Genomic DNA, 125973 nt, shown 5'->3' with positions numbered 1-125973 from the left:
TCAGAGATGTTCTCACAGCCAAACAAGTTCTGGCAGCTGAGGAGAAGAACAAGAACTGCCGAACATCATTTTGTTCTTACAGCTCTGGGTAAGAGACCAAAGTTCTTGCGTCTTTTGGTTTGGAAACAGAGTAACTCAGGTAGTACAGCTTTTAGATAAAGAAGCATGACATATTTCTGAATAATTATAACAAGGGACAATCTATTGCTTATTCAGTGAGTTCTCAGCAGCAGGGAAGAAGCAACTTTTTCCTCCTCTGAGTTCCTTTAAAGAAGACTTTCAAAGTTTTGTGTTTAACTGATCGGTACAGCTTTATCAAACGGTTGTTTGAGTCTGAATGTTTGTGCTTTCTCTGAAGTTTGTTTCTGTTTCAAACCGAGGAGGAAATGAAGACATTCCAGAGAGCAGCAGAAACCCGAAACGCCGAAACCTCCGAAAATTCAAGAAGAGAAAGGCCTGAACTGACACACGCCACTGAGGGAGAGCCGCGGTTCTATGGAGCGCTTGACTCAGTGCATGTTGTTGATTAAATGTTGCATATTAATGAAAAATGCCAATGTTGATTTATTCGGTCCAATCACGTGGCGGTATTGTCGTAAGGGGGCGGGTTTTCCTATTGCCAACACCAAGCAACCGACTTACAAACATGAGTAACAGTTTCCTAAACTAAATACTGCCTTGGTGCTTTGTTGCAAATCTATTTTATACTTGCCTGTGATTGGTTAAAACGAGTTGTGCGTCAAATGTTCGAATAAATGTGTGTCCTCCTCACTTGAGCTTTTCCACACTGATATGACCATGCTAATATTATCCGCACTGTGATATCAATATGGACTGTCCGAAAGATAGTCTGAACTCCGGGAGCACACAGTCCCCCTCCCCCCCCCGCTAACAGGTTTAGAAAGTCTGGGCATCTCATAGACTGCTTCCTCCATGACCCGATAAAGCGGAAGAAGATGAGACGCCAGAAGGATATAGAGCAGGGGTCTGCAACGTCAGGCCCGGGGGCCAAATCTGGCCCTCCAGCACAGAACCTCCGGCCCCCTAGATGATTTTTGAGAAATAATATTATGCAAATAAGATTAAAGTGTTAAAGTATCTAAAAATGTGAGAAATAGTGTCTGTATTTTAAAAATGTCCTGGCAGAACGTCCCAATTGGTCACATTATATCATGTAAAACGGGGGTTCTAGACCCAAAGGTGGGTCGCGGAACCTTTTCAGTGGGCCGCGAGTCCAAAGGGAACTTTTATTCAATATTTTCCATCTGAAACTGCATGGGAACACTAACAGAGTTTATTAAAATGTTTGCTATTGGGTTGTTGTGATCATAATTGAAAAAACTTGTGTGGAAAATACAATATTTTATACGGTATATGACAAATTACAGTTTTGTGTGGGAGAACCACTGATGTAAAACATTGGTATTTGCAGAAAAAAGTTCTTTACTTTCGGCTACAATGTTGAGGTTCGGCCCCTGGTATTTTGGCAAAGATGAAAATTGGCCCTCCACGATGCAAACTTGCCCACCCGTGATATAGAGGGTGCTTTTATATAAATGGATTAATGACGGGATTACAAAGGAGAGGGTCAGATGGAGCAGAGAATGCCGATAGTTTGCGATAGTTTCCTGTTTAAGGTAGATCTCATTGCTCTGGTATGTTGTGCCTCCTACTCCTCTCTCTCACAGAGAATTATTTACCTCTTCCACACATGGACACTGCTGGACTAATAGCTGGAGTGCCATAAAAGCAATAGGTAGAGATCTGGTTTTGAACTGGTTCAGTTAAATGAACTCATTACTGACCTGGTTTTGTCCCAGTTTAATTTAGGCCTTCGTGTTTTATGGCTGATTTGTAGCAGCCCATAGGTTTTGTTACTGAAACGCTGTCGATATGAGTGAGAGAATGAATGTGTTCAGGTCAAGGCCGTGGGAACCCAGGGTGCTGAGGGCACTGCAGCACCCCCTGGTGATAGTTTGTGAACTGCAGGCAATATTAACCCCTTAACTCCCACCTGAACCAAGCACATTTTCTCCAGCTTTACCCCAATCCAAAAGCTTCTGGAAAAAAGGTGTGAAAATAGCAACAAAACTGAGACGAAAACAAGGATGAAAATGTGAAAAAAGTGAGAAAACATTGACGAAAAAAGTGACAAAAAATTTACAAAAAATGACAGAAATGGACAAAAATTTGACAAAAAAGTGAGAAAAATTTGACGAAAAATCGAGGAAAAAATGGACGAAAAAGTGATAAGAATTTGACACAAAAAAATGCGAATAATTTGACGAAAAAGTGACAAAAAGGTGACGAAAATTTGACAAAAATGAGACGACTGCCCAACAAAAAAAGTGATGAAAAAAAATCTGACGTGAGGAAAAAGATTTGTTTTGTAGGTCTTTCAAATGAGGCGTTACACTGGCCTACAGGATTTGGGTAAAGCTGAACTGGAGAAAATGCTCTCGGTTCAGGCAGGAGTTAAGAGGTTAACAAATAGGATTTATGCACAGAAAAAGTATTTTGGGGGTAAATTTTGTCCCTCAGCGCCCCCTAACTAAAACATCTTCCCACGGCTCTGGTTCAGGTTCTGGGCTTGTCATGATGACCGACGGGCATGGACCCAGATGAGTCGTGGTGTTGTCCCGGTTTAGTCCCGGTACTGACGTAAAATGATTATCTTAGTTTGAATTATTATGAACAAAAAATCTGCCAATGGAATGATGGAATGTCTGTTCCCCATTTCAGGTTCTTTGCCGACGAATACAAGAGACAAGAAAAGGGGCCCCGGTGTTGCAAGTAAGACCGTGTGAGACAGATTATTTTCTATTCCGCATTTCAAGTCAAATGAGATTGAGTATCTTACAGAATGAGTAGCTTAGCGCTGATTTTGTCCTGGCTCTGTCCTGATCTGGTCCCGGTTTGGAGTCCCCAGATGTCGGATGCCTCGTGTCCATCTGTTCTTTCCTTTTAAACAAAGTAAATCAATAATCGATCAATACGTCTTTAACCCCCCTCACGCCTCATCGAGAACAATAGAGAGTCATTCATCCACTCATCTATACATCTGCAAACAAAAGTAGGCTCTGCACACAAACAACAAAAGCCTTTATGGGCCTCACAGACTCCTTTCACACAAATGCCAGGGATTACAAAAGGTGATAGCGAAGAAATCAATATCTTAAAGTCTGTGGCATTGGTGAATAATCAGCCTATTGAAAATGTGTTAAAACTTTATTGGTTGTAAATGCTTCATCTGAGGATACATCTGTGCTCATCAAGGCATTGTCACGAACCTAGCGGCTAACATTAATGTGTCGTTAGCGTAAGTCCGCGCAAAATTTAAAATAGCAACATCTAACCAAATTCACATGAAAAAAAAAATCGTGTGACATTGTTTATAAATGTTTATTTTTACTCATAAGATGCCCGTCGTATCCAGTTTTGCTGCGGCTCTGTGCGTGACATGTTTTTGGCTAACTTCCTGTTGGCCAGTGTAGGATAAAGCCTACTTCCTGTCCATATTCCAACGTGTATAACAGAAAAAGGAAGAAAAGAAAATGAGGAAAACTTATATAAACGGTGAGCAGAGTGCGCTTCATAAAAATGTGTTCAGACGGTGGTGCTGTTATACCGTTTTTTTGTGTGTGTTAGCATTTAGCCGCTAGCTTCAAGGCTACAGTTTTAAACACCGACGTCTCCTCTGGTGAAGTATTTACATTCTCAGTAAAGTTTTTAACATGTTGTAAGTGTTTATCCATCAGCTGCTTGTTTTCTGCAATACTGTGTTATTTCAGCAAGACACAACTCATTACCCTAGAGCTAGCATCATGCTACTTTGCGAACATTCGATGCCCAGAGCCTGTATTGATGTTACCGGTCATTCCTCTGTGTGAAGGAATGTTTACAAATCTAAAGAAATGAAATATCCACTGATTTTTTCTTTCGTTTTTGCATATGTGGTATTAAAAATGTTTGTATTTGAGCTTTAAATGTAAGTATTAGAGAAGTATTGTATTCCTGTCAAGCTGGAGAAATAGCCTCCTGAGCTCGTCTTACATTCGCTAACTGGTCTATTTCTGGCCATACTTTTGCTAACCCAGTCCCAGCGAATTTTAAAAGTCCTTCCTTCTAATGAGCGAACAGTTTGTGAATTTTAATCAAGTCTCACCTATTTCCAGTCGCGCTCGGGAGGATAACGTGGGAGCTTTTTTCATACGCCACAAAACCCGGCTACAATGTTATTTTTAGCGGGGAAGTGGACTCCTTTTTTTTTTAGTTTCGCCGTTACCATGGATACCTGCTTTTAAAGACGCGGCGGCCGTGACACGGATCTATTTCTGTGGTCCACCAAATGCGGAGGATGCTGTTTGCGGGTCGGAGTGCCCCGGGTTTGATTCCCTGACGGTCAGACATGTCGAATCACACGCACATGTACTGGACTTTACTTCTTAATGTATTTTTTATCACATGGTCATTTTTACTTCTACTTGAGTACTATTAGGCTTAGAGTGAAGTATCTGTTCTCATACTTACAGTGGGAAGAAAAACTAAGTACACTAAATTGGTCATAAAATCTGGTCGGATCTTCATCAGACCATCTGCTTTGACTAATACCATGCAAACATTTACATTTGATCGTATCGTTCTTGGCCATAACATGTCAACATTCACAGGAGAGGGAGGAATAAGTAAGTACACCGCCTGAATCTCAATCTGCAACTACAGAAATTTAACACAAGGGTTCACTTACTTATTCCACACTGATATAAATGTCTCAGGTCTTTCTGCAAAATCTCTTAACCCCTTAACTCCCACCTGAACCGAGCACAATTTCTCCAGTTTGATGTAAATGTGAGGAAAAAAAAGAAGTGAGAAAACATTGACAAAAAAGTGATGAAAAAGTGGCAAAAATGTCACAATAAGTCACAAGAAATTGACGAAAAAAATGACAAAAATGTGACAAAAAAATACAAAAATGTGATAAAAATTGGACGAAAAAATGACAAAAAATGACAAAAAATGACAAAAAAATGACAAAAAGAATGACAAAAAGAATGACAAAAATGTGACAAAAAAAACTACAAAAATTGGACAAAAAATTACAAAAAACTACAAAAAAAAGTTACAAAAATGTGATAAAAAATTGACGAAAAAATGACAAAAATGTGACAAAAAATTACAAAAAAATTAAAAAGTTGCAAAAATGAGTTGAATACCCAATAAAAAAATGATGAAAAAAAAATCTGATGACGTGAGGAAAAAGATCCTCTCGGTTCAGGTGGGGGGTAAGAGGTTAATAAACTTGTGAATTAATTTTTCTATTGATGATAAAACGTTGTCCAGGCCCTGAGGCAACAAAACACACCATGATCCTCCTGCTCCAGACTCCACAGTGAGGAGAGGCTTTTGATGATGATGTGCTGCTCCATCTTTCCTCCACACATGACGTTGTGTGCTCCGCATAGTTTATTTTGCCAGTAGTGCTGTGGAGCATCCAAGAGCTCCAAACCAAAGTTGAATAGTTTGAGCATCGAAAGCATCTGTCTTTGGCGTACCACCTAAAATGGCAGGATGGCTCAATGTCCGTCCCTAATTGAGCCTTTCACATAAAAATTAAACAATACATAGTTAAAACACATAATCATAATAATACAGTACAACACAATATAAACACAGCAGAGGGATGTAATAGAGGGATTTTGCTTATTTTTGCACCTTAATGCAACACTTTTTTAAATGTGTGATTGAATGTGTGAACGTTTTTCTGATTTTTTTTTCCTTTTTTATAGTACCATTTATTATAATCAAGTGTAAATCAGATGATTTTGGCTTTATATTTTGTTATTCAGCATTATTTCAGCAGGAGATACAAATTTAAAATGTTGTTTCTGCTGCGTTTGCATTAAAATGTATTTGTTGTCATTCGATCTCAAAAACTCTTTTATAAGATCTTGAAGAACAAGATTTCATTCATTTCATTTAACCCCTTAACTCCCACCTGAACCGAGCACATTTTCTCCAGTTTGGCTTTTCCCCAGTCCAAAAGCTTCTGGAAAAAAGCTGTGAAAATAGCAACAAAACTGAGACGAAATCGATCATGGAAATGTGACAAAAAAGTGACAAAAAATTGATGAAAAAGTGGCAAAAATGTCACAAAAATGTCACAAAAATTGACCCAAAAAATGACAAAAATGTGATAAAAAAAAGACAGAAATATGACAAAAAATGAAAAAAATGTGATAAAAATTGGACAAAAAAATAACAAAAAATGGACAAAAAATTGACAAAAATTGGATTTAAAAAATGACGAAAAAATGACAAAAAGTGACAGGAAAAAAACAAAAAAAAAGTTACAAAAATGAGTTGAATACCCAACAAAAAAATGATGGAAAAAAAAATCTGATGACGTGAGGAAAAAGATCCTCTTGGTTCAGGCGGGAGTTAAGAGGTTAAAAGAAGAATCCAACTGAACAATGTGCACTTTAAAGTGATGGTCTGGGAGTCTAAATCCAAGATCAGTCCAATCAGCTTTCTGGTTAAAGTCGTGAGAAATTGGTTTTGTTCACTTCAAAATTGCCCTCTTTCCGTCCTCACTTTGCAAACTCACAGACTATCACTTTAAACCCGTCACTGCTCGTATTGTTTTGGCTAATTTCTGGGGACACGCCTCCTCAGAACTGACCTAATTCTGTAAATAGAGGCGCATTGGCTGGATTACTCCCCTCTGTCAGGCTCGCGCTCTCAGCTTGAGCCTAATCCCGGTTAGAAGTTGACATTTTAATTTAAATCCTCACAAATCAGCAGTTTTGTGTGTGTGTGTTTGTGTAATGACGCCAAAAAAAAAAAAAAAAAAAAGCACTGAGCCTCGAAAACACCGAGAGACACGAGGAACATGTTTAAATGTAGTTTTGCGCAGACGGGAGCAAACAGCAGATGGGAGAGGATCTGGTTTAGTTTACTCTGGTTTACTCCACGCTCAGGCGGAGTTTATATGAGCAAGACATGACAGACAACATGGAGCAAAGTGCCAGGACTGTACAGAAGCTACACCCCATGACCTCAAACATTCTTCCACTGAGCTGAACCCATGACCGAGGACAACATGACGCTGTGTTTAAGGGGGGGGGGCGTCAGGGAAGAGGGCGTGTCTGTCCCGTCTGTCACACTCAGCGCCATAATCGGAACTGAATCAATGTGAAAATGTATCGATAAATTATTCATTATTATGCATTTAACCCCTTAACTCCCACCTGAACCGAGCACATTTTCTCCAGTTTGGCTTTAAGGACAAAAATGTGATAACATTTTGACAAGAAATTGAGAAAAATTGGGCAAAAAATTGGGCAAAAAAATGACCAAAAAAATGACGAAAACATGACAAAAATGTGACCAAAAAATTGACAAAAAAGTGTCAAAAATGTCACAAAAATTTGACGAAAAAAATGACAAAATATTGACAAAAAATTGACAAAAATATGGCAAAAAAATGATGCAAAAATGGCTAAAAAATTCACAAAAAATTACAAAAATGAGCTGAATAGCCCCCCCCCCCGAAAAAGATGGAAAAAAATCTGATGACGTGAGGAAAAAGATCCATTTAGATGAGCTTTGTAGATCTTAGCCTTCAAATGAGGCGTTACACTGACCTACAGGATTTGGGTAAAGCTGAACTGGAGACAATGCTCTCGGTTCAGGCGGGAGTTAAGAGGTTAAATAAGATAAATACACAAATAAATGCTTTATAAAAGGTGTTTGGTAATAATGTCACATCTTTATCATTGTCTTACACTTTTGCAGTGTTTGGTTAGAAAATGAAACTTCCTGGTTATACAAGTGAACAAACTCTAAGCTCCTCCCACCGACCCACCATCTTGCTCCCCTTTACCTGCACAGCTGATTCAATAAAGAGGAAAAAAGATAGACCGGGCGGGTCGTGGGGAGCTAGGGCGAGCGCTTTTACTCCACAGTGAGAGGATTAAGCTAGCAAGAGATAAAGAGATGAAGAAAGCATTTCCTGGATAGTGTGTGGGGATAATTCAAATATTCAAATATTAATCAAAGATGTGCGAGTGCCTCGTATTGGGTTATTAAATGTATTTGGATGTTTGCAAATCAACTGATTAATGAAATAAGAGCAAAAACCTATTGAACATGAATAAAATACTATTTATTTGTGCTCTCTAATGGACACACATACAGGCCTCATGTAAACACACACTTTTCTTATTTATTGTAGATTGTAGCCATTTACTTTCCATCTGTTGTCCCGCACTCACCATGGCCTATTGTGCATGTTTTTCAACTTGGGGCCTTCTTGCTTTCCTTAACCAGGATTAAACCAGGTCTAAACCAGGTGTTAGTCCTGAGCCGCTGCGACTGAGCCGTGCCGCCACTGAGGGTCAACCAGCATGTTTCTGGAGGTCAGAGGAAACCCAGCTCCTTTGATCCTCTGAAACGATGCACCGCCTCCTGGGTTTGTCCCCGTTTCAGAGCGTGGTGTCCTGCACTGGTCTGCTCCTCCTTCCTCTTGCTCCTGCGCAGCTCCCTCCACTCCACAACAGCCTTTCACCATCTTCTCCTCGTTTGTTCCTTTTTTGTTTCCTGTAACGCCTCCACTGTGCTGCAGGTGAGGGAGGCTCTTGGTGCCTCTTCAGTGTTTCAGAAGAAGAAATGTGAAGGTCTCAAATGTCTTTAGCTCGTAAGCTAGCTGTTTGTTTACTTTTTTAAAAGGCTGGGTAAGGCTAGTGCGCCCTCCCTGCAGGAAAACATCCACTGAAGAAACTACAAATGCAGTTCACAGAGAAAGGCACAAATGCAGCTGTACCAAGAGAGAGGGAAGCTGCTGCTTGTTTACACGTCGCCATTAACGCTTTCCTTGACCAGGTTTGACTTAAGTGTAGCACTAAACCAGGTCTAAACCAGAGCTAAACCAGGACTAAACCAGGACTAAACCAGGACTAAACCAGGACTAAACCAGGTCTAAACCAGAGCTAAACCAGGACTAAACCAGGACTAAACCAGGACTAAACCAGGACTAAACCAGGTCTAAACCAGAGCTAAACCAGGACTAAACCAGGACTAAACCAGGTCTAAACCGGGACTAAACCAGGACTAAACCAGAACTAAACCAGGACTAAACCGGGACTAAACCAGGACTAAACCAGGACTAAACCAGGACTAAACCAGGACTAAACCAGGTCTAAACCAGAGCTAAACCAGGACTAAACCAGGACTAAACCAGGACTAAACCAGGACTAAACCAGGTCTAAACCAGAGCTAAACCAGGACTAAACCAGGACTAAACCAGGTCTAAACCGGGACTAAACCAGGACTAAACCAGAACTAAACCAGGACTAAACCGGGACTAAACCAGGACTAAACCAGAACTAAACCAGAACTAAACCAGGACTAAACCAGGACTAAACCAGGACTAAACCGGGACTAAACCAGGACTAAACCAGAACTAAACCAGAACTAAACCACGACTAAACCGGGACTAAACCGGGACTAAACCAGAACTAAACCAGAACTAAACCAGAACTAAACCGGGACTAAACCAGGACTAAACCAGAACTAAACCAGAACTAAACCAGGACTAAACCAGGACTAAACCAGAACTAAACCAGAACTAAACCAGGACTAAACCAGAACTAAACCAGGACTAAACCAGGACTAAACCAGGACTAAACCAGGACTAAACCAGAACTAAACCAGGACTAAACCAGGTCTAAACCAGAGCTAAACCAGGACTAAACCAGGACTAAACCAGGTCTAAACCGGGACTAAACCGGGACTAAACCGGGACTAAACCAGGACTAAACCAGAACTAAACCAGGACTAAACCAGGACTAAACCAGGACTAAACCAGGACTAAACCAGGACTAAACCAGGACTAAACCAGAACTAAACCAGGACTAAACCAGGTCTAAACCAGAACTAAACCAGAACTAAACCAGGACTAAACCAGGACTAAACCAGAACTAAACCAGAACTAAACCAGGACTAAACCAGGACTAAACCGGGACTAAACCAGGACTAAACCAGGACTAAACCAGGTCTAAACCAGAACTAAACCAGAACTAAACCAGGACTAAACCAGGACTAAACCGGGACTAAACCAGGACTGAACCAGGACTAAACCAGGACTAAACCAGGACTAAACCAGGTCTAAACCAGAACTAAACCAGAACTAAACCAGGACTAAACCAGGACTAAACCGGGACTAAACCAGGACTGAACCAGGACTAAACCAGGACTAAACCGGGACTAAACCAGGACTAAACCAGAACTAAACCGGGACTAAACCAGGACTAAACCAGAACTAAACCAGGACTAAACCGGGACTAAACCAGGTCTAAACCAGAACTAAACCAGGACTAAACCGGGACTAAACCTGGACTAAAACAGGCCTAAACGGTTTACCAGCTATGAATGACTGACTAAAGTTTAACTCTAAACCAGGACTAAACCAGGTCTAAATCAGGTCTAAACCAGGTCAAAACCAGGACTAAACCGGGACTAAACTCGTCTTGCTCTGTGAATGAAGTCATCTGGTCTGTGTCCGTTTTGGGAGGGTGGTCCTGACATTTCTTCTCTAAGGCTTTTCTTTTTTTTGGTCTTTTTAGTTGTCGTCGGCGATGGAGGTGGTTGCCGTGGCGACCGTGCCCCTCTTCAAACAGTGGACCCCACGTTTGGCTCGGGGCCACATACCTCAGCCGGGCAGCGTGGGACCGGCCCGCTCCGCTCACTACTACAACAGAGCACGGGCGCGGCGGGACTAAAGCGAGGATGGGGGCGCGGGGTACTCAGTACTCTAATTACTCGAGTATGTTAACTTTAATGAGGTAAAGTTTTGAGGATCTGTACTTTAGTTGTGTAGTATTTTTGTTGAGAACTTACTACTTTTACATCTCTACATTTGAATAAGTATAACACTTTCTACGCCAAAGTAAAAAGTTAAATTGTAATTTGTTCATTATAAATGCCTTAGAGTGCACACTCCAGAACATTAGGTGGCGCTGTGCAGATGTACTGTCACTGCCTTTAAGAAGAAGGTTTGTCCCCGTCGTGTTGCCATACAGGGGGTGAATTCAGGCTCAACATTTTCTTTTATACAACACAAACAGATACTTTGAATAAAGTACTTTATACAGAAAATACTTCAGTACCTACACACAGTACTAATTTGACAGAGCAACTTTAATTGGAGTAATATTTGAACAGTAGTCTCTGTAAATTGTCCACAATTGTTTTTGCTCAAAAGTTGCCCCTTTGCTTTTGAAAAACAATATTCCCCTCATTCCTCTGTTTGACGTATTGTTTTCAAATGTTAAGAAATAAATGTATGTAGATTATTTGCATTTGTAGCAATAATAATAAAAGTATTGGTGGATTGAAATGGCTTTAAAAAGCATTAATTTTGACTTGATTTTTGTCAGAGATATTGTCATTGTTGGCATAATAAATCGATAGACAAGAGACATAATACATTTAAAGCACTTAAGTAGAGTTTTTTGAGATTCTGCATTGTTTTTCTACTGCACTACATTTCTGTAAAGGCTTCAATGTAAAACATGCTTGGTTTTGTCCTAAACCTAAAGCATTATGATGCACACTCCAGAACAGTAGGGGGCAGTGTGCAGAAGTTCTGTCAATGCCAATGACTCACGGCAAGGAAGATGTTTGTAAGTACTTGATGCATTTGCAGAATGTGGTGGACATTTACAGGGTTTTCGCAGCGTGTGAGACTAAAAGGTTTGTCCTCATTGTGTCGCGGTGCAGGTGGTGAATTCGGACACAATGTTCACGTCTTTGAAGCCACAAAGTTACTCTTTTTATCACTTTCTTTTGTAGCTTCCTTTCTACATTGAACAGGCTACTCATTTTCAATTATTAAGCCTGAATTAAGAAGCCAAATGAAATGAAGTATAGGCTACTTTGATTATTAGGCTATCTAATCTACCTGCTTAAATAGCCAGAGGTTCTCACACTTTTTTGACCTGGGACCCAACTGGAAAAGTCCAGAAATAAAATGGCATCGACCTATGGAGCTCTTTTATGCACGGAAAACATGGGGTACATCTGAAAGGAGCAGATTGGTAAGAGGCCTGAGGCAAAACCCGATGTGCGTCAGTTTCCGGATAGTGCTGTCAGTCAGGAAGGGAGGCAGGAAAAGGAGCCTCGGTGCTTCCAATTAGCATAGGGACCTCTGGTGGTTCCTCACCGGCTATTAGTAGCTCTGTGCCATCCCATAAGCCAGCGCTCCGCCAATCCCCCCACCCTCGAGTGATTCCTCATGCACAACCACTGTTGACTGACGGGCACACATTTCATAATAAAAATGTGCACCTGTCAAAACTTTCTGCACAAGCCAAAGTTTATAAAAGTGACAATAAATGTTAGAGTCACCACAGCACTCGCAGTCACAGAGCATTTTTTTTTATTTCTGCGATGAAGCTGTAGCCGTGGAAGATGAATCTGAAACAGCTTTTTATCATCGTCTGTTTACTGTGTGGCTTCATATTATTATTGTTTTGAGTTATGAAAGTTTTTTGTCACCCTTATGAAACAGCTGTTGGTGATGTCATTTCCCCCCCCTGTTTCCGCCGCTGGGTGAGGACGGTCAGATGGGGGCAAATGCAGCTGAAGCTCTAGTTCCATAGGGATCTAACAGTTGACCTCATCACGTGACAAGGGTTAGGAGCGAAGATCAGGACAAAGGAGCTACGTATTTGAGGAAATCAGATGCAACCGTGGATATATCTTATAAAGGGCTGTGACATGCCATGAGGCAAGGGAACTTTATTTGTACACAAGGCAACTCAATGCGCCGATAATGCAAAATTACAATCAGATTAAAGTTTAGGCAAATACACATATACATAAAAACATCAAGACATGGGAGATACACGTACACAAGCTCACGTGTTGGATTTTTTTCCTGGGTAGGGGAGGTGTGCCCCCTCTGTGGACTGGAGGGCGGGAGAGTTGAGAAAAGATCATGAACGCAGACGCCGAAGGATTGGGGGGCGTGGTTATGGCGGGGATGTGTGTGCATGATGTTATTGTGTTGTCCGACCTGCTCGCCTAGGCCGCGCAGTCTGTCGGGAAACGGTAAATTCCACTGCTCAACCCGGAAACCGAAGGCGATTGCATTTTATATTCTAAGATGAATACGCAAAATGGAAAACCTACACTTCCGCTTCGTCATTCATTGGGCCTGACACCGCGCTCACACCAATCCACAACAGCGGAAGTGAATAGAGCGGCGAGCCTCCATTCATTCCTTATGCTGCCTGGCGACTGGAAAGAAGCCACCGAAAAGAACAGCGAGATACGGGGGGGCCGGGGCAATCCAACTCTATGCAAATCTCTATGCTGACGTTGCTGTAATACCACCCCCTCGTGGCCAGGGGCGACTCCAAGAGACACGTGGAAGCATTGATTCTAATGCGACATCTGACCTCCCAAGAACAGCTTAAAAGCCTGGCTCCAAAGAGTTTTTCTTTTTCTAAAAAATGCTATGACCCACGTGACAATGCTGGGGTAGCTGAATTATTTTTAACCACGCTGGTATTTGTTTATCAGCCAGAAATTTGGAAGCATTTTCAGCGCAGTGACTGGCTCCACAGCCTGTCAATTAAGCTCTGGAGCTCTGTGGAGGCTCCGCCCGCCCCAGGAGCGCAGGGCTTCCCGCCTTTTTGCCCTTTTAAGGAACAGGCTGGGTAGGAGGAGACAGAGCGGCCATTAAAGGAGGGGTATTATGCAAAAAAAAATTATGTCATTCCCTCATTAAAAACATGCCTGAAGTGTTGCCTTGGCACATTCACGTATTTTTGAGTAATCTGTAAAAACTCTGATGGCGGCCATTTTAGGGATAGGTTTGCCTGAGTCCTCCTAGGAACGCCCCCACCTCCTGGAGACGCCTCCGAGCTTTCGTCACCAGCCGAGTAACCAACCACTGCTCCTCAGCAGAACCCCCTCCCCACTGATGCCACAGACAGCGTGTGGAGGGGGCGTGTCTGAAAGGCTCAGAGGTTCTTAAAGAGACAGAGGCCTATTTCAACACATTCGCTACAGCCATTTTGAGAGAGACATTTTATACAAGGCAGTTATTCTAATTTACTGCATTTACAGACCAACAGAAGGTTTGGTCATCATTGTAGTGTGATATAGACTGGTGCTATGTGATTGAAAAAAGCATAATAGCCTCCCTTTAAGGTTCACACAGGACTCAGGACCTTTTCTGTGAATGGGGCTGAATAAGTATTTATCTATCTCTAATAATCATATCTATTCGTGGAACTCTACTTTTACAGAAACGTTCAGTTCATTGCAGTTCACCGTTTAGCCGTGAGGGGGCAACACTGTTTTCAGCTGCAAAAGTGCAAAGGTTACAAAATTACACATAAATTAACTGGGAACAGCAGACAATCCAATCTAAAACATCATATACAACAGTTGATCAGAAGAAAAAAAAGTTAATTCAGCTAATGTTTTCACTCTTGAATTTTCTAAATGGTGATTTTTTAATGGAAGTGGGCGGGACTGGTTGAGCCCCGTAGTTTCCTCCTCTATCCAAACACCTTTGCCAAATGACTGCCCCGCGCTGACCGTCGGTGTGCGCGGGCGGCGCTAGGACCCTGCGCGCCTATCCTGTGTCTTTGTCTCCTTTTCTGCCCTCCTCCTCCTCCTCCCTCATCTCTCTCTCTCTCTCTCTCTCTCTCGCTCCCCCAGCTCCTGGACCAGCCTCGTCCCGCGGTGCCAGCCTGGGTCCTCCTCCTCGCCTGCGCCTCGCCTCTCCGCACTCCGCTCGGATAACACGCTGGAGCTATGGCCGTCAACCTCAGCAAGAACCGCCTGGCGCTGCTCACGGCGTACCAGGACGTGATCGACGAGGGCTCCGACACCGATTGGTAAGTCAAAAGCAAACCGTGCGTGCCTCTCCTTTCCACCCGGCCGCCGCTCGGCACGCTCTGCCCGGGATGGAGACGTACGGGGGGGGATGAGTGTGTCCTGCTGGAGCTGTCGGAGGATGCGAGGGCAGCGAGGGGACAGCACAGCGCAGCAGCATCACATCCTCGATCCAAAAACGCAGCCCTTTTTCCCCCCTCTCCCAAGTTAAAGCTTTTGGCACAATTACGCACGAGGAGAAAGCGTCTAATCTTTGGAAACACGAGCCTTTTCGTGTTCTTTGGCTGTTTTTTGGGGGAGGAGAGCTACCGTGGGGTTGGTGTTAGCTTTTTGGCACGTTGTGTTGCTTCCCTTGCGTGTGCACATTTTGGGGGAAAGGAGTGTGTTGCTGCTGCTACTTGTGGAGGATCAGGCCAATGCTCGTTCCAGATCAGATGGAAGTGATTTTGGTTTGTTGTGGGGGGGAAGGCAGGCGCGCACTGCGGGGTTAGATTTCGGATGATGTCGGCGGGGGTGAGGCGAAGGGAGAAGCGAGAGGGCCCCAAAGTGGTTTTAAAGGGAGCGAGGAGCAGGAGGCGAGGCCGGAACGTGAAGTTCAGGGTTCATGATTCGGTCCGGTTGTCATCCTGCAGGGGGCGCTGTGACCAGAAGGTGCTTTTATATGGACGCTGGACAGGCCACTTGCACGGCGATTAAGGGTTACGCACGTGTTTTGTTTTTTCCTCTTTTATTTGTTGGCAAATGTAGCTACAAGGTCCGAAAACCAAGTTAAAGGTCCATTGTTTTACTTCATTCACGAATTGGAAGTGGGCGTATTGCGTAAATGAAGCTTAAAAACATTATTCCGGGACGTTGATATTTGGGCAGGTCGTGGTTTCTAATCGTCCGGAGCTCCCCCTACAGGCAGCAGTGGGAATTACACTGTAAAGCAATGAAAATATGCGTTTATGTTTATGCAACGGCATGCTAGCAAATCAGTAACACCGCGATGAACACGCCTTGAGAGCAGGGATGCTCAGTGTGCATCTGACCAGTGATAAACTGTGGGCTTCAAAAAGGCGCGGGACAGTTTAGCGTTTGATTTGTGACACAAAATAATCCAGGAAGTACAGAAAGGAGCGCCTCAGCTGGAGACGAGTGCCCTGTGTTATTGAAGCAAAATGCAACTCTGGGTATTTTTTGGTCAGGAACTCTTCGTTGGAGGTTTAGCAAATTGTGCCTGCTTTGTATTGATGGGGAAGAGGAAGATCGCCAGCAACGAGTCAAATTTAAGTGTTATTAATGCCATTGTTATATTCAAAGTATTTCTATGTCACAAATGCTAAAGAAATTTGTAAACAGTTTGTGTTCACGTCCTATGATTGGATTATGTCGTGATCTCAGATGGAGGGCCGGCGTAACTCTGTGGTCGAGGAACAGCTTTCCAAAAGAAAACAGACAAATGTTAAACATGATCATTATCTGGTAGTGAATGGAGCCTCAAACCTGCCATAGCAATATTACGGCAGAAAGACCTTTCTATTGGCACATGTGTTTTGAACACTTGTGGACACCTTTATGGGAAAACCATTACCTTAGTTAATTTACAGGGACAGAGAAGATGTTGAACTAAGAGACCCGTTTTGTTTTATGTGAATGGTCTCAATAGTGACAGAGAAATTAGCTGAAAACCAACACACACACATTCAAAAAAAGAATCAGCGGTTTGAATGTTGTAGTTTCTGCCATAGAACTTTCAGCTGTCCAAAGCCTCAATATATCAACTTATCAGAAATGAAGTAAAACTGACTTTTGAACAAACAAATCTGTACAATTTCGATCAAAACTGCAGCTGAATGTGTTTTGGACTGGGCAAAGTCATTATTTTCCAGGAAATTTGGATTTAATGGCAGTTTGAATCTAGATTCATGCTTTTTACTCTTTACAGTATAATTACGATTTGACCTGAATAAGATACTGCAGCTTGTACAGGTTTCGGTGAATCATTTTGTGGTTTTTAACCCTGACATATTTTCAATATTAATAGCCTGGTTCTGAGATGTTGCTTTACTGAGAACTGAAGTTCCCAATAAAGTTGTTTTCAAAGGTGTTTTTCTCAGATCAGGTTTTGTGGAGAAGTGAAAGCAGAAGTGAGTTTGGATGATTTTGAGGGAGATTTTACAGTAAATATACCGGTGAAAAGGGTGAAAGTCGTGTTTGGATAGAAGCGCTTTGGTTAAACAACAACCCAGCAGCGACCTTCATGTTACTGTTGACCTACTCACTCTCACACAGGGCTGAAAGTGATTCTGAAACCAGAATTACTTTGATTTCCAATTTGCAGTTTTTGCTATCAATATTAGGTTCAAAGTGCACATCTTCAAGTGGATTTTTCTCACAAAAAAGGCTTTGTTGAGCTTTTAACCATGTAAAGTTTCTTTGTCGTAAACATATTTCATCCTGTGGTTGTTTCTTCTTCCACTGATGTCCTGTCCTTCATGTAAAGCTTGTTTTCACGGTTTCATAGCGTGTCATTCCTCCTTCTTCCTGCAGAGCGACCAGACCAGCCTCTCACTCCTTACTAGGGCTGGACACTGTTAAATTATTTTCGATACCAGTACTTTAACCATATTTGGTTTTCAATACTGATATCGGAGAAAACAATAATGTGGCAAACATCCTCATCACTTCCTTTACTGCAGCAAAAAGACTTGGATCGAGATAAATTAACTCTAGCGGTGTACTGGTAGGAATATTCCCCATGATAGGATTTTTTCTCATACTGGTCTAAAGGATAACTCACGTTGGGGATGTCAAGATTTAACGATTTTAAAATCACCGCAGTTATAAAAGCTCACGATAGGTTAATCATAAGAATTTAAGGGCCCAAGGTAAATCGTCTCATGAGTTATTCATGTGCACTCATAATGAGTGTTAACTCCGCTCCAAAACACATGAAGTCAATGGCAGGTTCAATAGTCAAATGTGCAAATCTTTTCATAAATGCCAAAAGAAGAGTCCCAAAAGAGTCATGTGCAGCCGCGTTTACGTCACGTAAAACATGAACTGTGTGAGCGCATGGAAAGAAATAGATCTTTCAAAAACATCAGCATGAATCCGCATAAATGTGCTTCCATATAATTTAACTTTTTTTATATAATGACATAATAACAATAAAAAATAACATAAGCTGAATGTTCAATAGGTTTTCGATTAAAACAACCCTTAAATAAATATGAAAATGTGCGTTTATGTATGTCTTGCTTCTCTTTTGTGAACATTTAGACAGGACTGTAAAGGTTTTGAGACATTTTCAAGATTTTCTTCCTTGATTGCGCTGAATAACCGTAAAATCACAATATTTTTCTCACAATAATCGTGACTCAAAAATGTTGAATCGTGACATCCCTAGCTCGCCTGCAGGATGTAAACAAACTGGAGCTCAAGGCTGAGGGAAGCTGGTCCAAGTATCGTCAACCTCCTGTGACTATTTTTGGAAACAGGGCAAGCAACAAAAGTCGTGTTACCTTCCAGGATTTTAATAAAATCCCCATTGCGTCCTGGAGGTTCTCTAAATGCACATCCAGCTGCTCTCCGTGTGCAGGTAAGTCCCACGCCTCAATAACTCATCCGATCGGTGCGAGTGTCTTCTCTTCTCTCTCGGGTCTGTTTTATGACAGATCACAGATTTTTTTCAGGATCTGCTTCAGTTTGTCTATACCGGTACCTAAACTTTTTTTCCGATACTATACTGGTATCGTTTAAATTGGGGTTATTATGCAAAATCGACTTTTTCAAGCTTTACATCATGTTATTATGTCATTCCCTCATTAAAAACATGCCTGAAGTGTTGCCTTGGCACATTCACGTATTTCTGAGTAATCTGTAAAAACTCTGATGGCGGCCATTTTAGGGATAGGTTTGCCTGAGTCCCCCTAGGAACGCCCCCACCTCCTGGAGACGCCTCCGAGCTTTTGTCACCAGCCGAGTAACCAACCCCTGCTCCTCAGCAGAACCCCCTCCCCACTGATGCCACAGACAGCGTGTGGAGGGGGGCGTGTCGGAAAGAGTCAGAGGTTCTTAAAGAGACAGAGGCCTATTTCAACACATTCGCTACAGCCATTTTGAGAGAGACATTTTTATACAAGGCAGTTATTCTAATTTACTGCATTTACAGACCAACAGAAGGTTTCGTCATCATTGTAGTGTGCTATAGACTGGTGCTATGTGATTGAAAAAAGCATAATTACCCCCTCTTTAACAGTACCTGGTCCTTACTATCCTTCCTGCACTAAACCTGCGTTCATCGCGGTGATTTGTTTGCACGTTTATTTCCACTGGTGTCGTCAGGGAACCAAAATAGAAGCATGTTTATGAGCCATATCTGTGTTGTCTGTTTTCAACACAGCATTGACATCTGAGAGAACTGAACTAAACGCATTTCAGAACATGTTTGTAAAGGTATAAACTACAGCGTCACATGGAGAGGACATTGTATTACTAGACAATGACTTGAGCTGATAATAGTGTTGCAGTAGTAGACTAGTCTTGACCACTTTATTCTCATTTCTGTCTTAACCGAAACACAAAGTTGCTTGGACACTAGTGACCGGATTCATCGTCGCCACTGGAAGCGAATCGTTGGCATCAGTTCCTTTTCTCCAGAACCTACCTCTAGAACATCTGCTGCTTAAGATGATCCAACCTTACAATGGGACTGATTGGTCTTGTCCTGGACTCAAGTTGGTCTACTCGTTTTTGCGAAGGCACGTCTGTACTGTTCCAGGGATGGTTCTCCAACGATGGATGAGGGTCCAAAAGTGTGTCAGAGAGTTTAAAGTACTGAACAGTTTGGTCAACCTGTTTGAAGCCTAAATAGCAGATAAAACAGAGACTTTAATGAAGCACATGTACCAAGCTGACGGTGAATTGCAACATTACAAACAAGGTCTCTGTTTTGTCTCGGTCTAGACCTTAAAAGTCTCTCTTGACACCCCAAAAGTCTCGGCCCTGGACTCTCCGTTTGAAGATTTCTTTCCAAACAAGTGGACGGTCGATGGATTTCTACGGTCCCCTTAGGCGGCTGTTGTGGTAAAGTGTGTGGTGTTGATAAAGTTCAGCCTCATGTGCAGCTCACCCAGCGGAAACAACCCCTTTCCATCCGGCTCTCAGAGGAACAGACCTGAACCACGACTGAACTGGGATTGAACTGGGATTGAAGCAGGAATAAACCAGGATTAAGACTGGACGGAAACGGGGACTAGGCCTGAATTGAACCTGTACTAAGCTTCTTCTAAGCCAGGACTAAACCAAGTTTGACGCTGGACTAACATCTCAACTCCTGCTTTAGTTCTTGTTTAGCCCTGTTTCAGTCCAGTCTTATTTTAGACAATATATTTGAACATCATTTTAGTCTTCATGGAGCTTCTCCCACATGGAAAAAGCGCAGAGTTGTTCCTTAAATTGATGAGGCTTTGTCAAACGGTGTCACTGAAATTAATACGTTTTTAGTCCCTCTTCATTTGAACTCCATTTTAATCTTCGTTTTAGTCCCATTTACTGTTTTTGATTTAGTGTTTAGTCTGATTTTCATGAGCAAGACTGTAACTTTAACTACAACTGTAATTGAATGTTTTAGTCGATGAAGTTAACACAATTTCCATGCTGGTCCGGTCTGGCTTCAGCCCTAGTTTAGACCTGGTTTTTGCTCTAGTTTAGACCTGGTTTGGCCCCAGTTTAGTCCTAGTGTGGCCCTACTTTAGGCCTGATTCGGTCCTGTTGACTGGGCGTGTCTGTTGTAAATTGGGGGAAGCCTTCGCTGTGTTTGTCCTGTTTTTTCCGCTCGATGAGTCTTGAACAAAGAAGGACGGCTCTGTCAGGGATGACCTCAGACACTCGGGACCCCCCCGCTGCCCCCCCTGCACTCTCTAATGCCCGCTCTAGCACCCCCAGCGCCCTGTCACACCGCCCCGACAGAGGCTTCATTACTAATGAAGTCGATCTGGTTTTCTGTTTATTATTTTGTGTATTTTAATGTTTTTCCTATATTTACTATTAACTGGGATTTACTGGAATCCTATAGTTGTGAAGCAGTTTGGTGTAGTCACTTTCTGTTTTGTTTTATACACAATTAATCTTTTTGATTAAAATGCGCACATATGTGTACAAATTAGTTCTCAGTTTTATGGCTGGTTTCTTAAAAATGAGCCAGTCTTTTCAATGGCGCTTTTAAATGAAAGGGTTTCATAGATTAGGTGGTAATTTAGGGGCGATGAATTTCAGTTACTGAAGTCCTTTTTAAATGTGCTATATAGCCAAATTTAGGTTTAGGTTTAGGAGGTTTGAAAAAAAAAAAAACACACACACAGGCCTGTTCACAGTGGTCTAGCACATGAGTGGCTTCATGTGGACGCCCACATTTACTGAGCTGGCTTTGTGTGGATATAGTCGGTTCAATAAGAACAATATCATCTGCATATGTCCACATCACCCCTCCTGGAACTGCCACCTTAACACGGTGGAGGGGTTTGAGCACTCGAATGATCCTGGGGGCTCTGTTGTCGGGGGCTTCGTGCCCCTGGTAGGGTCTCCCAGGGCAAACAGGTCCTATAGGTGACGGGTCAGACAAAGAGCGGTTCAGACGCCCCTTATGAGAGACCAACAGGCCTGAGAACCATGAGGCCGTCCTTCTGTGGACCCACCACCTGCAGGAGGAGCCATAAGGGGCTGGTGCAATGTGATTTGGGCAGCTCCAACGGCTGGCCCACGACCCAGGAGGAGCGGGGCTAGTATACAACCCTGGTGCACCCTTGTGCAAATATCAAAGTGGCTTCCTAATTCTACTGCGTGAGCATTTATGTATGCAAGTAAGTAGCAATGGCACGTGGGGCATGCCGAGAATCATTTATCAGTTAATCAGTCACCAATAAGGGCTATTAATGAACTAATTATGAATAAATGTTTGCAAACGAGGGGATAATGTTGTGTAAAATACACTGTATGTCATTTGTAAAACAAAGATATTTGTACAGCATTTTTTCAAGATAAGGTAATATTTAAGGAATCTCTGAAAGTTAAACGGACAATTTTTGACCATCCAGAGAGCCTCCTCATGGATGTTTGTGGTTTGTTTATCTTGTTTATTTGGTCGCGATAGTGCGTGTTAATGAACACACAACCAAAAAGAAGTGACAAAAGTGGTGAAAAAAATGACAACAAAGCGATGAACAAAAGCGATGAAAAAGTAACAAAAACATGACGAAAACACAACAAAAAGTGTTGACATCACGACAAAAAAAGCAACAATAAAAGCACAAGAAAAAGCAACCAAAAATTACAAAAATGGGATTAAAAGCGACAAAAGAGCAACAAAAAAACGTGCTGGAAAAGCAACAAAAATGCAACGAAAAAAGCAATGAAAAAGTACCAAAATATGACAAAAACTCTGGGAACCATAAACATTGCCTGGCCTGCCAAACTACATGCTTTTTCATAGATATTTCAAAGATATAGTCTGGGAGCGAGCGAGATTGACAGACCTTATTTACGAGGAACGCTTCGAACATTTTTTCGCGCTCCGGTTTTAGGGATTACATTTTTTTTCAAATGATTTAAAACAGACGAAAGAGCACAAGAAAACAGTGTCTCGGTCGCCGCGCCGCCATCTTGAATGTTTTGGAAGAGTGCGTGGTGGTGACGGGTGACGGCTTTCGTCTCTTGGTGCGTGATTGGGCCGATGTGGGTAAAATCGTGAAATGATTGGTTGCGAGCAGCCGCACGGACGGTTCTTCTTTTGAACAGAAAGGAGGAGTGTCTGGCAGGCCAGGCAACCATAAACATGGTTCAAGTAATGGCATGAAAAGGATGGATTAATTGATGAAGTTGAATGGATTAATTGTCCAGGAAGAGTCCCAAAAGAAACAAGAGCGAACACAAAAATAAGTCTGGACTAAAGCAGTGCCCAAAATAAGATTCTTATGGATGGTGGTGTCGGTTTTCCTCATTCCTGCGCGATTCCTGAGTGATCTTTTCGCCCAAAGCCGGTCCCATTTGAGTGAAACTGAATCTCCGTGGTGTTTTTTTTGAGCCAAACAGAGGTTTTCCCTGCAGCTGTAGGAGCCTGGTCACATGACTGCGCCCCCACCTCCATAACCGCGCGCTTGCCTCTGCGTTTGATATGGAGAAGCTTCATGGTCGCTGTCATTGCCGGGAATACGAGATGTGCGGCGTGTCGCCAAGAGCGCCGCGGGGCAGACACCAGGCCTGGCTTGATTGAGACGAGCGATGCTTTGGAATTTGGTATTTTTCTGGAAGCGAAAGAAAGAAAAGAAAAAAGGCATCCAGTTTAGACATAGATTAGGCCTATTTCAGATCCATTTTAGCCTCGCTTTAGTCCTGGTTTCATGCTGATCCCGGACTGGTGGTTGATGAAAGGTCAAATATCGCATGAAGTGATAATTGATGTGACAAGTTTGCGAGCCTCACTGGAAGACCTCTCACCACGTACGTGTTCGCTCAGCTCCGCTCCCCTGCCGACCGCCTCCAAATAACTGCGAACATCAACGCCTACTGCAGGTCCCCGAGCTGCTCAGCGAGGGCACGTGCAATCAACCGCTTTGTGACATAAAGCTCCCAATTAGAATGATTGGAAATGATTGTGAAGCAGACGGGCTGAAAACTCCTGGCAAACCCCCACCAGCTCTTTCAAAAGTTTTCGTCCACCTGCCTGAGGGAAACTGGGCAGAGGAACGAAGGGCTGCTCAATGTATCAACAACAGTATCATCCTCGTCAAAATGAAGATTCATCTCAAAGATTTACTCACAGCGGCAAGAGACGAGTTCCTATTTCTCTTCTGAAGCAAAAGTGCAACGCATATTGTTTTTTATTCCTCAATATCGGTCAGCCTTGGGGAGAAGTTACATGGATGGTTGCAATAAAAGAGTGGAAATGTCGAGGTTTATTGCGTAAAATGATGACTGTATTAAAATAAAGTCAGTGCAGTCTGTGGTTCGTGTCTGGAACAATCCGAACTATGGAGCAGAGAGTTTACAGTGGCGGAGTATCCGACTGGAATGTAGCCGTTACTGTGCACTATCAGGGACAAAAGCATATCTAATCCATCCTAAACCACGGCACTGACAAACTGTCTCCTCCTGGACATGTTGGTTATTCATGTGTTTATTAATGAATCCATTGCTCAGACTGTAGTCGCAGGAATCGGGGCCAGAACAAAGCTCCTCGGGGCCGTTTCCTCCGGCTCCCTCGCTGTTATCATTTAAACATTTCAGTGAACGGCTGCAGGGAGCGACGCAATGAGGCAGATTTCTCAGTAAGTAAACAAGAACGGCAAATCCTGACAGCTAGATTCATCAGATGCATGACAAAAGGTTTATTCTCGTCTTTACAAACGGTGCTTCTGCCTAATCAAACCTTCACCGTTTGAAAGCATTAAGGCCTGGGGTAAAAACGTGCCTCGACTACAACACTGGGATGCAGCGGGCGGTGTAGTATAAGTACTTTGCCCCGTGTACTCTGAAGTACTTGTGGCAGTAGTGGGCGGTGAAGCCTCTGAGTCAAACCGCGCTTTGAGATGTGATTCAGCTCGTCTCCCTCCAACCGCTGTAAAAAAATGACACGTTTTATTTATAGGTGGTTTTCACACGGATCTGGAATGTGTTCGAGCCCTGACGGAGAGGAAGAAGAAATGCATACGATATGACTGAGGTTTATGTTTTTGAAATATGGAATCAGCTGTGTGTAGAGCGCCCCCTGCAGGCAGTGGTGGGAATGACGGACGATAAAACGGTGAAAACCGGCTTTCACTTTCATCGAACGGCATGCAAAGAAATCAATAACGCTGCGATGATGAAGGGTTTTAGCGATTCAAATCTGAAATATGAACTGCTGCACTAATACAAGAATTGCATGCGGGGTTTGTAGCTTTTACACATGATAAATTAGACAGATTTGTTGTTTTCAGAAGATTAATGTTGCCTATTCAACCGTAATTTAATGCAGTTATTGGAAAATACTTCTTGAGTGGAGCATTTTCTGGGACATAATAACGTACTAATACTGATTACCCGAGGTCCCGAGATGAGAGCGAGCTGCGATAATGTTTTTTGATGCCTTTTAGCTGATTGTTATGAAACCCAAATTCAGCCACATAATGCTAGTGTCAGCTCTTTCCCAACTTGGCGTCATTTAAAAACCAAAAGCTGCCCTTTTAGTTTTGGTTTCAGTCTTAGTCTTTGGGACGAAAAATGCTTTCAGTTTTAGTCACATTTTAGTCATTTCTAAATGTGATAGTTTTAGTCACAAACACTCAAAAGGTTGTAGTCAAGTTTCAGTCAGTTCCATTATAAAAAAGTGATTAAGTATCAGCCTATCGAATTTGTTGAAATACTAAGTAGTACTGAGCTCGTGACAGTCAAATGACACCACAAAAGGCAGAAGAGTCACTGTGAACATGACTTTCCCCTAAAGCGGCCGCTCTCCTCGTCTTCTGATCATCGCTTGGAGATTTTTTTTGTTTTTTTTATTAACAGCGTCGTCTGCACCTTCGTTCATCAACATGCTTTCATCATACTCTCCTGAGAAAAGATAATGTCCCCGTGACATCGCTGACCATAGAGCTGTTGGCGCAGATTGTCGGGCCTGCCAAACTGCATGCTTTTTCATCGATATTTCAAAGACATGTAGTTTGGCAGGCAAAAGGGGAGAGGGAGAGAGGGGCGCAGCCTGCCGCATGTGAGTCCATGTGAGCTGATGGCCCTGCTCTGTGTCCCGTGTACCGAGTGTGTTTCCCGCTCTGACGAACCACTTCCTCCCATTTTCATATCGTCTCATTAACGTGAACTCATAAAGGTCTCACCATGTTTTAGTCGCAAAAGTGCTGTTTTTAGCTTGTCATCGTTGCGTTATCGTCCTTAAAATAAGGTGCGTCAACGTAATGGTATTGTTACAGTTTTCATGTACGAAAAAAAAGACTGCTTAATACATTTTACAGAGCTAAGCAGATACTGGCAGCATTAAGTCTGCAGACGCCTTTTTTTTTAATGTGAACTCATTTGTTTACGGACTACTCTACTTTTTAATGTTTCACTTTGCAACGACGACTAAAGCACTTCAACACAATGCACGAGTCATTGACAGTTCACAACTGAAAAGGGTCGTCGCATCCTTGGTAGAGGAAAAAGCAAGGCCAAACTTGATTGCGTGCGATGTGCTTTTTGCATCCATTATAACTGCGGTCGTAGTTTGTTCTCTTTAAGCCTGTTCTGAATACTAGTTCTACGATAGTGCTTGGCAGACTGTTCACGGCTCATTGTTCAACACTTTATCCTGAGAGCTGGATTCTTCAGAGAATGGTGTCCTAGGGTCTGAATGAGCTCTTGTGTCTGTTATCGAGAACAGAGACGAGAGCAGAGAGTCGTTTACAGCCTTTAAATACAGCAGTGGACGATATAGACCTGGAGTAAACCTGGTTTTGGAAGCACAATTTAGACTCAATATTAGACTCTTTATTAGACTCTCTAGACGCTTTTCTAGCCACTTTCAGTCCAAATTCAGTCCACGTTTAGTCCTTGTTTCATCCTCGTTCACTCCACATTTAGTATTAATATAGTCCTGAACAAAGGCCACCGTTTTGTTTATACTATTGTGAGGAGATAAATTCACTTAAGTTAAAGTAAAAGTGCGTATGACCGTTTAAATGCTTTTGGAAATATGAAGTTTGGGGAGAGATGGTGAAATTTGAAAGTGATCAAAGTCGACCTCACCCCAGTTTCCCTGTGTCACGTAGACGCTCCTACCTGCTTGTGCGTTCTTTTTTTAGTGCACGAAACAATAGAAGGCGGAATGAAGTCCAGCTGTTGTGTCCAGATGTCGAAACAGAAGTACAAATGTAGCTAAAACAAAAACATACTTCATTTCCTGGAGCGTTCCGTTCCTGGAGCCGTCCATAAATCGCGCACTAGGACAACACAGCTGCCACTGGGCCTGACACTGCCATCTTTAAATAGAAGCTTTTAATGCTCCATATTGTCTTAAATCGACGTGTTTTCTCACCAGATCTCGGTGCAGTTTCAATACCAACCTTCTACCCTCCTTCACCTGCGCTCAAATTGCCTTCACTATAGCATCCTGTTTTGTTTTAGTAGTAGCCGCCATGCTTTGGGACCTTGGGGAAATGGCGTTTGTGTATTCCTTTTGTCTGTGCTGAAGCCAGACTCCCAGGTGCACAGAACGTTAACCTTCTCCTGTCTGAGAGAACAAACAAAAAAAATCACTTCTGCAGCTGGAGGAGAGGCTTTGGTCTGAGACAGATCCCTCTAAGCACATACAGCAGCAGACGGTCCACGGGGAGAGAGTTAAATGTACTTTTGTTATGCTACAGGGGCTAATATGTTCGTAGACTCCGGTTGTACAAAAGCCCGAACTGCAATTGAATGTGTTTTGGACGTTTCTCCTTTTGTAATGATGATTTTAAGCCCTTGATTAGAGCTTAATTCATTGAATGACTTTTAATGAAACCCTGACCACATGTGAAAGGTAAATATATACTTTCCACTACGAAAAAAAAGTTTGGAAACGTGAGTGCATGACTGGGTCCAAAAAGGGAAAGTACTAATTATAGTCAGAGTTTAAAAGGAGAGGATTGAGGCTCTCTGACTTACATAATGGAAGTATTTTGTTGAATACCCGGACCAGCTCCTCAAGAACACTGACCTCTGACCTCCCCCTTGGAATTTAGTGAATCATCCCGCCTCTACCAGACATAGTGCTGCATTGTTCCTTTAATACAATCGCCGGTTTTGCATTGTCTAATTTAAGACACAATGCTTCAATTTGCTCTTTGTGTTAATAACCGATATCTCACACTCCTCCTCTTTGCTGTGAAAACAATGCCTTTTCTCATTTCTCCGTTTTCGGTCTTGGCGTTTTGGCGTCCGAGACGCTGTTGTTTTGTCCGAGAGCGCGTCCCGTCGAGTTGTGAGTGCAAACTGTGAAGACCGACAATCAAAGAGAACAAAGCCTTTACCCGCTACTACAAGTCAGGAAAGAGCCTTTTGCAGCCATTACGATCCATGTGTCATTGGTGACGTGTTCGGGGACTGGGGGATGCTGGACAGAGTTATTGTTTTATTTATAGGATTTGTTGCACCAGACTTATTTATGAACTGCTAAGAAGCACAAATATTTCACTTCATCGTCCTCTGCCTCAGACCAAATCGTCCTGTCCTGAAACTAAAGTGACTGAACAGACCGAGGCTTTGCCAGAGGAGAGACTGGACAGCCCTGATAACGGCCTTACTATTTCACAACATCATATCACGGTTGTAAAGACAGATTTTGCCGATGATAGCATCTAGCTGCTGTTAGCATAACATTAGCCACGTTAGCTTAATAGCTTGTTGTCATAGTTGTCTTGTAACTGGATCTTTCCTCCTGTTTTTGGCTTGGCGTTTCAGAATCATTTCAGAAACTCCATCAAAGGTGATATTTGTCTACTGTGTTTACCTTGAGAACCTTGGCTCTATTGAAATTTCTCAGGATTTTCTCAGGATCAGCCAGGGATTGTTTTGTTCAGATTCAAAGCCACACATTCTATATTTTTCACTCAAAATATAGAATGAAGCATGTCATTTCATTACGGTTGTTTATTTAAATTAGTGTGAACAGCTCTTCTAAGACCTGACTCAGAACTTTGATGTTGATGTTGCTGCTTCCAAATGCTTTAGTTTGATTTAAAGCTTTGGCAATCAATTTATTTTCTTATTGTGGAGTAAATATGTTTTTGGTGCCATAGATCTCGATTGTAAATGCGACATTTTGCGTGTCAAATAAACTAGGAAGTCAGAGGCTAATGGTGCGTTCCAGGTGATTAAGCTCGTATGTAAACAAACCGGCTAATGCTATAACTGTTAGCTCATATGATGCTAACGTTTTATGAAAGTTTCTCCAAACCAGATATAATTGAAAACACGCCACATAACGTTATGTTAAAGGATGTGACCAAAAGTAACGTTCACTTCACTGGTTTTGTTGCAGTTTTATCATAAGCTGCGCTGCTCCACTGGGGGCCGCCATTACTGTCTTCATCTCGTATACGAACTTGTAGCAGTCTGGAGGTTTCCGAGTTTACAAGTTGTAATTACCAGTTCGAGCGGCGTTCCAAGGCATTTTTCCAAACGGGAGGTGGGAAATTTACCAGTTACCAGTTGCCTGGAACGCACCATAACATTAGCACAGCGCTAGCATTGGCGGTCCACACAATTCACGTCTCAACAATGTCTCGCTATGAACTCCGGCTGAGACGAGCTTCTAATGAACTCAAGTGCCTCAACTACCTCCGACTTTCACGGAGTACTTTATTGGCCGTGGGGAGGCTAGTCTCCTGCATTTGACTCATTCTTCAATAGTTTTTTACAAAAGTGCACATGGCTAAACTGGGGCTGCCATACTCGTCCTAAAAGTCTGCTGTATTTTAGTATATTGCCTTTAAGCGAGCAAGATGTGCCGTCATGACAATATATTAGCACTGTAGCTATCAACTCAACGAAGTAATTCAAAGTCAAAAGCCGATACAAACGATCTAGCAAGCATCTTAGCCATAATTGTTAGTTGATGAAGGGAATTGTCGTAAGGAAGTATGGCCAAGTGACCCGTTGAATGTGCCGTTTTAGATCCTTTGAATATTTTACAAACCACAAGATGTAAACTAGTGATTGAGATGTGCTTGAAATGATCACCACATACCTGAAGAATAGCAAAGCAACCACTCGCTTTACATTCCCACAGTACTAACCTCATTCCCATACGAGTCCTCATCATTCCCACAAACAGACACAGCGCTATTGTCTTGTTCATGTGAAAACCAGGTCTTGATTTGATCCCCGGTAGACCAGGATCCAGGATCTGTTTCCCACATGCTTGGTTGGGATCCAAGTCCAGAGTCCTGGCATATATTGGTCTGGAGTCTGCGGAGGTGCGGACAGATGACACATAGGTTTACATTTCTCCCGTATTAAATGCATTGTATGGAACTGAGGACCGGCCGAAGGATACAGCAGAGACGATTTATCACTGGTCTGAGTCAGACACAGCTGCGCAAGAGTTTAGACCAGACCGAGGAGGGAGAGTGAAGGGCACGGGGCTAGAGGGGAGACTTTTCAGGTTTTGAGCCAGCTTGCTCTCTTGGTGTAATAACTTTACCTGGGAAGTAATAATCCGTCACCGTTCCGCCCTTGATTCATAAAGGGAATTGTGAATTCAAAGCCAGTTTTCTCAGAATACATTTGTCTACATTGTGGCGATGACATCTGCACTTAAAGTAGCGCCTCCAGACAACAATGTCTCCAGTCTTGTTCTCAACAAGGTTTTAAGTTGTTTTTTGTTAGAATTACATTTCATTGTCTAATTCCTTGCCTGATTTATTGAGCTTTGAACACCCACAAACACATTGAAAGGTAGTTAAGTTCTATCAGGATTCAGGATAAAGTGGCACTTTGCACGATGTGGCCATAGTAGTTACGCTAACCTGAAGTCGTAAGCCCCAGCATTTTTGTCCTATGGAGTTTATCTTAGACCCATTTGAATGATCATATTTTCTATAGCAGTGGTTCTCAAGTGGTATGGCTTCGGGACCCAACATTACCCCAGGATGAGCAGCACGACCTAAATAAGAATGTGATTGGCTGTTGTAAGTTTTTATTGTTTTTTAATGTTATTTTATTATAAGCAGTAGTGCTGCCTTTAAGACTGAAATTCTGATCAAAACAACTCGATAACAATTTGAACAGACTCCGCTCGTGTTTCCGCGCTGTTTCACATGGAAAATATTGAGAAAAACGTTCCCTGGAATATTTGCAACCCACTGAAGATGGTTCCGTGACCCACTTTTGGGCCCACCAGTTTAGAATCACTGTTCTAAAGATTCTGGAGCGTGAGTTCCTGGTAGGTAATCACTTGTGCTTGTTGAATACTTGATTTAAAGGTAAATACTGTACCTTAGCTGAGGAGACGTCTGTGTTTATTAAAGTGGACCAATCATAGACTATAGACTTAAAGGAACAGGCCACCGTTTTTACATACTGAGATATGTTCTTATCTGAGCTTAGAGGGGGAAGAGCTTGGTCTCTTCTAACTTCACCCCGTTTGGAGCTATAAGAATATACATGGAGAGGTTAAATGCTAACAACATCTTTGGTCTTTTTGCGTGACTGAGGGCACACAGTTCTTCCATACTGAAATATGTTCTTACCTGAGCTTAGACGAGTTGATATGTACCTGTCTGGTCTTTGTGCGTGCCCGTGGAAGAGCTTGGTCTCTTCTAACTTCACCCCTGTTTGGAGCTATAGGAATATGCTGGGAGAGGCCAAATGCTAACAACATCTTTGGTCTTTTTGCATGACTGAGCGCACGTACAAAGACCAGAAAGGTACACATCAACTCGTCTAAGCTCAGGTAACGATGAACTATTCCTTTTTAAAAGCATTATTTTGGAAGTGGAAAACAAAGTGCTGACACCGTAGAACAATAAACGGCTCAGTTTAACAGCTTTTCCAGAGGATTATTCAAAACTGCAAGAATCTAGCAAAATTCTGCTCTAGGTCTGTCATTAGAACATGGTTTAAAAAAAAAAAAAAAAAGATTTGGTATGATATGTCCACTTAAAGGTTGGAGAATTTGTCTTGTCGCTAAAGGCTAGCATGTAATTATACATTTAAAAGAAAAGAAATATCCAAATAAAATGAAAACTAGAACCAAAACAATTGTTTTTAGGCAGATCTGTTAATATTTGTGTCTCGGTTTTTAACTTGATAATTTGTCAAATTGACGTAAATTCCTTTTAGCTTCAAAGCCAGTAAGTAAGAAGTACTGGCGCTCACAGCTTCAGGTTAGCGGGACTAGCGTAGCCACATGTAACGAACGCTAAATCTGTTTTTACAATGAAATATCAGGCCTCCGCTCCCGTTACTGTAAAACTGTTTCTCTCTCGCTCACAAACACAATCAAAGACGTGGCTGATTTATTTATAGAACGCGTTCGTCGTAAATAGAAGCGGCCTGGTTTAGTCCGTCACGGGGGGGCTTCGTTTGAAATCCGCGCAAACGAACGAGCTTCTGCTGAGTCAGGGAGACCTTCCACTCTCATATTTTACAATTATCGCGCAGTTGCATCGATTTTTGTTTCCGTTTTTTGTGCTGTGAATCTCCCGAAGGCGACGCGGTGGCAGGAGAATGTGGTCATTTTTTCCGCTGCATAAATGATGATGTGTGAACAGTAATCCTTTTGAACATATGAAGCTGAGAGCAGGGGGTGGGGGCCGTGCACGACGTGACAATGTAGGTCAGTGGATTACAACACTATTCTGCACCTGCTTTAAAACGAGGAGAAAGGCCCAACGGCACAAAGGCAGAGGAGGGACCAGGCCGACGAGGTCAATCCCAATCCAATCCAAATCAAGAGCGGCAACTATGTTAGGTATTAGCAAATAATAATGGTGCCCTCTGCAAATATTATGTTCCATTTCGGTTCATTGAACTTGTTATCAACATTATTGTATGTAAAAAAAAATGCATAATCAACATGAATAAGAATGTTATGTTGATTTCAGGCGTTTTTCCCTGGAATAATAGATGAATAACAGCTTGGTTTAAGTACAAAGAGCCCAGGACTGCATCTTCACTTTGACATGGTTTCTTTTCACATGCAGTGCGTCAGCAGGCCTTTGTTATATTGATAAAATATGTATACATTCATCCACATGGGTCGCTAATGCCTCTCTCTGTCTAAACCTGGCTATTTCAGCCTTTCAAGCCTTGCACCCTTGTTAAGTCCATTTGTCTACTCGCACAGATGCTCCTCCGTCGTGTGAAGCCGCTACACTGGATTTAAAATGGGATCTTACAGATACATAGAGAAGAAATTATTTAGTTACAATAAAAAAAAAAATCACACTTTTGTAAATTTACTTTTTAACCTCTTAACTCCCACCTGAACCGAGCACATTTTCTCCAGTTTGGCTTTACCCCAGTCCAAAAGCTTCTGGAAAAAAGCTGTGAAAATAGCAACAAAACTGAGACGAAAGCAATGATGGAAATGTGACAAAAAAGCGAGAAAACATTGACAAAAAGTGACGAAAAATTGATGAAAAAGTGGCAAAAATGTCACAAGAAATTGACAAAAAAATGTACAAAAAAATGTACAAAATGTGACAAAAAATGATAAAAATTGGAGAAAAAAATTACAAAAAAGGACAAAAAAATGACAAAAATGTGACAAAAATGTGATAAAAAATGGACGAAAAAATGACAAAAATATGACAAAAAATGAGAAAAAAGTTACAAAAATGAGTTGAATATCCAACAAAAAAATGATGAAAAAAAAAATATCTGATGACGTGAGGAAAAAGATCCTCTCGGTTCAGGCGGGAGTTAAGAGGTTAATGAACACTTTCAACATTTCTTGCTGACAATTGCAATGTTCATTTACTCACAATTACAAACAAACAAAAATCCCATTGATGAGGTCATAGTGCAGGTGATTGAAAGCCGATATTAATGTTGGGCTGTGGCTTCTGTAGCGCAGGCCAGTGTCTCTCTCTGCTCTGCTGAGTGAGCCATACATTAATGTGAGAGAACACAGGTGCATTCTGGGTAAAACCTCTTCCTCCTGCAATCTCTCCCTCTTCATTAATGATGGATTCTGTTGACGTTAGCTGATGTCAGCCGCCGCCCCCAGAGAGCAGCGTTTGAGTGTTTTCCATCATTTTTGTGAGGTTTCGATATCCGAAGTAACAGCCCATGATTTTGTCTAAGTCGTTGGAGATAAAAATAACAAAAAGTGTAAGAAAAAAACAGTTTATTGGTTGGCCTGAGTTACTGATAGATGCTCAAAGTATCATTTCAGAAGTAAAGGGGGGTGTGTGTGGATTGGTGCATCTTTCGTCCTGTTCCTGTCCCGTGTGTGAGGTGTCAGTGACTCAGTGGCGACAGTCTGCTTTGGAGGAAGTGTTGGACACAGGAGGTGAGTCGCTGCAGACTATTGAGCACTGCAACAGATTTAGCAGTGTTTCCCAACCAGGGGTACGCAGACCCCCGGAGGCACTTGAGGACTTGGCGGGGGGGGGGTGCTTGGAATGACCTCAGATTTCAAAACAAAATGAAGGCGAAACCAAGTAGAATTTCAATATTACTATTACTTATTACTTATATTTTGAGAGTATTTTAGCTTCATTTTGAAAATAGCACTACGAATTACTGAATAATCTGTATTTAGTTGCTCACTTTGTTAAACTTTTGGCAGGATCCCAATAAAGGCCTGAATTACAATCGATTTTTTTTTCTTTTTTTTTTAGAAACATTTAACCTTGTAATGGGAAATTTTCAAGAATGTAACTATTGCTTAACCCCTTAACTCCCGCCTGAACCGAGCACATTTTCTCCAGTTTGGCTTTACCCCAATCCAAAAGCTTCTGGAAAAAAGGTGTGAAAATAGCGACAGAACTGAGACGAAAACAGTGATGAAGATGTGACAAAAAAGTGAGAAAACTTTGAGAAAAAAGTGCCAAAAAAAATGACAAATGTGACAAAAAAAGACAAAAAAAGGGGACAAAAATGTGACCAAAAAATTACAAAAAATTACCAAAAAATTACCAAAAAAAAGATTTTAAAAAAAATGACAAAAAATGTGACAAAAATGTGGGGGAAAAAATTACAAAAAAAAGATTTAAAAAAAATGACAAAAAAGTGAGTTGAAAAAAATGAGTTGAATACCCCCCCAAAAAAATCTGATGACGGGAGGAAAAAAATCCATTTAGATGAGCTTTGTAGATCTTGTAGAGCTTGAGGTGCTACACTGGCCTACAGGATTTGGGTAAAGCTGAACTGGAGAAAATGCTCTCGGTTCAGGCGGGAGTTAAGAGGTTAATGTTTATGGCCTTGGTTTGAGTGAGGCACTGTATGCACATTTTATGGCTGCACCTTTTGTTTGTTTTGTGGTAAAAGGATCAGATTTAGTTAATAAGTGCCGTGTTTGTGTTGCAATGGGGAAAGTTCCAGTTTTAGACCAGTTTGACGAGAAGACGACGACATCATTGAGCCGCTCTGTCTACTCGGAGAACATGTGTCCTGTGGCCTTTACTCTCCTTCAGCGAAGACTATAAGAGCTGCTGAAATCATCGTGACAGCAGCACAGCGGAGGCAGGACTTTGACTGTGTCTGTATTGTGCTCCTCAGAGTATTTATAATACTAAACTACTCAAATGGAGATCTGTCTGTTAAATGTTCGGTTCTTACCTGTGTAGCTTTAATTATGATTGACAAACTAAAAATGATCCTAACACCTCCTTTTGTGAAACATTTACCTACGTTCATTGTCTTCTTCTATGGCTGTGTCCCAATTCTGCCATGTTACAAGACATCTTCTCGCCATGTTTGCATTCATTTTTCACCAAGATCTTGTATTAATGATGGGAGATTGTGACCAGTGCGCAAAGCCTTCTCCAGCACATCGCAAAGATTGTCAATTGGGTTAAGATCTAGACTCTGTGGCACCAATAATGCCTCCCTGAACCACTCTTTGACAATGTGAGCCTGAATGATCCTGGCATCTTGGAATATGCCCGTGCCATCGGGGAAGAAGAAATCCCTTCATGGAATAACCTGGCTGTTCAGGTCGTCAGCTGATCTTACCCATATCGCCTTTGAATTTGCTAGCATGCAATAAATGCTAAAACTGAAATACTAAGTTGGCGTTAGATGTGTGTTTTCGCCCCATTTATCGATTATTTTTTGTCCTTGCCTCTCGGACGCCGAAGGACTCTGGGACTGAACGCCGCTCGTCCAGACTCGAGTTTCACCTCCGCTAAAAATATCTCCCATCGATTTTAAACGCAATCTCCTCATCGCCACGACTCGGGACATAAGATTTAGAAGCGGCGAGACTAAACCGGGATTTACAAAAACGACATGAGGGGCGAGTGCGTCTGGGGGTTTCAAGTCGGTAAAAAGCGATCGGACGCTCTTCCAGGTCAAAGCCGGCATGAAATGAGAACATGGGAGACAATGGCCCTTGTAAATGTGGCCTGATGGGAAACGAGCGGTCCGAGGCACTCTGATAATGAAGTCCTCTATTCGACCTGTTGGTGTTTTGCGCCGGGATCACGGTTTCAAAGGCGGAGACGGGTGTGTTTCAATATCAAATGGGCGTCACAAAAAGCCAATGCCGGATTCCAAACGCCAGAGAAAAGTGTTTACATATAGATCACGGAGAGCACATATGTGGTCAAGTTTCTATTGAAGCAACGTGTTTTACAATTCACTGTTGGAATTCATACCTGTGACAACAATTACGTCCTGTGAATACTTTACAGATCAGATGGACAGTGACAGAGCCATTTTAAAGGAATAGGCCACCGTTTTCACATACTGAGATATGTTCTTACCTAAAGGTTATTGACGGAAGTGAGCGGGGGAAGTCTTTAGGAGTTACTGCGCGGACGCTGTGCTCCTCGTATCATTACGCCTCACAATATAGTACCCCTTTTTATCTGCTTATAAAATTGACATGCTACATTTCTGTGTAAATATACTTCGCATGAAAACACTTATCGTAACTATTTAAATAGGGAACAGGTGGAAGAGCTTGGTAGCTTCTATCGTGAGCTTTTTTGGAGCTATATGACATGTGGGAGAGGCTGCGTATGTGCTCAGTTTGCGTGACAGAGCGCACGGACAAAGACCAGACTGGTATATATTAACTCGTCTAAGGTTAGGTAAGAACATATCTTAGTATGTAAAAACGGTGGCCTATTCCTTTAAGACCGAAGCAAGAAAAAAAAAAAGTAACTCGATGCATGCCAGAATAAGACAATGGCCATTGTTTAAAAAAAAAGTGTTGTCAATTGCAGAAAAAAACAATATTTTTTGAGCCATGTAGTACCAGTTTTAAGACATTCTTTTGGGACCCTGAGCCTTACTGTTTTATAATTGGAAATAATGCCGATGAGAGGGGTGACTTTAAAGCCACTGTGTACTCTGCAGGATTTTTTACTTGCCGTCTCTGAAGATGGATGTCACATTGCAAGACATGGGGATTGTAAAATCGGGAGCAAACGCAGGCTCATTCATGTCTGGGCTCTGTCGCTTGTGCCTCGCGGTGCTGCTGTTGTATTTTGTTGATGAGACGCTCCGAGCAGTGACGAGAGGGTGGCTCACTCTGCGACTGGCGTTCCAAAATATCAGACGTCTTGGTCGTACGACGGTTCCACTTTTCATCTTCGTCCCCGTCTCACTGTACGACCACGAGCTTGAGCTTCGGTTTAAGATTTTCCCTCGACGAGTGATTGTTTGCCGTCGATGGCCAAAGTCATCCAGTGTGGAGGTTTGCAGTTTGCTTGGAGCTCCCCCTGCAGGCAGCAGTGGGAATGGCTTCGTAAAAACTAGGGATGCACCGATCCGATGCTGATATCAGAGCCGATAGCCTACTGGGAAAAAGTACAATATCAGATATCGGCTCCAAATATCTGATACTGAACCAATACCAGTTTTGTCTCTCACTGCTTTAAAAGGACAACTGGCTAGGTCAGAAACGATGGATGAAATACCTGAAGTAGCTCAGTAAAGTAAAATCGGCTACTGCTGGAGCGGCCAAGTGTTGATCAGTTTTTTAATAATAACAGATAATTGTTCTGTAACATCATGATAAGAAAAGATCGGGAGATAATAGGACCTTTCACTTTGTCACTCAGGGAAAGCCACTCCTTAGAAAGTCTCGTGGTATCGGTTAATATCGGATATCGGCAGATACTCAAACCCTCAGTATCGGTATCGGAAGCAAAAAAAATTGATGGATTGGCGCATCTCAAATAAAGCCCTTCACTTTGATCAGACTCTGTTGTTAGCAGCTCCACAGTGAACGCACTTTGAGCCCAGCACTCTCTCATTCATCTTGGCCTATTGTACATGTTGTTAGTGGTAGCGCAAACCGGAGCATCTGGATGAAACCAATGCAGATGCAAGATCATGAAAATGCAGGATGTCTCTACTTTGAAAAGCCAGTGTAAAGCTTTGTGATACTGACTTTTTTCCCCCCCTCAATCTTTAGTTCTCACAGGCAAAGGCTCCGTTTTCCTCTCACCTCTGGTCTATTTTTATCAGCAGCCATATTGTTTTTTTTTTTCTCTCTTGGCCTCTTCACTGTCAAACCTCAGCCTCCCACTCACGCTGAGATTCCATTTGCACTTCATAAGAGAGGAGCACATCACGCGACGGAGCATTTAGGTAAAAATAAACTAGAAAAGCTCATTAATTTTGATGGTGATTTTAACACTTGCAAAAGTTTCGAACAAAATTGTAATATTTGTGTATTTGCTGTGCCTGTTGTTGGATCAAACGTTGCATTGTGGCATTTTCTCCACTAAAAGTCCATCCTCTTTCTGAACGATTTCAAGAGAAGCTTCTGCGGTTAAAACTGTACGGAAGAACATGATCTGAAGCTCATTTGGCTCCGGTAATTTGGTGATGTTGGAACATGTGTGTAGGAGAGGTGTGGGCAGGCGGAGAGACCGTGTTAATGACCGGTCTAATCACAGGTGAAGCAGCAGGGCGTCTCTATTTCAGTCCCTCACGGTACATTGACCCGGAGCCACAGTCGGTGTCCAGCAGAGGAGACTGTCAGGATGATTAGCGATCACAGTAACCGAAACCGCAATCTGAATGCTCGCAATCAGCAAATCTCACAGACAGCCGTTGTTTTGGTTTGTGGTTCTCACTCATCAAGCACCAGCTAAAGAAAATGTCCAACTTACTGAGGAACACCCAATCCGTAACAGTACTGTGCCAAGTAGAGGTCGACTGACATGGGTTTTTCTAAGGCTGATGCCGATACTGATTGTTATTGGTCGATGCCGATATGCGCAGCTTAAATTTTTAACCGATTATTTTTTGGCCGATTTTTCCAAATGTCTGGTCTGTAATCCTGTGTACCGTAAACTATGTCCGTATTGAAGTAGAGATCAGTAGAGATTCAGGTTTTCTGCTTCCGATACTGGGGGTCTGAGTGTCTTTCGATTCACCAATACCAAGACCCTTTCTTAATTAAAAGTGTCTTTCTCTGAGTAAAAAAGTGAATGGTCCTGTTTTTCTTCAGTGTGAGATCAACACAGTCCGAGTCTTGCACATCTCACATAAAGTGAGCGCATGGAGTTGCCCTGTGTACGAAATGCGCCGTATAAATAAACATGCCTTGCCTTGATCTGATAATTACAAATATGTTAAGTCAGTTATTTCATAATCTACTCCAGCAGTGGCTCATTTTATTTTATTTCTTTACGTGATCCAGTCATGCTTTCTGTCTCAGCCTTGGTTAGTTGCCTTCAGTATGTGCATGCTGCCGTTAGAATCCCCAAGTCTTAAATTTTAACATCTAAAAAGAAATTAGCTACTCCATCCATCCATCCATCCATCCATCCATTTTCTTCCGCTTTATCCGGGGCCGGGTCGCGGGGGCAGCAGTCTCAGCAGAGATGCCCAGACTTCCCGGTCCACACACACCTCCTCCAGCTGTTCTGGGGGGACCCCGAGGCGACACCAGGCCAGCTCGGAGACATAGTCCCACCACCGTGTCCTGGGTCTTCCACGAGGCCTCCTCCCACTAGGACATGCCTGGAAGAAGCGACCAGGAGGCATCCAGAACAGATGCCCGAGCCACCTCAGCTGCTCCTTTCGACGTGAAGGAGCTGCGACTCTACTCCGAGCTCCGGGTAACTGAGCTAAATCAGCTACTCATTTGTTTAATTCTGTTGTAAAGATGATTGTGAAATCCGTTCAGAGTCCATAGTTTGTTTCATCCTGTATTATTTTTTCCGGAGAGAAGCTCATGGTGTAGAACAGTGTTTCCCAACCAGGGGTACGAGGACCCCAGAGGGCGTGTGAGCACTTAGCAGTGGGTACTTGGAAGTATTTCAGACCTAAAAAGGAGGAGAAACTGAACAACATTTCAATATTATTTTAAAGAAAGTAATAATTTACATCAACAGGTTTGAATTTCACAGTGTTTTTGCTTTATTTTTTAACACAATACACAAGAAAATACCAATAAATCCGAGTTCAGCAAATAATGTTCTAAGTAATTGGCTGCACCTTAGAGTTTAGGGGTACTTTGGTTCCCTTGAGTCATTCATTTTTACTCAAAGGTGTAGAATATGAATGAGAAACGGGGGTGGGATTAAATACGTTTTCTTCTTCCCACTCCCTTTCAGGCAAAGTGGAGCTTGCTTTCTTTTTATGTTGAAATGTATGTTGATATAACATGTCATAAACCATGTGAGGTGGTGGTTGTGGTAGTTGACAGTACATTTACTCTCTTTTAATCAATGTGTAGCCACGTGTATCTTGCCTGCCCCCCCAACTAAAAACAAAACAGACTCCAAGCCAGGTCTAAGCTAGGACGACATTAATGACAGCTATGCAACCAAAGAGAAACATTTTGAGAAACCGTCATTTCTGTGATAAAAAATGTCTTGTGCAGAGAACTAAATGTTCCCGTCTCTTCGCAAAGTCTCCAAACCTGTTCTGAAATCCATGCGACGCTTTCTAACAAAGAGAGACTATAATCAAACCTTTCAGTTGATGAGGTGCATTTTGTGGATATGACTCGAGCAGCGATTGGACTGTCAATGCCGAATAAGGCCAGTCTTGCAGTCCTCACACAGGCTTAAAAACTTCTCCGCAGCAGCTCCTCATTATCCACTTCACACTTGTGGTATTTTTAAGTCGAAGTCGGCAGCCAGATCCTTTCCAATCGTCAAGCGCTTACTTTTAAGCAATCATGCAGTTCTTTCCTTTGTCAAAAGTAACCCAAACTTTCTACGAGCTTTTTTGTTCAACCGAAAAGAATGCCTGAACTGAGAGTTGGTTTTGTGTGTGTTTGCTGATACGTATGTGGCGAGATGAGGCTTCTCTTTAGTCTGTGTATCCTAGTCTTTGCTTCTGGTTTACTGGTTTGGAGTTGGACCTCTGTATGGGGTGAACGGCGCTGGTGCTATTTGAGACTCGGTGGGAGAGCTCATGTAGAGTTCTCGAACACTTCGTCTCCTCTGTTTACACCGCATTCCTACAGTTTGACTCACGTTTGAGATGAATGTAGAATTTCCATTCAGGGAAACTTTTGCGAATGTACAGGACGACTTTGACTTATGATTGATAAAAGTTTTTTTGTGTTTATACTCTGGAGTTCTCTACAAGGAATCCTATCTGATTGTGTTTTTCCCCCAGCACAAATACAGCCTCCTTCGCCCCTTCATCTTTGGTTTCACTTCAGCTCAAAAGTTCTTGTGACTGTGTTGCCAGATAAGACGCTATGTCCAGCTTTAGGCATCCTATTTCACTTACAGTATTCGTGTCCCTGGATATGAGGTCATGAGGTCAACTACGGATGCCAAATGTAATGTTGATTTACCTGACAGTGACAACAAGCATCTCACCTGCTGTAAAAGTTGTTTCTTTTTACATTGTTTTGGTTTTTGAGACAATAATCCAATGAGACCCATACATAGGGTTGCCAGATCCAGTGGCTACAACCAGATTGAAGAAGAACATTCTTCAATCCCAGCACTTGCTTCCAATCAAGTACTAATAAATGCTAATGCAGTTAGAGAGTGACCAAACTCTGGAGGTTCTTTGCTTTCAAATGAAGAGCGGTGGACTGGGAGGGTGGTTTTGTGTTTTAAATATTGTAATCTGTAAAGCACTTTGCGTCACAATGATGATTATATTGACTTATTGTTCAATATTGTATTTTGTACCCATTTTTATAATACTTTATTTTTTAACCAAAGTACACTGCAATCCAAATCATCGTATTAAAGATACTTCAGTGTCATAAAGGTTAAAAAAAAGAAGAAAAAAAATGGATGGACTAATGGATGATATTGTGTCTCAGGACTCTTTGAATACCTGACATCTATGATGGATGATTAGTTCTCAGGTAAGCCCAGTTAAGGGAAAAACTACTGACTACAAAGGACGTTCCACATTATTAGGCGGACCACCAAAAAAAAAAAAAGTGTGAAATACTTGAATGCCTTGGTCTAGGTATGAAAACCTTCAATATTTCCTTCAATAAGATTAAGCCTAATCATCGTACTGTTTATGGCTGATTCAGAGCACACACGGGTTTGTGCAGATAAAGGCACAATATGGACGTTTTCTGACAGATAAATACATCATATTATGAGAACAGCTGCTACAAAGCAGCAAACAGGTATTTGAAGCTGCTGGTGCCTCTGGAGTCTGCATAACATCAAGGTGTTGAAGCTGCTTTCAAATAAGGGTCCTATGTTGAAATGTAACTTTACCTGTTAAGATATTTTTGATTGAAATAGCTTCTGATTTCAGTAAATATGACCTCCTGATGCTACAAATTCAACAAATGGCCATTTTCAGTTAATTACAACTAGGGTTGGGCGATTTTTTGGCCGTTGACGATGTTTACAGAGAACCATCTTGATGGACGATGATATCGTCCATTTCTCATTATAAGCATTTTTTAAAGACATATACATAGCCTATATATAAGCTGCATACTATTCATGTTAAGAAAACTGTGAGATTGCAGAATGAAATGGATCTAAACTAAACATGATTTGAACAGAGTCACGGAACACAAATTTTGAAAAAGAAATGTGTTGAAACTCGTGCGTAAAAGTCTGAGAGGAGAACGACTTATTTGGAGCATTAACTCCTCCTCAATACCAAGGCTCTTCTCACACGAATACAAATGTAAATCTGAGCTTATTATTTGCATTTACTCAGCTTTAACGTAATGTTTAAGAAACAGTGGGTGAACAGGACAATATTTAGAAGTTTGCGTCGTAGCCTACGTTTTTGAAGCCGCTCCACGCGCCGTCCGGTCTGTGAGCTCGTAACCTTGTAACTCCTGCACCGCCTCTCTCTCTCCTCTCTCCGGCCTTCATGAGAATTATCCAAACCCATGCACGCTCAGCTAGCTCCAATGTGAGATTCACCGTGTTTAGTTTCCATACGAAGCAAAGCAAGGCGAGACCACGCGGTGTCAAACTCTGAGCTGCAGAGAGAGAGAGAGAGAGAGTACTGTAAGTGAAATGCCGTTAACAACAAATGCTAGCTTGTATTTTCAGTTGAAGAGAGACAGTTCCAACAACTCCCTGCAGAGTGCACTACAAACAAATAATGAGACATGTCAAACCTCCATAGTTCTTGATGTCCTTTCCATGTATATTCTGAAACGTTATAAAATATACAATCTCAATGCTGAGGTCCCCAATAGCATGTTTAAAAGCCACATATAGTCCAGATGATTGAGAGCTTATTACAGTAAACTACTCCATACGCTCTGCAGGCTCAAGTAGCGGCCCTTGCTCTCGTGTACATTCTGTCAAAGGGTTTTCTCCTCTGCAGCTCCGGAAAGACATCTTGTCTCGCTCGGTGCCAGCGCGCCACATGGGGCGCGGGCTGTTTAGCGGTTAGCTGTTAGCAGCTAGTGTCAGACAGATGGCTACATCCCTGCTCCCTGCGGTGGACACCGGGAAACCCCGCATGCTCGTCTGTAATGGCCGACGGTGTGAGGAGCGCTGGCCTCCCTCCAAAGAGACAAAATCTGCTCCATCATTTCAAAACACAGACGCTTATGCGATAAATATTTAGACACAACATGTTTCAATTTAGACTCTCATGTGCATGTTTTTCTCCATCTGACTCCCCTCTTCTGCTCCATTTGGGAGTGGTTTGATAACAAAAAGTCAATTGTTCAAAAAAAATACAGTAATGCATATTTAAAGGAATAGGCCACTGTTTTTACATACTGAGATATGTTCTTAACTTAGCTTAGATGAGTTCTTTAGTACCTGTCCGGTCTTCACCCGTGCCTTCAATCACGTAAACACAGCACAGACGGCGTTAGCATTTAGCCTCTCCTCCTCATCCGCGCTGTAATATCTTCACTTTACCGTGTGGACACCGAACTACTCCTGGTATTATTACGCCTTACAATATAGTTCCCCCTTTTATCCGCTTAGAAAATCCACATTGTATAATTTTGTGTAATTATACTTTTGTAGTGTAACACTTCACGTTACCATATTTAAATAGGGAAAACGTGGAAGAGCTTGGTAGCTTCTATCTTGACCTGTTTTGGAGAGGCTAAATGCTAACGCCGTCTGTGCTGTGTTTACATGATTGAAGGCACGGGTGAAGACCAGACAGGTCCTATAGAACTTGTCTAAGCTAAGTTAAGAACATATCTCAGTATGTAAAAAAAGTGTGTAAATACTTTTGAAAATGTGTGTTATGAAAGCAATAGTGCATACTTTCAAACCCCAGTAAGGGATTAGATTGTTCATACTGTCATTATTGTGTTCTCACATCACAAGGCTGGATGCGCCACTTTCAGAAATATGGGCTAACTTTGTCTCACAGAAGCAGAGGGTAAACTTCCTTGCCTTACAGTGCAAGAACCACACCCAAAGTAATAGAAAGAAGTGGTGTTCGACCCTAACGTATGCGGACAGTTAGCAAGCCGGCTCGTCCGGGAAACTTCCCGGCGTTCATTAGCCAGTTCAGTGTTTTTTTTCCGCATAGCTGTTAGCATATAGCCATGAAATGGTCAAGATGTTTTCAAGTGATGTCAACTCATTAAACAAGTTTATGTGATATCAAAGCCTAGTTAGAAATGATTAATAAATATACATACCTTTTTTGAGATTTGATTTTAGATACATATTAGCATAAGCAAAAGAGGCCCCTGAGGTTATGCTAGAGAAGCAGTAACAGTTAGCATGCTAGCACAGTTTGCCTTATTAAGAACAATTGTGAACTGGAAAACCATCTGACAGGCCAGTTCAGTTGCAGTTGAAATCCTCCTGAAATGTTCATGTTCCTGTCTTTAATAGTCCATTGTCTGCCGGGAACTGTCAGGTCATTTTTGTCTCTGCACAGCAGCTAAAATAGAGTGTCTGCTGGTGAGTGCGGGACATGCAACTTCAGCACTGTAACTGTAGCTCTAAATTATGGAGCTATTATTTTCTAAATGCCAACAAAAATAGACTTTCACAGCAATTATAGTTTAGTAAAAGTATGAGTCCACATGTATTTACTTTCGTGTTCCCATTCAGTCTGAAAACACCTTCAGGGAAACGCTTTGGCATCATGTGGAGTCATATATAAATGTGGCCTTGCGCTGTTCTTTAACTTCCATAACAAAAGCCACTTCGTCCACCTCTGCCATCTCCTCTTCACCACCAGCGTTCATGTTGCTGAAGTCGATCGAATCACTGAAATAAAGCTGTCCTATGTTTTCACTTGTTTTAGCCCTTGTAGCGTTGGGATATTTATAGACGCTGTTGAACAAAATGGTCTTCTCTTTGTGCCGTCTGTCCTAGAGTTTGTTCAGCCAGTGTTTGGTCCCAGCTGGCCACCATAGTCGCTCCACTTATCTCTCTTTGGGGTTCAGAGCATCTTCAGAGATGGAGTTTTTTTGTTGTTTCTGAATCGTAGGGCGACAAAAATCGTGTTCTGAAATGCCTCTGATTGTGTTAGTTTAGCTGTTCATGTACGTAGATACAAACAACATCTTTGGAATTGTCCACATATGGTCATGTTTTAAGCAGCCATAGGGGGTAAGTAGTGATGGCCAAAAAACTTGAGCGCTCCAGAGCTTGTTTCTTCCTGAAGCAGATGCTTTGAAACACTGCGTTGGAGCGTCTTTCAGTAACACCTGGTCATGTGACTGTCTCGAAAACTGCTTCATTTTGTGAGTTGTGTATCGTGTCTCAAAGCGGGTCATCTGCTCAGAGCGTCTCACTGAGCTGCCTTTAGCGGCGAGGCGCTAAACAACGCATGTTTCCTCATCCATATAGTGATGTCAATCATTAGTCATAGATAAATATTTCCCTTTTAACTGCTTCATGATACATATGATAACATTAGCAACGACTTCGGCTTTTCGCTTCTACTGAACAGTTTGCTGTGAAAAAACCTCCATATGGACCCAATTCTGCCTTGACTTTATTTGAGTGTGATAAATATGTTTATAGTTCACCAGAAAACTGCTAAAAAGAGTGAGTTTTCTTCCCCCTCGACTTGGCCACACCAGTTTGTCTGACGCGTTCCCATCTGTATCTATGATGACAATGCTACTGGGCAGGTTAAAATGTCCGCTGTGAACCAAATCTTGATTTTGAAAAATAAATTGCAAACTTCTGTTTTTCCTAAATGTTTCCCACAATTGCCATTATCAATGTTATTTGAGTATTCTCGTTCATAGGAATGTATGTTGTTAAAGGGGACATGCACAATTTTCAGCTTTTAGCCATGTTATTTTGTCCCCTATTCAAAAACACACCTGGAGTAGTATTTAGCATCATTCACACTGTTTTGAGCGAGCCTATTCATTTTGGTCATTTTGTCTTTTGAGCGCTTTAATCTTTACTTGGAAGGAACATGAAACTGTCCTCTACAATAGTGATTCTCAACTGGTGTGGCATTGGGATTCCTGAAGTGTTATTCTTTCTTTTTTACTTTTGGGTCCCAAACCACGAGTTGAGAACCACTGCTGTACATTTTTTAAACCCCTTAAATAATCACAGACACACTCTGTGCTCAAAATGTGTTCTTTATGGAGCCATAGATTTGCTAGCATGCTCTTAACTAAACGTTGTTTTTCTCTGCGATCTAACGAGCCCTCTCTTGTCCTCTCTTCCATGTCCCGTCCTTGGCCATTCGGATTGTGCTTTCTCCAGGTAAGAAGCCTTTTCCTTTCACATACAGTGCGTCCAAATGCCTGTGTTTGAGTTTGAAGCTGATGCTTTTGTTTGTTGATCAGTCCGGGTGAATTTAGAGTTTAAGGAAATGCCCTTTTTGTGCCGCTTCGTTTGTCAAAGCGTGAGAGGTTCTGCTCAAATGACAAACTTCAAACTTAGGCTGGTGAACATTCGCTGCGGTCCTGTGCGCTTGGTGCTCTAGTTTGGCGAGCGTGTTGTGCTGTTGCTGTAGATGTTGAGTCTTAATGAGGGTCCGTTGGCGCAGACGTGTGTAGTCGCGAAAGCGCCTCTGACAGTCTCCCCCAGGGGAAACTGAAGCTACAAACGTAGTTACCACCACCGAGTATGGAGTGAATGTACAATTGTCTCATGTAAAGCGCTTTGTGACTCTATGTCTGTGAAAGGCGCTATATAAATAAAGATCTTCTTCTTCTTCTTCTTCTTCTTAATACGATTGTGAAAATGTAAATGACTTGGTAGAAGCTTTATTTTCCCTTTCTCTCGCCCTTAAATCATAAGTGGGAATTGGCTCTGTCACCATGCATTTCAGATGATATTATTATTACCTAAAACTCACATGGGTCCAAAGTGATAATACAGTATCTAAAGATAGCTACACTTACTATTGGACTGGAATCCATATAACCTCCCTGCAGTAAATTGTGTTGGCACACGTTTGTGGATGAGATTGCGACGTGGCGTCTGTGCAAATGTAAACCTGGAAGTAGCACCAATGCTAAAATGATTAGCCCAGTGGAGGAAAATATTGTAAACAAACATCACTGGGTAACTCTGCTCCTGAATGTGGTGAAGGCAAGACACTGCAGGTGAATAGGGCAACACATTTTAATTTGGAGATACACAAGAAAAGTTGCAAGTTTTCACTTTATTTACATTTTCTGCCAATATTGCGTACAGTTGTGAGGAATTACATTTTTTTTGCCATTCATGTTTGTGAAACTCTTGCTCTCTTCACACCAGTGTGAAATTAAAAAAGCTCAGCAGGTTTTTTTTGTTTTTGTTTTGCTTTTAAATCAATAAATCTAAAGCTAGGAATTAGAAAATCAAAATGGAACTGAAAAACAGAACAAAATATCAACATATTGTTAAGTCCAAGAATGGAAGGGCCTTTGCTCTGCCCAATCCCGTCAGACCTTGGAAGCTAAGCACAGAAGGGCCTGGTCGGTATTTGAATGGGAGACCATCCCATCCTAGCAAATGTTGTTAGTGAGTAGTGTTTGGTGGTGGTCGGAGGGGCCGATGGCACAGACTGGTTGCCTCGCTTCTGTCAGTCTACCCCAGGGCAGCTGTGGCTATAATAGTAGCTTACCACCACCGAGTATGGAGTAAAAGAATAATGCAATGTAAAGCGTCTTTGAGTGTCCAGAAAAGGGCTAAATAAAACCAGTGCATTATTATTATAATTATTATTGTTTGGAGTCTGAAGGATCAACTAAGATGGAGATGTTGTTGCAAGAGTGTGAAGAAATTTCTCCCGTCTTTAGCCGCTGCTGTCTCCCTGAAAGGAAATGACCATGTTTGGATCGCCTTTCATGCTACACGTGGATACCAAGCAAAGGAGCAATGCAATGTTATTTCCTGGAAAGTTCTGAAGAGCTTCTCGAGAAAATGTCATAAAATAAACATTGTAAAGGGAGAGTTTGGTCTGTCTTTTGATGTTCAGGGGGAAAACTTGGTAAACATGTTTTCATGTGCCGTATCCTGCTTTAAGAGCAAAGGGAGAGTTTGAATATGATTAAAGTAACATACAAGCGTAAAATAATGATCGAGATGTGCTTGAGATTACCACCAAATAACTGCAAAAACAAATATTGAATACTTCGTCTTCCACTGTGTGTAAGTGACAGCACTTTCAGCAGCTCAGGGCTGCCGACCTCGCTGGCACCTCGCGATCGAAAGTCTATACCTGCTTTGTGCCGTATGTCAGGACTCAGCTGGACTTCCCTCAGACCGGGACGAGACAGACCTGAGCTCAGCGGGACCAAGCCAGACTTGTCCCGGTCCAGACTTAGACCTGGCTCCTGCTGCTGCAAACAAATCAATGTGTTCGACAGACTGAGAGAGGCCGACTCTGAGAAGTGTTTTATGTAATCAGTTAATGCAAAAGTGAAGGGAGAAAGCGGTTTTGTTAGATTGTCACGGTTTGATACGGCTAATTGAAGTGTTCTGCTATTGTGCTTTTCATCGCTTTTTAAAGGGGGCATATCAAGAGTTTCCCCTCATCGGAAACAGATATGGAGTCGTGCTTTGCTTCATTCACACAGTTTTGACTAATCCTGTTCACTTTGGTTGTTTCTTCTTCTACTGCTGAAGCGCTCCCATGACGGTTTATGCATGTATTTTAGTTTAGAAAATGCTGATTTAACATAACACGGCCCTAATCAAAGAAACGTTGCCACAAAAGAAACGATTCACTAGAGTTTAGTTGGACCGTCCCCCTCAGGGAAACTCCTGATCAGGCCGTTGTGAGAAAGTGAACCGTTTTATTTGTAGAGTCTCAGGACAACCCTTTGTTCATCACAAAGTGTAAAGCAATTAAAAGGCTCAAACACAAGTGACTCGAAGACACTGTGTTTTAAGCAAAGCGTGCTGCTTTGGCCCCCGGACTGGAAAAAACTGGACCTGGACCTGGTTTGGATCTGGTTGAATTCTACTTTAGTCCTAGTCTGGATACAGTGGGGAACAAAAAAAGGTTCAGGTACTACTGGTATAAAAAATATATATATATTGAAAGAAAAAAAATCTTTAGAGACTAAGTTTTGATGCCTGTTGGTCCAGGGACAGCAATAAATGAAGGTGACTTGTTTCTTCAGCTCAAATAAATGATTCAAATTGAAAAGAAATGATGGAATAAATGTACATTATTCTTCTGTTTTATAGTTCTAGATGACAAATATTTCAGTATACAAAAAAAAGACAAAAGTATCTTTCAGGTGTTGGTATCGGAAACCATGTATCATTATCTAAACAAAGTTAACTGTACCCAGCCCTAAGTCTGAGTAATCTTTTTAACACTACTATACATTTTTTTCTTCTTTTTTTGAAAATAAACACGTGCGTAATGGGACTGTGGGTCACGTTTTTAAAGAATGGCGCACAGCCCTTTGATCGCAGTGCGTTACAGCGGGACTGTGGGATAAACGCAACTCTCTGTGCTGGGAGAGCGTAAAAGGATGTAGAGGCAAATAAAAGTTGTGTGGCTGCAGCGTGATGGAGTTTTGGAGAAAATAATAGGAGCTGAAGGAGAATGCGAGAGGGAAAGAGCAGGCGCTCTTAGTGGTGCCGGTGAAAGCCAGACATACAGTAGGAGCTGCATGTAACACATTAAGCTGCACGAGGCGCCGCTGATTCTGTCTGTGTAAAAGCAGATGTAGCTACTTGAATCCCGTGGATTTCTATGGCAAGTTTTATATCTACGGACAAGCTCATTGGTGTGTCGATAAGCTTGCCAAAGAAAAAAGAATAAATTGGAGAAAATGCGTTTGTTCTCTTTCTGTGTGGCCCGGTATCAAATGCCAAAGGTCGCTTAGTAAAGCAGGCTTCAGTGTAACTGTTTCAAAGATAATGTATATTAAAAAAACAAAACAAAAAATTAAAAGCCACTATTAATGCATGGGCAAAGCACTCCTTTGGCTGTACACAAGCCCGAAGGAACGGGCACCTGTTATTAAAGGGACACAATCCCAGTAACATAACCGGCTGCTGTACAGAAACTGCAGATTAAACAGCTCAGATCAATACACAACACCCACACCACATCGTGTAGTACAAATGTATGGAAACAACATAGTAACTTTAGTCCTGCTTTAGCTGATACACATCAGAAGTGTAGGCTGTAGCTCAAATTGTTAAAGGTTATGAAACGTTGAACACTGCGCCGAATGAAAGAAGCTTCTTTGTTGATGGCGACGGCCAGCGCTGTGGAAAATGAAGGCCATATTTTGTGAGTTGAATATCCTCCCCTGTGTTCGAGAGTAGTTCATTGATCGAATGCTTTTAGCTCTGTTCTCTCCGTCAGAGGCTGGACAGTCGCTTCAGGTCAGCAACATCGGAGTCCATAAAGAGTGGGCGGCAATAAGCAGCACAGGCTTTTCAATATGGTTTCAAAGAGAGTATAGTAAGCACATAGAATCTAGAATCTGGTTTTGAGGGGAAAAAATGTCAATGTCAATAATAATTTGATTGCAGGCCCTAGTTTTGCGCAGTGGTGAGTCGAGGACGAGGGTGATGCATGTTCTCTGAGGTTTAGTTTTTACGACCCGACGAACCGGAGCAGAGCCGGGAAGAGCTCACATTAAATATTATATGAAGCTCACTTAAGATACAGACGTCTGCACGGGGGATTTGGTCAGGTCTGAACCACTGTCATGCAGCTTTCAACACTGTAAAGAGTTTAATACTGATGTGAGCACAGGACAGGAGTCTATGGTAGTATTTACATTTGTCACATTGCGGATGTTTTGACTTGGATTATTGGGGTACACATCATCTAAAATGTCTGTCATAGTTTCTGACCCAGCCCTGATTTGTAACCGCTAGCTTTAGCATGCTCCTGTTAGCTTTAGCATGCTCCTGTTAGCTTTAGCCTGCTCCCACTAGCCGCAGCATTTTGCTAGGCGATCAAAAATAGATTTTGGAGGTAAAAACTAACTCAGTTCCCCAGGTTCTGCGCTTCAAAATGACATACAGCATTTAAAGCAGTACTATGTAACTCACGCCCCTAGGCCATAAGTGCCACTGCAGGTGTCGTAGCATGTTGCGTTTTATACTCATTAATTGTCCGTGAGAGTAAATGCTACGCTGACAGAAAAGACTCAGGGAGAGAGAGATATTGTACATCCAATTACACAATGGAGATAACTCTTTTTCACTCAAACATGGCTGTTAATACTGTTTAAGTGGAGCTAGCCCGCAGTTAGCTTTGCCCGTTAGCCTGCTAGCTTCTTCTTCATGATTTTATTAGTGGGTATTTGTGGCTCTGACCCGGTGCAGGAAAGTTGCAATTGTGGTTTTCTGGCCACTGACACCAGAGGGAGATGAAAGACCCCCCAATCATCCCATTAACACTGCCCCCAGAGGGACTTTGAAAAGGATTTATTAAGGTAAACAAGTTACTTGGTTCTGCTTTAAAGGGGTGTGAGCCAAAACTGGAATTGGTTCATTATCGGATATTTGTTGCCGTTACCCAATATCCTATTTTTTCTTGTATCAGATAACCAACACCAGCATCAGATTGGTGCATCCCTTGTATAAACATTTATTTGAAATATCATAGCAGTGATGAAAAGTCTCAAAGACATTTTTGCGACGTCTGACACCAGTGTTTAAAGAGGACGGTGTTTCAGGTTGTGGCCGATACAAAGAAGAGCTTCAGGAAATGGAATAACTAATTCCATGTTTATGTTCATCTTATAGATAATCATTATTGTAATACAGTTGTGCTGTGTTACAATACTATATTGTTTTAAAAGTCTATAATTCAAGTCTGTTCTGTTTAATGCAGCTCTGTGTCAGACACAGGCCCCGCCCACTCCTCGTACAGTATTGGTCAGCGTTTGTCATGATCCGAGTTAGAGACAGGTGAATTTAACCAAGCACAGTGTGATTAAACAAAACCATTATACAAAACTTATTAGAAAGAGTTTAAAGCAGAATGTCTGTTTAGCAAAGTCGAGTTATGTTTTGACCTGACGAGATTGACACTTAAATGCATGTTTTATGTTAGGTTAGGGTATGTCGAGTGTTGTGCATTGTACATTTCATGAACATGATCTGTCTGTGCCTCAGGACGATTATCAGAAAGCAGAATTAGCTCCACTCTTATTGTCACCCTTTAACCTTTAGCGTGCTAACTCGCTAGCTCCCTCTGTTTTGGTCTGAAAAGCGGGGGTGAAATGTCCGAAAGTACTTAACAACAACGCTACATAATATACCTCTTTACATTCCTCAAACCTTTTGTATTTTCACCGGCTCTCACCTACGCAGACAATATGACGGGCGCTTTGACCCAAAATGGCCGCCTCCTCCCGCTCTGTGACTGACTCATTCATCAAAGTGAAAGGTGTTACGACATCAGGATTATTCAAAGTCTTCATATTCACAGACTCCCACTCCTCTGCGCCTACTGTCACTGTACGCTTCAGTGTGGGCTGAGGCAACGGGCCAAAGCTGATATCACCGCCGTGTTCATGCATATCCTGCACAATTGAGGCTTAAAAACAGTCTTTTGGTTGCCTTAGCTTTGATATTTTACAGTTTTAAACCTTTATTTGTGTAGCGCTTTGCAACAGCACCTGGTGAACCAAAGTGCTTTCCATAAAGACTGTAGGAGTGAGAGACTGAGCGGGTCAGGATTTTGAATTGGTTGTTGGCAAATTGATGATGCCGTGATGAACACATTTTGCCCTTGGAGGTTTAGTTTGTTTGTGAATGCACAAACAAACTCTGATCCGGGCCAAAGAGCTGAATCCTGGGACCAGAGAGCGGAACAAACCCGGAAAGTGCCAGAAGCAGATGTTTGATAAAACTCTATATCGAGCAAGCAATGCAATACCAGGAGCAACATTTTCATTGATTCGAGGGCAGAAGGTGAGCTGTGTTTCCATTTGATTACACTGCACTCACAAGATGGCCGCCAGAATTGCCATTCGTTCCATTACAATGACCATGCTCTATCTGCAGGTTTATTAAAGAACTTTGTAATATATTCCATGAATTCTTTGCCCCCGATATCGATCACCAGTTTATGGCGCCAACTGACAAGAACAACATAGTTAGAAAGCTTCAGCTCTGGCTAAATGGAGCAATAATGACAGAGAAATTTCATAATGTTGACTCAGATGAGTGACCTATTTTTTTAACAGTACCGGAGCTAAATAAGTAAATCTGCTCATGCCCTACCTTTCAGTGCCTGTTTAACCTGGACACCAGTGTTAATCCAGGTTTTGGCTGTGGCCTCTGCGTTTCGAGCTTTCCGCCTGGCTCGTGCTCCTCTAGTTTCCCAAAGTGGAACAACACTATTACAACAACAGAGGAGCCGCTGTCTTGCTCTGAAGGTGAGGTGAAGCTTCTAAACTGTAAAATGTGCCAGTGTTGAACTGTGACAGCAGGCGCATTAGTAGGAGCAAAAGGCTGTTAATGCAAGACATTGGTGTTTATTATACTTGAGTGGGAGCTTGTTTTAAAGACAAAAATCAGCAGATTCTATCTCTTATGGTTCTGAAATTCTAAGCAAAAGTCTGAAACATGAAATCTATAAAATACAATCAGAGGTGGAGGTTGTGAGCAGCTGTTTTCAGCAGTGCTAGCATAATTGCACAAGGGTTTTCTAATCATCAATGACCTTAAACACGATTGGCTAGCACAATGTAAACACTGGAGCGATGGTTAGGAATGTGCCTCTGCTCACCTATGTTGATATTTCATTAAAAATTGGTCGTTTCCTGCTTGAATAGGCATTCACATTAACAATGTCTAGACTGTATTTATGATTAATTTAGTGTAATCCTCATTGAAGAAAAAAAACAGTGCTTTTCTTTAAAAAATAAGGACATTTTGAGTTTAACGGTAGAGTATCTGCCTTTTATTGGCATTAACATTGGCCATCCATCCGTCCATCCATCCATTTTCTTTCGCTTTATCCGGGGCCGGGTCGTGGAGGCAGCAGTCTCAGCAGAGATGCCCAGACTTCCCGATCCACGCACACCTCCTCCAGCTGTTCTGGGGGGGGCCCTGAGGCGACACCAGGCCAGCTCGGAGACATAGTCCCACCAGCGTGTCCTGGGTCTTCCACGAGGCCTTGTTCCAATAGGACATGCCTGGAACACCTCCTGAGGCGACCAGGAGGCATCCGAAACAGATGCCCGAGCCACCTCAGCTGGCTCTTTTCGACGTGAAGGAACAGCGACTCTACTCCGAGCTCCTCCCGGGTAATTGAGCTCCTCACCTGCTCTCAAAGGGTGCGCCGAGCCACCCTGCGAAGGAAGCTCATTTCGTTTTTATCCGCAATCTTGTCCTTTCGGTCTTTACCCAGATCTCATGACCATAGGTGAGGGTAGTAACGTAGATCGACCGGTATATCGAGAGCTGCCCTCTTCACACAGCTAGCTGACATTGTAAAATACCCAAACATTGGCCAACCTCTAGTTTAAAGCTGTAAACTCTGGTCTACGATGACAAGAAAAGGTTTGTGTAACTTAATTCATGCCACAACTATTATAAGCAGCGCCCCAGACCTCCTACTGCAGGTTATTGATTTGTTTTTTTCCCCCCCGGTGATCGAAAAGTAGTGCTCCTCAAGTTCCCCCACCGTAGGATCAGACTCCAGACCAATGGGTCGCTCATTTCTCTCTCTGTCATTTTTTGGTAGACTTACAAGAAACAAGTCTGTCATTATCCGGCGCGCCACTGGAGTCTGGTGATGGATTATAACCTTTAAAAGTGTGCAAAACCATTTCATATTCCTTCTACGACGCAATCAAATCCAGGAAACTGCCAATTGAAACCGGTCAAAGAGCACAATGCCTCGAAAACGAATAAAGCGCGCTGTAATTTGGCCTTTTGTCTGCGCTAAAACAACGTGGGACTGAAGTGGAGAAGTCGGCCGATGGAAGCGTCCTCCGTACTTTTGGGAACGTACCTGACTTCCTGTTTGGGCGGCGACGTGACCCTGCGCCGCGTCACGTGACCCGCTTGTTGCCGCTCCACTTCCCGCCGTCGAATGCGCCCCATGTGTGATTTGACCTAGTTCTGCCGCGGCGGACTTCCCCCTCCCGCGCCAACTCCCTCTGCTTCCTCTCACCTCACAGGCCTGTTATATAACACACTTCAGGAGGGCGTATTGGAGCTAGAATCACTCTGAATTACAGCGTTCGTCTCGGTGTAGTCGCTTTGATAAGTACAAAAGGACTGAACCATTAACTTGCCTGAAAAAGGATCCACCACGGCTCTGAAAAATATAATATAAAACCTTCAAATGACTTGCTTTGAGAATACTGTATGCAATCTATTCTGTACAGTGCTTTTAGTTTTGAATAGATTCGTATTTGAGTTTTTTTTAGTAATGACTTGAACAGGCATTGAGTGCCCAGTGGAAAACTACCATTTAGAAATCGAACCATTTAGGATGTTTTGAACGTTTACCTTTTAATAAAGCCTTTTCGTAGTCCCTCTGAGGGTAATACAAGTGTTAATGGGATGATTGGGGGATGTGTCCGCTCCCCCGGTGTCTCTGGCCAGAAAACCACAATTGCAACTTGACTGACATCAGACCGGAGCCACCAATACACACTAATAGAATCACGAAGAGGAAGCTATCAGGCTAACGGACAAAGCTAACAGCGGGCTAGCGCCACTTAAACAGTATTTCCAGCCAAGTTTGAGTGAAAAAAAAAAGATTTCCATTGTGTAATTGGATGTACAATATCCCTCTCTCCCTTTGTCTGTTCTGTCAGTGTAGTATTTACTCTCATGGACAATTAATAAGTAAAAAAATGGCAACTTGCTACGACACCTGCAGTTGTGCTTATGGCCTCTAGGGGCAAGAGTTACTTTGTACTGCTTTAAACCCAGAATCATCAAAAAATGTTGCCCTTTTACACTCCTATGTTTATTTGTTAAAGATGAATCTACCTGAACTCTTACGATTTTAAACCTTGTAAAATAAATGACCAACATCTGAAAAACTTTACTTGGAGTAATGTAAAACACCATCTCAGAAAAGGTCGGCTAATTTTTATGACCAATGGACCCATTTTCTTGTGGCAAGCTGAAATGACGTAATGCTTCCGTCTATGCTATATGTGACTTTTCTATTTTCATGTAACACTATAGACCTCAAAATGTCGCATGAAAATAGAAACGATGCATTTCCAAAATGGCGGGTTGTTCGCGTAACCCCGCGGCTCACGATGCCCTCGCCCCCTATTTACACTTTATTAACACTGGGTTGGATGTTCGTCCCCCACTTCATCTGTTCACAGCTACAAAGGGAAAAAAAACAGAAGGGCTCATTTGGATATGAATATTCAAATGTGTGAACTGCATTATTCACAGCCTAAGACATAAACCATTGTATTATAGGATCGGGGGTGGGTGATACTGACAAAAATGTGTACATCCATATCATATATCCTTTTTTTAATGAGTCACGTGACAAAAACACCACCTGCAGCTATAGTGGATGATGTCACAAATGTTTACTTCACTCACAAATGTAGTAACTGCTCAGGTATCCCACCTTTCTAACTCTTCCCTGGGAGTCAACGAGAATGACTAGAATCACGCAGTATGTTGCATAATAATAGCTATATAACACATTATTTAGTGTTTTATATTTAGTTGATTAGCATCTGCGATTAGCTAGAATAATGCCATATAAAAGGTCTTCTAGCAACTGTAAATGTTTGAAACTTTCCGTGTGTGGATGTGGTGCTGTCCAAAAGGTAATTGTGTTTAACCATGTCATTTTGGACTTTTAAACACTCGCCCTCCCGCTCTGCTCCCTGTAAACGTGCACAGCCGCAGTGCGATGGAGATTATCCTCCTAGACCTAGATTTCCCTCCTATGACATCTGTTTATTGTTAAAGCACTTTGTTTGTGTAATGTTTGGTGCGTGTTCTCTCTTCTGTATGCCGTTTATTTGTGTAGCACTTTTCTAAACAGCAGTTACAACAGTTGCACTCTGTATTTCTGTATTTGCAGCCGGGCAGTAGTTAAAGAGGGGGGTATTATGCTTTTTTCAATCACATAGCACCAGTCTATAGCACACTACAATGATGACCAAACCTTCTGTTGGTCTGTAAATGCAGTAAATTAAAATAACTGCCTTGTATAAAAGTGCTCTCTCAAAATGGCTGTAGCGAATGTCTTGAAATAGGCCTCTGTCTCTTTAAGAAAAGTCGGAGGCGTCTCCAGGAGGTGGGGGCGTTCCTAGGAGGACTCAGGCAAACCTATCCCTAAAATGGCCGCCATCAGTTTTTACAGATTCCTCAAAGATACGTGAATGTGCCAAGGCAACACTTCAGGCATGTTTTTAATGAGGGAATGACATAATAACATGATGTAAAGCTTTAAAAAGTCGATTTTGCATAATACCCCCCCTTTAAGGCTGATGCACATATATGGCTGAAGACAGTTCTGTCCTCAGCTTTGTGAGTTTGAGTCCTGGCTCCGGCTGGCTCTTCACCCTCTTTTCCCCCTGTGCCGTCCAGTCCAAAAAGAAAGTATGATACTTTGCCAGCAATAAACAGCAGTCAAGCAGAGAATTGTCAGTGTCCACAGCCTGCAGGATGAGCGCGACGGCGGCTGCTGAATAATTCTCAGAGTCAGCGAGATTGTGGCGGAATTTGTCTGTGGAAATAAATAAAACATCTCCAACTTTCCAGAGAAAAGGCTGATTTTGAGTAAAATAAATTTGAGCTGTCATTAATATCAGCTCTGTTGCTGCGTCATGGTTGGTTAACTTTTTAAATAGAGTCTGGGATTGTGTTGTCAAAACCAAGCCAAGATTTCTGAGATTCAGCCCAGGTTTTCTTCTCTTGTTTTGCTGAAATCTTCGCGGTGCGGACCTGATCATTAAACATGTCCCTGTGGATCTTGTTATAGGCTGTGTTCTTACCGGAGGAGCAGAGATGTTGACCTCACTATCTCACCTATCTGAGCCTGCAGACTGTTCCAGACGGTCATTACAACGAAGTACCCTGTTTTAACTTAAGTCCCAGTTCCATTCTGCCTTTTCCCCGTGTTTATATTTTGGGGTGTTGCTTACCGTGTGGTCATGGGGGACGCATCGATGCGGCTTTTTCTCAAACTGACAAGGGCACTTTTAGTGTTTACCAATACAGAATTTACTGGACTTCAGCTGCGCTGGTCATCGTGGAAAAAACTCCTGTAATATCTACAGAACCGGTCAAAAGTTTGCCAATGCTTTATTTATGTCTTGGTTTTTCTTTTATTTCAAGACTGTTTACATTCTCACTGTAAACATTACATTACATTCTCACTAGATTCTCACTGAAGTCATTCATTTATGAATGAACACACATGGAATTATGTTCAACAAAAAAGGTGATGGAGATTCTTCATAATAGCCGCCGTTTGCTTTGATCACTGCTTTGCACCTTTGACACTTTCCCAATGAGCTTCACCATGAAGTAACCAGAAATGGTTTTGACTTCACAGACTGTGAATGCATTATTATTATTATCATTATTATTATTATTATTATTATTATTATTATTATTATTATTATTATTATTATTACTGTTAAACCAAATGCCAAGAATAAAGGGTGGCATATTTTTTGTTATTTCCCCCTTTTTTGTGTTCTACATAATCCTATGTTTTCAATGTCTTCAATGAGAACAACACAATGTAAATAGTGTTGAAAATAAAGAAAAAACAATAAATAAAACGTGTTAACAAAACTTTTGACAGATACAATATATATAACATTTGTGAGGATACTTATCATTTCTACTTTCTTAGCCACATTTTGCAATAGCCTTACTGTGGCTAGAACACCCTTCTCTACCCCTGTGGAATTTGCCGGCTTTATGTGTCTGCTAACTTGTTAAAATGCTGTTTTTGTTCTTTTTGCCCACAAATGGTCACTTTTTAAGTTGCTAAAGGGGGAAAATAACCACTCTTTCACCTTCTACTCCACCACTATCTCAGCAAAGTGCTGTGTTTTCTACCAAATATTGATGCAGAGAGTTGCAAAGTGGTTCAATAGCCCATGAATAACAGAGAATGCTAACCATGAGGCTAACGTTAGCTTCATGCTATATGCTAACCACCAGCTTCAAGTGTCGGTTTTTCACGTCTACTGGAAAATCAGCTTAATTTTCTAATGTCAGAATTAGGGATGTACCAATGCTGAACAAAATACGATATCGGGTGTTGGCTACAAATATCTGATACTGAACCGATACCAGTTTTGGCTCTCAACGCCTTAGAAACACAACTTTTACCAACTAAACCGTAGTGAATATGGACATGCTGTGTGTCATTTTGAAGGGCAGAACCTGGAGAATTAAATCGCTGACTTGTCGCGGCTAGCATACTGCCGCTAAAAAGAGCTAATCAAGGCTGCGTAAGAAACTAAGCCTCATTAAAGGGGGGGTATTATGCAAAATCGACTTTTTCAAGCTTTACATCATGTTATTAAGTCATTCCCTCATTAAAACCATGCCTGAAGTGTTGCCTTGGCACATTCACGTATTTTCGAGTAATCTGTAAAAACTCTGGTGGCGGCCATTTTAGGGATAAAACGCCTGATTCCTTCAGGAAACGCCCTCGACCTCCAGGATACGCCTCCGACCTTTCGTCACCAGCCGAGTAACCAACCACTGCTCCTCAGCAGAACCCCCTCCCCGTAGTGTCCAGCCCTAAGATGTAAACAGAGTCATCATGGAGGTTTAGCTTCATGTGTTGTGAACCGGAGTTACAGTTCTGAAACTTTTACAAAGACACACATCAGTGTTTCTGTTACCGAAACACCCAGGATTAAAACCGGTGACAAGAACGCTTATTTCAGCGGCTGGTTCTGCGCTGGGCCTTGATGATGCACAGAGCCTCCGGAGAAAGCTAATGCTAAGCTAAACCTCGAGTCATCACGTGAAAACGAGAGATATGCACAAATAAAGTCAATAAAACCACCACACACATAAAGAACCGTTTAACAATGATCACACACGGAGCCTGGCTTGTTGATTTGGACGTTTATTGCTCACATTTCATCTACAGTGAGTCGTAGCCGAGTGGTTTTCTCCCGGAGCTAACAAGCTAGCCGCGATAAGCTAACGGGAAAATTCACTGAATACAAGCAGCATATTATGCATTGAAAACGTCACTAAAACAGGCAACTGCTTGAAGCAGCCTTTATGATGATCACACACGGAGCCTGGCTTGTTGATTGTGTAGTTTATTGCTCACATTTCATCTACAGTGAGTCGTAGCCGAGTGGTTTTCTCCCGGAGCTAACAAGCTAGCCGCGATAAGCTAACGGGAAAATTCACTGAATACAAGCAGCATATTATGCATTGAAAACGTCACTAAAACAGGCAACTGCTTGAAGCAGCCTTTATGATGATCACACACTGAGCCGGGCTTGTTGATTTCGTAGTTTATTGCTCACATTTCATCTACAGTGAGTCGTAGCCGAGTGGTTTCTCCAGGAGCTAAGGCACTATTAGCCGCGCCAAGCTAACAACCTTCACCTTCACAACATTCATTGAAAACAGGCAGCATATTATGCACAAATAACGTCAATAAAGCAGCACGTACTCGAAGCAGCCTTTACGATGATCACACAATGAGCCTGGCTTCACACATTTGTGGTTTATTGCAGACTTTTCATCAACAATGAGCTGTAGTCGATTATAACAAGCTAACGGGTAACCTCGAAAAACCATTGTCCACTTGCACAGATAATGTCCGTCTTTTGAATGGTATGGGCTCCTGCAGATCCTGGTGTCGTCCATGGGGGTATAGTTAGAGATCCATAGGGCATGGCAGATGCAAAGAGAGAGCCTCCAAACAGCAGTTATTTTTCAGGCAAGAGCCTCTTCCAAGCGTCCGGTGTGGAAGGTTCGTCTCCAAATAATATCCTGTGTGGCCATTGTTCACAAAGTGATAAACAGTAGCTCCTTTCCAACAATAAAAATTAAAATGCACCGATCGTAGTTTCAATACTGTGGAGAAAGTGTTGTGATGCCACAGACAGCGTGTGGAGGGGGCGTGTCGGAAAGGGTCAGAGGTTCTTAAAGAGACAGAGGCCTATTTCAAGTCATTTGCTAACGCCATTTTGAAAGAGCAATTTTATATAAGGCAGTTATTCTAATTTACTGCATTGACAGACCAACAGAAGGTTTCGTCATCATTGTAGTGTGATATAGACTGGTGCTATGTGGCTGAAAAAAGCATAATACCCCCTCTTTAAATAAAATGGTCACCGCTGGAGTGGCCATGTGTATTTTAGTTTATGAAATGCTGTTAAAGAATAGCTGATCTAACACATTTGTTATGCAAAAGTTGTAATGATCAGATCACTTTCTGTGAGTGCCTGTCATGTAGCCAAGGATATAAAAAAAAGTCCACTGATCCTTGTTAAATGTTTTTTTTCCCCATTACTTTATATAATAGATATACTTTATAATTGATCTGTAACATAAAGACAAGAAAAGATAAGACTTTCTTTTTCTTAGAATGGATAAAAGAGGAACATTCACTTTGTCACTCAGAGAAAGACACAAAGGAAGTCTGTTGGCATCGGTTAGTATCAGAAATCGGCAGATTCTCAAACCCCCAGTATCGTATTGGAAGAAAATGCTGGATCGATGCATCTCTAGTTACTATAGATCCAATGTTATCTCAACTTTATTTGTGCTTGCTCAATATGTTTATAGAAACGTCCAAAAAGAGTGATCCGTTTCCCCTGACACAGTGGCTGCGCGGCTCAGTCGCAGCAGCTCAGGACTAACACCTGAACACTATTACGTTGTACGCTTGTACAATAACAATAAAGCGCTTGCTTACTTACTTACTTACTTACTTACTTACTTACTTACTTACTTACTTACTACGGCCCGGCCATGCTCCTGAGTACGACCCGATGCCGTCTGTATCTAGAATAATGTGTAAACCCTGTAAAAGCTGGATTTATTTTACAAATGCATTAAGCTCCTAAGCATGAGCTTTTTTGGGGCAGGGCAGCATGACCTTTAGCATAGGTGAAATTTAACGATTTTGCTTAAAATTGGGGCCTAACCTAAGTAAAGGCAAGTAAATATACTTGCACAGTCTTCAAAAGAGTTAAAAAAAAAAAAAAAGCATCCATTCTGAGAATAGTTTAAGCTGAGAGTTATTCAGTTGTTATGTCTGCAAGGGTCTAAAGTTCCTTATTAGAAACTCAGATGTTTGCAGTGAAAACATTACCCTCATTCTCTGTCGAATTCCTGTAGATCTGATACGGACCCGCTGTTCTGTTATGGACCGTGTGTTTTTATAGAAACCACTCAGACTGCGGACGAACTGTGGCGAGTGACGCACATGTTCCAGACTCAATTCTTTGGCTAAACTATTCAGACACAGACGGGTTTTTACTTAACCTCGGTGTTTCATGTTTTATAATGCCATTGTTGCCAGGATGGAGTACGCATTTTCAAAGCCCGGAACCTTTTCCTCAGACTTCGTTTATCACGACATCATAGATTTGTTAGCATGCAGTTGCTAACAAAAACGGAGTCTTGTATGTTGTTTGCTGTAGTTAATGCCCCCTGTTGCCAACCATAAGAGCAGTCCTTGCTCATCAAGTTTTTCTATATAAATGAGAAACTGTTGATAAGTGAAAACTCACCCAAATGAGAACATGAACGTTTATGATTGAGGTTTTTGCTTTTTTTTATTTAAATAGTGGTTTTAAAAAACAACGGTGGTCAGTAACAAAGTAAATGTACTGTACTGAAGAGTTTTTGAGGATCTGTACTTTTCTTGAGTTGTATTTATGTTGAGAACTTTCTACTTTTACTCCATTACATTTGATGGAACACCGATTTAAAATAGATTTTTACATTCTACTTTGAATGCTTAGGTATTTCCTTCTGCAAAAACTTCAGTGCTTTGAGTTAAGAAATTATTTGACCAAACAACTTTTGCTTTTATTGGAGTAATATTTGAGTAGTATCTGTACTTTTACTCAATTACACTTAAAATCTATTATGACACCCATAAATCTAAACCTGGCTCTATCCATTATTCAGATATAGTTGACAAAAATATAGTCAATATTGGCCATTTTACCCATTAAAGCCTCCTAAAATTCAAAAAATGAATGAAAACGTGACATATATTCTGTAACTTGATTTTTTTCTTCTTCTATTCACCAGCAGTGTGTCGCCTCCCGTGACCGCAGAATAAAACACAATTGATCAGGACAATAATGGTCATCCATTTGCAGCTTTTCTTTTATCACTATCATACAGTGTGCCTCTTTCTGTTGTGCTGTTTATTTGTTGCGTGCATCTGTCGCCCGTAGCAGCCGCGGCAGTTTTCCCGTGTGACCTTATCTGACGCTGATTTAAATTGAAGCCTGCCCTCTGCTTCACCTCTGTCTGTCTCTCCCAAGGACGAAACGCAGTTAGTCCAGATGCAACCGGAGCCCGACGCGGGAAACACACCCACCGTCCTCGAACGGGAGTGATCCGTCACCGCGGCAAATTATGATTACAGAAATGATTTAGCGATAATAACACTCGACCTAATGGATGTAGTGGTAGTGGTAGTGGTAGTAGTAGTAGTAGTGGTAGTGGTAGTAGTGGTAGTAGTGGTAGTAGTGGTAGTGGTAGTAGTGGTAGTGGTAGTGGTAGTGGTAGTGGTAGTGGTAGTAGTTAGTCAATATTTGCTGGTATCCATGGTAACAGTGAATTTATAACATTCCATCCCAACCTCGACTGATTGCACAGCTCGGAGCCCACAGTATGTCTGCTGCTTATTTATGTGTGAACTGAGGCAGTTAGACTTAGACTTCCCACTTTATTAGGGAAAGTTTGTCTTCATGGACACGGCGCTTGTTTACAAGACCAGATTTAACAATTAACAGCATGGCAAAAGATTATTACTCAAGTAGAAGCACAAAGTAGTCACCCAAATTATTGTTATGAAAGGTGCATAGATACAGACGGCATCTAGTCATAGAAGGGGGCGTGGCTTTGCCGAAGGGGAAAATAGAATCTTTACAGAAACACAATTTTTCCCTCTTTTTAGCCATTTTTTGTTGAAATATGAACTCATTTATCACACATAAATAAAGTCAAGTGTAAATCGGGCCCATATGGATATTTTCTCACAGCAGATTGTTCAGTAGAAGTGAAAAAACGGCAGTTGTAGCAAGCGCCAGCTAACCCTTAGCATTAGCCCGATGCGAACATGTAGCATCAAGTTAGCATTCTCCGTTATTTATGTATTTATGGGCTGTTGAACCACTTTGCTCCTCCCCATGTCTTTGTATCTTTATTTAGTAGAAACTATATTCAGAATTCAGCGTTTGTTAAAGTAGTTTTTGGATAATTAGAGAAAGTTTAGATTTTTCCCCAAATTGTTTTCCCCCGTTCATGTTTTCAAACATGGCCATATATGGGCGATTCCAGAGATGCCGTCTGTGTCTATTATGGAACTTTTTAGAAGGAAGGTTAATTACACACAAATATCAAGTTTTATTTCCACATAATGAGTTCCATAATGCACCTTTAATTATAGATAAGAGTAAAAAAGTACTTGGAGAAAATGCTACTGGAGTAACTGAGTGTAAAAAGTTTCAGGATTTTCACAAGATTTCCTGTTTTGTAAATGACGCCATGAAAATGTATATAAAAAAAAGAAATCATTCTTCAGAATTAATTACACAATGCACAAAGTATATCTTTTTTATGCTACATGAGGCTTTTGCCACTACAAAGATTTACTCTAGTGCAATTTTTTTTTTTGTAACTCAAGTAAGGGTAGCAGAGAGAATAGGAGGGGGCTCAGCGCACAACCTTGGGGCATTCCCGGATTCAGTGTGCCGGTGTTGGAGGTGTTGCTGCCGACACGCACTGGCCTCCCCGTGGCAAGTCCAGCAGCCAGTTGCACAGGGATGTGTGGAGCCCCATGTGGTTCAGTTTGCGTGTGAGGCGCTCAATTTATTCCTCTAGTTGTGCAGTGTTTGCCTTAAGCCGGGGCCAGTTGTTAATAATAACTGGGGGATCTGTGCTTCGGTCCTGAGGGTGGAAGGGTGAGGTTATTCATGGAGGCGGTGTTTGACCTCTGCTCCTCCCTTTAGAGCTTCAGTGTGTACTTCTACAACAAGCCTGTACTATTGTGTAATGTACTCAAGTGTGTGTGCTTTAGTGTGTACCTGAGCAGTACTGTCCCTGGAGAGGCCATTAGGATCCTCATGGTAAATGACTGCCGTTAGGTTCCTCGCCGTCAGAGCTGCTCTTTTGTTGGGGGAGATGATCCAGGCGTTTTGGCGTCTGTTTGGGTTGAAAATCCTATGGTGCTTTTAGTTATTGATTGTACAGTGATAACAAAACAGAATCTGGAAAAAAAAATCAAGATTTGTCGTCAAATTTTGTCTGTGAAAGCACAGTGAATGGTGGCAATTTGCAAATTTGAATAATCCTATCTCTATATCTCCTAAAAACGTGCTAGCCCTGTAGTTTAGAGCTCTATAAACATGCTCTGAAATGCACAGTATTCTATGTGTTTTAGCTGTTAATATTTCAGTCTTGTCTTGAATATTTTTGAGCTTTTTTAATGCTTGCTTCATTCATAGAGTTTTTAATGAGTTTAGAAATATAAATGAATTACTACAACAATAATATTCTGCCCTGTTCTTGGCAATGCAAACTGATATTCTAATTTATGTTTTAAACTCAAAATTCATCTCCCGTCGCACATTAACATTTGAGAGGGGACTGAAAAATGAGCTGCTGAACTAATACAAGAATCTTCAGCTTTAATGCGTGAGACAGCATAGACATTTCAGATTTATAATATGGCAGTGTTTCTGCGGGAACAAACAAGTCAAATTTAATGCTGTTTAATTCCCAGATTTAATATTTTCAATGCCCCATTCATGCATTCATTATTAGAGATTATGCTCTCACAATGCATCACTTTTTATTCTAAAGAGAACCTTCGGCATTTCAGCCTGTGTCAAAAATAATGATACGTGACACTCATTTTGCTTCTGTTGCCGGGCTGTTGCTATGCTGTGACCGTCTGCATATCCTCAGGGAGGGACGTTTTCAGCAGTAACACATAATTGAATTAGAAATGGATTACATTTTGGGTCATCCTTCTTTACTTGATAAAAGTAAAATAAAAACAAGCAATTTAAATATATATTTATATTTATTATTCTCGATTTAATGCCCGTCTGAATCAAATTTAAGGCTTTCCAATTGCATTTATGGTCACAATTGGGCTTTTTTGGCTAAATTTAATATGTAGTTAAAAAGAAACAATGACATCAGTGGGCGGGAGTTCAACATTTTGAAGTCTGTCTTGGATTAGTACAAACTTTGAGGTCTTCCCGGTCTGTTTTTGATCACAGAACAACATTCTAAGCCACAAAATGTCAGTTTGGTAGAATATGTTCATATTTTTTGTTTCCAAAGTCCCACATGGACCCCTCCCCTCCCTAAAGTACCCATAATCCCCTCTGCCTCTCCCCTCTCTGTGCTCGGCCGATCTCATACCTTGTGCATTAGATCACTGCACCACAAATCCTGTCCTCATCTCTCTGTCTGCCTCTACCCACGATGCATTGCTTTTAGTCCCTCTCTCCGACCCACAATGCTTTGCTCTGCTCTGCTCTGCTCTGCTGCCGTTGGGCACGCTGAGCTCAGGGGAGTCGCGATTTTCCAGGCCAAAGGACAGACGTTAGAAATCATTCCGCAACCAAACAAACAGCCGCTTCGCAAACATTTCTGCAAAAGTATAAACCGAAAAGAAATTAAGATCGTTTTATCAGAGCAAAGTTTTTCTCCAAATTGTAGTTGTTTGTACTGCGTTGTTTAGAACTGAAGATGCTTTTTTCCTCATTATTGATATTCTATGTTTTTAATCATTTGTAATAATGTGAGGAGTGGGAGACTGGGCTGGTCAGGATTTTAGGATTGAGATAATTAATAGTTATATATGATTATCTCATTACAGCAAATTAAAGGAATAGGCCACCGTTTTTACATACTGAGATATGCTCTTACCTCACTTTAGCCGAGTTAATATATATACTTCATGCGAAGTATATTTACACAGAAATGTAACGTGTCGATTTTATAAGCAGATAAAAAGGGGTACTATATTGTGAGGCGTAATGATATGAGGAGCAAAACAACCGCGCAGTAACTCCTAAAGACTTCCCCCGCTCACTTCCGTCAATAACCTTTAGGAGTTACTGCGTGGACGTTTTGCTCCTCGTATCATTACGCCTCACAATATAGTCCCCCTTTTTATCTGCTTATCAAATCGACACGTTACATTTCTGTGTAAATATACTTCGCATGAAAACACTTCACGTAACTTTATTTAAATAGGGAACACGTGGAAGAGGTTGGTAGCTTCTATCGTGAGCTTTTTTGGAGCTATGTGACATGTGGGAGAGGCTGCGTATGTGCTCCGTTTGCCTGGCAGAGCGCACGGACAAAGACCAGACGGGGATATATTAACTCGTCTAAGGTTAGGTAAGAACATATCTCAGTATGTAAAAACGGTGGCCTATTCCTTTAATAACTTAATTCACTTTAACTTTATATCGTCTTATTGACTGCTCTGTTTTATTGCCATGATGTTCGGTGCAGCCCTGTGAGAAAACTCCTGTCGAGATATTGGTCTATACAAAACCATTGATTGATTGATTGATTGACTTTTTAAATACTGGAAATCGAGCTCAAGTGTCCAGGCTCCTCCCTCGTGCCAGAACTAAACATTCCATTCAATATCTCCATAGACTTTAACTGTATATTAATACTAAGAGTTTAAAAGAATGATGACAGATAATTAGCTATGTGGTGACCCATATACAATTTTAAATTTGAAGATTTATATCCAAAACCTTTTGAGCTGAAAACATATAAAAGCATTTAACCGTAAGTACTGTTTGCACTTTCTTTCTTGGAAAACAGTTTAGTAGTAGTAGTTAAAACCAATGGGTGCTGTCTGCTCTGCTTTATGCCCACGATACTAGAGTCCATTGCTCCACCATTGCTGTAGTACCTCCATATCGCCGCTGGTCCCTCATTGAAAAGTATTGGAGTTTAGACACGTTAAAAACAACTTTAACGCCTGGTTTCTATTTTTTCAACACTAGACTAGGCTAGATATTCCTCCTGAGATAACGCTGGGTTAGTCACAATTTAAGAAACCAGGTTAGAATTTTAGAAAGCTCGTACTAATGAGGCTCGGACTGTTAGCATTGGAGCAGCGCGAGCTACACGTCACGCAAGGGCCGAGTCTACAGTGAAGATCCCGCCCTTATGCCCTTTTTAGGAACATGCTTCGTCAGAGCTGGGGAGGGGGAGTCTGTAAATCCGCCATGAATTCCCCCACGACCGTGGTCATTATTAGCCTGGCTAACACCAGACTAAAATCACAAGTGATATTTAGTCTGGGGACCACCAATTCATTTTCTCGTAGGAGAGGTGTGGTTTACGATCGTCCATACTCGTTTATTGGGCGATACGAAAAAAAAAAAAAAAAAGTCTCATGCGTCTGCACGTAGCCCCAGCCAATCATATCATCGTATGAGATGACGTATGACGTACCCGCTGTAAACTTTTGAGCTAAATTATTTAGAACAAGGTCTAAAGCTTGATCAAAAAATACCATCGTGTCTGCTGCTGTCATGTTGGATCCGTAAATAAACTTTTTTTTTAATTATCCGTAAATAAACTACAAGCTTCCATATATCGAATAGCGCGTCATCGTCTTGCCGTCCCTCCTCGCTCTGTGATTGGTTCCCAAATCCACCGGAGATTTGGCCATGGTCCCCAGGCTGTTGTGCAGTTCGAAATAATTCGAGCGCACACAGCAGCCTGGTGTTAGCCAGGTTAGGTCATTATGGTAAACGGGGAGGAGTGAGCAGAAGCTGTCCATTTATACATACAGTCTATGGTTAAAACCTAGCTGATTAGCCTCCGTCTATGGGATTTTTAAATGGGATTTTTACTTCTGTCACCTGAGCCTCAACAGTTGAGCTCTGTATTGTCAATTCTTTCACACATTTCCTGATGAAGGATGTCAGGTTTATATTATTATTATTGACTTTATTCTGGACACTAGAATGATGGTCCATATTAAAAGAAAAGATACACATAAAAACAATACATTTATCTCCTGTATAGGCTCAGCAGCCAGTGAGTCCATATACAAGAAGAATACTGCACTGAGCTTTGTCCAGGGTTGGTCAATGATGATACAGTTCGCTGAAAGCCTGCACATGCACCTGTACATAAGGTGTCGCAGTACAGCAGGGCAGTTTGGCACACGCACATTTACAAACATTTGGCTGGCACTGCTCCATCGTGGGACCCTCATGGCATCATTATATGCCACAGTTAGCTTATGCATACTACTCTTTTTGTAGCGCCTCTGCAGGTGAGCAGTATACATGGGAGTGCAATACGCTAGAAAGAGTCTGATTTTAACCGGTGTTGAGCACATTCCAAACCTGCGGGTCAGCATGTTGGCCTGTCCATAAAGCATGAGACACTGTCTGTAAATGTCTCTGTCATCAGACAAGTCTGCAGTCATGTAGTGCCCCAAATATTTATATTCATCGGTGACATTAAGTCTATTTCCTGATGAAAAGAAATCAGGGAGTGACAGTTTGGAGTTCTTTCTGCTTCGGGCTATCATGACAATGCTTTTCTTTGAGTTGTATTTCATTTCAAAAAAAGGTCATCAGCGTACATTAGGTGGTTAATGATACTGTTGCCAACCCTACAGCCCGTTCCACAATCATTTAAAATCCTTGACAAGTCGTCCATATATACATTAAATAAAAACAGACAAAATGCTGCCCTGTCTTACTCCACTGGACACACAAAAAGAAACAGATAAGCAGTTTCCCCACTTTACACACATTAACTGATGGGAATACTAGAAAACCAGAATTTTCTAACAAGACATTTTCGGAGCACCTTTCTTGTACAACTTAGAAAACATTTTTTCATGATTTACATAGTCAATGGCCAATAAAGGACATACAAATTGTGTAAAAATTATTGTGTCTATTGTAGATTTCTTTTAAAGCAAAAATGCACATGTCTGTTCCAATCAATCAGAGGTGAGCAAAGACTCTTCCAACTTTTCCAGTACCTTAGACAGAGTGCTGGCCAGAGCTATAGGCCTATAGTTATACACTTGTCAACCCCTGGTTTAGGGGAACAAGTTGGATCTTATAGTCCACCTCCTTACTACAAATCCTAAACGCTTACCTTGGAAACCACGCAAACTGAAGAAGCCTCTTGGATGAGGGACAAAACATCTTACATGGCAACTTTCTGAAAGCCTTTGCTGTTATGGATTGGTTGAGTGTCCATGAGTCCATAACATTTTGGATGGTCACATTAGCCCCACATTTCTTGCATCACTTCACTGTCCTCATACTGGAGTCAGTGTCATGGGGTTAGTCTCCGAAATCGCTGAGTCGTGGTTCGGGTTTGGGGTTGGAACTGAAAAACGCTGAGTCGTGGTGGGAGCCTCTCACTGAAAATCACACAGTCACGGAACAAAGAGTCAGCATTAACCACAGAACGGAGACCAGGCCAGACTGTGCTTCAGGAGCAGACAGTATGTTGGACAACTGAACAACATGCTCTGCTGTTTTGACTACAGTGCATGGCGGCTCAGGGCTTAGAGCTTCTACTTCACAGTAAGAAGATCCTACGTTGGATTATTGGGATCGGGCCTTGCTGCGTGGATGTGTGTTTGCTCTGGCTGCGCACATTACTCGATGACGTCATTGCAACTAATGAGGCTGAGCATTTTTACAAGCTAGACCTCTAAAAGGAAGCATAATATCAATTAGTGCAAAGAAGGAAAAAAAAAACGCTCAAGTAGACTGCACAACTCCTTCTTCCAGTGCTTGGGAAATATTTTGGGGGATCCTACAAATATCTGAGGTGATATTACAGTGTTTAATGTACTGCAATGTTGTATTGTTCCTTTAGCTTTCAACCTGATCCAATACGTGTGATTAGAAACAGCAGCCAGGCCCATACAAAGACGCTTTGATGCTCAAAAGTACATGACGAATTATGATCCTCGATTCTGCCAAAAAGAAAGTGCTTGCTTCAGAAAGATGACATGATGTCTTTGTTTCCCAGGAAACTATGGACCCGTCCACACGAAGGCAAGCTCAGGACTAAACGCTAAATCAATCCAGCGTATCATCCAGACGAAACCGGCGTTTTGTGGGGGGGGCTGTAAACGAACATTTTCTAAACCGGGTCCCAGAGTGGAAAGATGTCGGCAACTTTTGTCAGGACGATGACTTCACAGCGGCAGTATTATGTCTGTTGTCCATAATCTACTGACCTTATGAGTTTTACTTCACTTCTCGATGCTCCACAGCGCTCCAAGAGCCACAGGTGACGAGTCGGCCTCCATTCAGTCTGTGTTTTTCTGCTTTAGTCCCGTTACGTCTGAAGAATAATCTCACCTCCTCAGCTCTTCTGTACAACGTGAATCCATGAATGCGTTTCATTTTCACTGTTTACATTCCACAAAAGTTAACTGCGCATACGCTATCAACATCTTGTTCTGTTATCTGTGGTAGCGTCACAGCGCCTCACACAGGCCTGGCAGATGAATCGCAGCGTTTTTTACAGACATGACAGGCTTCATGTGGACGCGCACATTTACTGAGCTCTACCAGCTACTCTGGGCGTTGGCAATAGCATTAGCACAGTAAACAGCTGTGGCTCCCTCATGTGGATCCTTTTATTTTTTTAATTTTTTTTAGAGATGCAGTATGGTATATAATTGAAGAATTGGTTTAGTTGTTCGACGGTAAACTGACCATACACACAGTTTTTGTAGTTTTGCGGCTGTGTTAGCCTGCTCGGGGCTAGCTAACGCCTCACCTGTGGAGCTTTATGATTCTGTGACCGGAACAATTACATGTAAACTTCAGTAATTGACAACTCTTAAGATGTTTTGCCCTGGCCTGACTTACAGAAGTTGTTGTCAATTTGTTTCCATGTACAAAGCAACAGGTTGTGCGAAACAAAATGATGCCAAGAGAGCTGAGCTGCTAAACAGAGCTAGCTAAGATAGGTTATGGTGTATTTTATTGCCTGACTGGAGGATTCACCTATTGTACATGTTTTTAGTGGTGGGGAAACCTACTCGTGTCTGATTGTGGAGAACATGCCAACTCCACAGAGAAAGGCCCTGTCCATGTGGGAATCGAAACCGGGAAATCTTTGTTGCTGTAAAAAATTCTCACAAGCGCTAACTGCTGCGCTACCGAGCCGCTTATCATAAATGTTCTGTAGTTTTGATTGACAATTAAACCTTCCACAATATTTTCTGTCAAGTCTTGCAGAATTGGACTTGTCTCATTATGGGCGAAACCCTTCTACAAAGCCACCAGCGCCGCTATTGTTTGATTCTGTCGCACTGCCTAAGTCCCGCCTCTGCATGAGGATGCTTCTCCTGGGTTTGCGTCTAGACTAATACTCTCCATTTAGATTAAAGTGATAGTCTGAAAGTCTAAATGTTTTATGAATTTTATAAAATGTGCAAAAATTGACCACCTGGTCTTGCATTTTGATGTAAAGTATGTAAAAATATACACATTTTTTTGTTGAGTCCCTCCTTCCCAGATCTCAGCAACTAATCAGAGTCTAGTCTCCTCCTGCGTCGACCAATGAGACGATTTTTCCCTGTGAACCAGCCCGTCAGGTCCAATCAGGAGGGAGGGGGAGGAGCTTGATTGTTAACTTTTGATAGTGCTGTTCCCAATGGCCGCTGGCTGCTCTGCTTTATGCCCACGACACTGGGGGCCGCCATTGCTGTAGTACCTCCATATCGCCACTAGGCCCCCATTGAAAAGCATTGGAGTTTAGACACCTTAAAAACAACTTTAACGCCTGGTTTCAATTTTTTCAACACTAGACTAGGCTAGATATTCCTCCTGAGATAACGCTGGGTTAATCACAATTTATGAAACCAGGCTGGTTTTCGTAAGAAGAATTTTAGAAATCTGGTACTTAATGAGGCTCGGACTGTTAGCATTGGAGCAGCACGAGCTACACGTCACGCAAGGGCCGAGTCTACGGTGAAGATCCCGCCCTTATGTCCTTTTTAGGAACATGCTTCGTCAGAGCTGGGGAGGAGGAGTCTGTAAATCCGCCATGAACTCCCCCACGACCGTGGTCATTATGGTAAACAGGGAGGAGTGAGCAGAAGACGTCCATTATTTTTTATAGTCTATGGCTGTTCCTGCTCTCCTCATTTTGCAAAGTAAGAATGGCTTTTTGGTTAAAGAGGGGAAGAATTTGATGGTTTACTTTCAAATTTAACTCTATCTCTCCTCACTTTGCACACTTGCAGACTATCACTTTAAATTGAAGAGTAGTCTGGCTGGCCTGGCTTGAAAAATCCATGGTATCAGTTTACAATCCAATAACAACCCTTTTTTTTTTTTTTTTGGCCTGTCTTTCTGTCTTCCTCAAGTCCATCACTCCAGTTGGAAAGTGTTTTCCGGTCGCTGCTGATCAAACACAAATCAAGCTCTGCCTCCTTGTATTTCAACCACTCACATAATTCTCGCTGTGCTGCTAATACAACAACTACTACTTCCTCCATTACCCTGAGGTCCTGTTGAACATTAGTGCCGCTGCTGATGGAGGGGGGGGGGGGATACAGTTACCATGGAGACACCCACCCCCCCACCTCCACGACATCCCCGTAACCATGGAGATCCTCCCCCTCCGCTCCCCCCCCAGGGCCCCGTTTGTTCCTGAGAGTGCGTCCCTAAACAGAGATGTCTTTCTGAGCCGCGGTGGATTTTGCATTCAGGTGGAAACTACGGCCCACAGATCGCCGCTTCAGAAGGCTGCAGGCTAACCCGCGCTCATTTATGGAAATGTTTGTACTTTTGTGTCAATAATATTAGACGAGAGGGGGTGGTGTGTTTAGGGGTCACACCAGATTTAATGTAAATGTAGATTGCGCAAAATAAATTTTAAAAAGTTGTCTGCTCAAAGTAGTGTCTCGTCTAGTAAAAAGGAAATGTTAAATTACAAAGCAACAGTCCTGATGTTTCCAAAGATGTGGTTTTGATTTCCTATCTGGATGATATGTCCGCTGCAGGAGTGAGCTCCGACACTGTAATCTGATGTCATTTTGTGGGATTATCATCCAGACCCCAGAGCTGTAGATGATCTGAGATTATCGTTTGTGAAAATCACAATCGTAATTTTGATCAGGAGCATTCAAGGTCGCTTGTGTGAAGGTTGTGGGTTCGACTCCCGATCTCTCGCGCTTAACTGACGACTCGTTGGGCATTTGACTAAAAAGAGACATTTTGTTTTGTTTTTTCTTGCAGGGCGCTGTACACATACGAGGAGGAGACCAATGACCTGACACTAGCTTCTTCAGGAGGTGAGTCGCTTCTGTTTGGATTTGAACCGTTCTCCTGCCTTTGGGGCGTTGGGCAAAACACTTTACACACCATATAATAACAATGCTATAATGTTGGTCCCTCATCAAAAACATCCCTGGGCTAGTACTGTATTTTGCTTCAATGGCATTTTCTGGATTCTTGTTGTGTAATAAACAACCCAGGAGTGTACGCCACGTTTTCTTTTTTTTTTTATCTAGCCGTTCTGGGATTTAATTGTGTTTATCATTCCACTATCGATTCGCTAGCGTGCCATTAGCAAGAAAGAAAGCTTGCCTTTTGCATTTTAGACAGACAACTCCCACTAGGGATGCACATAAATGATTGTGCATCAACCCTGAGGTGCTTGAAAGATTCAGATTGTGTTATGTAGCGGTGATTGTAAGTTTAGTTTAGTTTTCCTTGTTCACCTCCACAACAGCTGCCGACATTTTGTATAACTGCATTGTGTAACATGACAAGTTCTAGGGGTATTTTCTCTTGTTGACCCAGGAAGAATTGGCTCAATATGGCGTTTTCCAATCAACGAAGTGCGAAATAGTGATCAAGATGTGTTTGAAATCATTACCAAATACCTGCAAATGGTGTTAGGCATAGCCCTGCTTCATATCAGAAAAACTACCATGGCTAATGCGGCCTTGAAGCACAGTATACAGTAGCATATCAAACTACTATTTAACTTTACTTTGCAATCAAAACCTCACTCCATCTCCGTTTGTTCTGCACAGAAACTCCTGAAGTGTAGTTCTGTCCTGATTTAGTGCGGGTCTGGAGAGTGTGGGGGAGTGAAAGGGCTCTCAAACAGTCTGCTGCAGCTGATCAGAACAAGGACATCTGAGGGGCTCACAGCCAAAGTCACTGATTTCAATTTCTCAGAGCCTTGATCTCAATTTCAATTTCCGTTCCGTGTGCACTTACTATCCTCGTATTGCCTTTGAGACGTAATCAAAGCTATCTGCTTCTTCTGAGAGTCCACACTTCACTCTGATTAGTTATATTCCTTTGTCATTTACTCGGGGCATGACTGACCGTCTGAATCACATGACGACAATAGAGTTTAAATTGTGCCAAAACAATCCAGCTAGTTTTGCCATTATTTTTGCATTAGACATAAGACACACAGGAACTTAACAATATGTGGTTTCCCTCTTTCAGTTCCATTTCAGCTTGTCTTGTTTTGACGCAATTTGATGGAAAAAGTGATTGATGTTTTTTTCGTTTTATGGAACACGCTTTGTTTACCGTCACAAAAAATATTGCAATAATGTTGTTATCGCAACTTTCAAGACAGTTTTTTCTCCCTGCTGTGTTTCAGGGGGAGGTCTGACTGAGATCACCATGACGTTTGACAACAGTCTGGTCATGTACGGATTCTGCAGCATCAAGGAGCCCACGGCAGCTCTGCCGCGCTACATCCTCATCAACTGGGTCAGTACCAGGACTAACCCGGGACTGAACTACAACTGAAACAGGACTCTACCAGGAGTTATCGTAGAACACACCAGGCCATGGGTAACACAGCTCACGTGGTCGCAAAGGTCTGCGAACAGTTCGAGGACTGTTGGTCGGCCTCTGGGAAAGTTTAGTTTATGGTAGTGGTAATCGATTTATTTTCTTGTCGTAGAGCTACATTTCGCTTTTGGGTTGCAGCTCAGAGTTTTTACTGCGTTATCTCGGACTTTGACGGTTTGAAAACGAGATACTTCAGATAGTGCGCCTGTAAGCAGGAAAACCAGAGGGACTTCAGGGGGATCACTCTTCTCAGCATCCCCAGTAAGGTTTATTCCAGGGTACTGGAGAGAGTCCAACCAATAGTCGATCCAGTAGGAGTGGTGTTGTTTTCGTTCTGGTTGCTAAACTAGGGCTGGACGATACGGCAACATCCATCCATCCGTCCATCCATCCATCCATCCGTTGGAGCTGCCCAAATCACATTGCACCGGCCCCTATGGCTCCCCCTGCAGGTGGTGGGTCCACAGAAGGACGGCCTCATGGTTCTCAGGCCTGTTGGTCTCTCATAAGGGGCTTCTGAACCGCTCTTTGTCTGACCCGTCACCGAGGACCTGTTTGCCATGGGAGACCCTACCAGGGGCACGAAACCCCCGACAACAGAGCTCCCAAGATCATTCGGGGGCTCAAACCCCTCCACCACGTTAAGGTGGCGGTTCCAGGAGGGGACGGCAAAAACATCAATCACATTTTTCTTTTCTCACATTGATTGATTTTCGATTTGTTTTTGTTTTTTGTTTATAACATGTAGCTGATTCATGAACTGAGACAGACCTGTAATACAGACCTCAGCTCAAACAAAACCAAATGCTTTCCTCCAGTTTCACTCATCCCACCAAAATCTTCCATTGTGTCGTCCAAACTCCAAAAGAAGGCTCTGCTTCTGCCAAAGAAATGGCCGTAAACCTGATGATTCTTTAGACCCATGACGAATATTGAGATTGACCAAACTAGTAGAGATTGCGATTCCATTTTAATTCATTGCCCAGCCCTACACTAAACACTGGACCAGCTGCACACCCTCCACCTGCTCAGGCTCTGTATGACCGAGCAGGAGCAACCAGGGTGAAAAAGAACATTTAAGTCTGCGGTTCTCTGTGTTCGTACTTCTCAGCTGTTGTGATGACCAAAAACCTCATGACCAGGACGAGATCCTGCATACAAGCAGTCAAATTAAGTTCCCTTCGGAGGGTGGCAGGGTGCAGCCTCAGAGATATAGGGGAGGAGCTCAGAGATGTGTCCAGGGGAAGTCCCACCACGAGGAGGCCCAAAGGAAAACCTACAGTCGTACACGCTGGAGGGTTAAGGTCTCCGAACACCTTCCTTGATCTCCCTGGGAGGGCAGGAGGAAGTGTGTCCGGAAAGGCGTCACACATCATTGTTGAGTTGTCTGCCTGCAGTCTAAGCCCTGGTGTGTTGTGTTTTCGCAGGTGGGAGATGATGTCCCTGATGCACGGAAATGTGCCTGTGCCAGCCACGTGGCCACCATCGCTGACTTCTTCCAGGTCAGAAACGTAATGTACACCCTTTTATTCACTTTATTTACGGGTTATCCCCGAAATCCCTTTGCACAAATGCCCAAATGTAATAAAATAAATGTTTGTTTCTAAGAGTTCTATGTTGTAGACTGGTTGTGAGTGCTACCTGCTGTAAGTGAGTGGGGGCAGTTGGGAGTGTGACTAATACAAAAACACATGCATGAGTTTGACCCGCTCCCACTCTCTGCGCCCCAGAACACACGGAGTACAGAGTATGCAAAGACAGCGAAGTACACAGAGTTGTTTGACTGAAGTACTCTTGTATGCAATTAGCCCAGTTCCAGGCTATTTCTGCCATTGTGCAAAGTGGTAGTTGTTCCCACACACTTCATTCAAGCAAATAACAGTTTTCCATAGATATTGTTACACGTCCCACGTTCACTGAAACGCAGAACAGTGACAGACAGCCGGATCAATCAAGGGTCTGCGGATTGTAAAACTGACACTTACAAATACACATAGATCAAGTTGAGAGTAGGGCTGTCACGGTATGAAAATTTTACCTCACGGTTATTGTGACCAAAATTATCACAGTTTTCGGTATTATCGCGGTATTTTTTTTTAATGTGTGTTAATATGTTCAGAAAGCATTGATAGTCCTACACAAACTGAAATAGTTTCAAAAAAGTTTACAGTGCTTACTACATTTAAAAAAAAAATACAGACAAAGCCTTATCAAAAGTGCAACTCTTCACATCAAAGTAAAGGAACTATAACGATGTGTTGTTGTTTCGAGGGTGTTACATGTACTATTCATAGCGCCAGAAACGAAGAAGAATATTTATGAACAAGATAAACCGTCTGTATCAGGAAAATTGTCCTCAGTTTGTGTCCTTCCAGTGAGCTTTCGCTTTGCAGATTTGGGAAATGCCATCAGACAGTGATTATTGTTAAAATCATAAAACTGCGGCGAGAGTGAATCTATTGCAATTTGCCACTGGGAGCCCCGTAACGCATTGTGACATTGTGCGGAGGTATCCGGACACGGCTTATGCTGGCGGTGGCGCTGCAGCCGCACTATGGGGCGACTCGTTACATTCTCCCTCAACCCAAAGTCCCACATCAGCATTTCAGCTAAAACGCTAACCTTAACTTATATATATAGATATATATAGAGATATAGAGCTGTGGTGACGGTCACGCAGGAGAGTCAGAGGTTCGAAGTATTGCTGCTTTAGAGACACTTTTTCCTGCACGCTCCTCAAACAGGAAACTGTCTTCTATCAACTGTCCTTCAGCTTTCTTAAAATACCCAAAATATGCCCAGAATTATGCTTGGTCTTCTCTGAAGGCTGATAGATCCTGCGCGCTGTAGTATCGGACATGATTCCAGCTTCGAGAAAGTTTTGTTTTGGTTGTAGCTACAGAGGCGCCTGCGCGGCAACTTCAGCAGATGAGACGGCGGCTCATGAGGCTCATTTTGCCTAAACCGCGGGCGCGGTAATCCACCGCGGTAAAATATTTTTTCAAAAACAAGACGGTAATTATTAGTGTCAACATTTTTAACCGCTACACCGGTAACCGTGACATCCCTAGTTGAGAGGCAAAACAGATGTGGAATATTAGGAATCAATACATCAGGCGTCCGATACCAGTGTCAGATCGACGCTTCCCTACTTCTGAAAAGACCGCTGATCATGGCGCCTTTGATTTGTTAGCATGCTATTGGCTAAAGTCATCCAGGGTTTAAAACTTTGCAACTGGACTTTGTTTTTGCAGAGGGTGCCAAACCAAATCGAGGTGACGACCCACAGTCCATGTAGATAACATGTCTTTTCATTCGCATGTAGACATTATTTTTTAGTACTAAAACCTTAAATGCTAATGCTGAGGTGCTCAAAAGCAGGTTCTTAAGCTACATCGTAATTATGCAGGACATGTCCACTTTAACTGTCATTGTTGCTACTTTGCCTGCAAGCTGAATGCTCGCGGTATTTGTGAGGGTCATAAACACGAGAATCCATCTTGAACCATTCGGAACCAAACCAAAAGTGGTTCGGGCGAAATAGACACCAATAAACAACGTGACGACTGGTTTGCTGCTACACATAACACAAACACACATAATATTTGTCAAATCTAAATATTTAATGGATTTGCAAATGCTTTCTCCAAAAGTGCGTCGTCTTTAATAAATGTACTTTATTTATTTCTACCTATTTCTACCATTTCAATCAGCGTTGAGTTTGAATTTCCCCCTTGACTTTATCACACTTTATTACTATGTTATAGCAGTAAAGTTAGTATTGTTTCTGTTGCTATGCTGTTGCCATTCTGTGACATCATCCTCATAACCTCCATATTGACCCCTTCCCTCTCCAGCTCAGAATGTGAACGCCACCTATTGCTGGGGGCCGGTCAACATCTTTTTGGAGTTTTCAACAATATTTAACAACTGTTTACAGCGCCCAAACTTTATCCCAATTATTTTTGTTTTGACAAGAAAATCCGGTAACAGCCTTATCTGAAAGAGAGCTCAACCGAGAAGCATCATTTGTTTTTCCTCTTTTTGTTTAATCCTGGAGACAGCTGCCAAATAGCCCAAAGCGTAAATGGGTTTAGAAAAGTACCACATTCATTCTGTCAATGGTTTGGCAAAATGGAAAACACTGTATGAGCCAATGGACTTTCGAAATAGATGAAGCACATCATTTCAGAGCTGGCAGCTACTGTTTTTCGCTTTATTTAAGCCGCGTCGCACTGCATCATGGTATACACTGCAATATAAAGGCATAAGAACGGGGTTGCCAAGTATTCCATATTCCCGCAGAATAGAGCGGGGTTTTGACTTTCCAGAGGTTTTTGGCGAATTTGGCTGCTGATAACTGGCAACCCTGTCTTCAAAACATTATAGGACTTTGGTATTGTGTGTGGTATTTTTATTAAAATATTGAATATATAAGGTGGTAATTTAAATATATTAGCTGGTAAAGTAGTTTTAGGGTAGGTGTATGTGAATCCTTATTATTTAAGGTAGTATGCTCATGTTCAAAATGTAGTGGGAAGTATGGATAAAATTAATTATAGATGATTTTTAAACCTACCTGTCCATTTAAGGTGGTAAAAGAATGTTCCAGGCTGTAGTGGTGATTGTGAATCGGTATTTTACGGTGGTAATTTTTATTCCAGCGTGTATGGGATGGTGAATATCAAAACGGATGATTTAAGGTGGTAACAGTTTTAATGGTGATTGTGGATCCTGATTGTGAATCCATTTAAGGTGGATTAAAAAAAAAGTTGTAGCGTACAGAGGAATCTTAAAGGTGGTAGTTGTATATTCAACAGTGTATTTTAAAAGTAATTATAAGGCCAAATTAAGGTGGTAAATGTCTTTGATTTTGGATTTTACTTGATTTTTTGAAGGTTGTATTATTCTATTTATGTACTTCTGGCTACCAGTGCCGGACTCGATTTGCTTTCCATGTAAGTACATGGAGTTAGATGCCAACAAATCCCGTGATAACTGCTGAAGGCATCTGTACTTTCAATATCTTGGACGTACAGTCACACAGGATGGAAAGCGTAGGAACGGCCTAGCAAAATCAAAGTTACGGGAGTGCAAAGAACACTGAAGAAGAAACCTCGATCTTCCACTGAACATACGGCTGCTTAGATGCTATGCATTTTCAGTGGCGGCACGTGAGGTGTGGCAGTTCACCAACGCCATAAAGAAAAGATTGCTCTATGGTGTTTGAAGAAAATCAAATAAACTGGAAGGAAAGAGTGACTGACCAGGAAGTGATAGCTACAGCTGGCACCGAACGAAGACCTGTGTTGGATCTAATGCAGAGGAAGATGAGGCATTAAGAGAATTTCCAAATATTAAGGAAGGATGTACAGAGGGGACTCGAGCTAGAGGAAGGCGGCGAGGCAAATGGTCTGATAATATCAAGCAATGGAGTGGGGCAAAGAAGTACATACTCGGAGGTTAACCAGGAGCAGAGTACCAGCGGAGAATGGAAAACCATGGTAGCCAACCTTCGGGTCAGGATTTTCCTTTTCCAGAGTGCATAGATCCTAATGGGTATCTGCACAATGACCCCCACGCAATTTCTTCCTGGACAGTTAGATCGGCACTGTCCTTCCCCTCCCCTAACTTTTACATTCACGATTAGCAAATGAAGAGATAGCTCAAGATTCTGAAAAGGACTACGAGTTGCTGATGGACATTCACTGCTACGCGCTACAAACATCATGTTCACTGATATCCCGCCCCAAAGGAAACGCCAGTGGTCGTAAGGTAGGAGCTTTTATCTTGGAGCTAAAGGCTAGTGTTAAATGATTACAATATAACATGTAAACAACTCCGATAAAATGGAAGCTACTAACAGGACGATTGTTTGTTAGCCGCGTTAGCCCGGAGACCAAAACAGCCACAGTTTCCTCCAGAGATGAGTTTAACCTGCTCCAGTCACATCCGAACTCTCACTCCTTTATGAAATCTTGAGGTATCTCTTCATTTGTGTGGGACCCTGGCCTGCTAATTGTGAATGTGAAAGTTAGTGGACAGGAAGGACAGCGCCGATGCTACTGTCCAGGCAGAAATCACCTCAGCATATAGTACATTATTATCCAAATTATTTAAGGTTGTATCTTCCAACACGCATAGAGGATTTTTCCCATGTTGATATAAGGTGGTATTTTATTCCAGGAAGCATAGATGGTTGTGAATCCTTATGATTTAAGGTGGACTTTTTGTGTTCCAGAGCATAGAAGGACATGTTTATGTAACACGATCATTTAAGGTGGTATTGTAACGTCCCGGCGATGGTGATAGTACATCCGTATAATTTAAGGTGGTATGTTGTGTTCCAGGTAGTAGAGGTGATAGTACATCCGTATAATTTAAGGTGGTATGTTGTGTTCCAGGTAGTAGAGGTGATAGTACATCCGTATAATTTAAGGTGGTATGTTGTGTTCCAGGTATTAGAGGTGATGGTACATCTGTATAATTTAAGGTGGTATGTTATGTTCCAGTGTGTAGAGGTGATTGTACATCCGTATAATTTAAGGTGGTATGTTGTGTTCCAGGGCGTAGAGGTGATAGTACATCCGTATAATTTAAGGTGGTATGTTGTGTTCCAGGTATTAGAGGTGATGGTACATCTGTATAATTTAAGGTGGTATGTTATGTTCCAGTGTGTAGAGGTGATTGTACATCCGTATAATTTAAGGTGGTATGTTGTGTTCCAGGTATTAGAGGTGATAGTACATCTGTATAATTTAAGGTGGTATGTTGTGTTCCAGGGAGTAGAGGTGATAGTACATCCGTATAATTTAAGGTGGTATGTTATGTTCCAGGGCGTAGAGGTGATAGTACATCTGTATAATTTAAGGTGGTATGTTGTGTTCCAGGGCGTAGAGGTGATAGTACATCTGTATAATTTAAGGTGGTATGTTGTGTTCCAGGGAGTAGAGGTGAAAGTACATCCGTATAATTTAAGGTGGTATGTTGTGTTCCAGGGCGTAGAGGTGATAGTGAACGCCAGCAGCCTGGAGGACATAGAGCCTTCTGCCATCGGACAGAGACTGTCCAATGGGACGACAGCTGTGGCCAGTCCGGTCCTGAGCCGCCTTAAAACCCGTGAAGACGAGCACCCAGACGTGGTAGTTCAACTTTATTCATCATTATGTTTTGCCTTTGTAATGAACAAAGCAAAAAATGCAAACTAAGGGGGTCATTTATCAAGACAGGTGCTAAATAGCGGGTGCAAACTGGAAAACATCATATAGATATTTGTGGGCATGTTGCAGACACTTGATAAATGACCCCCAGAGAGATTTTTTAAAATTGCAATTGCGATTATTTAACTTGACTATGGCCTGTTTAACCATCCACTGCTTGTTGTCTGCTGTATTTGCTGCTGCAGGGCACAGTTTACGAGAAAACCAATGCGGAGCTGGAGATGAAGAAGATCAACAGAGAGGAGTTTTGGGAAAAGGCCAAGGTACTGCACCGATGTTACACGAATGATTTGTCTTGGACTTGTGCTTGACAGGCCAATACAGGGCCCGATTTGCTTTGGGGAGGTGTGGTCCAAATAGCAATTCCCTCGACTGATTGCAGCTGTATTACGGCCGGTCCATCCCCGCACGAATAAGAGTGCATTTCATTATTTAGAATGTGTTCTCTCTTGTGCAGATGATAGTGTTGCAAACCTGCATATACAGCACGGTGTGACACATCCAGTCAAGCATTTAACTGGATGTGTCACAATACAGTGGTAGTTTTTGAGGTGTTAATCATGTGGAATCATTAAAGGTGCACTATGCAACTTTTTATGTAAAAAAAAAAAAGGAAAAACGAGTTGATATTAACAGGAATTTGACCTTTCAGTGACCCGGCGGATGGTTGGGTGGTTAGCATAGATACAGACGGCATCTCTGGAGTCGCCCATATATGGTCATGTTTGAAAACAGTTAAGGGGGAAAACAATTAAGAAAAATCTCGAATTATTCACTTCAACAATCGCTGAATTATGAATATAGTTTTCTACTAAATAAAGAAACAAAGACATGAATAAGACATACATAAAAAAACGGAGAATGCTAACTTGATGCTACATATTAGCATCGGGCTAATGCTAACGGTTAGCTGCCGTTTTTTCACTTCTACGGAACAATCTTCTGTGAGAAAATATCCATATGGGCCCGATTTAGGCTTGACTTTATTTATGTGATAAATAAGTTGATATTCCACCAGAAAATGGCTAAAAAGAGTGGAAAATTGTGTTTCTCTAAAGATTCTATTTTCCCCCTCGGCGAAGCCACGCCCCCTTCTATGACGAGATGCCGTCTGTGTCTATATCACCTTTACTGACCAGCCCGATCGTTTTTTAGATTTTCTCTGCTGATTGAACTGTATCCATGGTTACGTATGTACATTCCATTCTGAAAACCTACCAGAAACCCTAAAAAAAAAACTGATCCTGAAGCATTATAGGAGCCACTGGGATGGAAAGTGAAGGCGCCATACAGTCAAGGGTCACTGAAATGCGCACTAATATGAACTTTTATTTTTGTACATTAACCTCTTAACTCCCGCCTGAACCGAGAGGATGTTTTTCCTCATGTCATCAGATTTTTTTTTCCATCATTTTTTTGGTTGGGTTTTCAACTCATTTTTGTAGCTTTTTTTGTCACATTTTGTCACATTTTTGTCATTTTTTGTCACATTTTTTCGTCCATTTTTTTCTTCAATTTTTTATCAATTTTTTGTCACATTTTTATTTTTGTTGTCAAATTTTTGTCAATTTCTTGTGACATTTTTGTGACATTTTCCCCCCCACTTTTTCATAAATTTTTCATCACTTTTTTTGCCAATGTTTTCTCGCTTTTTTGTCACATTTCCATCATTGTTTTCGTCTCAGTTTCGTCGCAATTTTCACAGCTTTTTTCCAGAAGCTTTTGGACTGGGGTAAAGCCAAACTGGAGAAAACGTGCTCGGTTCAGGTGGGAGTTAAGTGGTTAAATGCTGCATAGTGCACCTTTTAAACTTGCTGCAAAAAGTACAAAGGGACCAAAGTAATTAACCCTTTTCCACCCCCTTTCCCCATTTGGGCCCAAAAAGAAAGATCTTTATTTTCAGTGGAGTTGTGATGTTTTCAGAGGGAAGAGGAGCTGAGGAAAGAGGAGGAGCGCCAGAAAGCGGCCGAGGAGCGACGGAAGTTCGAGGAGGAGCGAATGGAGCTGGAGCGACTGGAGCAAGAAAACCGCGAGAAGAGATACAGAGAGAGAGAGAGGGAGATCGAGGAGCACAGGTCAGAACTCGGACCGAAGCTCGATGATGACTTTTAGCCCAGGTTTTCTCAGCCTGCTTTGTCATTGTCTTGTGTGTTTCTCGGTTCACAGCCTCCAAAACCTCAAATTGTAAGTGTCAAACGTGCTTTACTTGTCACTTGGATTAGGCGGTAACCAATCAGGCTTCCTCAGCACCACCCCCGCTCACATCCGGCCTGCATCACACTGTGGACCATCCAACTCGCTCCCGTGACACCTTTGAAACCAGGATTTCACCCACACGCGTTTATTCATGTCCCTCGCTGCAGACAGAGCGAATAATAGACAGACTGCTGATGCTGCTGATGCTGCCGACTAGTGCCACCTCATAATGATAGACCCTCCATGTACCACCAGGCCCAGATTAAGATCAAATCAGGGCTAAACTGGGTTCTCAAGATTGTTCTAAATTAGATTCAACTTGTAGATAAAGGTAGATCTTAATTGTGAGGAAATGAATTTGCAGTGAGAACAAACACTGAGACAATTCTCCCGCTCACATTTAGACATTGTCTCACATAGATCTTTTATATAAACAGAAGGGGAAAAGGCAACAGGCCTGTTCAATATCTTCAACTTCATGTTCACTTTCTGAAAAAGTTAACTGAGAGTCCCTCTGCTCAGACACGCACAGAGATCTACAGCGTTAATTTTACATACTTAGAAAAAAAATGATTTTAGTTGACTTAAAGGAATAGGCCACCGTTTTTACATACTGAGATATGTTCTTACCTTGGCTTTGACGAGTTCTTTAGGACCTGTCTGATCTTCCCCCGTGCCTTCAGTCACGTAAACACAGCGCAGACGGCGTTAGAATTTAGCCTCTCCCTCTCTCCTCTATAGCTCCAAAACTGGTCAAGATAGAAGCTACCAAGCTCTTCCACGCTTTCCCTATTTAAATATGGTTACATGAAGTGTTACACTACAAAGTATAATTACACAAAATTAAACAATGTGGATTTTCTAAGCGGATAAAAGGGGGAACTATATTGTAAGGCGTAATAATACCAGGAGTAGTTCGAAATCCGCGCAGTAATCTTCACTTTACTGTGCGGATGCCAAATTACTCCTGGTATTATTATTATCTGCGCTGTGTTTACGTGACTGAAGGCACGGGTGAAGATCAGACAGGTCCTAAAGAACTCGTCTAAGCTAAGGTAAGAACATATCTCAGTGTGTAAAAACGGTGGCCTATTCCTTTAAATGACAGCCTGGTCTTATTTTTGATGAGGGCCGGGCACCAATAGCGGCTAAACTCTCTGAACAAAGGAGGAGTTGGGTCAAGCGATAGGACGATTGCTGGTTTAATGGTGCACCGTGGTATTAAAGGCGCATTACGCAACTTTTTATGCAAGAAAAATAAAAGTTGATATTATTGCATTGTATTTGAGCTGGCCGTTAGCATTACTCTCCATCACTGTGGTCTCTACAACGCTCCAGGATCTATTGTTTTGTACGTTTTCTGGTGAGAGGCGCCGTCGGCACTGAAAACCTTTCAAACAATTGATCGTGGTGCGTCCGAGAGACACTGTGATGGAAAGTAAAGACACTAATGCTGACCACTCATGTAACCACTGGGTCCCTACAAGGTCAAATACATAATGGGATACAGAGTTAGTAAAATACTATAGCCTGTTTCACTAAAATGGGCCTGTAGCATAAACACTCCAAATGCAAATGAATAAAGATGATCTCATCACCTTTTAGCGTAAAGAAATCATGTAATTTAAAACAATGAGCTATTTCCAACTACTATTGATTGATCGTTTAATATGGCGGCTCTTTTGTATCACTTTAAAGTGTTCATGTGGATAAGAATGTATTAGTTGGTTCATAATATCCCACTTTATTGGTTATTCATGGTATGTAAATGTATGCAAATAACTAATTATAATAAATGAACTGTTTTTTTTTAAAATTAAAGGAATAGGCCACCGTTTTTACATACTGAGATATGTTCTTACCTCACTTTAGCCGAGTTAATATATCCCCGTCTGGTCTTTGTCCGTGCGCTCTGCCAGGCAAACGGAGCACATACGCAGCCTCTCCCACATGTCGCATAGCTCCAAAAAAGCTCACGATAGAAGCTACCAAGCTCTTCCACGTGTTCCCTATTTAAATAAAGTTACGTGAAGTGTTTTCATGCGAAGTATATTTACACAGAAATGTAACATGTCGATTTTATAAGCAAATAAAAAGGGGGACTATATTGTGAGGCGTAATGATACGAGTAAAACGTCCGCGCAGTAACTCCTAAAGGTTATTGACGGAAGTGAGCGGGGGAAGTCTTTAGGAGTTACTGCACGGACGCTGTGCTCCTCGTATCATTACGCCTCACAATATAGTCCCCCTTTTTATCTGATTATAAAATCGACACGTTACATTTCTGTGTAAATATACTTCGCTTGAAAACACTTCACGTAACTTTATTTAAATAGGGAACACGTGGAAGAGCTTGGTAGCTTCTATCGTGAGCTTTTTTGGAGCTATATGACATGTGGGAGAGGCTATGTATGTGCTCCGTTTGCCTGGCAGAGCGCACGGACAAAGACCAGACGGGGATATATTAACTCGGCTAAAGTGAGGTAAGAACATATCTCAGTATGTAAAAACGGTGGCCTATTCCTTTAAAACATGTAATTTGACGGTTGTTCTGGTTATCGCACTGTGAAAATCTCATCACTATTTGAGGTGAGATAACATAGTCTCTGCTTTGTCCGGGCTTGAATTAATTAAAATGTTTAATCAATCTGTTCTAGAACCAGAAAAACCCTTAAATATGAACTTGAGCACAATAATAAGGCAAAATGAATAATGATTGCAGATGAGTCTTTATAACGAGGAAACAATGACAGAGTGGATCCGGGTTCTTGGTTCGGTCTGAAGAAGAGGCTAAGCTGAAGGTGAACTTTTAGTGACCATTTTATTTTTATGTTGTAAAACAGGAAGAAACAACAGGAGGAGGAGGAGGCCAAGGAGCGGCAGGTGATCCAGCCCATTGAGGTAAGTCCCTCTGTCTCAAACAAAGAGCAAATTCCAATCGTAATGGCCACAATCAGCTTCTTGTTAAAGCTACAATTGACTTAAAGTCTTCTATTGAGAACTAAACGTCCCTGTTTCTGCATTACATCCTACCATGTTAAGAACATGTTAAACTTGTATAGTAGCAGCTCATTTTTCAATCTTCTCCTGTTTTAACATGTTTAAAATGTGCACAGGGAGCTCAATGTCTGGAATATGTTTGCAAGTAGATCGTTCAACCATAGTTAGCAACAGCAAGAATCAGCTCATATTGGGCTAGACTCTGTCGCCATCTGCTGGCAGTCGATGTTATTGCATCAAAACAGGCTTCAACTAAAATCATGACTCCACTTTAAAATCTTTAAAATGGATCTCAAGTAAAAGATGAAATGCACAGATGTCACACCACCTAAGATAGTGAATGAATTAAAGGATTGTTGGCATCATTCAGTGTTACTACAAATCTGTAAGTCATTTCTGGGAAAATAGTCAGTAAATATGAAGAACGTGCTGGTAACACTTTACATTTCGGGCCGGTAAGTCTTTGGTACTTACAGTGGTAATTCTAGATACTTATGGTGGTACGTACAGTTGTAAATACTAGTAATAATAGTGGTACTTCTAGGTAATTATTGTAGTACTTACAGTGGTGCTTATGGTGGTACTTACAGTGAAAATTCTAGGTACTTACGGTGGTACTTACAGTGGTAAATACTAGTAATAATAGTGGTACTTATAGGTACTTATTATGGTATTTACAGTGGTGCTAATGGTGGTGCTTATAGTGGTAATTCTAGATACTTATGGTGGTACGTACAGTTGTAAATACTAGTAATAATAGTGGTACTTATAGGTACTTATTATGGTATTTACAGTGGTGCTAATGGTGGTGCTTATAGTGGTAATTCTAGGTACTTATGGTGGTACTTACAGTGGTAATTCTAGATACTTATGGTGGTACTTACAGTGGTAATTCTAGATACTTATGGTGGTACTTACAGTGGTAATTCTAGATACTTATGGTGGTACTTACAGTGGTAAATACTAGTCATAATAGTGGTACTTATAGGTAATTATTATGGTATTTACAGTGGTGCTAATGGTGGTACTTACAGTGAAAAATCTAGGTACTTATGGTGGTACTTACAGTGGTAAATACTAGTCATAATAGTGGTACTTATAGGTACTTATTATGGTACTTACAGTGGTGCTAATGGTGAGACTTACGGTGGTGATTCTAGGTACTTATTGTGGTACTTAAAGGATACTATAGTGAGAATTACAAGGTATGTACTTCTAGAAACAGTGGTAACTCATAGTAATGAAGGTTGTACTTTTTGTTTTCCCTAATGCTGTTTTATGTTGTTTTATAGTCACGCAATCCTAGAAACTACTTCTGTTTGTAGAAGTACTTCATTTGCTACCTATGAATTGCTGCTGTAGTATCCTTGAATTACCAGTAAGTACCGTAGTAAATAGGAGTACAACCTTCATTACTAAGAGTTACCCTTGTATCTCTTAGTAATGAGAGATACAAGGGTAACTCTGTGACTCCCTAACCCCAATTACTAGTAACAACCACTGTAAGTACCATGGACTTAACGGCCCGTAATGTAAAGTGTTACCAAAGTGCTGCTATTAAAAAGGTTTTAACAACGTCAAGGCCATTCTTATCAAATACGTTTTTTTTTATCAGTTCACATCAATTGCCCAGTAAATCACAATCAGATGGTTGCAATTCACAAATCCCATAAATATCCGTTCTTTATGGAATCTTGTTAAAACATAGCAACCACGTATCTTAGACATCTACTGTGGTTGTTCTTTCTTGGACTTGCAAACACACTCAGATTTGTATTTCCTGAATTCTTGGACCCAAAAGTCGCCTCCACGTTTCTAAAGCCCATAAAGCATCATCAGAGCTGTCACTCACTCGAACTGCGATTTTCACATTGCCATAGATTTGCCAGCGTGCCGTCTTGTCAATAAAAATGGAGGCTCGTATGTTGTTTTTAGCATGTGCAATTCTCCCTGCAGCCACCGGAGGGAGCTCCAACCAAATGCAAACCAGCCCAACCCTTGGTAATACTTTCAAGTTCTACAATGTGAAATGTCAAAGCTGAGGTGTCTTTAAAATAGGTTTAAGCCATAATTATGCAGGAAACGTCCACATTGGATGTTTTTTATAGAAAGTTACCATAATACAATGTCTGCTTTGTGTCAGGCGTCAGAAGCAAACATCGAAGACTTGAGTTTGGACAAAAAGGAGACAGAAGTTGACGTGAGACTTTTAATTATTTAAAAAGCTAATTCTTACAATGATATAATATTTAAAAATGATAATGTTGTTTTCGTTACTGGTGCAGGAGGCGAAGGCGATCATTGCTCAGCGCTCAGGAAACCCTCGGGACTTTTTCAAACAGAAGGAGCGAGCCATGACCATCTGCGTGGACTCGTCCCCCGTGTCCGTGCACCGGCCCGGTAAAACAACGCTGTTTAAAGCCGTTTCTTTGAATGTGTATTATTTTGGAGGAGAACATTTATACATCGCAAACATCTCATGTGTTATATCCGTCGCAGAGTCCTGTTTGTGTGATTTTTTTATTTATATGTGGCGATTGTGAAACATTATGAAGATGTAGAAAGCGGCCAATCATGGAAGACAGTTCACCTGAGTATGAAAATCCATGTCTTTAACTCATCATGCAGCCCAGAGAGAAAGAGGGACGGTCACATTTTAAAGCAATACTTAGTGACTTGTTTACCTTATAAATCCTTTTCGTAGTCCCTCTTTCATCTCCCCCTGGTGGCTCTGGCCAGAAAACCACAATTGCAACTTGCACTGCCACCGGACCGGAGCCACCAATACACACTAATGGAATCACGAAGAAGAAGCTAACAGGCGGACAAAGCTAACTGCGGGCTAGCGCCACTTAAACAGTATTTAGAGCCAAGTTTGAGTGAAAAAAAATATTTCCATTGTGTAACTGGATGTACAATATCCCTCTGTCCCCTCGCCTTTTCTGTCAGCGTAGTATTTACTCTCATGGACAATTAATAAGTTCAAAAATCTCAACTTGCTACGACGCCTGCAGTTGTGCTTGTGGCCTCTAGGGGCAAAAGTTACTTAGTTCTGATTTAATGCCAGCAATCGGAAATACAAGTTCAATGTAACACTCGTCATATAAAACCTACATCAGTATAATGTAGCTACTTTATAAAATCCATGCATTAATGAGGAAATAATTGGAAGTTAATTATTAATTGGAAAAGGAGGGTAAAAAAAGTGGCGACAATGCGAGGAAAAAGATTTGTTTACATCTGTTTTGTTGGCCTTAGCTTTCAATTAAGGCGTCACACTGGTCTATAGGCTGTAAACTCCGATCCAGAAGCTTTCAGATTTGGGTGAAGCCGAACAGGAGAAAATGTGCTCAGTTAAAGGGACTATAGGGAGTTTAAAAATGTTAAAATGAAGTATTTTCCTCCCCCTACATGTTCCAGCCATGTCCTAATGTGTAGAATGAGCTCAGACCTGTTCACCACAACTGCCTCTAAAATCCTGTACGGTCACTCAAAAATGTGTCACTTCGGCCCGAATTGCCGTCATGCACGAGCTTAATATAGAAGGTGCAGTTACACATATGGCCTGAGGTGGCAGTAGTGAGTATAAAATGGCCAACTTGCATCCAGCCCCTTTAAGGTTAAGAGGTTAATAAGGAAATTATGGGAAATGTCCTCATTAATTATTAACATTATTATTGACAATTCAACTCATAGCCATATTTTTTAAGTTAATTTCAGACTCATTTATTTATAGGTGAAGGATGTGTGGTCAACCTTTGGAGGCCCCCATGCAGGCCCCCCACTTTGGGAATGGTGACCTCACCTTATACGAGGACTTAACCCGGTCTAGAGTAGGTTTTGCGCTAAAGACATGTTCCCACGTGTACCCTGATAAAAAGTGATTCAGCTTCGTAGTCCCGGAATGTACCTCGCTAACCATCTAATCCAGCTTCTTAGTTTACCCAGCTAAACTAAACCATGCTAATCTAGCACTAAACCGAGGTCAAACCAGCTCTAAACATTATCTAGACCACAACTAGACGAGGGATTTAACCAGGGTTTGAGAAGTCCAACACAACTGCATCTGGATCTTAACCCCTTAACTCCCACCTGAACCGAGCACATTTTCTCCAGTTTGGCTTTACCCCAATCCAAAAGCTTCTGGAGAAAAAAGCTGTGAAAATGGCAACAAAACTGAGACGAAAACAATGATGGAAATGTGACAAAAAAGTGAGAAAACATTGACCAAAAAGTGACAAAAAATGGACAAAAATTTGTCAAAAATATGTCAAAAATGAGACAAAAATGTGACAAAAAAGGACAAAAATATGATGAAAAAAGTGAAGAAAAAATTACAAAAAAGTGACAAAAAAGGACAAAAATATGATGAAAAATGTGACAAAAAAATAACAAAAATGTGATTAAAATTTTGACCAAAAAAGTTACAAAAACGAGTTGAATACCCAACAAAAAAATGATGGGAAAAAAATCTGATGACGTGAGGAAAAAGATCCTCTCAGTTCAGGCGGAGGTTAAGAGGTTAAACAATTATACAAAAAAACAACTAATCATTGTATTCAAAAAATGCAGAAAGCTGGCAGGACTCTGACTGTCTTTCTTTCCGAACAATTCCCTGCGTGAATAATAACAACCCAAAAGCAGTTCAGAAAGTGACCTCTGCCTCCTCGTCTCGTCTCCGCTTTGTTACACTCACTAACCGCATTATTCATTTTTCTGTTCTCTTTTTGCTAATTTATTTCTGACCCCTCTCCTCTCCTGTCCTCTCATTCTTTTTTTTTTTCTGTCGGCTTCTGTGGCTTCTGTCTCCTGTCCGTGCCCTTTGTTCGGACGTATATTTTTGGGGACATTTGTGGGGGTGGTTGTGCGAAAGGGCGTGTGGACAGCCCGTTCTTCAAGCAGCAGCACAGTCCCAGTACCCCCCCGCCTCACGCACGGACGCACCACCTCTCCGGTACGTACTCAAGCCTCAGCAAAAATAGAGCAAATAACTCTTTATGGTAATTGATATAGTATATATTGTGTTTTATATAAATATAATGAAAATAAGGACTAAAACACACAGCACTGTAGTGATAATGTTGCATTAGTAACAGTTCACTTTGTCGACTTGCGCCTTCACATTTCTAACGTGAATAGATACAGACGGCATTTTTATAAACGGTCACATTTATATAGAGCCTTTCTACCCGCTTTAGGCACTTAAAGCACTGTACATCAAGGAACCAGTCACCCATGAACACCAGTATTAATTTCGTCGATATTTCGTCGATATTTAGACTTAAAGGGATATCCAGAGTGTTGCTGATTTCTGGAGATGTTTTTTTGTGTAATTCATGCAGTTCTTATATTTGAAGAGTTTCGTGGCGCTAGGCTAATGCAAGGCTAGTGCATTTCTATGGTATCAGCTAGCCTGCATTAAAAACAGTCTGACCCGCTCCACAGAGCACCTGAGGCAAATCACTTATAACACCAGACTAACCATATAAATGTCTGTGTCGATAGAATAATTTTTGGAATAAAACTGACCTTGCATCACATGAATGATTGCATTTTGAGGGACTATTTTCTAGCAGATCACTCCGCCGCCGCGTAGCTTATACAACCACGAAGCTGATGCTGCTCAAATATAAGTTATTTTAAATGCAAAATGGTTCAAATTACTCTATCGACACAGACATTTATATGGTTAGTCTGGTGTTATAAGTGATTTGCCTCAGGTGCACTGTGGAGCGGGTCAGACTGTTTTTAATGCAGGCTAGCTGATACCATAGAAATGTGCTAGCCTTGCGTTAGCCTAGCGCCACGTAACTCTTCAAACATAAGAACTGCTTCAATTTAAAAAAAAATATCTCCAGAAATCAGCAACACTCTGGATAACTAGGAAATGAGGCCCTATGTCAAAAATCCTGAAATATCCCTTTAATTAAACTAAAATTGGACTAAAACTAAATTAAAAGTTTTCATGAGACTAATGCTATGACTAAGATATCCAGATATTTTAGTCGACTAAAATAAGACTAAATAAAAATGAAAAGGAGAGACTAAAATCATCCAAACTTCTATTGACCGTCTGAAAGAAATTTGACTAAAACTAGACTAAAATTGAAGATTTTTTTTCCCACTAAATCTCATCTAAAATTGAATTGCATTTTCGTCATAGACTAAGACTAAAAGTAAAAAAATGTTGTCAAAATGAACACTGATTCACGCTCATTCATACACCAGTGTACGCAGACGCCGGAGGCAAGATGCCCATACATGGTCATGTTTGAAGCAGGGGAAACCAAAGAAGAGAAAAAAATATATATATATTTCTCTACTAAATAAAGATACAGAGACATGGCGAGCAAAGTGGTTCAACAGCCCATAAATACTTAAAAGAAACGGACAATGCTAACCAGGAAGCTATGCTAGGTTCATGCTACGTATGCTAACATTAGCGAAGAACATTAGTGCCGTTTTTCACTTCTACTGAACGATTTGCTGTGGGAAAACATCAGCCATGAACCCATATGGCTTGACCCGATTTGTGTGGGATAAATATGTTATTAGTCCCGTGATAAACATGAGAGGTTTTCTTATCCCTCGGCTAGGCCACGCCCCCTTGTATGACGCGTTGCCGTCTGTATCTATCCATTCACAAATACCGACATGTTTGGTATCTCGCGGAATTCCCCCCCGTCAAGGCTCTGTGATCCAAATATGGTCACCAGTAGCTCACAGTCACAGTATTTTAGAGCCGCACTTTTAAATAAGCACCTTATCCCAGCGTCATGAGGACGTAAGCACTGTTGTAGTGATCTTTTTCCATGTTGCGTGTGTCCTGTGGATGTGCTCAGTTGCTGCTAACTCTTTCTTTCTCTTTTGGTTAATCTCTGCCTCTTTAGCATCGCTGCTGTCGCTCTTTCTTTTCTATTTTTTTTAAAAACTTAAATTAATCTGTATTTTTATGGCTTATTTCTCATATTTCCTGCCCTTTTGTTGGACCGCACATGTTTTCTCTCCCGGTAAACGAACTGAGTGAGTTTTTTTATTTCCGCCGAGTCGCCTCCGATCACCCTCGCCGTGTGACCTGTGCGTGCAGTAACGTGTTGTGGACCATTTGTGGTTTTTAAACATGTTCATCGTAAAAAATAGAATAAAAAAAAAACTGACATTATGCTGATCATTTACAAAGCTTTCTTTTATGGGGAATATAAACAACAACACTAGAGCTGCGGATTGAGTCTTCAAACAGGAGAGTTGAGGAGCATGAAATCCTGAGCGTGTCAAAAAGTGAGTCTCTAGCCCATTCCCGTGCGGAGTTATGGATGTTTAAAGAAATAACCAGTTTGTTCACTCCAGCCACTAGGGGGCAGCTTAAATTAAAAAAGGAAAGAATTCCACGTGTGTCCAGAAGAGGGCACTGACATAATAAGAAATAAAGATATAAACAGCATATTATAGCCACGTGGTAAATGGTCTGTCTGCCCCAGGGCGGCTGTTGCTACAATAGTAACTTACTGCCATTGAGTGAATGAATAATGACTTCATGCATCACTTTGAGAAACGTGTGACACAGGCTGATAAAGCACAATAAGTGTAAGCCATTATTTATGAGGCCACAGTCCTTTACAATACGTACAGGCGGCCCCGCGACCCGTCGTGGGGGCTGAATATCGGCCCACAACCCAAACGATCAACACCCCTGTTCTAGGGTCTGTTCATGATGCTAACTTCCTGTTTCCGGCTGTTTCCTGTCTGTGTTTTATTGCCTATAGAGTTAGCCGTGTCTTGTTGAGATAAAAGTAGAGATTTAAAAGTACGTGATGGAAAACATGTAGCTGCTGTGGTGCTTCCAGGCCACCGGTAACTGGTAAATAACCGACCTGCCACTTGGAAAAATGCCTTGGAACGTCGCTCAAATTCGTATTTACAACTTGTACGCTCGGTACCATCCAGAGAGCTCCGAACTCGGATGCGAGATGAAGACAGTAATGGCGGCCCCCAGTGGAGGAGCGCAGCTAGTGATCACACTGCCAGTGATGTGAACGTTACTTTTGGTCATGGCCTTCAACATAACGTTATGTCGTATGTTTTGAATAATATGTTTGTGGAGAAACACTCATGTAACGTTAGCATGTTATGAGCTAACTGTTGTAGCATTAGCCGGTTTGTTTACATACGACTTTATTTAACTGGAACGCTCTGAGGTAGTAAGTCGTAGTGTTCAAGTGAGAAAGATACCAGTTGCCTTGAACGCACCATTAGACGATCACTTACAACATGTTAAAAACGTCACTCAGGATGTAAATACTTCGACGGAGGACACTTCTGTGTTTAGAAGTATCGCTGTTTTAGCCGCGAAGCTAGAGGCTAATGTTAATTTGACGCAAACAAATGTTAAAATAGCGCCGCCGTCTGAACTTCATTTCAGGAAATGCACTCGGCTATTCAAGTTTTCTCCTGTTTTTTAAATCTTTTTTGATTTATAATATATGCTGAAATGTGGACGGAAAGTGTCTACCCTACACTGGCCAACAGGAAGTGAACCAAAAACATTCTATGCACAGAGCCCATTAAACATTATTTAATTTGTTTGACACATGAAATAAGTTCTCGCACCAATTACATTTCACTGATGGGTCCCCAGTTGTACGTTTGGGGGGTGAAAAGTTTGGGAACCCTTGGATTAGACGTAGAAATCTTTCTGAAATAGCACTTGCTTTGGAGATGGTCAGCGATAATGTAGATTATAAATATATTCGACATTAAGCTGTAATTGGATTGTTCAGGTTTTATGTCCTCAGTCATTTTGTAGTTTAGTGACATTTTCATTGTGTCATTCCAGTGCTGTCATCATAGATCAGCGTCATTGGTTGTATCATTGGTTGTATCAAACTGCGGTGGTGTTTTTTTTTACATCATTTTGGATATTGTGCAAAGATTTTTTTTTTTTTTATGTTTTAATGTGTCTAATAATAAGTTAACTGTTCTATATCTATTGTGTGTGGGATAAACGTTTCCTCAAGGGGACTTCAGTGTTCATAAAGACATATTTGACTTGCTTTTTGCAGGTATTTGATGATCATCTCATTTAAAACAAGAGAGCTCCTCCTGCCTAAGCCCCTCCCCCACTGCCCCCATCAAAACAAACCTGCAGTGCATTGTTTTGCAGTTGTTTTGTCACTGCACTATGGGCAGTCACCGCGGGCGATTAGAAGATTACTCACATATGCGTGAACGCCTCAAAACACGTGTTGCTATTTTGACTTTATTATGCGTTGGGTTAGTGTTAGATGTGAAAACAAAGCAAAAACACAGATGTTTCTAATGACATGAACAACTCGTCGTCCATGGTAGGGCTGAGTGCCTTTAAACTTTTTTCCGATAACAGAACTGTAAAGATACTTGGTTTGTTGGTTTTCGATAACCTATACTAAAATATTTGCTATATTGTACCATAAAACAGAGTAATAATGTTAATTTATTCCTTTTCCTTCCATTTCATTTCCTTTACATTTGTACCATTTATTTGAGGTGAAACAACCAAGAAAAAAACACTTTACACATTCCCCCCCCCTCATTTTTTTTAACCTGTTTTCGGTGCCTGCCCTCAATACTTTTCAATACCAGTAGTACCTAAATCTGTACCATACTGGTATCATTTAACGGTGCTCAGCCCTACAGTTAGGGGAGACTGGGGCTGTTTGTCACATGGGTCGGTTGTGTCAAGTGATGTTTTCGTTTTCAAAGCTTGTAGGTGAATAGTTTCTGAAAGAAATAATATCCGTCCAAAAGTGTATTAAGCTAGAGCTGTGTGAAAGGGGGTGGTTGTCTTAGGGTCAGGAGGTTGTCACAGGGGATGTAAATTGGTGGGGACATTTTGTTTCAAGTGATTCAAATTAAATAAATCATTTAATTTCATCTTTTTGTCTCAAGAAACAAAAAAGTGTTTTTCTTAAGTAATGTGAACATCAGAAGAACCTATTAATGACAAGAGCGACAACCAACCCTGCACATAGTGACCATATCACTGTTGAGTTTCTTGTTTTTTGATGGTTAATCATTAGAGTCGTCTAGAATATACAAGTGTGACAACCAGCCCCGGTCTCCCCTATCCATCAGTAACACGTCCACCACAAACTTTTAAATAAGGATCACACCCGTTACTACAGTGGAACAGGGAGCGCTCACCCCCAGCATCATGCTTTGTATCAAAGATCCATCTGTGTGCATTGTAAAGGTTTGAGCCGTCCAGCGCCCTCTGGTGGTCACAGACGGAGCGAGCTATGCCATGTGAGGTGAGGGGAATTAAAGAAGGAGTAACTTTCCCAGGCGATTCGAGTCTTTCTCTGTGGAGTTGGCCTGTTCTCCCGCTCTCTGGATGGGTCTCCTTCAGTTGCCCCATCCACCTAAAACATGCACAATAGGTTAACCCCCCTGCTTGGGTGCTCCTGACCACGAACATGGCAAGATCTGGCACAATATCCAGTTTGTTCATTCACAGTGATCCATTTCTTTGGCGATATTGTGCTGGTTTCACTGAATTGTGGCCGTGTTTCTTCAGATGAAACTGAAAATGGCGGCCATGATGATGATGATGATGTTGACGACGAAGGCACAAAGCGCAGTATGTCGACGGCGTCACCAGGTCCAAAAACCTTCTCCACATCCATGAAAGAGGACAGCCACGACCTTTGGGGTGAGTGACTTCCAAAACTAGCACGCAAGTTCATCAAATTGATACAAATGCTTTATAACTGGATACATAATATTTTTTAAATACTTTACCCAATACTAGGCTAGGTACCTCTCTCTCGATGTTAACGATACCTGCTTTTCGGCACCGGTACTGTTTCGATACCTATGTTTTTTTAATTGAATTAAAATAATGTGTATCGTTCAAGAGAAAATCCTAATACAGCCCAACAGAAAGAACACAGGCCGCAGGAGCATCACCTGCAACGTCATTTTTTGGCAGAATTCACACTTAAGCAGCGATAAAAAGAGAGAAAGGACGTTATTTCCTCCTGAGCTGCAGCGACAGACCAGATCCACATCAGGCACAGTTTTCTAAACTCTAAACTTTTCTATACACACTGCGCTGTTCGACAAAGTGAAATCACCTCACACGTTAAAGATCTGTTATATAGTGTGGGCGCTCACTCTGACACTAATAATTTACCGAAACTGTTCTAAAACTTGTTTAAAAAATATCTGGTATGGGGCCTTTAACTAACTATGTAAATGTAACTGTGATTTAAAATGTAAAATGTAAATGTGAATTTTGTTCCTTATGATAAGCGACAAACAAAAGTCTCAGCGTTTTCACACTGGAGTGCCTTGTGGGTCGACCTGAGATTTTTATGTATTTATGGTACAGGTCTGATATTCATAAATATCTACTGTTCAAGTTAAATCCATTCTGCTCCACAGTGAGACGCCTTCTGTCTTTGTGTCCTGAATCTTGATGTTGGTGTTTTCTTTCAGACCCGGTGCCCAAACAGGCACAGAAGTCAGTGCAGGAGTCCACCCCTCCCTCCAAGCCTGTGCAGAGCGTCGCCCCCCAGCCCCAGAACTCCTTTTCCGTGTGGGACAGTGGGACGGACAGCCTGGTGGAGCTGTGGGACACCAAACCGACCAGTCCAGACCAACCCCAGTCCAGATCTGTGTCCGAGTCCATGTCCCGGTCCCAGCAGGCCGCGTCTCACTGCCCCCCTCTGGTGGAGCTGTCGGGCGACTGCAGTGCTATCTCTGAGGCCACAGGGAGCAGACCACAGCCGCTGCTCAGCTTCGACGACGTCATGGATGGAACCTTCTGCTCCGTGAACAACCAGGACGACCCGCCCATGACCCTGAGCTACCAGCATGCACTGCAGCACGCAGCCAATCAGGAGCCCAAGCTGGAGGACGGACAGCTGCTCATGACCAATGGGAACGGAGACTCGCTGCTAAAGGAGGGAACTCAGGTACTCACTACACTGAACAGTCTGACGGACGGATAAAAGTTGTCTTTTTAGCGACTGAATTTATCGTAATTGGCTCATTGCACAATGTGGCTATGCTAGTTCTGCTAGCCTTTGTTGTCGTGAGCACCTGTATGGAGCTTTGACTCGTTTTCTAAAGATTACATGGTGGACAGTTGTAGGTAGATGATCACTGAACAACTTGATGTAGGATGTAAATACTTCAGCGAAGACGTCTGTGTTTATAAAGGTCAGCACGTTTGTGTGGAAGCTAAAGGTTCTCAAGCAATGATAAATTAAATGTAAATAATCAAATTAAGACTTATTAATGCAGATTAAGGTATATTAGCGGCGCCAATTTTAATGTTATAATTCATCTAAATAATGTGAGCACTTCGCTTCAAGACCAGCAAGTCAAACTTTATAAACAGACGTTTCTACTGCCAGTCAAACTAACGTAGCTACATTGTACAACAAGCCAATAGTCAGAAAAATAACTCTGACTGAGAATAAAATTGTGTATATAGTCCTCCGTGGCAGCTTTGGGTTAGGTTTCACAACATGAAGCAGTTAAGATTCCTCGTGTTTTTTCCTAATCTTCCCACAGGCCAGTGAAGGCTACTTCAGCCAATCACAAGAGGAGGAGTTTGGCCAATCAGAGTCCACTGCCAAAGCCACACCCATCTTTTATAACAAGCCTCCAGGTCAGTCTCCATGAACAAACAAAATATGCCTCCATTATTTCCTATGGAAGTCCACACACAGCCCCGCGCCACTCTTCAGCCTGGCTGCTCTGTGACAGACAGGGGGCGCTGTGTTCGCTGTGGGGTGGGATGAGGATTGCAGCAGAGGCACTGGGAATGCACAAGAAAAAGTAAACAGGTTTACGGGCTGTGAAAAGTGTCCAGGACTAGCCCACTTGCTGTCACATGCGCTAGGATCACACTATGCTAGCCAAAATGCTTACGCTAGCTTCATGCTAACACTACCTTGAGTGCAAGTTTTTCACTTTTACTTTGTCCAAACCTATATATAGTAAGGAAAACAGTGAAGAATTGAGATTCTCAGGACAAGCTTTCTTCCACCTCGGCTAGGCCACGCCCCCTTGAATGACTTATTGCTGTGTGTTTCTATAAAGGCGAGTTACTGTGTGTGTTGTGCCCTTTAGACTATGTGAAGTCAAGACTTATGTTTCCATAGCTCTTTCTTCAGATAATAATAATAATGTTGTATTACACTTTACAAGCCTGTGTTGCAAACTTTCTCAAAGCGCTACACTGTCATTATTCATTCACTCCACACTTGGTGATGGTAAGCTGGGGCAGACTGACAGATGCGAGGCTGCCAGTCTGTGCCATCGGCCCCTCCAACCACCACCACCAACCACTCACTCACTACATTCACCCAGGATTCCTGGTTTCCAAACGGTCTCCCAAGTACCAGGCAGGCCCTACATGCTTAGCTTCTGAGATGTGACGGGATCGGGCAGAGCAAAGGGTTTGGCCCAGAAGCACATCAAATGTAGTAGTAAAAGTAGTAGTAGTAGTAAAAGTAGGAGTAGGAGTAGGAGTAGGAGTAGTAGGAGTAGTAGGAGTAGTAGGAGTAGTAGGAGTAGTAGGAGTAGTAGGAGTAGTAGGAGGAGTAGGAGGAGTAGGAGGAGTAGGAGGAGTAGGAGGAGTAGTAAAAGTAGGAGGAGTAGGAGGAGTAGTAAAAGTAGGAATAGTAGTAGGAGGAGTAGTAAAAGTAGGAATAGTAGTAGTAGTAGTAGTAAAAGTAGGAATAGTAGTAGTAGTAGTAGTAAAAGTAGTAGTAGTAGTAAAAGTAGGAGTAGGAGTAGTAGGAGTAGTAGGAGGAGTAGGAGGAGTAGTAAAAGTAGGAGGAGTAGGAGGAGTAGTAAAAGTAGGAATAGTAGTAGGAGGAGTAGTAAAAGTAGGAATAGTAGTAGTAGTAGTAGTAAAAGTAGGAATAGTAGTAGTAGTAGTAGTAAAAGTAGGAATAGTAGTAGTAAAAGTAGTAGTAGTAAAAGTAGTAAAACAAAGTTTATTGTCGTTTCAGAGATTGACATCACATGTTGGGACACAGATCCGGTGGTGGATGACGACGACGACTAACAGCCAATCCAAGCCAACCAGGAAGAGGAAGTGCGCTTCACCAGATAATTTTTTTAAAAAACAAAACAAACAAAAAAAAAGTAATAATTATAATATTAATAATAATAACTCTTAAAAAGTCTTGCATCAGAACCACTTGTGTATAATCTTTTAGAGGAAGTGAACCTGTAGCCTTCAGAATAAAAGCCTTGCATTGAAGACTTTGGACGGCTCGCTTTGGGTTCCGATCTTATTTATTGTTTCCTTGTTTTGTTTTGAAAGTGTTCAGCCTCGATTCCACCAAGAGATTAAAAAAAACAAGTGGTGCCGTTTTGAAGGATTTTTGCACAACATGTAGCTTTTAAAATAGCAATAGTTGAATAGAAGTGAACTTTAGAAACTACGAAAGTGTTTCATGGACAGCACCAAACATCTGTGCTTTGGTTTTTGCATCACAGTAAATAACGTTTGTTCTTACATAACACTTAAGGAGGGACGCAGCAGGCAGACCTTTCTCCATAGATATGAATACAGTAGAAAGTGATCAATTACAAAGGCCATTTTCTCTGCAACTGCAGTCATCATTTTTGAAATGATTCTAAAATGCCTAAATTGCTGATGAGGACCACCCCATGGATCCCAAGTGCAGACCACAGTTTGAGAACTACTGCTAGACTTAAAGTGATATCTGAAATGTTTAATTAATCTTACACGTAAGTCGATTTTTCACATCCAAATGACTAATAATTCAAAAGTTATTGTTATTTTCTTGCAGCGCGCGTTCTTCATGTCCATTCAAATTCATTCAAGTTTTCCCCATTGATCTCCAAAAAACTTTGCATAATGTCTGACTGGTGGTTTTTTGAGTTGTTGTTTTTTTAAGAAACTTCTGGCGACCCCTTGCAATACTCCCACGGCCCACAGGGGGAGCACGGACCCCAGCTTGGGAATGGCTGCTATTTTTTAGACCAATGCAATAACCCTTAACGCGCATTTTTGGGAGGGTCGCCGTAGTAAATCCGTCTCCTGCATCACGTGGCTGTTGCTCATTATAGTTTGATTTGGGATTTATTTATTTTCTACAAGTCAGATGCCTCTCCAGACGCAGACCCGCCCGTTTATCAGGGCTTAGCGCTGCATTTAATTGATTTCACTAGTTCTGATTTTTCCCATCACACAAAATGCACACTGACTTTCTTGCCCCACGTCTGGCAGTCTCTTGGTGGAATCGATCGCCCGTTTGGGGGTTTGTGTCATTTTGTAAATGTTTTTGGGATCTGTTTTACGTAGCGCACCGCTGCATTTAGATACAATGGCGCCGGCGTTAGCTACGTGCTAATGCTATGCTAGTCTTAGTGCTTTGAAATAACCACATTATAACATTAACTCCGCCATGCCCCGTCTTTTCTTTCTCTCTTACTCTCCCTGGCCCTTTCCGGAACAGCTTCCTCCTTCCTTTTGCGACCCACTCCCACTGACTCCTCTGTGAAGGCAAGGCAACTTTATTCATACCGCGCATTTCACACACAAGGCAACTCAATGCAGGACCTACAGAAGGTCCTTCCCTCATCCCATGGAACAGACACGCCCCTTTACCGTGGAGTATTTCAACCTAGTGTGTTTTAACCTGCGCCCCACAGCTTTACTCAGGCCTGGAACCTTAAAACCGACTCTTTTCCACAAAAAACATTATAGTTTTTGAGGTTTTATTGGTTTGAGGTGTGAATTATGAAACTTGTGGTAAAAAGGACCATCTCTGGCAAAGTGTGCCATGTCAAAAAGAAGCTTGAGGGCCTCCAAAAATCGGTCTGTGGGCCGCATTTGGCCCCCGGGCCGCACTTTGGGCACCCCTGCCTTCGAGTTAACTAAGTTATCAGATTCACATTTGTCATATTTACATTTATATTTCAGCTTCTTCAAACTTATTATATTATGTTATATATATTACGCTATCTATATGACTGTAAAACTGTTCAAATTCAAACGAAATGAACATGGAACTGATGTTGTTTGCTGCGTGTTGCTCGTGGGGCCGTTCTCCGGTGTAACACACAACAACAATGGACGCTGTGAAGGTGCTCATAAGCCACTTCTCCTCCAGCGTCTCCTTTCAAGTGTAGGAAAAGGAAGGAGGACGGTGTTCCGGGCGGGTCCCTCTCCCACTCCCCAACCCCCCCCCCCCCCCCCCCCCTAACCCCCCCCCCCCGTCCTGAAGCCACCTGATCTTGTATTTAGTCCCTCGTTCTGCTTCTGTTGGTGTTAGACTCTGGAGAGAAGCCGGCTTGTTCCCGCACAGATGCACCGCCTCTTTGACCTTTTGCATTCCTTTTGTACATTTTTGACTGAATTCAAGATTAAAATGGCTGGTAAACCTCTGGAGGTGTTGACTTTGATTTTGGGTTTTGCTCAGAAATTCAAAAATACTGAGGTCCAGAATATGCTTTAGTTTAGCCTTATTGAGTGCATTTCTTGTGCTTTCTTGTCCAAAAAAAAAAGCTGTGAAAATAGCAACACAATGATGGAAATGTGACAAAAAAAGTAAGAAAACATTGACAAAAAAGTGACGAAAAATTGATGAAAAAGTGGCAAAAATGTCACAAGAAATTGATTAAAAAATTGACGAAAAAATGACAAAAATGTGACAAAAATGAGTTGAATACCCAACAAAAAAATGATGTTCTGTTGTCGTGAGGAAAAAGGTCCTCGGTTCAGGCGGGAGTTAAGAGGTTAATACACACTCACATTCACTTCTCCTGGATTGATTTGGTTGGTTCGTTGTTATTTTATCTATTAGCCACCAGATGTCAGTGTTGCATGAAATTTGAATTCGAAGTTGCCATGATGGTAACATAAATATTCTGTTGAACCTGTCTAAAAAAAAAAAAAACTGCTATAAATGAAGGCTTTTCATATGACTGAGCGTTCGGTAAAGTCAGATTAAAGGGTCACATGTAGAGGCTGTGATTGGAACGACTCTAATCACTTGAGTTTTTAAGTGGTGTTTATGAGTAGAGACAACTTCAAATAGATGATGCAAGAGGTTAATCAGAGAGAAGGGTGGGCTGGCTCTTCAGCAGAGAGGTCCTGGTCTCCTGGACTGAAGTCCTCGGAGTGGAGCTGTCTTTATGTGAAGAGGTTGTACAGATGTAGTAGTTGTAAGAGAAGTAGGGATAGTTAGCCATTTTTTAAAAATTATTATTATTTTGAGGTTTTTTTTTCTTATGTCTGCTTTCACTTAGAGATAAAGAAATAACTTTTTTTAATTGGGCCAGGAATCCATCACGAGCAGAGGCATAGCATGAATTCTGTCACTGTCTTGATGACCCCAAACAAAAGAGTATGAACTTGTAATGGACTGAGGTCAACTCTAACTAAAAAGTAACCATTAAAGCTTTCCCCATTGGCTCCGAAACACATTGTCCTTGGCAACATCAATGCATACGTTTGCACAGCCTTTAACAATAAAGATAATATATGATAGAACACGTGCCCGTGCAACACATTTTTTCTTATGTTCGTGTTTGGGACGTGGAGCGGTTGCCGTGGGAGACCTGATGTATTTTTTCTTCTTGTACTTTCATTTCACGTCCCAAAGAAACATGGAGGCGTCTCTATGGAAACAGCAGCTCAGAAACGTGTCATCTCCTACTCCCACTGACTACTGCAGTACTGCTATTACTACTACTGCAACAGGACCTGGAAATCACAGGTCGACACCTGGACTTTACATCAAGGACTCGGGCCTTGAGCAACAAAAGAAAGCGATGACGCACGGCTTGGAAGAAGAAATTCAAGCTCAAGAGCCCATGAACTCTATTGGAGAGACCCTGCAATCAGATCATCTTTATTTCTTAGATATTAGGGCCCCAAAACATGCCGTATCAATCTTCTGGCTGAAGATCGTTTTAACTGACCAAAAATAACGCCAATAGAAAGAGCCAAAACATCTGCATTTTGATGGTTACTATAGTTGCCACCATAGAATTCTCAGCTCCCCTCCCAGAAATCACAGAAACGCTGTTAGCTGCTATATCTGAGCCTGTCCCTACAAATACTTTGGTTTGGCAAAACTGCCTCCATATTTGCGTCATTGAAAGTTCTAACCAGAGAGAAGCCACTATTTTAAAGGTCCCATATCACGCAAAAGGAACTTTTTTGAGCTTCCGAGGAACCGAGCGTCACAACTTCCAGGTTGAAAGAAAGTAAGTCACATTTCTTTATAAACTAGAGTTTCAAAGCAGAAACTTCTAGATGCATTAGGCAACTTTTTATGGGAAAAACGGTCATGCGTATTTGAGCTTTCAGGGAGCAATAGCTTTTTTTAGGGAATCTGATGGGTCTGTGTCCATGGTTATGTTTACATTCCATCTAGAAAACCTACCAGAGACCCTTAAAAACCTAAAATAAAATTGGTCCTGGTGCCTCATGAAGAAGACCACCAGGATGGGAAGCAAAGCCGCTGCGCTAACCGTCCACACAGCTGCTGGGTCACTGAAAGATCAAATACGCACTAGTACTTTTGTTCACATAAAAGGTTGCATTACGCACCTTTAACTGAATGTGATTTACAGAGGTCGACTGATATGGGTTATTCTATGGCCGATGGCGATGTGCACGGCCGATATTTTTGACCGATATATATTATTCTCTGATTTTTCTAAATGTACTTGGCCACTCCAGCAGTGGTCGATTTTAATTTATTTACTTTAGGTGATTCAATCATAGTTTCAGTCCCAGCTTTGATTAGTTACCGTTTGCATTAGCATGTTGCTGTTAGCATTAGCATACTAGCCGCGGCGTTAAAACTAAGTGATTAAATTCTTCAGGTTCTGTGCTTCAAAATTACACGCGATTGACTTATAACAACGCCGCCCAAGAAGTGACTTCCTGTTTCGATCCAGCGCGCCAAAATAAAAGCACACAGCTCGTCTCAGTGATTAGTTAAACAGGTACTTGCAACACTACGAGAATATAATCAAATACACACATTTTAAGTGTCTTTTAATAGTTTGGCCGAAAGAAAGTTGAACTAGTGAACAAGATGGTGCTTTTATTTTGGTGTGTTGGATCGAAACAGGAAGTCACTTCTTGGGCGGTGTTGTTGTGATTTGAACTTTTGCACAGAGGCATTTACGCACGGCCATATTTTTTGGTTGGTGTTTAACAAACTTGTAGCTAACCAGTTTTCATTGCGTTGTTTCTTTGTTATTCCGAGTCCTACCACAATAACTATGGGCCCATTTTAAAGCCCTGACTTCAAGGCTGTGTGAACCCAGGGTGCTGAGGGGGCTGCAGCACCCCCTGGTGGATAGTTTGGGAACAGCAGGCAATATTAATAAAGAGGAAATATGCGCAGAAAAAGCGTTTTGGGGGTAAATTTTGTCCCTCAGCACCCCCTAGCTAAAATATCTGCCTGACTTCGCTCTTTCCAAAGCAAAAAAACGTTTACTCTCTATCACACTTGGTCCTGGAGATATCGGCTTTTTATCAGCGCTAGATTGACCGATAGCCAATATTGTAAAACGTCTAAATATCGGCCGACCTCTAATGATTTATCATTTAGCTTAGCCTGGCCAGGTAGACTATACTCCCCTTGTTCTTCCTAATGGGAGTGATAGAAGTGGGTCTTTGCTGGTCAGGCTGACGTTTACATGCCAATTCGTATCAGAAGTCATTGCTGAATGTGCAGACCGTTTATCTAACTATGCTTTGACCTCATGTTTTTGTTGACTAAAGCAAGGCTAGAACCAACATTACGTATTTGTGGAAAAGTAACGCTGATGGACTGTCATGTTGTCTGCAGCTCTGCATTGGGACGGTTCAATAGAATTCCTGTCTGTCCTCCGGTCCAACACGAGCCTATTCTATTAAACAGACACTCGTAATCAAGCCGTATTCATGTCCTGCGCGTGGCATTGATGCTCTGTGAAGAGAGAACATTTTGGAGGTGATGTTGCCGTGGGAGACCGACGGGTTCCGGGAGCCATGGAAACGGGAGGATGAGAGGTTGCCGTGGCGCCGCAGGGGGATGCTGATGTGAGCAGAGGTAGAAGATGAGACGCCGATGTTTTTTAGACTTTCTAGTATTCCCGACCGTTTCCTGCTGAAGGGAGGACATCGGGGGGAGAGCGACTTTCTAGAGGTGGTTTGCTATAATGTTGCCCCCTCTTGTGTCCGAATGTCCAGCCATGCCCCACACTCCTCATTTACAAGTGCTGCACTATATAGACCATAGAACATCATTATTTTAGCGATGCACTGTACACTCGCCGCAGATCTCGTGGAGAAAGTGATAAGCTGCATGTCCGTCCAACTAACAGAATGGGTGACTATGCCTACAATAGACTGACCAATTTCAAGACAAAGTTTCATATTTGTGGTTAAATATTGGGAAGATCAGCTTTATTTAACATGGAATTTATATGAATGTACACTGCCGTTTTGCCCGAGAGGGGAAGCTATCGATCATTTAACAACTCAAGCTAAAGGTCAGCGCTAACTTTTTCATCCTTATTCCGGTCATTCTTGAAAAATACGCATCACGTGATCTTTTCATTTATTCTTGTGTTCAGTTCAAAGACCTGTTGCTGAGGGCGGTTCTCCTGCGACTCTCGCAATGCATTGTGATCTATATAAGATAAGATAATCCTTTATTGATCTCACAATGGAGAAATTCACTTGTTACTTTCGGCACTTAAAGGGATTATATGGAGTTTAAAAATGTTATAATTAAGTATTTTCCGTCTCCCACATGTTCCAGCAATGTCCCGATGTGTAGAATGAGCCCAGACCTGTTCACCACAACTGCCTCTAAAACCCTGCACTGTCACTCAAAAAGTTGTTTCTTCTTACTACTTAATATAGAAGGTGCAGTTACGCGTAAGACCTGAGGTGGCAGTAGTGAGTATAAAATGACCAACTTGCATCTAGCCCCTTTCATAAGATCACTCACAGGGTGTACAAAATAGACCGGAAAAAGTGCATACAAAGAAGTATTGTATGTACAATGAGAAAAGCAAAAATCTTCAGGGGCAGAAATATAAACAATAAGTAGTGACCATTACTGCTCACTCCCTTTCAGAATGCTTTGTTGGAAATTTTGAGTGCACTACTTTTCTCTGTGGACATTCAGACACCACTACAAAACAGCGTGGCCACTATGTAGTGAAAGTGTGGACATTCGGACACAGTGTTAGAATTGTGTTTTGAACCATTTATGCATGTTTTTAACACGGCGGCGCAGGGGTTTGCGCTCATACTTCACAGAAAAGGTCCCGGGTTCAATCCCTGGTCAGATGTGGCTTTTCTGTGTGGAGTTTGCATGTTCTCCCCGTGTCTGCGCGGGGACTCCGGTTTCCTTTACCACTAAAAACATGTACAATAGGCCAGGATGAATGATGTGTGTGCGTGACTGAATGGTGGTGGTCAGAGGGACCGTCGGCGCAGATGTGTGCAGTCACGATTCCACCCCTGAGGAAGCAGTAGCTACATGCGGAGCTTACCACCACCATGTGAATGAAGAATAAATCCCCTTTGCACTTGGTGTGACTTGTGTCATGTGACAAGCGCTAAACAAATAAGCTTCCATTCCAAGCTTCCATGTATAATCTTTGCACGGTATCTTCTGCTGGAAGCATTGTTGTGGCACTTACTCAGATATTACTCCTGATCTTGTCAACAATTGTTCTTTTGTTTTAATCTTACAAATACATTTTGGAATTGCTTCAAACTTGGCCTAAATGTTATTGACATACCCAGTAGTGAGTGTCTTCAAATAGTGTGACCTTGTTAAGAGATGAAAAATGATACTTGCTTTTCCTTTTCACAATAAATAAAATCTTGTGTAAAACATTGTATAAAACATGTTTTATTATTCAAATAGATGTTCGACAGAATCACACAGCGAGTGCGGCTAATCATCAGAGAACCAGCAGTGCGAAATCGTCTACAAGATGTCCCAAAAGTGTTCCGCATTATAGATTGTCAATGTCAGGAGGTTTTTGTCAGTGCGACAGTCTTATGGCTCTACAGTGACTTAAAATGGCTCTATGTTCCGACATTCCTTGAAAATAGTGGATTCCTCTCTAAAACACTAAAATGTAGAAATCGTAAAATGTCTCTGTAGCTTCTTAGAACAAACAGCTCCATGTCCAGGAGAAGAGAAAAAGACTTTGAATCGTACTTCGCTCATAGACGCTTTGACCCAGCAAAGAGCAGAGGAAGTAAAAACAAAATGACAAGTCGGTTTGTTTCCCAATTCCCTGAAAAAGCAATCAAAGATCTGGCTGCAGAGCTCCTCTGTCAAGAACCGGCTCCGTCCAATTGTCCCGACTACATTTTCGTTTTAACGCGTCAAAGATCAATAACAAACAAAGTCAATGACAGATCTAAAACCACTTATCCTCTTGTTAACTTTGCTTTGCTCTGTTCGCTAGAATAATTAGGCCGATATTAGCCCCGATTCTCCCCTTCCGACAATCTTAAGGACGCTCCAATGACCGTAATGGCTCTAAAGATAAGACGGCTCTCGTCAATTTTGCAAATGCCCTGTTTTTTTAAAAATATAAGTATGTTTGTGGTCTGAACAATGGCACTAATATTTTTGCTAACGTCATGTCTGTAAATAAAAGGCGAAAAGTCACCTAATTTTGTGGAGGCGAGCCACTTGGGGACTGGTATACGAAAGTACTCGACAGTTGAAGGTCTGCAGTCAAAAAGTGCAAACAGTGTCCATTATAAGTGCACTGCTTAAGCTGGGTTTACACTGTGTGATATTCAGGGTAAATCATCATCATCTCACACTCTGAAACGAGGAGAGCCTGATCACCTGTGTTTCCTGGTACTGATACTTCTCCCTTTTCTATGTATGGAGTTCTGGCGAACAGTGGTACAAAGAACAGCAGTTCTTCCAGGCTCAGACAATCTTCTCTACAAACTCACTCGATCTGTAAGACATTGCAAACCAAAACAGCTTTTCGGTCTGAATGCTCCTCGGGCTAAACACTGTCACAACATGTCCACTAGCTCCTATACATGCCTTTCAGTCATGTGACCTTTGTTATTATGGTGGCCATTTTGAAGATACCGAAGTAGAATTATGCTGTACTACAACATGTAATATCTCTACTCAGGATGAAAATGAAACACAACTGATTGACAGTGGCATTTTTATGTACTTGTAGTCATTGCTTCAGAGATGCACATGTTTATGTTGGCATTTAGCTTTAACAGCTCAGCTCTGACCTCTCCAAGAGAAAGCCCTGAACCACACTCCAAACAGCTAGCCTTGGATACAACATGTGACAGAGGTCAGAGCTGTTACTGTAGTATTTCCTCAGTGTTCACAGATGTGAGACACATGTGTTTTATTATGTGTTGAAGCCATTGACAGTTAATGGTGGACAGTTGCTAGCCGGTAGCATGCTAACTTCTTGAGCAGCTTAAACACCTACTCAGACTGAGACTCTGCTGACATGACAAACTGTAAAAATCCCAGAGAAAGGTTTTCTCTTTCCTCTTTGATGGGTTCATTTAGTCTGAGGAGTGAAGCAGCTCTTTAGTAAATCCTGCTGTGCCACATTTGCTGTTATGTCACATAAACGTGCGTCTCCGCCGTGTTTTTACTGTTATCTTCATGAGCAATGATTTCGAGAACATGAAAATGCAACTGTCAATCAGTTGTCTTTCATTTTCAATAAAGAGATTTTGTTACATGTTGTAGTACTGCATAATTCTACTTTGGTATTCAAAATGGCTCCCGGAACTATGCGTGATGTCATCGGAAATGCATGTAAAGCCCCATCTGTTCCGGTTGAAATTATGTGCATATTCGCCCTGCCCCCTACTGGCCGGGAGTCTCACTGCTCTCGAGGCAATTTGGACTGACGACTTCAAATCCACATTCACAAATGTCGGAATTCTCTGTAACCCAGTGGTAAGTTTGTCGTGAGCTCAGTACACACAAGGTTTATGGCTTGACATAGACCAACTTTCTGCTGGTCAGTGTAGGGTAACAACAACTTTCTGCCTACATTGTAACGTACATTTAAAAATAATAATTGTATTATAAAAGCAAAAGAAAATGTATGTGGGTGTTTTTCAAAACAATTTGTTCAGATTGTGGATCTATTTAACCACTTGTTGGTGTCAAATTACAGTTAGCCTTTAGCTTCAAGGCTAAAACATCTACATATACAAACAGAAGTCACTTATGGTGAATATTTGAAAGTGCATTTTCAACAGCTGCTTTTTTTCTGACACGGATTGTGGCTTAAAACGAGGATTGGAAACATTTGTTAGCCTCGGGAGTTAGCATCATTCTGCTAGCAACATTTCAAGCACGAGCCTATCACTGTTTGTAACCCTGCACAACATAGGCGCACAATGAACCTGCCTGACTTGTTGTTGTATGATGTAAAACTGTGAGTCTGAAAATGGCAGTGTATGCCCAGCTTTAGACATGTGAGCAGCCGAGGGACACCATTCACCTCATTCAGCCTGCAATACTTCTTGAGAGGAAAAAAACAATCACTATTACGTCCAGCCCAACTTTCCAAAAGTTTCAGCTGTGTTTGTGTTTGACCCATCGTTCCCCCGTGAACAGCCTCCAGATCTTTAGCTCTTCGTCCATATTTGGAGGATGTCTTTCCTTCCCACCACGTCCGTCTCTTAGTAAACTCTTTAGTTGTTTTCATACTGTTCATGTGGATCTCCCGGGGCTAAACGGCGGTGCTCCTCCCCAGCAGAGGGAAGGCGGTGGGCAGGCCGCAGCTCGGCTCCATCCCCCTTGCTCTGTGGAGCACCCGGTGGCCCCCCAGGTTGGTCCGCCCCTGTAAAGTGCTGTACCCGGTCTGCACTCGCAGTCCGCGGGGCGTCCGGGCGTCCCGCCTGGGCATCGTGGCCACGGCCCCCGCCGCGTGCAGGGAGTGGACACTCACGGGGGGAGTCAGGTGGCTGTGGTTCAGGTCCATGTTGGATAGGAGGTGTCCGAGGGAGTCCCAGCGCTGCGAGGAGGGAAGGCGGATCAGCGAGGAGTACCCGCGGTCAGCTATCACCGGCGGGGGTTTGGACTCTGAGTATATGGGGTAGTTCGGGACCAAGACGGGGGCAGGCGCGTGTGAGGGGATAGGGCAGGGGGCGGGGATATGGCAGGGGGCGGGGACAGGGCAGGGGGCTGGACGGAGAATGCTTGGTTTGAAGTAAGTCCCGCCCCTTGGATCTGCTAAGACTTCACTGTACGGAGGGGGCGGGTCTTCCATCAGGACGGCCTCTTCATAACAGGGCGGCTTCCCAAAGACGTCAGCGTCTGAAAAGAACAGGAGAACGGTCTGTTAGAGCCCTCAAGAAATACTGGCACATGAACAAAAAAGGTGATGAAAGCCGGGTATTTTGCTTTTAGCAGGGCTTTGGTAATGATCTCACACACATCTTTATCATAACCTTGGACTTTTTTGGTTAGAAAATGCAACATTGATCTTGAAACAGCTGAAACGAAAACATCCAGTAGATTCACTTTATGCGCTCTCACCGTAAGCCCCTCCCAACCCCCTGCTTTTGCTCCCCTTCACTGCACAGGTGTTCCAATACAGACATATAACAAGGGGGGGAAAAATAGTTTGTGGGGGCAGTGTGACTGTAGATTCAAAGATTTCACAAAGATGCGCGAGTGGGCCGAATCAGAACTATTTGACACTTTTTTTTCCAAGAAGCTTTCAGTTTTGGGCAATACCAAAGAAGATCGAATGTGTTTGGTGCAGGTGGGGGATAAAACGTGCCCCTGGGACCGTCAACCGGGATGAGGGGGCTTTTCTGCTTTCGCACACCTTGGACACTACACTGAAGACGTGGGACTGCAGATGGCGCTGTCGCTCTATAGCTCCACCATTAGGAAAACCAAAACCTGTGTAAATCAGCAGGAAGTGATGGAAAGAGGTTGTAAAAGAATGGTTTGATGATAATTGGTATATAATGGTTTTGGCATTTGCGTGACGACTGCTGCCTCCTCTCGATGCTCCTCAGACTCTTTGTTTGTTGTTTTGTGCGCGTAACGCTGATGAAACCTCCCGAGCTCCTGCTCTTCTTGTAAATTTTCACAGATATGACTCAGGCCCAATATTTAGCAAACAATCTGAACGCTCCAGACACATTCGCCCAGACATTAGTCACCATAACAGGAGCTCGTGCGGCGAGCAGCGCTCCCCCCAGTGATTCAAATGTCAAACCAAGATTACATGTTAGTGGAAAAGTAGCTTGACTTTTAGGTTTTCTTTTTTTGTTTTGTTTACTATGGCTTTTACCCAAATAAAACCGAGCGGGGCATTGAAGGTGTTAATGCTTTTCTCAGAAATGACAACAGTTAACATGCACTTTTTGCCAGGTGTTGGAGGCAGTTATTCTAATTAAAACATATGAATATATCAAACCATAGGTGTCATCAATTATTTTAGTTTATAAGTTTATTGATGGAATGCCCCTTGAGATGTGCCATCTCGTTTGCGAGGGGGTCCATTAACACAAAACACTAGTTATGGTTAACAAAACACAGTAAAAGACAAGATATAGACAGGACAAAACACACATTAGGACAGTCACACAGACAAAACAAACATGCTCCATAGTCCTCCCAAACCCCTCCAAGATACTTAGACAAAATTTACAAAATAAAATAAAATAAAAATACATAAATACAAATAAATAAATAACTAAAAAACAACAGAAATATAATCAAAAGGAAACAATTCCAAGAGATGAGGTAAAAGTACAAAATTACAAATGCACTTAAAGACATAAACAAGGTGTTTTTAGGTGAGAAAATAAGGAGGCTCTAAAAAAACCAAACAATGCTAAAGAACGAATGGATAAAGGTAAACTATTCCAATCAGAGGGGGCTCTGAACTGAAAAGCCCCCTCTGATTGGAATTTTATGTGTAATAATGTGAAACGACCAGGCGTAAAAGTAAGAAAGGCTGTAATCATGACACAACTCCAGCTGAAACCCATGTGCTTTGGTTACAGGAGGATTTCAACATTATGTAAAGTTATTTATGGACATTTGTGGATCGTTTGCGTTATTTTTTGATTTTTTGACCAATACCAGGAAACTAACTTGTGTGTAGGTCTGGGTACCGTTAAACAAAACTGGTTTGGTTATCGAAAAAATGTATCTCACAATGGAGAAATTCACTTGTTTCATCAGTTCTCAAGAAATACTCAGGGGGTGCAAAATGGGCAGGAAATGTGCAAACGATTAAATAGTAAATAGAGCCATCTTACATACAATGACTAAAAAGCTTTAAGGGACAAAAACACGCACAATCTTGTACTTCTATCTTAGTGAGGACACTCATAGACATAATGTAATAATCCCAACCCTAACCTAAACCCAATCCTAACCCTAAAACCACATCTTGACCCTCAAACAGTCAGTAAGTGAGGACCACCCAAAATGTCCTCACTTTGTTGGTTAAAAACTCAAACTGGTCCTCACAATGTCATAAGTACAAGAACACATCCACACACACACACACACACACACACACACACACACCTTTTATTTATTTATTTGTATGTTTTTGCCCCGTTTTCCCCAATTTATTTGACACAATTTTCCCCTATCTTGGTTCTAAATGACAAATATAGGCAAGTATATATGACAAGTATATGTATCGGAAAAAAGGATTGTTCAGGTATCAGTATAAAAAAAGCAAGTATCGTTTAAGTACCCAGCCCTATTGATGCAAGAAGAGTGCAGTAATTACTCTAATCGCTGTACGTCTTCTCCCGCTCGTGTCCTCTCTTATATTCGACCTGAGAAAGCCTCCTGTCGCACCGTTACGCTCTGCGATGACGTGATGCTGTGGTGAGTATTATTAGACCAACAGCTTGTGTCCTGAACAGAGCGCGAGCCAAGTGCTGATCAAGGACTTCGGAGTCCAAACAGGAAGACCCCACTGAGCCCTGGGCTGTTCCCCCGAGATCTGCAGGGAGGACACACACGCCACTTGGGGCCCGTGGCAGAGTGGTTCTCCCGTCGCCTGCCTCTCTGTCAGGAGGTTGTGGGATAGACTCTGGATTTCTCTGAATGGAGTGTGGTGCGTTAACTGTGGCAGAGTGGTGGGCAGCTATGGATTCTAGACGGCATGTTTATAATCGCCCATGTATGGTCATGTCTGAAGGCAGTCAGAGGGGGAAAACAAAGAAGAGAAAACTTTCTATCTTCCATTTCTCCATTACTTTAACACTTTATAGGGCAATTGACTGTTTTTGGTCATTTCCACACACTTTACATACGGCCTCCCTGCTGCACATCAGTAAAGTAAAGAAGCATGTAGTCCTCACTGAGCCAATCAGAAGAGATCACCCTACATCACAGATCCCACTACTGTGACATTTGAACAATCAGCAGAGACCGGCCATGCTCTCAACTTCCTGTTGTCTCGGAAGTCTGAAAAAGACCCAAGTCTGGCTAAAGTAATTTCTTTACATAACTTGATATATGTGTTGGATTTGGAGGACGCAGTGAAATAAAGTGAAATTACAGTATGAAAAAGGCAGGCACCATATTTGATCATACGCCCTCTTTACTTTAATTAGTTTTGTCCATATTTGGACATTTGCCTGCTGCTCGTATTATTCATACTTACAGTGTTTTCTTGACAAAAGAACCAATAAACCCGAGGACTATGTTACCAAAAGGTTATTTTTAGTACGATTTTTAGGCAAACAATATAAACAATATTGAAGGTGACTGACCCCGCCCACTGCACGTAAAGCACAATCACATTAGCAAAAGTCTTGCCTATGACAGGTGTGATCATTCAAACATCAATGTCACAAACACAACGCCTCCTGAAAGTACTTTTTGTATATTTTGTATATAAACCTTTGTATTGTTTTTGACCCCTTAAAGGGAAATGAACTAATGAATGATTGATTTTCTGCGTGATTATGAAAAAATTGAAAAATATTACAACAGACATAAACTTGTGTTATGTCCCCCAATAACACTCATAAGTTGAAATCATTTATTTCAAAGTATTTTGATGAGTGCCCTATAAAGGGTTAACAAATGTTGAATTATGAATATATTTTTCTACTAAACAAAGAGACAGACACGGAGAGGGGCAAAGTGGTTCAACAGCCCATAAACACTTAAACGGACAACGTTAACCAGGAAGCTAGCATAGCTAACGTTAGCTTCATGCTACATTAGCTAGCAAGTGCTGTTTTTCGCTTGTACTGAACAATTTATTGTGAAAAAACAACTACGTGGACCCAATTTTGGCTTGACTTTATTGGTGTGTGATAAATAGTCCACCAGAAAACGGCTAAAAATAGTGAAAATTTGTGACTGTCATGAGAGGTTTTCTACCCCTCGGCGAGGCCACGCCCCCTTGTATGATGCAATGCCGTCTGTATATCATAGTGGCTATGGCAACTGGCAAAATGTTGGTCTCTTGGTTTATGGTTCATATTTTTTATAATTCCTGGGCCTACCCACATGAAACGAATACTGACATAGAGTTCGACATCTTCTCCGTGTACAAATGACGAAGGTTAATCCGCCTTACATACTTTGTCCAGTTTGGCATTACCCAAATCTAAAAACTTCTTGAAAAAGCGTCAAAATAGTGATGAAAACAAGGATGAAAGTAAAACAAAAAAGCAACAAAGGAGCGATAAAAACATAGCAATAAAACTATTTTAAAAAGTGATTAAAACATGACAAAAAAGAGCTGAAAACGCGACAGAAAAACCCTTCAAAACTTTCTTTCTTCTGCCTCGGCACCTGCCCTAAACCTGACCTTATGCCATCATCAAATCCCAGAACGTGAACGCGACCTATTGTTGCTAACGTCATTGATGGAGCATTTAAAAATATCCCTCGTTGGAGCAGAAAGCCTCTCATCGGTAAGAGGAACAGTCTGATTGGAGTGCTGATTCAGAAACTCTACGCAAATAACGGCTGGGCCGGTTTTCATGGAGATAGTTCACTAAGCCCTTCTCTGCGACCAATCAGGGAATGACAAACCGACACGTGATGAACTGCCCCGTACTTTTAGTAGCTTGGATTAGTTTGGACTGATTGACGTACTCGCTCTGCTTGACTGACAAGAGTACTTTTCTGGCCTCAAAAGAGATCCTTTTGATTTTTGTATAGGACGATGTCCCCCCTCTATCATGCACCAACTGAACAACTGTGGCCAATCATCAACATAAGCTGCTTACTTACACTGTTTGTTTTCAAATGCTGGTGTTCTGTTGAAAATACCACAAAGTAAAGAGCCCAACCAATGTGGACGTAGCTCCTGGATAAGACTCTTGCTTTGAGGTGGCAGTAGCTCAGTGCATGGGTCCCCAAAGTGGGGGTCGAGATGATTTCACGACCATTTTTTTTTCTTTTCCATTTCTAACACTGAATTGTGCACATTTCTGACTGAAAACGAAGTGAAATTAAACCAAATATCAAAATATAGGATCCAAACCAACGCCTGAAATGATTGGAGCGGTGAAAACCCATCAGCACCCTGAAAAACAACTGATCCTGGAGCGTCAAAGAGGCCATGGGGATGGAAGGTAAAGACGTCACGCTGACCACCCATACGTCCTCTGGGTCACTGAAAGCTCAAATGTGCATTAATATGAACTTTTTTTCCACAGAAAATGTTATTTAATGCACCTTTAAAGGAACAGGCCAGCGTTTTTCCATACTGAGATATGTTCTTACCTGAGCTTAGCCGAGTTGATGCGCGCCCCCGTCTGGTCTTTGAGTGTGCCCTCAATCACACAAAACGACCAAAGATGTTGTTAGCATTTGGCCTCTCCCAGTATAGTTCCTATAGCTCCAAACGGGGGTGAAGTTGGAAGCTACCACGCTCTTCCACGGGCACAAAGACCAGACAGGTACGCATCAACTCGTCTAAGCTCAGGTAAGAACATATCTCAGTATGGCAAAACGCTGGCCTGTTCCTTTAACAACCCAATTGTTCACGGGATGAGTTCAAGTTTAAAACTTTCCGCGTCACTTCTCAGGGTCCCTGTCACAATCATGCTAACGCTAGCATGCCAGCTAGTTTAAGAAGGAAAATACAAAAGCTTTCTTTTCGTAAATGTCTACACTGGCAATTTACTGAAGGAGGGAAAGAAACGATTGCATTCCACGATCCAACAAAAGCCATCAAGTACAGGGCCTTTCACGACTGGGCCACATAAGCGCACACTGACTGCCGTGAGTTATTTTAGTTCGCAGCTCTTTTGGCATGGACCGTCAGTCTGTGCTGCCCATATTTCCTGCTTCAAAATGTGCAAACAGAAGAAATCAGCGCTTCTCCCCCCGTACACAGACAAACGAAAGGCAGTCCATCAGCGTGTGTTTGCAGGACGTGTTGTCCCAGTGTCTTTGTGTGGGGGAGCGCTCCCCTCCTCGGTGGCGTCGGGGCTCTGAGCTCTGAATGCTTTCTCCCAGACGCTCCAGCACTTCATCAGAGGAGACGGACTTGGCTCAAAACCAGGACCGACCTGGGACTGGAGTCACAAATCTGCCTCATTATACGCGGCCTAACCTTTTCTGAGACGGCTGGGAAAAAAACAATATAATTCTAGTCTTGTGTGAATCAACATTTTGGACGGGTCTTGTGTAATAAAGTCTAAAGGTGAAATCAAGTCAAAGCGTCCTTAATTGTCTATTGTCTATATGTCTTTTTTTTTCCATCAACAAGTATAAAAGAGACAATGGAGATGGCCCTGAAGCATAACTGTTACCGTGGATGCTTGGAGGCTCCAGTGGTGGTGCCAGGGGGGTCCGCCCTAGAGGTCGTGCGTATAGCTCGTAACGTGAAAAATGTTATCTCCCACACACTGTGAATCTTGCAAAAAGTGAGATTTTATTAACACAACGTGTCGGCTCTAGGCCTTCTTCAGGCAAATGTTCTTCTTCAGGGTTTGCCAGAACAAGGCCTGGAGCCAAAACGTTGTGTTCATAAAATCTCACTTTTTACAAGATTCACAGTGAGCGGGAGATTACATTGTTTCAGATATTAAGAGTTCAAAAACACGAAACGCTGGCTAATCAGCTATTGTTTGACCCCGAGCAATCAACATACAGACAAAGCCCCTTTTGCATGAGAGTGTCTGAGTTAACCCTTCATCACTGTGCTGCCCTCTCTGCTGCTTGTCATTCACTACTTCTTCCCGCTGACACTTCACTACCCATTAACTGTTGCACATTACCAGAGACGGGCCCAGGTGTCACGGAAACCCTCAGCGTCCAAGTGTGCACCTTGTGGAGTCTGGCTGAACACCAGGCCCTGTATTTGCCCGTCACAACTAACCCTAACACTGGTGAACGGGCCAAAAAATATGTATTTTATGCATAGACTGTAAAAAATAATGGACGTCTTATGCTCACTCCTCCCCGTTTTCCATAATGACCACGGGGGAATTCATGGCAGATTTACAGACTCCCCCTCCCCAGCTCTGACGAAGCATGTTCCTAAAAAGGGCATGAAGGCGGGATTTTCACCGTAGACTCGGCCCTTGCGTGACGTGTAGCTCGCGCTGCTCCAATGCTAACAGTCCGACCCTCATTAAGTACGAGATTTCAAAAATTCTTTTTACCAGCCTGGTTTCATATATTGTGATTAACCCAGAGTTATCTCAGGAGGAATATCTAGCCTAGTCTAGTGTTGAAACAATTGAAACCAGGCGTTAAAGTTGTTTTTAAGGTGTCTAAACTCCAATGCTTTTCAATGGGGGCCTAGTGGCGATATGGAGGTACTACAGCAATGTCGTGGTCATAAAGCAGAGCAGCCAGCGCCCATTGATTTTATGTGTCTAAGAAGGTCGGCTGATACTGCAGGTATTAAAGAATTTGAATGTGTGTTGCAGCGTCAAAGGAAAAAGTTTCACACGCTGGCACGAATCCACGACCTTTGCAAAATGAGACGAGTGTGCACCAGAGACGGTATGGGTGCTTTTTGAGCCACTCGACGCGCTGGTCATCTCGATAATGGCACAGCGCCTGCTGAGCTTCACCTCCATGAACAAAAGCATCACAGTCTTACCTGTTGGCATGGTGACCCAGTTGGCCTGAGGCAGCGGGTGTGGGATGTGCGGCTGCGGGACAGCGCTGGGCGTGGCCTGTAGGGCGCAGAGCTGTGTGGTGCAGATGTGTGAGGGTTCCCTGGAGGGCGCGGGGGCGGGGTTTGCGTGTGAAGGGGCGTGTGAAGGGGCGTGGCATTGGCCGGGGCAGGTCAGCGACTCCACCTCCGCCGTCCTCAAGCACTGCTCCCTGTGCCGCTCCTCTTTCATTCGCTTCAGTCGTCTCTGGAGGAAACTGCAGAGGCAGCAGAGGAGCACCACCACGGCCCACACCAGCCAGAACCCGCCGAAGCAGGCCAGGAACGTGGACGTGCCCTGGGACATCCCCATGGTGCTGCTGCCCCCGTGTCCACAAGCACCAACTCAAGTCTAACAGCTCATGTCTGGCTTTGTGAATAGGGCAATATCACACTTCAATGACGTCAATCTTTGTATCAATTAGTAATTTTAAAAGGAATATCCAACTGAAAAATGCTCAAATGCTGAGCCTGGCTGTTTCCCACTCCCATCTCAGTAATATATTCCACAGTTTTGTTATGTCATCTGGAACTCGGCCAGCACAAAAAGTCTGCAGTTCAAAGTTGCATCCTCAAGTCGGTTCATTGCCGGATCTTTATGGAAATGTTTGGATGTTGTAAATCCATCGCCTCTTGTGGAGGAGAAGGGGTCACGAGGGCCTGAAGGAGAGGCTGATGCTGGTGGAAACGCACATGCAGCAAAGTTATCTGGAAGAGAAGCACAGTGCGGGAGTTAAAACAAATGTGAGACTGTGGAGGTTACGTCAAAAGGAAAGGTCAGACATACTTAAAGTGGATGTGACAGGTTTTCGTGTTGTTGTAGTCATTACTTGATCAATAACTTTACAAGGACCAGAGTTATAGTTGAGTCATGATGGTTTAGTCCCAAAGCGTTAGAGGCAATAGACAGTGTTGCCTCCTGGGTCCCCTCAGAAGTTTACAAGTCCGAGTCGAGTTACAAGTCCTCAGTTTGAGTCCAAAAAATCAATTAAAAAACCGAGTCACAAGCGCGGCTTTTTCCCCCCACAGTGTATTCCTGCTGCGTTTCATTGTCATTTTCTATATATACACACTGCTATTTCCCCCGTATTATGCTCATTATCCCGCGGTTACGTAAGCGCTCATTACAGGTGCCAAGAAGAGCTCTCTCAGGTGTTTGAATACAGAACGCCGCTAATGTGCACGAACGGAAATGTTACACAACCTTCATCCACGGGCGGAAATTCAACCAAACCACAATATATATTTTTATTCCATCCAGGAGAGAAGCAGAGAATAAATTTGACTTTGTGGCACAGATCTGGCGATGACAGCGATGTGATGAAAGAAGAGGATGATAGATTTGAAGGGGATGATACATTTTGAAAGAAAGACATTCTAGGCACCTGAGCATTAGTTTATTTTTTGACATGTAGTAAACACAGAGACCAGAGATGGTGAGGAGCTTGCCTGGAGCTCCCTCCTCTGGCAGCAGTGAGAATGACTTAATACAAAAAAGGTGGTTAGCAAGTTCATGGCGGCGTAAAGAACACACTTTGAGCTCAGACCCAATTGATTTTGGATTATGCCTGGGGTTTTATCTACGGCACAATATTATTCTGGGAGTGCAGATTGGAGCAGAGAGAAGAATGTGTCGCTGGTGTTTATTATTGCAATTACTGAAGTAACTCATGCCCCTAGAGGCCATAAGCGCCACTGCAGGTGTCGTAGCATGTTGCGTTTTTACTCATTAATTGTCCGTGAGAGTAAATATTACGCTGACAGAAAAGACAAAGGGAGAGAGGAATATTGTACATCCAATTGCACAATGAAGATATTTTTTTTCACTCAAACTTGGCTGTAAATACTGTTTAAGTGGCGCTAGCCCGCAGTTAGCTTTGCCCGTTAGCCTGTTAGCTTCTTCTTTGTGATCCCATTAGCGTAAAAAAAACTTGAGATAATGTGCTCAGTTCTGGCGGGCGTCAAACAAAGTTGAAAAGAAAGTTCAAAGAATACCTTGCACATACTTCTGTACTTTGTTACTTCTCCACCACTGGATTTTCTTGAGTCTACAACATTGGGAGACGGTTCAAAGGGAGAAATGGTTGATTTAAAAGCTGCAGATGTCCCCATGATGCACCCATGGCTTCTCATTCAGATGGAAATCTCTCGCTGAAAGCTTTCGGAGCAAAACTGAATAAATTGTGAGAAAATCATTTCATTAACAGGCAGCTGCAGAACTCACGTAAAAAAAAAAAAAAAAAGATGTTGCTCACGGACAGATGGCTCCAAATGATTTTTAGTAAACACATTAAGATGCAAAAGCGGATTACTCGAGAAACACATGCTGCGGCTGCAAATGAGCACGAGTTTGGAAAGAAGAGACGAGCAGTGCCTCGCTTTAATAACACCCCATTATCTAATAACAAAAACAGGGTCTAAATATACAGTACATGGTCTGAGCGGTAAAGGTCGGCACTGTTTGGCTGCTTGATTTTTAAGTGATGGCAAAAGGATCGTAAATATTTTTTTTGGAATGATGGATTACAGATTCTACAAGTGCCAATAGTTGTGCAGCTGATGAGGCTTTTTGCTATATTGTCCTGGTTAGCATGCACAGGGGGTTGGGCTGTTTGTTTACACTGCCACTTCCATAGTCTGAGAACTCCTATAATCAGATCATGGTCAGATGTGCAAATAGATAGATTTCTAAACCAATAAAAACATCACTACAGTCCAGACCAGAGTTTAGCATGTCATAGCCTCCAGAGGTAGGTCCATATTTTCACTGATGGGTCCAAGGAGGGACTTAAAGGATCTATATCATGCTATCTTAGCCATTCCAAAGTTAAGTATAGGCATTTATATGATATATTGTACCTCTACCGCTATTGAGCACTCATTTTTGTGATAAATATAAGTGTTTTCTGGAGGTGAAGATACTTCACGATGCAGTTATACGGAGTTGACATCTGCAACACAGCTTCATAAATGGCTAACACACAAGCTAATATGCTAACACACAAGCTAATATGCTAACCCGCGTTTGGACTGACTCACCGCTCTGGTCCATCGCTGTTTACATTATGGGACTTGCGTTAGTTATAAAAGTTAATCCACTTTGATTCTGGTGAAGGTTCACCAAACATCCATCAGTGACAGTCACAGAAAAACAATATTTTGGCTGATAGTCGCTGAATCCCGGAGAGAAAAACAACTTCTGACGGGAGTGGCCTCTTCTTTAGGAAGGTTGAATCATAGACTGTATATAGTCCTGTCCTCGTAGCCAAACGCGCTTCTTTTTCTCCGTCCGTGACATTATCGTTAGGTAGGATGAAGAACAGGTGTGTCCAGAATAGGTTTTAACGAGCTCCATCTTCACAGCTGCAGCGCAAACATGACGTCTGTTCAGACGCTCAGGGATGTGTTTGTTTTGGCCTCAGCTGACCTGGAAGCACCTCGGCACATCCTTTCTTTTTCTTTTTTTGTTTTTTTTCCTTTTCCTTTATTTATTTATTTCTTACGACAGAAATAATGAAAACGCTGTTTTACAAATTAAAATCAGGCCGTAAGCATAGAATTAAGACATTACATTACAGACGTCGAGCACTTCCGTTCCGCTGTTACGACACAACTGAACACTCAGTCGTTCACCAGGAGAGGGAGGAGCAGCTGCTCAGAGAGCAGGATTCAGGAGGATTACTGAGAGCTGCGTGAATGAAGCCACAAACCACTCTGGGGGTGTTTTTGATAAGGAAATAGCATAACAACATGGCTAAAAGCTCTAAAAAGTCGATTTTGCATGATATAGGACCTTTAAAACAGGGTTTGGTTTGTACGTCACTGATCCTCAGGTCAGACCTAGTGCCCGTGCCCGACAGTTTGGTGATGTTTTCAGTGGAATTGCTCACCATTTGGTGCAATAAGATGGATTGAATTAAATAAGCTACTGCTCTTTCTATATTTTTTTCTGATTCTGCTGCTGCACTATGGGCTCTTAGTCAGAGGACTTCTGAG

General features: G+C 42.1%; 2 protein-coding genes across 10 annotated transcripts; one reads left to right on the top strand and one right to left on the bottom strand.

Annotated features, from left to right (window-relative positions):
* The first annotated feature begins 14710 nt into the window (after positions 1 to 14710).
* Positions 14711 to 103385, top strand: dbn1 (drebrin 1). 9 transcript variants are annotated; one of them, XM_079565967.1, is made up of 16 exons: positions 14711 to 14912; positions 74819 to 74874; positions 76209 to 76321; positions 77833 to 77916; positions 83404 to 83544; positions 83811 to 83888; positions 85549 to 85700; positions 88665 to 88722; positions 90778 to 90822; positions 90965 to 91021; positions 91107 to 91221; positions 93695 to 93775; positions 99374 to 99508; positions 100297 to 100775; positions 101380 to 101476; positions 102828 to 103385. In XM_079565967.1, the coding sequence occupies exons 1-16, from the start codon at positions 14830 to 14832 to the stop codon at positions 102881 to 102883; spliced, it is 1830 nt and encodes a 609-aa protein (XP_079422093.1). In that variant the 5' UTR covers positions 14711 to 14829; the 3' UTR covers positions 102884 to 103385. The 9 variants fall into 9 exon arrangements, with proteins under 9 accessions (XP_079422093.1, XP_079422092.1, XP_079422094.1 ...); XM_079565966.1 differs by having other exon boundaries at positions 83404 to 83547; positions 102828 to 103384; XM_079565968.1 differs by having other exon boundaries at positions 77833 to 77907; positions 83404 to 83547; positions 102828 to 103383.
* Positions 103386 to 113414: 10029 nt separating this feature from the next.
* On the bottom strand, positions 113415 to 122452 carry prr7 (proline rich 7 (synaptic)). Its single transcript, XM_079566427.1, has 2 exons — positions 121924 to 122452; positions 113415 to 114167 (listed from the first exon to the last, which is right to left on the bottom strand). The coding sequence occupies exons 1-2, from the start codon at positions 122288 to 122290 to the stop codon at positions 113581 to 113583; spliced, it is 954 nt and encodes a 317-aa protein (XP_079422553.1). The 5' UTR covers positions 122291 to 122452; the 3' UTR covers positions 113415 to 113580.
* Between the last annotated feature and the right edge of the window lie 3521 nt (positions 122453 to 125973).

This window comes from Gobius niger (assembly GCF_951799975.1).
Source record: "Gobius niger genome assembly, chromosome: 11".
Classification (NCBI taxonomy): domain Eukaryota; kingdom Metazoa; phylum Chordata; class Actinopteri; order Gobiiformes; family Gobiidae; genus Gobius; species Gobius niger.
Note: the sequence above shows the minus strand (reverse complement) of the source record. Positions and strands in the feature narration are given on the sequence as shown.

Excerpts from the sequence above, each read along its gene's own strand:
- dbn1 (XM_079565966.1), top strand. The coding sequence starts at position 14,830 with ATGGCCGTCAACCTCAGCAAGAACCGCCTGGCGCTGCTCACGGCGTAC. Across the intron at positions 76,322-77,832 it reads GCTACATCCTCATCAACTGG|GTGGGAGATGATGTCCCTGA; the intron begins GTCAGTACCAGG and ends GTGTTTTCGCAG. Across the intron at positions 91,222-93,694 it reads CGTGTCCGTGCACCGGCCCG|GGCGTGTGGACAGCCCGTTC; the intron begins GTAAAACAACGC and ends GTTGTGCGAAAG.
- prr7 (XM_079566427.1), bottom strand. The coding sequence starts at position 122,290 with ATGGGGATGTCCCAGGGCACGTCCACGTTCCTGGCCTGCTTCGGCGGG. Across the intron at positions 114,168-121,923 it reads CTGGGTCACCATGCCAACAG|ACGCTGACGTCTTTGGGAAG; the intron begins GTAAGACTGTGA and ends TGTTCTTTTCAG.